We start from the raw sequence: 114,487 nt of genomic DNA, 5'->3' as shown, positions 1-114,487 counted from the left end.
TTTTACTGCCATTTGTGGTTATATATGTCATAATATCGCGACAGGTGATTGAGTATGACAGACAGACGCTAGTCCGACATGCTCTAGCAGAGAAATTCGACGAGGTGGAAGATTTCTTCAGCGTCCCACAGCTTTTGGCTTCATGCATTTTTGCGTAGGTCTCATAATTTTTTTTTTATTTTACACGAGTTAGTGATGGATATAGCTTATTTACATTTTAAAGATGTATTTGACCCCGTTAAAGCAACCTAATTAATAGGGGCGGAGCTAGGATTTTCCTGTAGTGGGGGCAAACTATGGTTAGTTGTATAGTTGAAGAACTTGAAGATGAATGGTTTTAAGGAGAAATTAAGAAGTTTTTAGTTAGAAATTGAAGAAAATGATATTTAGGTAATTTCCAATTAATATATGAAAGTGGGGACAAATTAATATTTAGGTCATTTTCCAGTTAAGAGGCAATGTCATCAACAAAAAATTGAAGAGGTGGGGGAGTGGGGACAAATGGAGCATGTTATTAATTGAAAATATAGGGATGTCTTAAAGTTCTATGGGAGCAAAAATTGGAGGGAGGTAAGGGTGCGGGGAAAGAGGTGAGGGAATGAGGATAAATGGGGCATGTAATTAGTTGAAAATATATGGGTGTCTCAAAGTTCTATGAGGGCAAAAATTGAAGGGAGGTGAGGGTGTGGGGGCAAATGGGGAGAGAGGTAAGGTTGTGGGGACAAATTGGACATGTTATTAGTTGAAAATATAGGGGTGTCTCAAAGTTCTGTGGGGACAATTGCCCCCACCAGCTCCTTACTAGCTCCACCCCTGCCAATTAGAAGGACTTCCATGAAAATTGTAAAAGATTGTGAGGAAGACCAAAAAGAACATGGATTGAAGTAACGAGAAAAAAAATAAACGCTCCTGAATTAACCAAATATGTGACTTTAGATAGAATTGAATGGAACCCTAAATCTTTAGGAATTAAATGACTTTAATGATGACAAGTTCTAATTCAAACTTTTTCTATTAATACCTAGGCTCATTCAATCCTCGAGTGAGATTGCAGCTGTCGCGAGTCCATTTGGAGCAATTCTCGATATATTTATTCATAGAAATAAGTATTCTGAAAATGGGGAAAATGTGGTAAGTTTGATTTTTTTCTATTAAGCTAATATAGCTATGGTTCTTCCAAAATATTTAATTAACATATTATTCATTGAGTTTCATAGTCATTGATGATAATTATTGATTTATTTCTAAGATATTTTTAGGGTTCTATACATGTCACATGGTGGATTAGAGGGATTGGTGGCTTTGGGGCCGCGATTGGATTCTTTCTATACGGGTGGCGTTTGACTCAATGCCTAGGCGGAAAGCTTACTTATGTGAGTAATTCAAGGGGATTGGCCTCACAGGTGTGCACTGTGGCAACTGTGATCACGATGATCAGGATGAAACTCCCCGTATCAAGTAGTCACGCTTTGATCGGATCCCTATTGGGAGTAGGAGTCGCCGATGATCATCGGGTAAGTTCAATCTTCTATATATTTCTGAATGAAGGTATTTGAACCCATTGTCCGAAAATTTTGAATATTATTTAATTATTCGAATATCGATTCAGATAATCGACTATCCAACTATCCATTGACGGGCCTAAAGACCCAGATTTTAAAATCTTGCCCATTACAGAAAATTTTGCATCCAAAGAATAAAGGTCATCAATCAATCTGATTTTTATGGTATGTTGGCCCACCAATGGGTTTGGGCCCAACCATAAGAATGTGCCACATGTCATTTTTAGGGTTATGGAGTCATTGAATTTCAATGATCTGAAGGCTATCATATCAATGTGCTTACAAAACTATAATTCTGATGTTCGAACTTAAATTTGTTTGCAGAATGTGAATTGGAGGCTCCTCATAAAATTCTTAATGGGGTGGGTCTTCACCATATTATTCTGTTGTGGTGTTGCTTATGGAATCTACTCTTTCACTATATACTCCCCAGCCTATGTGGTTCCCTGATCTTGCCACGTGGAATTACTACATCAGCACTGATCATCTTTAAATTTTTTTTTACTGATCATCTTTAATTTTTTTATTGGTGACTAACAATTATTATCACTACGTGAAAATTGGAAAATTCGACAGAAAAAATTGACGGGCCAAGACTTACAAATTTTAGAAACTGAATTTTAACAGTCTAGGACCATCAAAATTCTTGATGTTCCCAGATTTGACGGCTTAGAGCTGTTGAATTTCTCTCATCCTTCATTAATTTGACAGTTTCGACCTATTGAAAAAAAAAAATTTGACAGTGAAAAATTCGATGCCAATTCAACATGTTGGTCCGTCGAATTTTCTGAAATTTGACAGCCCAAGGCTGTCAAATTTGAGCTTTTTTCACATTGTGTATACTTTGTTGAAAAATCATGTTAGCAAACACCAAAGAAAAAAGTAAACAAGCAAGAACACAAGAATTTATGTGATTCAGCACGATTGCCTACATCTACAACGGCAAAGAGATTTCTTCTTTTACTATGAGAAAAATGGGTTCTCTCTTCCTCCTTCACAAAAATTAAATCATTCATTTTAACTCTATTTAGCGTTTTATAATAGTTATATATATTAGTGTCTTTTCTATAGACCTAAAAGCCCTTGAGCAAGGGCATGCTACCCTAGCCCAAGGGCAGAGCTATTAAGGAGACATTGGGGGCAATTGCCCCCACTCAACTTTTTTGGGCATTTTAGATACCCTTGAATTTATGCTTAAATTTAAGATACCCCTATATTTTGAATTCTTGATGTGCCCCGTTTGACCCTGGTACTCCCACTCCCTTATCTCCCTCCAATTTTTGTTTCCTCCCCATCCAATTAACTATAAGTTTGCCCCCACTAAAAGAAAATCCTGGCTCTGTCCTTGCCCTAACCCGTTGACCAAGCAACAAAACATCCAAAAAGGGGCATTGTTCCCTATAGATCAACATGCTCGCCATTCATGTCGTACCCCCCAACAAAATATGAGGCACATGCAACATACTTGATAATATTATTATATTTAAAGTCAGTGATCGAGTACGGGACACCGTTCCTATATTATAGGAACGATATCTACATTGTACGCTTTGGTAGGAAAATATATACTTTTGGCTGCATGCATGGCTTGGTTAGGAGTCCAAGGTGTTTTAAAGTCCAACTAAAGTGTGCCGTATAGACAAAATTAATAGGAATAGCAAGTCTTATATTTATTAATGAGATAGCGAATTCTCCACTCTAAAATCCAAAAAAGTTTTATATTCATCGTTTAAGTTTTTCAAGTAATGATTTAAGGCGGGAGTTTGATTCTTCTACTTGGTTTAAGGCACAACAACATAAACATAATTGATCTTGTAAAATCTCCTTTTTTTTTAACTAGACCGATGCAGATGAAAGTCAAGATGTTAATAACAAACAAAAGAAGAGAAAAAAGAAAAAAAAAAAAAAAAAGCACAAAAAGAAAAGAAATCATTTGACTCTTCTACATTAGTCTATAATAATCCAAAGGAGTAAGAAGTGAGGAAAGTGTCTCTTTCGAATGGGCAACAAACAGTATGAAACCCATGTCCCTAATAAATTGTATAAGCAAATATGAAAATTTCGGTTTCAATATGTTCAAGTTAATTACACAATGGTAAATTATCGATTTAGTTAGCAAAATATGTGACATTTGACAGTAATTTCAAGTCAAATTACTTTAATACCTCCCACATAAGAAAATATTCATGATTAATGTTGACTTAAATACCTTGAAGGTGTCTTGGTAGAAATTAACAATCCATGTTTCTTTAAAACCATTTCGTAGAATAATTCGCGTATGAAAATGATATCTTACCATTTTGCATAATTATTTTAAAAAGTGTGTTGAAACCGTAATTTTACCATTTTTGATGTACAAATTCATAAAATGCCCATCCAAAGATATGGGGGTTTGGCCTTGGAGAATTTAAAACTGAAGTATTCACCATTTACAAATGTTTCGTCCATCCCTTGTTATCAATACCCTAAAATCAACTTTGTAGACATCACATTTTTGCCTGAGTTGAGCCTGAGAGCATTAAAACTTTTCGAGAATGGACTCGACACGGAGAATTTCCTACACAATTTTAGTTTGAAGATCAAAACAGGGATTCATTAATTTGAAGATGCTCAATCTGGTTAAATTTAAGTTTGGCTAAACCTCAAGTTTAGCCAGGGTTAAATTTAGCTTGGCCGAACTTGGAGTTCAGCCTAGACAGTTATAACAGTTGTTAAGTCCATGTACACTTGAATTTTCTTAAGAAAAATGACTCCTAACCCTCCCACTTAGTGGTTTATTCTTTAAGAAATCCTTTTTTAATCCCCCTTCTACCCTTCCAACATTTTGCAAAGATCACATAGCTCTTGTGGCTTTCAATGAAATTTAACCAATTTTCAAAGCCTATGACACTTTTGTCCACCATAGAAAATTCTCTAAAACTTTTACCTAATGATCAATTTATCCTTAGTTTATTAGATATTCTCTCAAGGGAAGTGACCAAAGAGACCAAAAATCTATCATCTAATTACATGTCATTTAGTTTGATTCTTTCACATTTGACTCAAGATTAAGATCTTAAAAACATTCTAACCTCCATTAAGAATTCTCTAGAACTTTTGGATTTTTACTATCATACCTATTGATGATCAAGATTTGTAATACCCAACAAGATAATAAAAAGCATCAAAGCCAAGGTTAGATGAAGTAATCGTGATCTTTTATGAAGGTTTTTCCTAGAATATTTGGGTAATCAAGGTTTTAGGATTAGTTTACCCCCACCCTAAGGACCTCACAAAATCCTACAAAAAGGAAACCCTTCCAAAACAAAAGAGAGACTCATTTTGTGATAAAAAATTCTACACTAATCCATCCCTAATCTCTCAAGCCTCCTTATTCACTCAAAATACATAGAAGAACAAACCAACAAAAAGAAGAAGAAAAAAGAAAAGAAAAAGACCAAGGTGGGACTCCAAATAATGAAATCTATTTGGGTTTTCATCAAAGTCTCAAGCTCACAAAAAATTTCAATAAGCACCTACATTTAGTAGGGGCTTTGTTCATTTTTCAAAACAAAACTATAGTTAATTTTTCCTAATTTTTAATAATTTTCTTTATATTTAAAATCTAAAAAAATGAGTTTTTAATTTCACCTTTGATCAAAAATTGATAATCATCTTAGGACGAGAGGGACAAAGTACTTAACACCTTCCTTGTCCCTCAACCAAACCTCCTTACCCTAGATACTCTATAAAGACATTTTCCCTATTATTTTGGATATGAGAGTCACTATAAGCCAAAGAGAAAAAAACTGATTTTAAAACATTTTTTATGACGTTCATTCACACCTTAATTGAATGGTGACGACTTCTAAACCCGTATAAATGAGCTTAAAATCCCAAAGGTTTCGAAACTCATATATCTACAAACATAATGGAAAAATTTTAGCATTTTGATTCAAGAATTTTCTATACCTCGTTTCGAAAATTATGGGTAGGCCCATGGATAGATTTCAAGCCCATGATGAAAATATCGCTCATATCAAAAACCTAAAATCATTAATCAGACTGATTTGGGTGGGCCAATTAGTTTAAAAGAGTGTGTACCAAGGAGATCGATCCCTCTATCTATATCGTACCTATTCGTTGCTTATTGTTGTTTGAGTATCATTATTGATCAGCTTGCAATGTCAACCATGGTTGTCTGATGTAATCAACACAATCCTTCCTTTAAATTATGAGGGTTTTAAATTAGGTGATCCTTTATTTAATAAGGCTTCAGTACCATAAATCATTAAATTCCAACCCACATATGACATAGACAATTGTATTACAAATCCAACTACAAAAACCCAAAATTATTAATACCTCAAATAGTGTGGTCCAACCTTTGAAGCCTGGATGATCAAGTTCCCTTATTAATATCCCCCCCCCCCCCCCCCCCCAAAAAAAAAAAAAAGAATCATCTTCAAATATAAATATCAAAAGAAGATTGAGTTTATAGGGACGTTGAAGTTGATGAGTTTTCTAGTGGCAACAAAAACATCATTAGAAAAATCTCCAATTTTTTTCTTCCGAATCAAACCGAACTAATCCCCACCGAATAATTTCCAAATCCAAAATTTGTTACCATGCTTGTAAGATGGACATTTGACTCTGATTTGAGTTTTAAAACTGCACATTTACTCTTGCAATTAATGGTATCTATGAACCATTGATTAGGATCAATGTAATAATCGAAACTCAATTAGTAAATCACCATCTCTTTATTTTTCCTAATATATTTAATCAAAATAATTCTACAAAAAACGTAAGAAAAGAAATCGAGCTTAATACGGCCTTTGCCCGATGACATTACCATGAGGATCATACTCGCAAATTATAAGCATATCGCCACTGTTACATTTAATCTTAGCACACCCAACTCTCAATGAACTCTTCCATACCAGCTGTGTATAACGCAAGCATTCCTTGTTTGGCATACATGTATTAATATTGTAATTATAGTAGGACTCCTGAGAAGCCCAAGCGACGACACCATCCAAGGCCTTCCAATGCTTTCCCTTCCCCCAAAACATGTTTTCACCGTAATTTGCAGAAGAGTGAATCAATTTGCAATCTTGTCTCCTATTGTTCCCATCCTATTTGGCATAATTCGCGTGCTTTCAACTCCATCATAGAGGAGGGAGACTATGTCGCACTCTTACCTTGTTATGTGTCATAAGAAATTGAGCGATCGTATTAGATGGAGTCACATTTGAGACAACGAGAGGGAGGAGAAAGACGGTTGCCATGAAAACACATGAGAAGAAATTGGTGGTAGCCATGGATGGATGGTGAAATAAGAATTGTAAATAATGGGGTTATATATAGTTTAGATGAAGTTATGGGTGGCATTAGAATAATATGGTGTGGTAAGATTTGAAAGGGTTGGCTTCATGTAATAAACCTCCTAAATTGAAGGCAAAATAAACGTTGTTGAACGTGTAACCAACATGCAAAACTAATCATCAGTAAGTAATGAAATGGGATCGTGTGGAGAAATGTCCCAATGTTTTTCTTCTTTTTTTTTTATCATGTAAGGCAGAGAACATGCATCCTCATTTCACATTTTTGTTTTTGGTATATATATATGATCATGTCCCCCCCCCCCCCCCCCCCAAAATATATATATATATATATAAAAGTTTGGTGAAAAAATGATTGATGATTCATAGAATTAATAAGCAATTCTCCAAATTAAGCGATGTGTCATTGAATTTAAAAAAAAAAACTATTTATTCTGATCAACTAAATCAATCATAAGTTCTAGCTCTTTCTAACCCCAAGGGGTTGGCCCAGTGACAAGCCGAGCCTTAATAAGTTCTTCTGGAAGAGTAGGTCAAGTGTTCGAAACCCCATGAAATTATGAATTTCTTGGGGCCACCCTCCAGGTCGAATGGACACTTGACTCAACCTATTGTACATAGGACTTTCTGAGGGAGCAATGCGTGTGACCGTAGGATTAGTCCCACCCGATGGGTGGGGATACCCACGATAAATTTATAAAAAAAATTCTGTACTGCATTTGCTTTACTGATTAAAGAGTCACGATCTAGAACGATGTCTATGTGGCATGGTTTAATTGAAAAACAAATACGTTGGACTGCGTCCATAGCTTAGTTAGGAGCCCAAGGTGTTTTCGAATTGAATTAATCAAAATTTACTTATCATGCTTATCAAGATATTGAATATTAAAAAATGGCAAAATAGAATTCATTCTTCTCAAAGTAGGACATGTGTAGTAGATGATATTCACCTAATCATGAAATAATTAGAATAAAAAAGTGTGAATCTAGGGACTAAATTTTTTTTTCAATAAAATTGATTTCAACCATATTTTTGAGATAAGACTTTGATAATGATGAAGTCAACCAATGGGCGAGGTGGGCTATGTTTTTTCTATCAATCAAACTAATCTCTCAAGTAAATTGAACAGCAGAACATATACGATTGGTTCACGATGTTAAATTATAATAATTTTTTTATTTTATTTTATTATATAACTAAAGTTTGCAATTTGTATGGTTCAATATTTCATGTTAGTTTGAAATATTATGGTGGAACAATTCTTACTGAAACCTAAATGAAGCATCGACTCAAAATCTAAATGTTTTGGAATAAATTTTATCCTGACCAAAGTATTGCCTTGGAAACAAGATTTTAACCTTCCATTAATAAACTCCAAAGGAGATCACTCTGTCTATATCTCACCTCTTAGTTGTTTATTGTCACTTGAGTATCGTTATCTATCAGCTTTCAATGTCAACCATGGCCGTCTGATGTAATCAACACTGGTCCCCCTAAATTATGTGGGTTCTAAAATTAGGTGATCCTTTATTTAATAGGGCTCAAGTACCATAAATCATAAAATCCAACCCACATATAGTGTAGACAATTGTATTACAAATCCATGTAAAAAGCCCAAAATTATTGATACCTCACTGAATGTTCCTTGAACCTGCATGGAGGCCCATGACCAACCCAGTTGGTATTAAAAGAAATAGTGTGGTCCAAGTATGGTTTCAAAACTCATCCCAGACCGAGACATATCGCTCAAGTCGTCTAGGTATCAGACATGGACGAGATGGACGGACAAATCAATTTTTAGGATGAGATTTAAAATTCCACATTCATTTTTCAGATTTTGGAACAAGATGTCTCAAACGTACCGGAAAACTCGTCCGAGACGACTTGGCATCTGGCATGGACAAGACGAGACGTGAAACTGAGTTTTAAAACCACAGGTCCCCCCACCCCACCACACACACACACACACACACACAAAAACAACAACAAGAAGATTGGGTTTTTTGGGAGGTTGAAGTTGATGAGTTTCTGGTGGCAAAAAAAGCATCATTTGCAAAATCCCCAACTTTTTTTTTGTTGAAATTTTCCTTAATTTTTTTGAATAAAACTTCACATTTACTCTTGCAATTAATGGTATCTATGAACCATTGATTAGGATCAATGTAATAATCCAAAATCAATTAGTAAATCATCAGCTCTTTATTTTTGCTAACATATTTATTTCTAAATAATTCTACAAAAATGCCAGAAAAATCGAGCTTAATACGGCCTTTGCCCAATTACATTACCATGAGGATCATACTCACAAATTATAAGCGTATCGCCACTGTTACATTTAATCTTGGCACACCCAACTCTCAATGAACTCTTCCATACCAGCTGTGTATAATGCAAGCATTCCTTGTTTGGCATACATGTATTACTATTGTAATTATAGTAAGACTCCTGAGCAGACCAAGCAACGATACCTTCCAATGCCTTCCCTTCCCCCAAAATATGTTTTCAACGTAATTTGCAGAAGAGTGAATCAATTTGCAATCTTGTCTCCTATTGTTCCCATACTATTTGGCGTAATTCGCGATCTTTCCGCTCCATCGGAGAGGTGGGAGACTATGTCGCTCTCTTACCTTGTTAGATTCGCAATCCAGAACGGTGTCTGTGTGGCACGTTTGGACAGGAGAATCTAACATTGGACTGTGTACACAGCTAACTTAAGAGTCCGAGGTGTTTTAAACTCCAATACAAACATGCCACGTAGAAACAGTTCCTATTTTATAGGAATGGGACACCGTATTGGATCCTGAGTCTTAATTTTAACCTGATTAGTGAGCTCGACGAAAGCAAATTAAGGTGGGAACAAAGGGAAGGTTAAGGTACCATATATTTATACTAGAAATTCATTTCAGACTTGGACTAGAACAAACAAATCTATGTCTGATTGAACAAACATTGGAGGAAGTGCAACAGAGGTATAATCAAAATCACTATACTTTAATTCGCTCTTGTTTCACTTCCAATTTATTTGTGTTGACTTTAGTCCCACATCTGACAGTACTCATTGCCTTGTCCCTCTCCTTATATACTCTTGGGCCTCTCCACTCAGTCCGGTGTAAGCTCCTGAGATTGAGCTTTTAAGGTCAATAGTTGTCAACATGGTATCAAAGCGCTAAGTCCATATAGGTCATGGGTTTGAATCTCCTCAAGGGAATTTTCTACCTTTATGGGTGAGAGGGAATATTGAGTGTTGTGTTATCCGCTTCCGCTCCCAGGTGTCGCGTCCTCACATAGTATGCCCACTTCAACTTGTGACCCTCTTATATTCATAATTGCGTCTTCCCCGTCAGATCGATATTTTGGAGTAAATGATTGTTATCATGGCATCAAAGCAGGCCCTTTTATCCTCCTTGTCAGCCCCAAATTTATCAATTTGCCATTTACCAGACATGATTTTTTTCTATCCGGTGTTATCTTAATTACTTGGTGAATCGACACCAAGAATAGCAAACATTCACCTCCATTGCATTTTAATAAAAAGAAATGTAAATAAAACACACATGTGCCCTTTGTTTGGAAGAAATGGGCACACGCGAGAGTGTGAAGGGGACGTAACGAGTAGTTTCAATGGAAATATAAGCAGTACTAGTCTCCGCAAACAAGGGACAAAAGAAAGGAATAGTTAGCTAGCGAAATCAGTCTCTATCTGTCTCAAGCGATGACAAACCAAGCAATTGAATCAAGTGCTAGGTACAAATCAATCTAGTCTAAAGTAGTTTATTTACTTATTTTTCTTGTTAAGGCAAGTTGGGTAACGAGAAAAAAAATGAGAAGTCTATAGCTCAAGAGGATGGAGTCCTAAAGAATTCCTTGTCCCCTTAGGAACTAATTTTAGAGAATAGATCAACAAATAATGCTGGAGTGACCTCAAGCTTGACCTCAATTCACATTTTGTTGAAGTGGAGGTGTGTACTGAACCATAGATGAGCACAACTCTAGTGACGTGGTAAGTGCACAGAACCGTAGATATTTTTTCTTGTGTATCACCGAAGAAAAAGATATATAGGTCTGTGCACTTGCCACGTCAACCACGTACAAACTGGGTACATTCTTTGAGTCAGATTATCACTATTCTTCTAACAAACCTAGCATGGTTTTGAAATCTCAGATGAGTCATCCCAATCTAAGATGCAATTGAGCGAAATATTCAATGTGAATGAAACATCACATTAATGCATCCAAGATCTGGCATGACTTATTCAATGTATATAATAAAATCCAACTGCGTTGGAATAGTTTTGTGTGACACAAACATTCAATCAAGTACAATGTTGTTGGAGACAAACCTCCCATCAAGGTACAGTGTTGTTGGAGACAAACGTCCAATCAAATACCCAATAGAAGTCGGATCCACCATTGTATTTTATTATATGGATTTTTTCCAAACAATTATAATTTCTTTTATTATAGAAGAAATTAAGAGATTGTAAAAAAAAAACTTATTTTTATCAGAATTTTTTATTTACCTTGTGAAATCCTAGACATTAGGGGCATCCTATGAAATGCAATGTGAGACGTATCGACCTTAACCAAAAGAATAATAAGAGGAGAGTGAGAGAGATAGAGAAAGAAAGGGCAGAGGTGAAAGGTAAAGAAGTAAACAAAGGAGAGAAGGGGAGGGTGGAGGCAAAGCAGGGGTGGTGGGGCGGAGAGAGAGAGAGAGAGAGATTCCATCGATGATAACGACATCAACATTGAGATCAATGGATGGCGGTGGCAACGATGATCGCAGTGATAGTAGTGGGAAGGAAAATGGGAAGAAGAGCTACGATCTTTTTGTTGGGGGGATGCATTTCATTTTCTCATGGGATCTGATGGAATATGAAATATTGCATTAAGTGAATTTTTAAATTAGGAAGAAAATTCATTGTTCATGAAAAATGCCAATTAAATACATAGAAATGCAATGTTCATTTTTCATGGAAAATGAATTTTTCATATGCAATCAAACACACTCTTAATGTTTTCTTAGAAATGAAGATGTTGAGTTCGAAATATGATAAGAAACCCATCTGTGAGCTTTTACCACCAACTATTACACAAAATGAGAGTTTTCTTTTAACTCTATTTCACAACGATAACCGAAACATGAAAAATGAAGGTTATTGAGTATTTTCTTTTTCTTTTTTTTAATTATGCATCCTTTGAAATTTTTACTGATGAAGATTATCTCTTTTCGACTAGCTCCAATCAATCTTCTAATTGCCTCATCAACTTTCATGAAAAACCAGTGTAATCTCCTCCAAAAAAATCTCTGATGATTAAGTTAGTATGTATAGTTGAACCATTTTAATAAATATAATGATAATAGTTATGACTGAGTTTTTTGGAAAACCATTTTACATCCATACAAATATGTATTTATAGGAACACAAATAATAATTGTCATGTGTTAAATACTAAGGGTGCAACTTGATCCGGTTCGAACTGAGAATCAAATCAAACCGATAGCTTTGGGGTGGTTTGGTTCAGTTTGGAACAAGTTACGGTTCGTTTCCGAGTTATGAAAATAGAGAACCAATCAATTTGATTCGATTCTCAGATCAAGCTTGTCTAAAATCGAACCCTTATGCAATAAATAAATATATGTGTATATAATAATTATTATGAATTATTTGAGGAATTAAGACATAGGTTCATGATTTTTTTATAGATAAATTAATGACTTTTTATAGATAGATTAGTGATTTATTATTGTATGAAATTTTATGTTTGTTTTTTCATTAAAAAAATGTTTCGTCCAATTTATAAAATATTTGGCAACCCAAGAACCCAACCAAACTAAACTGACTTTAGTTCGATTTGAGTTTGTTTGGTTCTGGTTCTTATTTAGTGGAACTGACCTATGTCGGTTCAGTTCCAATCTGATCTCAAACTGAACAAAACCAAACCAAGTTGCACCCCTACTAAAGACACGTGATATTTGTGTGTAATATGTGTGAAATCATCAAATGTAGAACTTGTTCTCTATCATGAGAAGGTTCTTAATTTTTCTTGTGATTAATTTTTGCTCTTATTTAGAAAATATTATAATTACTGATAAGATTTTTTGAAATGTGTTATTAAACACATGAGGCGTCGATATTTTCCCAAGCTGATTGAATCATTGATTTGAAATGTCTTTTTGTGTGTGTGTGTGTGTGTGTACTTACCATTTTATTGTGGTATTTTATAGGAATCAAATGTTGTTTTTAGTATCAAGAAGTTGTTTGTAATAGAATATATTAATAGTATTGAAATAAGTTTCTTATCTATCATCAAAATATTGTTTAATTTGAGCTATTTTAAGTTGTTCCTTAAAAAATACAAATCTTATCAGCAAGATTTATGTCGAAAGCATAAAGTATTATTTATTTTGAGAATTTATGAATCCTTAAATATTCTTATCATTTTCTTGATGTATATGGTATTCGTAATAATCTTATGAATTCCAAAAAAATATTTTAATGGATTAATCTTATGATGATGTAATGTTAATCCCAAATTAATATGATATTAATTAAACCTTATAAAATATAATAAAATACTAATCACTAGAAGAGAGTGTCAATTTTTATAAAGGGTATGGTATCCATCGTCGTTAATGACAATGACAACAAAACAAAAAAGATGAGAAAAAATAAAAGATGAGAATAACAAATGAGGTGAGTCCGAACAAAAATAAGTTAGAACGAAGAATTAATTCAATCCTAAATGTTTGACATATACTAAAGAAGATGAATTCCACAATTTGATTTGATGAGAAGACGTAAATTCTCCTTTTTCTAATGGAAAGTTTCCAAATAATTATAGGACTTTTGGTTTATATCAAAAGTATTACAAATGTTAACAAAGTTATCGTATAATGTTGACAAGTTGATAATGACTTGTCCATTGTATGTAATAGTTCTGTCAACAAATGTAACACTTTTGATATTTTTGAAAACCTCGATAATTATTTGGGAATTTATCCTAAAGGGGGTGCGATGGCGTTTTTAGTAATTTCAATCTTTTGAGGTACTTTCTCCATTTTAGATAAAATCTCAAATTCATCGTTATTCCTTTGCCCGTCAATTATTTGATTAGATTGTATTTTTTATCAAGGGAATAAGTCTCATCTTGTATTTGTGGGTTCCCCCATATGATGATTTCACATGGGGCTAACAAAAAATTTCCTATTTCTTTATATATAATAAATGTTTAAATCATTAAACAATTAATTATTTTTATTTTAAAAAAAAAACATATAAAATAATTAACTCAACGAAGCTCGTATTACCTGGACTAAAAGTTTCAAAATATCAATTGAATCATCTCATATCTCGTACAGTTGTATAAATCAAAAGGACAATTTTCATGTATTAATCTTGTCCATTGTCTCTTGTTGTACGGATAGTTGAGGACTTGAGGTTAAAAGCGTTTATCTAAAGGATAATGTTTGATAGCCAACGTTAGGGAGACAAAATTTGTACAATATGACTTAAAAGTTTTGGATTTGGACTGATTTGTTGTGAGAATGATCTCTATGGCGGGGAGATCGTCTCCATAAAAAACTCAGCCCAATCTGAAACTTCTAACCCATCAAAAGTGATTTAGAATTGTGAACCATTGATATTTTTTTATTGTTAATTTGTAAACATTTTTTATGGGTTAGAAGTTTCAAAACATAAAAAATTAAACTAATCCAAAACTTTTAAGTCATATAAGACAAAATACCACAATAAAATGTAAATATCAAATATAAATATTAAAAGAAGACCTTTAAATCTTAAGAACAAGATTGGATTCTCATAGATGTTGAAGTTGATGAGTTTTCTGGTGGCAACAAAAACATCATTTGCAAAATCCCCAAAATTTTCCGTCTTTTTTTTATTATAAATTTTCCAGGATTTTTCCAAATTTAACTAAACTAAACCCCACCGAATAATTTCCGAATCCAAATTTTGTTGCCATGCTTGTAATGGACATTTGACTCTAAGTCGAGTTTTAAAACTGCGCGTTTACTCTTGCAATTAATGGTATCTATGAACCATCGATTAGGATCAATGTAATAATCCAAAATCTATTAGTCAATCATCATCTCTTTATTTTTTCTAACATATTTAATCAAAAATAATTCTACAAAAATGCAAGAAAAATCGAGCTTAATACGGCCTTTGCCTGATAACATTACCATGAGGATCATATTCGCAAATTATAAGCGTATCGCCACTGTTACATTTAATCTTAGCACACCCAACTCTCAATGAGCTCTTCTATATCAGCTGTGTATAATGCAAGCATTCCTTGTTTGGCATATACATGTATTACTATAGTAATTATAGTAGGACTCTTGAGTAGCCCAAGCGATGACACCGTCCGAGGCCCTCCAATGCTTTCCCTTCCCCCAAAACATGTTTTTGCCGTAATTTGCAGAAGAGTGAATCAATTTGCAATCTCCTCTCCTCTTGTTCCCATACCATTTGGTGTAATTCGCTAGCTTTGCACTCCACCGGAGAGGTGGGAGACTATGTCATGCTCTTACGTTGTTATGTGCCATAAGAAATTGAGCAATCGTATTAGATGGAGTCACATTTGAGACAACGAAAGGGAGGAGAAAAACGGTTGCCATGAAAACACATGAGAGAAATTGGTGGGAACCATGGATGGATGGTGAAATAAGAATTGTATATAATGGGCTTTTATATATTAGTTCAAGTTTTGTGAAAAAATGGAAGACCGATTAAATTCACTAAATTAATAAGCAATTCTCCAAATTAAGCGATGTGTCATTGAATAAAAAATACTATTTTTTTCTGATCAACTAAATCAATCGTAACCTAAACTTTGTAATGCATCTATTTTATTGATTAACGAGTTGCGATTGAGAACGGTGCGTACGTGGCATGGTTTAATTGAAAAATAAACACGTTGAGCTATGTCCACAACTTAGTTAAGTGCCTGAGGTGTTTTAAAATTGAATTAATCAAAACTTAGTTATCATGCTTATCATGATATTGAATATTAAAAAATGATATTGACAACTATGATAGTCACCAAATCATGAACCCGTAATTAGAATAAAAATGTGTAAGTTGTAGAGGGAAATAATTGTGTGTCAATCTAAGCCGTACATGTGTCCAAACCGGTTAAGTGGTACCAGGCCTTGATCAGCTTACGGGCGCTATCTTATAAGCAAGACAGGTCAAAACAGAAACCTCCTTAGTTAGGCTAGCAAGGCAGCATAGCATTAAACAAGACCAGGTCCGCCAAGCAGGGCAGGCCATGTCATAGAGTAACTGTAAGGCTGATGCATACACATCAATCCTAGAGATCTCTGCAATTTAGTACGATCAATCTCAGAGATCTCGATTAGGTAAATAATCTCGTAGAGTCAGTAGATGTCTCATGATTATAGCCTACGGAGGGGGAAATCCTAGGGGCGACTAGAGGGGGGGATAAATAGCACAGTAAGCACTATTGGGGGGGTCTTTTTGAAGGGAGATTAGAGTCTAACAAGTTTTGAGAGATTATTCATCTATTTTTTTAACTTGAGCGTCAAAGTGATTTTGACAGATACCACGCCGCCATAGGGAGGGAGGTGCTAAGAACGACTTCAGATCAATGCGGTTAAATCCATCGTAACCGTCCACCGAATCCTGACCGTACATGAGTCTAGAAACTAAAAAAAACTTTCAATAAAATTGATTTCGACCATATTTTTAGTATTTTTTTTTCTATTAATCAAAATAATCTCTTAATAAAATTGAAAAGTGGATCATGATTGGTTCATGATGTTAAATTATAATATTAATTATTATTATTATTATTATATAACTAGAGTTTGTATTTTCTGTAGTTCAAAATTTCGTGTTAGTTCAAAATATTATGGTGGAACAATTATGATTGAAACCTAAATGAAGCATCGACTCAAAGCATTAAATGTTTTGTGGATACTTTTGGAATATCAACCGAGACCATTTCAAAATTTATCCTGACCAAAGTATTGCCTTAGAAACAAGAATTTTACCGTCGATTAATAAACTCTAACTGAAATTAGTGCCAATAATTCAAATTAAATAATTCAATGAGTATTTGGCCCAAGTCAAGCATCCTAACATGTTTTGGACTTGCTACTGGCACACTACAACTTTTTAGTGCCATTACTCGAAATGCATCAAGTTGTTATTGCTATGGTCATATCTTGCTGGAAAGATGATTTTAATTTTAGATTCGTGATTCACAACAATGTCTATGCGGCATTTTTGGATTGGAGAATATGCACATTCAACTACATTAACGGCTTGGTTAGAAGTCCAATGTGTTTTAAACTCAAATACAAACATGCCATATAGACATTGTTCTCATTTTTTAGGAAGGTTAAGGTACTATATATTTATACTAGAAATTCATTTCAAACTTGGACTAGATCAAACAAATCTATGTCTAATTGAACAAACATTGGAGGAAGTGCAACAGAGGTATAATCAAAATCACTATACTTTAATTCGCTCGTTTCATTTTCAAATTATATCTATCTAGTTTAGTCTCACATCTGACACTCATTACCTTGTCTCTCTCCTTGTAAGTTCCTGGGCCTCTCCACTTAGTCCAACCTAAGCTCCTGAGATTGGTCTTTTGGGGTAAATAATAGTCAACATGGTATTAGAGCATTTGTTTCGCATAAGTCATTGGTTCTAATCTTCTCAAAGGAATGTTTCACTCTTATGAGTAAGGGGGAGTGTTGATTGTTGTATTATCCACTTTCGTTCTCAGGTATCATGTCATCATATATCATGCCCCACTTCAACTCATGACTCTCTTATATTCATAGTTGCGCATTTCCCATCAAATCGATCTTTTAGGCTAAATGATTGTTACCATGATATCAGAGCGGGCATTTCTATCCTCCTCATCACCCTTTAAATTTATAAATTTGCCATGTATCACACATGATTTTCTCTATCTAGTGTTGTCTTAATTACTTGGTGAATCAACACCAACAATAACAAACATTTGCCACCATTCCATTTTAATAATATTAAAAAAAAAAATGTAAATAAAAAAACACGTGCCCTTTGTTTTGAAGAAAGGGGCACACTTGAGAGTGTGAAAGCGACATAAGGAATAGTTTCAACGGAAATATAAGCAGTACTAGTCCCCACAAACAAAGGACAGAAGAAAAGAATAGTTAGCTAGCGTACTCATCTCTATCTGTCTCAAGTGATGACAAACCAAGCAATTGAATCAAGTGTTGGTTGCAAATCGATCTAGTCCTTTTTGTTTCTAAAGTAATTTATTTACTTATTTTTCTTGTTATGGTAAGGTAGGTAGAGAGAAACCAAATTACAAGTCTATAGTTCAAGAGGTTGGAGTCCTAAAGAATCCCATGTCCCCTTATGAACCAATTATAGAGAATAAATCAACAAATAATGTTGGAGTGACCTTGGGATTGGCTTCAATTCACACTTTATTGACGTGGAGGTGTGTATGGAATCATAAATGCTTTTCATCAAGATACAACCAACAACCATCTACGGTTGTGTGCACACCTCCACATCAACAAAGTATGGATTGAGGTCACTGTAACACGACTCTAGTGACGTGTGGTTGACGTGGTAAGTGCACAGAACCGTAAACATTTTTTCTTGTGTATCCCGAAGTAAAAGATCTATAATTTTGTCAACTCAGGGGCAGAGCCAGGATTTTGCCCATGTGAGGGCAACCAAGAGTAGAAAAAATTGTGTGAGGACAACTAAGAGTTAATAGTAACAGATTTTTTTATCTTTCACTAAAATTTGTCGCAATAACTCATTAATCCATAGAATTTAAAAATTCTTATGTGGGGGGAGTGGGGGAGTGCACCCTTAGCCCCCACTCTAAATCATCTGTTGTGTGCACTTGTCACGTCAATCAAGTACAAATCGGATACATTTTTTTCAGTCAGATTATCACGACTCTTCTAACAAACCTAGTATGATTTTAAAATCCTGGATGAGTCATCCCAATCTAAGATGCAATTGAGTGAAATATTCAATGTGAATGATACATCACAATAATGCATCCAAGGTCCGGCATGACTTGTTCAATATCTACTAAATTAATGAAACTTAGCCAAATCAATCTGGCTGAACGTATTGTAATTAGTAAATTAAAAAAATATATTATATTAATAAATAATTTGAAATTAATTTGACTCGTCCAGCACAAGATGACTTAGGCAAGTCAACTCGGTAACTCGCGAGTGAGATGACTCAGAGGAGCACTGTCATTTTGTGTATAAGTACTAGATATGAATCAGACACAGTGATTTGGTGCGTATCAAATATTATATGTGATAGTTACACAATCCCAATCCTCTCTGTAGGCCACATTTCCTATTTTGCCCTTCAAACATCTCATCAGCCTTTTAAAAGACGGTTTCATGTAGATCCTACTGTCCGACAAACCGATAAGACATTGAAATGTGACATTTGGGAAGGAATCGTGCTGGGTGACACAGGAATTACTGTGATTCTCACGATTCTGATGTGGAGATTCATACATAACCGTAGAAGGTTTTTTTCACGTATCGCGAGGAAATACATCTATGATTATGTGCACATCCCACGTCAGATTTGTGAGAATCGCAGTAAAACCCTGTGTCATCCAGCATTTTCCTTTGGAGAAGAGATACAGGTTACCTATGGAATCGGTTTTCATCTTAGAAAGACAAAGAGAAAATATGGTAGGGGAAACGGTTTCTGCAAAATCCGTACTTCTCTCCCAAACACACCATGCATTCGTTGGGATACTAATTTTACTTTTACAAAAATGTACTTATCTTAGACGTACTGTTTGTTGTTAAATATTTTCTTAAATTTTTTTATAAAATTTAGTTTTAAGAAGTTTGTACTCATTCCTAAGGAACCACTTCTTATCATGGCTTTAAAATTCTATTTCTTGTTTCATCTCATCCATGCCACATAAGAATTCGTCGGACAAGTTTTTTGATATTTTTGAAGTGCCTCTTCAAAAATTTGAAGAATGAAAATGAGTTTTAAATATCGTCTGAAAAATTGACTTGCCCATCTATCTCGTCCATGCCTGATTCCGAGATGACTTGGGCGATACGTCTCGATCTCAGACAATTTTTGAAACCATGCTTCTTATCAACCATAGTTATAAATAATTTAGAAATATTTATAAATTAACCCCATACCCACGGGCATCCTATTTGAATTAAAAGGGGGTTAAAAAGAATTATAATAAAGATAAATAAGTATAATTGAAAAATGATGTAAATGATGAACAATAGTAAAATTGGAGAGATATTATTGAAAGGGGAGGAAAATAATAACGTCACAAGAAGTGAAGAGGAAAAACAATAAAGTGGGATGGTGTGGATATTTATACCCAACAAAACTGTAGCAAGAGTCGGATCCACCATTGTATTTTATTTTATGGATTTTTACAAATAATTATAATTTCTTTTATTATAGACTAGATTAAGAGATAGTAAAAAAAATTATTTCTATCAAAAAATTTTATTTATCTTGTGAAATTCTAGACATTAAGGGCATCCCATTAAATGCAATATAAGACCTATTGACCTTAATCAAACGAAAAAAGAAGAATAAGAGAAGACGGGGAGACTGCGAGAGATAAAGAGAAAATGGGTGGAGGTGAAGGGTAAAGAAGTAAACGAAGGAGAGAAAGGGAGGGTTAAGGCAGAGCAGGGGTGGAGAAAAGAAAGAGAGAGAAAAAGAGATTACATCGACAATAACAACATTGATATTGATGGATGGCGGCGGCGACAGTGATCACGATGGTAGTGGTGGGAAGAGAAAGGGGAAGAAGAAGAAGAGTTGAAGCTTTTTTTTTTTTTTTTGAGGGGGAGGTAGGCAGATTTTATTTCCCATGGGATATGATGAAATATGAAATCTAACATTAGCTGGATTTTTGAAGGAGGAAGAAAATTAATTTTCCATGGAAAATGTCCATTAAATACATAGAAATGCAATTTTCCATGTGCAATCAACCAAACAATTAATGTTTTATATGATAAGAAATCCATCTGAGAGCTATTACCACCAATTATTACACAAAATGAGAGGTTTTTTTTTTAAAACTCTATTTCACTATAATTACTGAAATATGAAAAACGAAGGTTATTGTGATGATTTTTTTAATCATGAATCCTTTGAGATTTTTGTTGATGAGGATCATCTCGTTCCGACTAGCTCTAATCAACTTCTAAATACCTCATCTACTTTCATAAAAAACCAATACAACTCCAAATAGTTTCCGATGATTAAGTTAGTATATATAGTTGTAGAGTAGTAAATGCGAAATAATAAATACAATGATAATAGTTATGCCTGAGTTTTTTTTGTTTTTTTTTAAATCATACAAATATGTATTTATAGGAACACAAATAATAAATGACATGTTCTAAATACATATGATATTTGCATCTAGGATGTGTAAAATCATCAAATGTAGAACTCGGTTCTCTACCATGAGAAGGCTTTTAACCTGGCTTTTGATTAGTTTATGCTCTTATTTATAAAATATTATAAGTACCGATAAGATGTGTTGAAATGTGTTAATTAGTAAATAAAGCGTCGGTATTATCCCAAGTTGATTGAATCATTGATTTGAAATGTTCTTTTGTTTTTTTATTTAACATTTTATTGTGGTATTTTCTAGGAATCAAATATTGTTTTTAGTGTAAAGAAGTTATTTGCAATAGAATATATTAATAATATTGAAATAAGTTTCTTATCTATCATCGAAATATTATTTAATTTGAGCTATTTTAAGTTGGTCCTCAAAAAATACTAATCTTATCACCAATATTTATATTGATAGCATAAAGAATTATTTATTATGAGAATTTACGAATCCTCAAATATTCTTATCATATTCCAATGAATATGGTATTCATAATAAACCTATGAATTCCGGGAAAATATTTGTATGGATTAATCTTATTATGTTATAATGTTAATCTCAAATATATAGGATTAATATTTAATCCTTAGAAAATATAACAAAACGGAGAGTGTCAATTCTGATAAATGGTACGGTATCCATCGTTGTTAATGGAAGCAATACGAAAAAGAAGACGAAGAATAAAAGATGTGAATAGCAAATGAGGTGATTCCTAATGAAAATAAGTTAGAACGAATACTCAACTTGATTCGATACATTCTAATAATAAAAATCATAAATGTTCAACATATTTGTTGAAGAAGACGAATTCCACAATTTGATTTGATGAGACCATATAAATTCTCTTTATTCTAATGGAAGATTTCCCAAAAAATTATTGAAATTTTTATTTATGCCGAAATGGTTGACAAAGCTACCTCATAGTATTGACACTTCGATAACGATTTGTCCATAGAATGCGGTAGTTATGTCAACACATGTACACATTTTATATTTTTGAAAACTTTGATAATTATTTGGGAATTTATCCTAGGGAGGAGTGTGATGGCGTTTTAGTGATTTCAATCTTTTGAGGGTACTTTCTCCATTTTAGATAAAATCTCAAATTCACTGTTTTTCGTTGCTAGTCAATTATTTGATTAGATTATGATTTTTGGTCAAGGGAATAAGTCTCATCTTGCATTTGTGGGGTTCCCAGATATGATGATTTCACATGGGATTGACAAAAAATTTCTTATTTCTTAATATATTATAAATATTTAAATCATTAAAAATTAATTTGTTTTATATAAAAAAATATAGACCTTATTAATTCAACCAAACTCATATTACCCAAAGTAAAATTTTCAAAATATCAATTAAATCATCTTGGATCGCCGTCGTATAAGTCAAAGGACAATTCACATTTATTAATCTTGTCCCATGCAGATTGTTCCAGATGATTGAGGACTTGAGGTCAAAAATATCCAAGCCTTTCTAAGTTGTTGATGTGTTTATCTATAAGGCAAGCATTCAGCAACCGACGTTAAAGAGACAAAATTTAGGATTATCTTTATTATGTCTTTATAAAAAAACTCAGTCCAATCTGAAGCTTCTAACTCGTCAAAAGTGATTTAGAATTATGAACCAACAATTTTTTTATTGTTAATTTGTAAAGATTTTTTTATGGGATTAGAAGTTTCAAATTTAGTCGATTTTTTGTGAAGATGATCTCTACCTTAACATTCTCTGTTGAACAGGATTGCAGAGGAAATTAATTTAAATAAAATAAAATAATAGAAAATTATATTTACTGAAAGATTCTATTACCACACCAACTTTTTCTAACATCGCCCTAGATAATTCTTCTTTGTTATTTACATATGACTTGGAGTGCTCTAAGTAAAAGTTAGTGTGTCAATAGAAGCTCTATATTTATATATCAAAAGAGCAATTTTTATTTTATTTTTATTGTTTTTAGGTGAGGGTAAAGTAGAGAAAAATTGTCCTTTTTATACGTGAAAATGAGATTTTATTAGAAAACATATTTTCTTTACAAGGTTGGTATTGTCGTAATATTAAGCAAATGTCATGGCAAAAATAAAACACTCTAATAACGATGGCCCCACCATTCTCCAAAGTCCAAACCCCTCATTTCTTTGACTAATGGTTCTGCACTTTTGAGACCATAAGACCATCTCTGTCCATTTACAGTTGAATCAGTCGCGGTTTCCTTCGAATGACTTCCCCGGTTCGACCCGGTTTTCCAACCGGTTTTTTGTCCGAGGGAAGAGACAAGATCTGTTCTTGTAATATGGATCTGGTTTGTCGATCTGTATGTCTTCTGGTCTAGGTTTTGTTTTTTCGATCATCGTCATCTTAGCGGATTTCGATCAGATCTTCCGTTAAAATTTGTACTTGAAGTTGTTTTTCGAGCTTAGATTTCGTGGTTCATCTGGTTTCGAATCGGTTTCAGCTCAATCAGATCTTCTAATATGGTTTTTTAGCTGATTTTCTTTGTTCATAGCTGCTGAAAACCAGTTTTTTTTATTGTTTGATGCTAAGATTTGGTGGTTGATCTGGTTGTCAAGCGGTTTCAGTTCGATCAGATCCTTCTAATATGGTTTTTGAAGCTGTTTTCTCTGTTCAAAGCTGGTGAAAAGTGGTTTTCTTGTTAAGAGAGTTCGTTTTGAGAGGGAAATAGAGGGATTTGTATGTTAGGGATGACGTCGGGAGCGAGGCTTCCTTCATGGAAGGAGAGAGAGAACAACAAGAGGAGAGAGAGGAGGAGAAGAGCGATCGCAGCGAAGATATACTCTGGTCTTCGAATGTACGGAAACTACAAGCTTCCGAAGCACTGCGACAACAATGAGGTCTTGAAAGCTCTCTGCGACGAAGCAGGTTGGACTGTCGAAGAAGATGGCACGACTTACAGAAAGGTAAATCTTCGCTTGCTCTCTCTCTCTAGATTTTTTTTTTCTCCGGCGCATGTTAGCAGTATTTTATATCGTGCGCCGGATGTGAAGGTAATGAATACCGATTTTTCCTCAAATTTCAGCTCTTTTGGTATTTTTTAGTTTTTTTTTTTTTAAATATATTTAACTGCGATCTGCCCTCTTATCAAGGTTTCTGCTAAGATGCGCCGTACAGATCTGTGCATTTAGTAAAGATCATTGAATGAAATTGTGGGGGTCTGCTAACATACTCGGATAGTTTTTAGCTGTTTTGCGTACCGGCGCATATTAGATTTCAGTCCCCACTGTGTGTTCTTGAACGCATGAAACGTAAGATGGTAGTCTCTGAAATCTGAAACCGCCTTGGATGTCAGATATAATATATAAGACGACAACAACCCTCTTAATTGTCTAAAAGTTCTTCCCACAATTTCCATAAAACCTAAAATAAAAGGCGTATTTAATGGTCTATTTTCCATATTAAGGTCCCATTGCTGTCTTAGATTCAAGTTAATCTCTATTAAAAGTGATTCCTGAATTCGTTCTCAGTTTCTCAGGTTGCCCAAATTGCCCATTGAAATCTTGGCCTTTGAATGCAAATGATGATAGGAAGGCTATTTTGGCATGTTGATTACCTTCACGGATGAGAGGATTATCAACAATAGGTTCTATTTAGCTAAATTCTAATTAATTTTTTCCAGAAATAGTTATTGGGGTTTGAATTGTTCTTTACTACGGAATTTAACAATTAAATACCGAGAAATAGAGATCTTGATTTCTGGAGAGCATGTATCATTGCACCCACGTTTTAATCTTTGAATATTGGGTCTTGCCACCAAAATCCTTTCAAGCAAAGATCAAAAGAGTTGGCTAATCTTCTACAAAATTACAAGTTATGTTGGATTTTCTAACTCTAGAGGCTTTTTGTGGGTGTTGAGCTGAACTGAAGTCAGTTTAGTGAGAGTCAGGGAGTAGTTAACTTGGAAATATCACAATTTAAATGAGTGACTGTGTGATTGCAGGGAATTCGTTTTCAAGGGAATAGAAATTCCATGGGAATGTAAAAAAGAGAGTCAGCTTTTAGTTATTTGGTGGGGGTAATTATGAGAGAATAACATTAGGAGGCAGGAAAATCAATTTCCTGTGGGGTGAGGTGGGAATTTTTTCCCTCCCAGGGTGGAAAAGAAAATTTCATTGGATGGAAAAATGAATTCTGGGAAAACATACAATCATACACCTGAAGTTGCATTTTGAAATCATTTTTCCTCCCATTTTCCATGTACAATTGTACAGACCTCGAACAATTTAGAGCTGGAACTACTTGGGTACTTGTGTTGTTTTAAGCATTTAATTAGCTATGTCATGCGGAATCCTCTAAATGGGTGAAGTATTAGAGTATTTAATGGTGTATGGAGATGCACCAAATTTTTTTTTATTATTAATTAGGATTAGATCATGAGTGGTATACTGAGACTACAGATTTTTGTGCTGTTCAATTTTCTTTTCATTTATATATTATGAGTTTTGAGTATTATCCTTTCCAATTGAAATTTACTTCGTAATAAATATACTGCAATTTGTATTTTCTTGTCTGGAATATGTCACACTACATTATTTTATTTATTTCAAATATAATACCAGAGTCCATGAATCCTTTTTGGGGGTTTGCTGAACCAACACTCCAAACCCTTAGTTGTATTAGTCTTATTTTTACAGTATGTTCCACCCAGTGTGGTTTACTCCTGATGTGCATAAGATCCATTGATGCCCCCCTGAATTCTCAATTTACACCAAGAGCCAATAGGTAAAATGTCGCAAACCTTCAAATTCAATTAGGAAAAATCTGGTTCCAATACATGATCCTGGTGATCTCTCTTCAGATGTATACGAGTAAAAAACTTGCACACCTGATGAGGATAGCTAACAAAGCCCTTTCTATCTTTGGAACGGCTAAGGATTGTAGTGATTGATGGAGATCACTCTCAAAAACATGACCCTATAATTTCTCTTGAATGATTAACGATTCACAATAATGGGGATGCCTTCCCTTCTTAATAGATGAGAGTTGAGGGCCTAGTGTTCCTCTTTTAGTATGATTCTATCTGTCAAGGTTTTCTATTAAAACCCAATGAGGATCTTTCTAAAATTCGAACTTATTTGGGATTCCTTAATTATTGACTTTCTTTAATTTAATAGATTCCAATAATGAATAAAATACAAAACCACGTAGGCCAACACCTGGATTATAACTTACTTCGCTATATCACCAAATTCAACTGTTACATACTTAAAACTGTCTATTTTTAAATAACTTTCTTGATATTTTCTACAGGGATGCAAGCCTGCGGAGCGCATGGATGTGTTGGGTGGGTCCGCTTCAGTGAGCCCGTGCTCCTCGTACCAACCAAGCCCTTGTGCATCCTATAACCCAAGCCCAGCCTCGTCTTCCTTCCCAAGCCCTTCTTCATCCCATGCTTATGCTACCAATGCCAATGCTAACGCTAATGGCAGTTCCCTCATTCCATGGCTCAAAAACCTCTCATCGGGGTCATCTTCAGCTTCATCGAGGTTACCCCAACATCTCTATATCCACACCGGTTCCATTAGTGCTCCTGTCACCCCTCCACTGAGTTCTCCAACTGCCTCCTCCCCTCGATTCAGGACCGATTGGGATGGTCCTAATACCAGCACAGCCTGGGGTGGCCACCATTACTCTGTTCTACCATCTTCCACCCCACCAAGCCCGGGGCGTCAGATCCTCCCCAACCCTGGATGGCTTTCGGGGATCCAAATTCCCACCGTCGGGCCAACTTCTCCCACATTCAGCCTTGTCTCATCAAACCCATTTGGTTTTAAGGAAGCGGCATCGGCTGGAGGGGAATCCCGAATGTGGACGCCAGGGCAGAGTGGGACGTGCTCTCCAGCCATGGCTGGGGCATCTGACCATAATGCTGATGTTCCAATGTCAGATGGGTTCTCAGATGAGTTTGCTTTTGGTAGCAATCCAACAGGGTTAGTGAAACCATGGGAGGGGGAGAGAATACATGAGGAGTGCGTATCAGATGACTTAGAGCTCACCCTCGGAAGCTCTCGAACCAGGTAGTGTGTGGACCACTGTTACATGATATACAGTTGAAACAGTATCAACTTCTTTTTTTTGCATGTTATTTATTCTAATTCTGTGTGGTTTTTGCAGATAAGAGGGTGATTAGGGAAAGATCAGAGATCCATAGTGATGAGTCTTTTGCTTTAGATTCTGTTTCTTTATGGAAATGCAACAGGTGACTATTATTGAAAATTTTATTGAATTTGAATTTGGAGTGTCTTGGTGAAAAAGGGTGATAAGGTGATCTATATTTATGAAAAGATTGATGGTGGAGGAAAAGGAGAAAGGTAGAAAGGCACATAGTAGCTGTTTGGTTATTTTTCAAAATTTTAATTATTATATATTATTCATGGTGGTGGGGTTTTCACCCTTTTTTTATTTTTGTCTTTTTCTTTTTTCCTTTTTTTTTATTTTTTTTATTTTTAAATTTTGGTTCAGCCACTCATATTAGATATTGATTGCTGTCTGTGCTTTTGAGAAATATTGGTGGGTCAAAAAAGGATTTGTTATTCCTCAAGACCAACTTTTTTGGATAGTGGCATCCTTTTTACCTTTTTATTTTAGGGGGTGGTGGTATCATTGCAGTGTCTCTTGAATCATATTGGTTATCATATCTTTCTTTTCTCCTTTAATTATGTGCTCCAAATAAATACTTGCAAATCTTGAAGCACTTCTGGCCAATAAGTAGAGACCTAATCATTGATTTTCTTTGAGAACATGAATATTTGTGCCTTTGTCTCAAATATTGGGGGACTTCTCTCCAAGATTTGGGAAGAACTCAATGACTCCTAAATCTCAAATTTTAGTTGTGTCCAATGTTAAGGGTTTTGCTTCTTTGAAAACATCAATTATTTTATATTCTTAGGGTTTGGAACATCAGTATCTGAGCATTAGAAGTAGGACATATGGTGGTGGGTTTGTCATTGGAAGTGTTTAGTGAGAGAGAATCCTTTCCAAGGAAGTTATAAATAATAAGCAAAAAGGGTTATTTTGGATACTTGAAATCTTTTCTAAAGGTTAGGGTATTTGGTTGAAAAACTTAATTATTTGAACTATCAAGTTACCATCCAATAATTAGGGGTGCATTTAGCAGGAAATCCTTATATTGATGTGTATTAAATAGTTTTCCCTCGCATTAAACAAGTACACATTTGCCTTTAAATTTTTGGAATGTTTGAGGGATGTTGCAGTCAAGGCTCTTCTACACCCTAAAAAGCAAAAAAAAGAAAAAATTTTGCACTAGGAAACAAGTACTAGTAGATAATAGTTGCATCTAGGGGTGTCCTTGGGTACCCATTTAACCAAATCAGGACTCGAAAATCTTGGTTCTGATTCTCTTTTTATTGGAATTGAATATAGTCGGGTCTTAAATGGAATCGAACAGATAGGAACCAAAAACATTAGGTTCTATCTAACAGGTACTTACGGGTATTCGGAATCAATTTATTTTTATACAATAGATGATTTAAGATATTTTTTTTCACTTCAAAATTATTGTATGTGATATAAAGTTCTTCAATTTTTTATATAATATATTGATTGAAAATTAAAATGAGTTCTCTTATAAAAATATATTACTCTTAACTAAGATAAATTTTTATTTTTTTTAAAAAAATATATAAACTTGTATCTTTAGTGTAGCAAATTATGATTAAGTTAATAATTTAATATATAATATGTTAATTTTTAAAGGCATTTTTTTATAATAATGATTTGAAATATTTTTTTTCTCATTTGATTCTTGAGAATCAGACCCAGAACCAACCCATTGACACCCATAGTTGCATCCCGAATATTAAAATAAAATAAAATAAATCTAATTTTTATTTTTTCAAAATATCGAACTCTAGGAACTAAGAAGAAAGTAGTGTTTAACTAATTTAATCATTCTAAGTGCAACTTTTTTTTTACCTTGGGAGTACAATCATATAAATATGCTTTTAAGACAGATTTTCTTAAGTGATAGAATGCAGTCGATACTGAGTGTCTGTGATCTGCAAGTAGTCTGTCTCTTATGCAAAATAAGTTTTTTGAGTGACTATTTATTTTCCCACAAAAGGTTCTAGCTTCCTATATTTGAGGGAGATTGTTCCATCCACAAACAAATTTTATGAAAAAATTACTTAAAAGGACCCTGGTAGAGGGAATTCTTTCTAATTCCCCAAGTTTTAGGATTTCCCTTAACAATCAACTTAGTAAAATTTTCTTTTCTAATCAGTCCTTGAAATCCCATTTCTCACAATTGAATGCCCTAACCACTCAATCTCACTATTTTCATTCAAAATTTTGAATTTTTGACATCCCAATCAAATTTTGGAGACTCTATTTTATTGGAAAGGATTTAAGAATGAAGAAGAAGTCATTTTCAAGGGTTTTTTCAATTTTAGATGAAAATCAATCTAAGGATGGTTCTTTTGACTTAAAATCATCTGCGCAAGTCTTTTCTCAAGTTTTTTGTCATTTTTTCCATGTATTTTAATCGAAATTTTTTAGAAATGAAGATGGTAAGTTTTACCATCGTCGAGTTTCACCACTTTTTCTTGTCAAGATCAATATTTCTTAAAAATTTCAAAGTCAACAATAAATAAATGTCGAGTTTGACAATAAAAAGTAGTGAGCTCACCAATAATGGGGGACCATTAAGAAAAGAAAATTTACTAAATGGACTATCAAACTATCACCCAAAACGTAGTGACTATTTAGAAAGAAATCCCTCTGCCAAAGTCCTTAAAAGTAATTTTTTTTGAAATTTATCGCTTTCTTTTCAAAATTCCCAAGAAACCACTTACAAAGTCATTCATACAATAAATTTTATTTTATGATTTAACAATCATTTTTCATAACTCTGAAAAACACCCCTAAAAATCCATTGCTAAGAAATTTTTTACCTCTTCATCCCTTTTATTAGACAAAAGGGCATTTAATTATTTTGCCAGCCTCAAAAGCACAAATAAGCATTCCACACTCCATCTATTGGAAGTAAAAGTCTTTCCTCCTATTTTTACCACATCACCAAATATTTAAAGAAAATGACAAAATTATTCCTATTTCTCAATAAAAGATAATTATTATTACCCATATATTAAAATATCCTTTAGCAAACTTGTCATTTTCTATCTTTACAATGAAATTTCAATTAAACTTTCCTAAAAGAGACCATTGGAATTTGGAAGTGAGGACTAGGACTTTACCACTCATGATTTTTAAACTCGATATCACGTCTCGTCTCGTTCAGCTTCGATATCAAGTTGACTTGGACAATACATCTTGTTCGACATTGAGACAATGATTTTTTACCATTTAAAAAATCTAAATAATTCTACAAATATTCAGAAATGATTCCTATTAAAAAGTGAACCTAAAAAAATATAAAATTTAAAAAATTTGATTTGGGGGTGAAAGAATAAAAGGTTGAGGATTTAACTCTTTTGTCTCGATTAACTCGGACGAGATTTTTAAAATCTCGTTTGATACATCCCGTTTAACTCGTGAGTTTATCATTTTCTGTGCTGTCTTGTTTGTATCGCCCGAGATATTGAAAATATCATCCGAGAGGACTCACTTATCTCACGATATGCGATCGTCTCAAAATACTTTGTGAATTGGTCTCGTTCAGCTCTGATACCGAGTTAACTCATGCGATACATCTCAGTCTCAAACAAGTTTAAAAACCATGTTACCACTAGAGTCCAACTAGCCTTACTATGTTAGTAAGGATTTTACCCCTACTAAGGGTCCTCCGACTCACCTTGTGACATCAAAAAACATGATATGAAGTGGGCTATAGAGAAGAGAAAATTCTATGAACTTTGACAAAAAAAAAGAATTTATTTGTTACTGTTAAATTTTAATATTTTTGGAATTAGGTGAAAGTTCAATAGCCGTCCATTTTCAAAACCTTAGATCAAATCCAAAAAAAACAAATGTTTTTTGAAAAAATATATAAAATTAGATCTGAGTTTTTTGATGAATTTAGGGGGCTGCCATGTTGGACTACTAATGTGGTATTCCACTTTAGTAGCAAAACAACCCTTAGTAAGGTTTAAAATCTTTACAAAGTAAGGAAAATGTTTGTCTTACCACTATATTTTGCCACATCACCTAATATTTAAAGAAAATGATAGAACCATCCCTATTGCCAGTAAAAGGTAATAATATTACTTACAACTTTTTACCTAACTAGTTATTCTTCTTCTATACAATTCTCCTTGCAATGAAACTTCTATTAAGCTTTCCTATAAGAAACTTTCTTCTACTACAGTCATCAGTAAATTAGTTGTTTTCCTCTTCTTTTCTAATGATCTATCCAACTACACTCTTAATAGCTACACTATTGTAGTAACCACTATACAATTCATGCATAGCAATCTCTACGATAGTTTAGCAATCTACACCAAACCAATATCATCGCGAATGCTAAGAATAATGTAACTGGATGGATCTTCGCTCGCATACATAGAGGGCTGGCAATGATCCGAAATACACCCAATGTCTGAAACGGTAAGAACCATGGTTTCAAAACTTGTCCGAGACCAAGGTGAATCATCCGAGTCGTTTTGGTATCAAGCATGAACAAAACGGGCAGACATGTCAATTTTTCGAACGAGATTTAATACTGCACATTCATTTTATAAATTTTTGGACGAGACATCTCAAATGTATCAGAAAACTCATCCGAGACGACTAGGTTTTTAGCATGGAAGAGACAACGTGAAACTGAGTTTTAAAACCATGCTCAGAACTGATCCGCAATTCAAGAAAAACATGAAAAATCAAATTTTCGGATTGGATTGAAATCTTATATCCGATATAATTTCAGATCGAGTTTGGATGTACCCTAATCTACTTCGAAAAAATCCCATCCAAACATATTTTCATACTCTTTTTTTTCATTCCTAATTTCATATAAATAACATATTTTAGTCTTTTAGGTTCCCTTTATATTTGTAGTTGAAAAGTGATTTTTTTTTTTTTTTTAATAGCATTTTATATTTTTACATCTTTTTGAACATTAATAATTTAAAAATAAGGCATATGTTCAGATCGGATCGATTTCGGATTAAGGATGAAATGAAACGGATCGGATTCGGTTTGCATATTCATTAATCCAATCAGATCAGGGACACTATTAGAAATTTACAGATCAGTATTGGCATGGTACTGATCCAATACCAAACCGATTCATTGCCAGAATAGCAAAATAAAAGCTGAAGAGAAAATAGAACCAAAAAACAAAGGTTCCAGTGAGAAATAAAAAAGGGATGGTATCCCCACCCTTTGGGCAGGACTAATCCTGCGGTCACACGCACTGCCCCCTTGGAAAGAGGGTGGCCCCAAGAAATTCATAGCTTCATGGTTTCAAACACTTGACCACTCTTCCTAAGGAGCTTATCAAGGCTAGGATTGCCACTACGCCAACCCCTTGGGGTTAATGAACCCAAACTATGTATATATCCATTTCTTTTTCTTTTTCTTTTCCTGACAGAACAGGATGCTCGCCCTTCAATTCCTGTCTATCCTCCTCTACTTTCTAACAAACACTGACCACATCCTCTCTTCTTCTCTTCCTTAGCAAACCCTAACCAAGGTTGATTGGTAGTTATGCAAATCATGGTTATATAATATTGGGTTCAAGTCTCACTTCAGTCTAGTGGTGGAAGGGATCTAAGGGGTATTGGCTTAATAGGGGATAACAACATACGACGCGTTTGATGTTGGTGGATTGCTTTCTAATTTCTATTTAAGGTCCTTGATGGGTGTAAAACGAGGGTGAAGAATATGGTGAATCCCAACCATAACGTCAAGTTCACAAATGATACCAAGATGACTCGGCCAAGTCATCACAATTTGGGACGATTTTCAAACCCTTGACAAATTGGGATTTCCTACATTTGCACTGGACCCAACGAACGCAAAATATACAGACCATAACTAATGCCAAGTGGTAAAAGGACAAATGTCTACAACTCAAAGCTACTTAGCCTAACTGATATGAGCCTGAAAATTGGCAGAACCAATCCCAACCAATGTAAACTGACCAAAATGTCATTTCACTAGGCACTGTGGTACAACCATCCTCCAATGTAAAAAGCATGCAAAAACAGTCAAAAATATATAGAAAGGGCATAAATTTTAGCTAAGCGTTACTGATTCAGTAAATACAATTTCTATGTACAGGCACAGAGAGAGGTCCATGTTCTCACAACATCGTGTATGTTTAAATATGACTCTTTTACGAATTTTTATGCTGTACAGCTAATCGGTTACAAATTACTTGTGTAACCAAAGAATAGAGAGGGATCATCAACATCATCATTATATAGCAATAAAAAGTCATACCTGGAATTTACAAGTGATCAATGGGCCCAGGAGAGTACATTCACTAGAAATACTACTCTTCAAGTGGAACTGATGTCAAATAAACCTGGAACCCAAGTCCAACAAATCACCCCTAGAGCTGCCTCTGGTATAGATCAGAAAGTGCATTATAGAGAATAGCTGCGGCTGGGGGCCTTGGTAATGAACCAAGAAGAATATCGGTTGCACTGATTGACGGGCTACCATAGAATCGGGAGTTCTCTAGTGCGCGCGTGGTAACAATGCTCCCTTCAAGCGAACATCCCACAAATGCACCTAAAATAAAGCATGATTTGTTAGATTGCAGCATGAAAGGAACAACCTGCATGGTTGGCAATTTGGCATAATATAACTTTACCACGCATATGTTCATGGGGAGGAATGATTTGGCTAAGTGATGCATCAGCCCAAGGGCTGGAATTTCTCCATTAATGGGCCCGGGGATTGGAACCCATTATGAGATTTATCATTATGTGTTAAAAGTGAGAGTGAGTTGTTGGTTTCCAGAACCAATGCAAACAATCCTGAAGGGTATAAAAGGGATGGTAGTTGACCACGAACTTCTTCCGTTCTTGCTACTTTCCCCTCACCACTAGGGCATAAAAATATCTGAAATCTGAGTTTAGCAGGTTTGGTTCCTTAGAGTAGATTTATAAAAAAAAATTAGGTCAAATATGGTTTGATGTCCCATGATCCAAGTCATATCCAGGTCGGATACGGATCCATCCATATATCCACCTAGATCCAAATTATATAATGCTTAAAAAATTATATTTTTAGGTTTTTCAAATTATCATTTTCTACTACTTTAATATAAAATAAATTCTTATAAAATAAAATAGATAGTATAATAATTAACAAGAAAGTATAGAAGAAAATGTCAAACCATCAGGAATTATCGGACCCAAATCAAGAAATTCAGTCAAGCGTAATCAAAATGATTCAGATATGGTTTATCTAGTAGGATCCAAGTTGGATTCGGATCCAGATAAAGAAATTCGGATCTGAATATTGATATACTCAGATCCTTGCCAAATCCAACCATTTTAAGTCCTACTTCTCACAAGAACGAGCAGATGGCTAAGATTGGCTTTGAGATCAACATGTGGACTTACACACTGGCCCAATGCCATTTTGTTCTGGCTGCAGCCCATCTGGAGTGTGCCAACTTGTTGGACTTCAGCCCCTAACTGGAGGCCTATGCTTCCAGGGAAAAAGCACTAAAGGCGTCTTTTCATCAGCTTTTATTGATGTATTATTTGTCCGGTCCACCTTTGTATACAACAGCTAAGATGGTTAGCTCTTCACTACTAAGGTAAGCCAATAAATGGCTCGCTCTCTACACCACTCATGTTGAATAAAGATTATGCTCTTGCTCACCCATGTGCCAAGTGGTGAGGACTGGACAGCATCTTCCATCTCCCTTACAGATTTGACGGCATTAAATATACATATTTGATGTGCTGATATCAATAAAATCATAAAGTGACTTCATTAAATAAACAAACCATTTTTAATCTCACTCACTCTGTGCCTAACAGTATAAAGAACTAAAAGTGAATGGGCCATGACTTAAATAGCATTTATTTAACCATTTGGTCCGATTTTTTTCTTCTTTTTCCTATCGATCCTTTTTTATCCTGTCGAAGTTTGTTTAATTTCCAATTTTAATTGTTATTCTCCTATTTGCAGTAGAAATGATATTTGTGCGTGCACATGTTTTCCCTCAAGCAAAACTTTGCTGCACTAAAAATGCCTGCAAACTTTGGAAAGTTTTGCGTTGTAAACTTTTGCAAATTAATGGCTTTTTGCAGGCATACAAAGCAGGGCCTTAAGATTATTTGCAGAGGAATGTAAATTTTGCAGTGTTTACCATCATACCAAGCAGGACCATTAAATCAAGGCAGTCTGACATAAAAAAAAAAAATTTTAAAATCATTATATGATTGTCTCAATAATAAGATAAATTGGCAAAAAATGTACCTTTGCTGCAGCTGTACGTATAACAAGCTGCATAACCACCATCACCGGCACATACATCAGCTTCAACTGTGCGTCCAACAATGCCAACAGCTGCGCTTAAACCTGCTCCAATTGACAAATGCATGTTTCCGCTAAAAGTCTTGACAGCATCATTTGTTCGCAAAACAATTAGGAAGTCAGTTAACTCCCCACCAGCCTGTGAACAAATAAAATCCTCAATAAGAAAAGTTTCAACAAGATCTCATCAAATAAGAGGAATCAAGGAAGGGATGGCACGCACCCGCGCATGAACACACACACACACATATATATATATAGGTCAGGATCCCTTGACTCATGGAAAAAACACATGATCCCAACCGTTTAAACACAAAATCTAATGGTTGAGAGTTATACTCAGGATACGTATCTCCGAGATATGTGTTCTCAAGATACGCATAAATCTCAACTGTTGGATTTTGTATCTAAACAGTTGGGATCATGTGTTTTCTCATGAGTCACTGGAACCCAACCCTATATATATATATATATATATATATATATATATATATATATATATATATGCACAAAAATACAAACGTGCACACACATTTGGTGTTTCATTAGAAAATCAAAAGCATATAAAAAATAAAGAAAAACATTGATAGTTTCAGTCACGTTCTTAAAAAATATGTAGTTGAGGAAAAACACATAGTTCATTTTTTTTCCTGTTTTCAAGATGAGAAATATTGATTGTTACTTAAACATCCTATATCTATGCACCATGGGAAAATTTACCGACCAAAAATAAATTGCGCGTCTGAGACACTCGTTAAATTTCTCATTCATAAATGTTGTAGGCATTTCTGAAATAGTAACGATAATTTACTGACCTAAAAAAATGCATGTATGAGAAAAATCTGAGGCACTCATTCAATTTCACATTCAAAAATGTTATAGGCATTTTAGAAATAACGTAGTTAATCTAGTTATTTTCACCATTTAAGAAGAGTAGAGCATTTTCTGGCCATTTCTGCTGAAGAGAAGAAGTACTATTCTCTTATTTGCTCAAAGAGAAACTTTTAACAAGACCAGGAAAATCAAACAAGGAACTTTCTCTTAAATCCTAGGGTCAAAATAAAATCACAGTTACCTTTAAATATAATGCAAAACAAAGAACTGCATTACCTGCGCTCCCCATCCTACACCAAAAGCAGAAACGGCAGAGGGTGGGGACCATGACCCATCTTCTCTGCGTGCAATCACAAGTCCCGTTCCAACATTATAAGTAACAATCACGCCAACCTTTGCGACAGAAAGTATTGCAAGGCCTTTTGCTTGTCTAAGAATGGCATCAGGAATCGACTTTTCAACTCTCAGGGAACCAACCTGCGAAATGCTTGTACAGTCAGTTGTCGATCTTATAAAAATTTCAGGCAAATTAACACCACATTTGACAACATTATTGCTTTAAGTTTCGGAATAACCATTAACGTAGCCCAAGTCAATTCACGTAAACTCAGAAACAAGTAAAAGGAAAGAAAAGGGGAATTGAAATTTGCTACTAAGACAACATTATCCCCTGACTTCTAATCTTTTTCCCCCCCTAGGATGTGTAAAGCTGCTGAAAATAGCAATATTTTTGTAAGGGGTTCGTTTATTTTAGATGTTATAATTTTTTTTTTTTAGGAATGGTTAACTATTTTAGAAGTTATAATTATTTGAGGTCTAGAAAGTGCAGATTTTTTTCAGATGGATTCTAAGCTATTTCGGAGTTGCAATTAGAAAAATACTTTCCTTACTAAGTAAGATTTTAACTCATACTAAGGGTCCTTGAGCTCAAATGAATCACCACATTGGCAATCCGACACCATAGCCCTTAGATTTCATGGAAAAACTCAGATCCAAAAAAAAATTATATATCAAAAAACAAATTTTTTTGGGCTTGATCCAAGGTTTTGAAAATGGATGGCTACCAAACTTCCACGGAACTCCCCAATTTAAAATGAAAATTCAACCGTGAAAAATAACATTTTTTTGAAACTTTTTTTTTCCAAACTACATAGTATTTTGTCCTCATAACCCTGTGGCATCGGGTCATGTTTTTGGCTGCAAGAAGGTGAGATCAACGACCCTTAGTAAGAGTTGAAATCTTACTAAGTTAGTAAGGCTAGTCGGACTCTTGCAATTATTGGTAATCATTTGGTAGTGAATATAAAAAAATTAATCCAATTTACGTATTTTAGTTTGTTCAGAAAGATATAGTGCATCATTCAATAGCACAAGACTACACTTATCAATGCCACTAGCACAGAAAAAATATAACAAAAAAATGAAGGCAACATACAGTATATTCTGAACATGCGTCTCTTATCACTCTTCTTAAGCAGATCCAATGCATGCTTACATGTTGGTCATCAAGTGACAATCATTATGGTTTAAAATCCAAACTTTCAGAAAGTTCTTTCCTCAAAGTACCAAGCTCTTTTGTTTTCCTCAAAGTACCAAGCGCAGATAGGAAGTTAGCAAGAACAAAGAGTTCTCTCTCAAATCTTTTTTACAATGATTTGGAATCCACTCCTTTTCCACCTTCTCCTATCCCTCTCTTTTCTTGCTAGAGCCATCTGGGGTCCCAAGGTTCCTTCTAAAATTTCTTTTTTCATCTGGTCATCTTAGGAGAAATCTCACTACAGAAAACGTTATGGCTAGGGGAATTACTTTGAAGGAAGAAAGCTTAACCTGCATAAAGTCATTTTGGAGCTGATTTTCTCCTTGAGTAAAGCTTTTGAAGAGTTTAAGGGGTCCTTGTTTGAGGATTTCGTTTTTAGATGGAACTTATTATGTGCTTGCTTAGTGTGGTTTTTGTTATCTTTCTTTGCCCTTTGTTAGGATTGTTGTTTCTCTCATGTTGGGTGGCCACCATGACCTCCCTTTCTCTGTATCCTGTTTGTTTTCTTTAATAAATTATCTTTTACCTATCAAAATAAAAATAATAATAATAAATTTAGAGGAGAAAGCATACCTTATTATAACCCCGAATTATGTTTGCAGCCTTATAAATCTCATATTCCATGGACTGTCCCCAGGGAAAGTTTACCCAAGATCTCAAAGTACTGAGGTCTGTCAAGTCATGCGTTGGCAATTGTGCAGCACGACTCACTTGGTCCATTAAGTACGACTGAACAGACTGGAGCCGCACACAACAGACATCACAAACTCGTTGTGGGTCCCCTACACGGAACTTCACGGGCAACAAACTCCTACCTTTAGAACACTCGCTACAAAATATCCCACCACAAAATCGGCAATGATGCCGAGAGCACATAATAGGATGGAAACGCACACTACACAACATGCACGACGAAGCAGCACTATCAGCCAACCATTTCGGTGGCTCTGCTTCAAGAATTTCATTAACATTACCAACGTTCACCTCAGTGAGAGTTTCGGCCATCTCTTTCCAAGCTTGCTCAAGAAGATTGGTCGACAACCAGGAAAGCCTATATCCACAAACATCGCCCGAAGCAAGAGAATTAACCTTCCCTTGTGCTGCGAGTAACATTTCGAGTACTATATCCCACATTGTCAGCTCCTTATCTTCTGAGACAAAATGACTCCAACCCATGTCTCCTTCAGGAAAGTAGCCGCCGTTTAATCCAAAGCTTCTGTCCCATTCTGCGTGCTCACTTTCGGACATGGGTGGGACTGAAACGGGTATCCAAACCCCCGTTTCTTCGGAAAGTGGCGAGTCGTAATAGAAGTATTTGCCTTGTTTCAGTTGGCTAGAATCAGAACAAATCGGCCCGTAATTTTCCTTACCAATGTCTTGAGGTAAGTCAGTATCACATTCTTGGGGCTGAATCCTTTTTTCACACTCAGAAGTGCACTCCTCTATGTGCTTCTCAATTCCCACAGAAACCTAACCACAAAACAGTAAAAAAAAATTCCAAGCAACTCCATGGATCAATCGGCAACCCAATACCCAAGTTGAAATTAAAAAAATAAAATAAAAAGCAGGAGCACAAACAAACAAAATAAAAATTAAGTAAGAATCGGAAAAAATCAGTAACATAGCAAGAAGAATTCAATTTTCTCAAGAAGATATCACTAGAAACAATTCCTTCAAATCCAAAAAAGTAAGTATGATAATCTCACAGATATCAAGACAAGGAATTTCACTTCTTGAAAATCAAAATTTATCACGGAAAGAAACCCTAGAATCCCTTTCCCATAGAAGAAATTCCAAACAGGTTTCTCTCAAGTTTCAACTATAACTAAAGATAACTAAAAACAACAAATTAATCCTTTTTTTTTTTTTATTAATTAAAAGGATTCCAAATCCACAAAACTACATATAAACTTATAAACTAAACTAAAAAAAAACTAAAATCAGCATCTCTCAATCAATCAAAAAAAAAAAGAAAGGGAGAGATTAAAAAAGATAGAACCAAAGCAGAAAAAAATAAAAGGATTAGAATCATAACGAAGAGATGTATTACCGATTGAGAAACAGATTCATGGGTGGCGTGTTCATCTTGTCCAAGGGAGAGAAGAGGAAACTTTGATTCTAAAGGCTTGAAATCTTCAAGTTCGATTCTAGGGAAAATCCGCTCTTCCTCCATTGATACTAAGCTTCGATCAGCCACACAGAGAGAGAGAAAGGAGAATCGCTTTTTGATCGAATAAACCAAATCGATCCGTGGGGATGAAGGGAGAAAAAGATCACCTTTACCTCTCTGTCTCTGTGTTCGAGTTTGATTAAAAATTCATTCGTAATCGTAATTGATAAAATTACTAAATTGACCCCCATATAAGGATTTTTTATTTCGTGCGCCTCCTCGTTACTTATCTCTATAAATCAGCTTCATTACTCATTGAAAAAGTTATCTAATTGATCCCTAACTTTTGGCAATAACTTCGAACTGCTATTGACACGCCAACTTTTACTTTTCAGACCCTAATTATTAAAACTATCTATAACACATCAATTAAAGATTAAAACACGTCATTCGAAAATTATAAAAGTTTGGTTCAAGTTATTACCTCAATATAACGGTGTCAATGGGTAAACATTTAACGTAAAACTTAGAGCCAGGTCTTTAATGGAATCGATCCACTAGGAATCAGAACCATTTGGTTCTATTCACGGGTACTCGAAACTAATTTATTTTGTTAATTTTTTTCCATACTATAGATAATTTAAAGGTTTTTTTTTTTTATTTAAAAATAAATGCATGTTATATAAAATTCTTCAATTTTTCATATAAATTATCAATTATAACTTAAAATGAGTTAATTTTTTTTTTAATTTTAATTACTTTTAACCAAGATAAATTTTTATTTTTTTTAAAAAAAATCATTAATTTGTATAACTAAGTTAATAATTTTGTTGATAATATATTAATTTTTTTGAAAAAAAAAAAAAAAAAACTTGTAATGTTTGAAATACTTTTTTTTTATTCGATTCTTGAGAATCGAAACCAATGGTACCCGTGATTTTTGGTGGTTTCAATTCCATTTATTTTGGAATCGGATCCAAAATTAACAAAAATCATGACCTAAGTAAATATAATGATTATGATTCTAAGTTCCTTAGGAATCAAATTGAAACTGACCCATTGACATGCCAACCTCAACATTACAAATCATTATAACAAATTCAAACAATGTTTGCAAGGATCGAAAGGAGTTGGCCTAGTGGCAAGTCAAGCCTTGACCTAGTGGCAAGTCAAGCCTTGATAAGTTCTTCAAGAAAAGTAGGTCAAGTGTACACAACCACACAAAATTATGAATTTCTTAGGACCACCCTCCATGGTCCGATTGACCCCTGAGTGTGTGTGATCAAGGGATTAGTCCTACTCGAAGGGTGGGCACACCCACAAAATCGAAAAAAAAAAAAAAAGCAATTATTTGATTTTGATCATTTAAAATCTTAAATCTAACAATTTTCGTGGTCAAACAAATTGACTCACATCTCTACAAATCCACTGTGCCATCGGATTAAAAGCAGATCTACGGTCGAGATCTGTTTTACACTTATAATAATTTCTTAAGAAATGAAATTTTAAAAATTAGTGTTGCCTCCCCACAAAAGAAATCGGCTTCGTCTTTTTCACTTTTCTGCAAATTTGGGTGACTCCAGATTCTCTTCGCTCGTTCTTCGTTTACAGATCCTCTTTTCTCAACTTCGTCTTCTTCGTTCAGCTGCTGGTAAGAAGAAATTTTCAAAGCGTTCAAACCCTCATCTCTCAACTTCGTTTCTCTGTTAGAAAAACGACAAATTTTGAAGCCGTCGTTCATGGATTCTTTCTCAAGCTCATCTCTCAAGCGACAAACCCTCCCTCTTTCTCTAATCTACGGTGACTAAATCAACTCCCTCTCTCTCGGTGACCTATCTCGCATTCAGACGGAGACTCGCCCTCCTCTCTCCAGCAACCTCCACAGCTTGCAATTCCTCACATTTAGTCCCTTGGGCATAAAGAAACCCTTCTCCAATCACATTTGTGCCCGTTGCAATCACGCACCAAAAGTTCGGATGAAGTGATGTGAACCTTGCAGATTTGTCCGCAATTGTTGCTGCTCGACGGATATGTTGAGCCTCAAGAGTGTGATTATTGGCTTTGCAGATAATTGAACAAGTGAAAAGTCCTGATATGGAGAACGACATTTTACTTGAACTTAACTTCTTCTTCTTCTTTCTAAACTTATTAGTGTTCTGTACTAGAGAGAGAGAGAGAGAGAGAGAGAGAGATCTTACCTCTGATTTCAGAGATGACGCTGAAGAAAATGAACTAATTTGATTCCTCTTCACAGCGTCTTCCTCAGAGACATGGTCTCTGTTTTGTTTTGGGTTATAAGGATTGAGGGATGTGACACTAAATAGATTGTTTTTAAAGGAGGGCGGAATAAAAAACATAGATTTCAATATCATCTGTTGATTTTTGTTTAATCCAACGCTCTAAATCAGTTGTAGAAAAGTGTACACGAACCCGACCCAGAGAGAGAAAGATAACCTATTGGCACCCCCAACTTCTAATGTTTCTGGACCATTGACTTATTTTTTTGGCATAAGTTGCACGCATTTTGAGATAAATTCTTTTATTTATTTTTCATTTTAAGTGGGCGTAAATAAGTAAAAGTTAGGGTGCCAATAGCAGCTCTCTAACTTAGTAAAACCTTTCCTTCTGAATGGTAGACAAATTTTAAAGCATCCAAATTATCCTGAGACAAAGTTGGCCAAAGAAACAAACATTTAGATCAAATCAAATCCTAATAATGAAAAGAGTGTAACGCTTGATCCAAGATTCCATTTCACCAAAGATAATATTATGATTTCATTAAAGATAATATAAAGATTTTCAAAAGATAAGCTATTTATTATTATTTTCAAAAGAGAATCTCATATCATCTGTTAACCATCACCATCACCACCACCACCATCAGAAATTTTTCGCTACTTCTTTGTCGAATCACTACTTTTGAAAGATTTGAAAGTGAAAATTTTATTGCTTTATTCTTTGAAAGCAATGAATTCCCTACTCTTTAATTTGAAAGATGTGTTAGGCTGTTTTTTTTTTGTTTATTTCAATAGTAGCGATGTTTTTATTTTAATTTTTTCGAAGCAGAGATTTCATTACTTTCTATTTAAAACGGGTGATTTCATTGTTTTATTTGTTTCAAATAGGCGATTTCGCTGATTGTTTGTTTAAAAGTGGTGATTTTATTTGAACAAACTAATTGACAAATAATTTACAAGTTTGACCAATTCATACAAATAACAACATACAATTTACAGGTGACAACCTTAAGTATCACGATACAAGAAAAATTATATTTAATCTACAAGTTCTACCAGTTAATAATCTTCTCTTCAATTATTGTTGGGGGAGTCGATCTTTTTAGCTAATAAAAGGAATGACGAGTTCAATCCTAGTGGGTGAAATACAAACATATGACCAATTTGCTTCAAGTTGGATTTTTGACATTTCACATAGCGTTTTTGGCATAATTTTTCTTAAGGATGCTTCCTATGATATGAAAAGAATTGAAAAAAAATTTGGGTATTTCTGGCATTGATTAGTATTTTGATCAAATAAAGCTACAATACAAAAACGGGGAATTCACTACTTGAAGAAAACAAATCATCGAAATCATCATTTTGAGACGTAAAGTTGTGAATCTGCTTTATCTATTCTATTTGTTTTAAAAGCAAACGAAACGACAATTTTCAAAGTGACAAATTCATCATTTTATTTTATCAAATAGTACTCAATATATTATTATTTTTTATTGAAAAGATGTATAATATGAAACGACCAATTTGTTGCTTTATCTGTTCTCTTTGTATATAAAAACAAAGCAACTAATTTGTTGCTTTGAAGCACATAGTAGAGAAAATGCCTCTTACAAATAAAGAACACAATGAATTCATTATTTTGTTTTGCTTATTTGCTAACTTATCAGTGCAAATGTGTCCAATTGATCTTCGGTTGAAATTAATGAGATTGATTCTTTTGAATGTGTGCAAGCACTCTTTTATCGTGGGTATCCCCACCCTTTGGGTGAGACTAATCCCATGGTCACATGCAACCCCCACCCTCGGAAAGTCCTATGTGCAACTGTTTGAGTCAAGGGTGGCCTCAAGGAATTCATGGCCCCAATGAGATTGATCTTGAATTAAATACAGTAACCAATACTTCTAATGAAAAGAAAAAACCAAACTAGAAGGCTGTTATAGCCAATAGGTGGAACACAAAAGGCTTTGGGCAATGCAAGGTACCTAAGAGGAAGGTGTCTAAGATCTACTGTGTATTATTTAGGCTCCAAACCTGATACTATGTTGTCCACAATTTGATCCACACATGAAGGTAACCATGTTCAATTTTTGTTCTTGATCAATACTAGATCAACATAAGATGGTTTTGGAGATGTCACATATTAACTTTTTCATGTTATTTGATGTATTTCACATCCACCTCCATCATTTTATCCCTTGTAGATAATAATGCAACCAATATGCTGAAAAAGATCACTTTGAAATAATATCATGGCAATCAAACTCTAATGATGCAGCTTAATGTAATTAGTCTTACCTAAGTTACAAGCTATATACTGTCTGGTCCTATTTATTTTAAACATCTTAGATTCTAAAGTAGCTCTCCAAAATCAAAATTTTGAATTAACATTCACAGACCTTCGTATCAGTTAAATTGGATCTTGAACTCTTGGGGTCATGCTCACACCTTTAATACATGGTTTCGATCATTTTTCCACAGCCTAGCCATTATTGATTGTTACTTTAAAAAAAGGCTTATTAATTTATACTAGAGGACATGTGTTATGCCCGTGTTGCAAGGTCTGTGGTATCATTAGTGGCACCTTCAAACCAGAGTCACTAAGGGAATACATGCCAATAAAAATCAGAACACAACCACCACAGGTGTTGGAAACACCAAAGGCATCCAAAATAATAGATCAATAGGATCTAAATTTGATCGACTACAAGTTATTTTTCTTGCCATTTTGAACAGTTAAGGATGAATGCAAGAGCAAAGCCCAGACCCCATTTTGTAAGTATTGCAGACACAATTGGACACACAATTCATGTTAAGACCAGCTTCTACTTACAAAAACTGACAATTGAGTATCCAAATATTAAGTTGGTCAAAATAGAGACAAAATCACACATAAGACGCAAAATAACTTGTATTTTAAATGCCTATACCTGCATGTGAGCTCCATTGGAGTATAAAAGCGAAAATTCATCTTTGACGCCTTAATCGATGGCGATGATCAGAAAACCAACAGAAACATACATGAGGAAGACAGGGTAGAGTGCAAGAGCTTTTCTTCTGGGGTTGACAGCTGCACTCATGAATGGATAGGCAGCCCAGGAACTCCATGCCAACGTCACACACACCACCACCACTTTTATAATCACATTGTCTTTCAGCATGCAGGCTAGGGCTCCGGCATCCAGAGGGAATAGACAGTAACCGAGAAGGCTGAGACTCTGGAAGAAGTTTATGTGCCCACCCTAAAACAATAATCCATGGTACAACTAAGTCACCCATTAGGGATAAGTAACTGTCCAATCAGGTATTCCCCTGTGAAGACCTCATTGACCAAATATCCACCTAACCATTTGATGAACAGAAAGTTTGTTTTATGGACTGCTGCCCTTATATTCCGAGCCATTTAATTTTGGCTGGTAATTGGCATTGAAATTTTCTTAATGAGGAATACACAAATTGAACATTTTGGATAATTAAGATATATATAGAGATTTTGGGGATAATATCATGCTCACCAGGAGTAGGACGTTCAATGTTAGAATTATTGCACCAGCTGCAAGGAGAGCAAAGGCGACAGCAAAAACCTCGGACTGGAAGATTAAAAAAAGTAGTCATAAACACAAAACCGAAATAATTAGGTAGTAGATTATGTTGAGAGTTTTTTTTCTAAGAAGACCATTCATCAAAGTAGAACTAGTCATGGATCATAAGTCAAAAGATCCATTTATTTTTGTATACAGGAATGATATAAAATAAAATAAAAACACATCTGATTAATTCAGGGAAGAGTGTTGTCATTGCTGGAGAAGGGATGAGAGGGTCTCGACCTGGGTATGGGCAGAGATATAAAACCTTTTTGATGCCTCAAAACACATAAGAATGCTCATACAACTTTCAAGCATTATAATTAGTTTGATTTTGTCAAACATTTTCAGAAAAATAATCAGACTCCAAATCAAATCAACAATACACACAGTGCATGCCATGCTCATGATTCGATGATCCCCACTGAGAATATCACATATGCCAAAAAAAAATTGGATTGACAAGAAACAAGAACAAGAGGAGCACTTCAAGGTTGAGGAATTAGAGAAACTAGATTCCTGTTCTACAATCCCCAACTCTTAAATCTTAAAACCTAGGACACTCCTGCACATACCCAAGAACTAATGGAAAAGAGTGCCCTATCACACCAACAATCCAATTAAAAGAATACAAGTTTCATTAACCACTTTGAATCTGAAGAACAATCAGGACTTTTCAATTAGGCTTCAACTATTCCACGTTGCGAAGCGGAGTTTTTCAAGCAAGACCCAACCATAAATATGAATTTTTTTCTTTCCATTTCATAGTTTTAGGGGTCTAAACAGAGGACATTTGCATTGGAGATCTTCCACCACCACTTGCTCATGAAGGCATGGTTTAAAATCCTAAGCTCCTGATGACAAGACCCCAATCTGTTGAGAAATCTCCCATTTCACCAGATAGTGTTCCCAAAATGGGGTTCGTAGATATCGTGCAACACCCATATCCAAAAGGCGGTGGTCATAGAAGGACCATAAGCATCCACCTTAATCCTCCATGTATAATGACACGGAAATGTAGGGACACGATTTTCCAGCAACAATGCAAGACTAACTCAACAAGGTTGAGTTAGTATGTCTCTTAGTCTAAATGGAAGGCCCGCAAGCATTTAACATAATCCTCCATGTGTATTGATGCAGTAACGTTGGACGAGATCTCCAGCAACAATGACTAACAAAATGATTTTCAGCAAGTTCTAAGCTTCTATGGATGCTTATTTCCAGAATTTGAGTCCTTAGTATGTCTCTAAATTGCTGACCCCAAATCTTTGGCCAAGGCTTTGATAATGATGATGAGTGTCTCTCTTAATTGAGTCAAGTAGTTTAATTTCAAGTTTTAAGTCCAGTCTTAGTGAGTTATCTGTATTCAGTAGTAAGTGGCTTATCAGAAACACCCGGATCCACCCCAAGTTACATATCAAACTCCCATACCCACTTATTCGATTGTTTCAATACAAAGAAGATTAGCATGGCTCCCAAGCAAAGATGACATGCACAATCAAGAACTGTCCAAATAATTTATTAATGTATTTCTCATTTGGTTCAGGGGGCTTGAACCCATAGCTCAGTTGGTTTGCATATTGCAATGCAACTTTGAGGATGTAGGTTCATCCTCAAATAATAATAATAAATAAAATAAATAAATCCCCTTGCATCTTGGCTGAAAAACTCAGTTCAATAAACGTAGTATATGCACAGAATGAGGCATTCCAACATTAAAGCTTAGGTTGTTTTTAAAAAAGAAGGGTTGGGGCATACATTTCAAATGTGCCCAAATCACTTCATTTTTCAGTGTAAATGGTATTGTTGTGATACTGCCGTAATCTACCACTTTGAGAAATATAGATTAACCTCAACAACTACTGTCTTTATTATTTCCACACACAAGTTCACAAATGATCAGGTCTCATAAAGTCTATTATGGGACCATGATTGCATAGAAATTATCCACAATAGATTGGTATTTTGCCCCAAATAAACACAAATTGTACAAATGTGCCAAAATCAATGAACTAAGAGAATTTCTTACTATTTGCAGGTAAAGAGGGCGGAATTTAGAGACAGATAATTTTGTAACAATTTTTGTTACAATGTTCAAGCTAAATGAGAGCAGCCAAACAAAGGCCAGCCCCCAACTCTGCCACATCACCGTGCCGCAACAACCTTGTGGTGCGCCATGGTAATCTCAAGGAGTTGTGCCTTGAGATTTGTGATGAACATTCGAGACTCTTTGGCCATTGCAACAATGGACCTTTCTCGAATCAACTATCAACAAAAGATGACCCGAAAACTTGAAAAGAAAAGCTATAAATTGAGGGGTTGTCCCAAAGGAAGGGGTCCCTCTTCTTTTTCTTAATCTTACTCTGTTATTTTCTGTTCTTGAGAGAGAATCCTTGTAAGTGAGAGCTAGAAGAATTCTCTTACCACCTTTTTTCTTTAATCTCCTTGTAACACCATTGTAGTTGATCATACTTTCAATTTTGGGAATCAAATTGCAACACAGATTGTCCCATCCTCTTCTCCACCATACTTTCTCTGTTTTACTATTACTGCAATTTGTTCCTCACAATGATCGGCTAGATTCTCCATAGAGAGGTCAATGATGCCGGAGCAAGTCTTTCTTGATCTTGTTTAAGCAATTCTATATTACTTGTTTTAATTGTGCTTGTGTGAAGTTTATTAAGTCTGGCTTATCCGATTTGTATTGATTCTTAATCATGCTTAGATGAGATAAAGCTTAATCATGCTTAGTGACAACTTGAAATAAAAATCTGATAATACCACCTTGATTTAATATGCACCTCTACTTTAGATTTATCTACAAGACTTAACTGAATTATCCTCTGATCCACGAACAATGATTTGTTGCATGGATTTAGATCGAATTAGAATTGTTTAGATTTCCAAGTTAGCTTGCAAAGGTTGATTTGATCTCTCTACTCTTTACATTGCTTTAACTTCAATTCCTATTTTAATTTCATTCTACTTCTTAGCTGCAATTTCTCTACTCTGTTTTTAATTTGTTTTTAAATCTGTTTTGATTTTAATTTAAAAGAAAATCCGAGTCAACTATTGTCCCTGTGGAGCGAACTTTACTTGCCAAAGTTTTTATTATTTGTCCATTTTCCATTTGCAATCTACTATTACATTTGAACAAATTGGCGTCGCTGTCGAGGACAGTAGTTCGATTCATTTTCATTTCGAAAAGAACCCGAGAGAGATTCGAAACAGAACCGAATCTTGTTGACTTGAAATAGAAGCTAAACGAACAAAACCACATACCAAAATATTTTCATTACAATCCTTGATACATTAGAAAATTGTTCCAAAAAGAATTTTTCATTTTTGTAAAAATTTTACCGCTCAGCGGTGACGTGGCAACATTTGCCTCTGAATTTTTGGGAACAAGCATCTGACACCATAGACATTGTAATGGGAATATTTGTTTTTTTATTAGCATTCTGACTTGGATAATGTTGTTATTTTCAGGGGCAATGGGAATCTGATTGTATCCTTTCTTAACTGCTAAGATGGTTGGGTCTACCTAAATTCTAACTTGAAACTGAGCCTCCTGTCTGGGATTGTGAGAGGTGTGGATGTTCACTTTAATACCTCTAAGGAGCTTTATCTGTGATATTCCAGTGTACTCACGTTTTTACCATTGACGACTTTCACCCTTCTGCACTATTTTGTCTCATTGAACTTATTTTTTTTATTTTTGCAATTCTAGTCTACTTTGACATCTTTCTCACATTTTTCTACTTCCTTTCTTTGACTTTTCACGCTTCACCATTTTTTTTTTGGTGTTCTTTTTCAAAAAACAGATAGCCATTTTCAAGGTACCCAGTCTAATCCTATGGTTGTTGTCCAAGTCGTATTATCCACAGTTCTATACTCACCTCTACTTTAGATTTATCTACAAGACTTAACTAAATTATCCTTCGATCTACGAACAATGGTTTGTTGCATGGATTGAGATCGAATTATAATTGTTTAGATTTCCAAATTAACTTGCAAAGGTTGATTTGATCTCTCTACTCTTTACATTGCTTTAACTTCAATTCTTGTTTTAATTTCATTCTACTTCTTAGCTGCAATTTCTCTACTCTGTTTTAATTTGTTTTTAAATCTGTTTTAATTTTAATTCGAAAGAAAATCCGAATCGACTATTGTCCCTGTGAAACAAACTTTACTTGCCAAAGTTTTTATTATTTTTCCATTTTCCATTTGCAATCTACTACTCAAACAGCAAATATTGTAGCTCAAAGACTCCAACCAAAAAACGTCATCAAGCACCCGATCACAAGCTCGAAACACCTTGAGTAACATTCCAAACAGCATAGTCACCATAAAGATGACTCGCCTCTTACGAGACAAAAACATGTGAAAAGTACTAATTTACCATGTGATTGCCTACCAAACTATATCTATCAAGCTTAACAACTAAATTTAAGATTTGACTTGATGACTAAAACAAGAAAAAACATAGGTTGGAGATCAGTAACAGACTCCTTTACCAATGTGCAGAAAACCATATTAAACATGTGCCCAAACACCAATAGCATGAATAGCTAACTAACTAAACTAAGAGTATATCAAAAGGACATTAAATATTCTATCCCAGTATACCAGAGTTGATTTATGCCGACACGAAAAATACATAGCTAATTTCAATGAAACATGATCCCTCTTCATATCACAGTAATAACAAAGTCCCTTTATCTAACTCATCAATTGCGAATGATTGTTTTCCACCAAATAGTAACAAATGAACATCACGACTATAAACTAAGCATCTCAAGAAGATGTCTACGTGTCATTTTTTTTGTCTCCAAAAGAAGTGGTCTGATTGCAATAATATATTTCATAAACAGTCCATAAAATTAAAGAAAATGAACGCACGTCACCATAATTTGTCTCGAAATTCGACAGCGCTAACAAAAAAGAGATTATCAACTATATGGGATTGTGGATACTACACAAACTTTTAAATAACAAGTTATAGTGCAAACTACATAATCCTGTAAAAGAAAACTCTGATACTCACCTTCTTCACCGAAGCTGACCACGACAAAACGAGACCAAGGAACACGATGAAGAAAAACGGCCCCCAAAGATCCCAATCCCTCAAAGCTTTCCCCGGGTCTTCACGAAATGGATTTGGGAACACCACAAGTTTCAAATTGCTTACAATCCTAGACAAATCTCTCTTCACAGTATCCCAAACAGGCTCAGTCAAAGTATTGGCAGGCGAACCGAACCCAGTGGCCGCAACATTACCACGAGAATTCAAATTAGCATTCGATGGGGGCAAAGCCGGCAGAACGGGCACACTAGCAACAGCAGGTTTTTGATACGTTGGAGGGATATTAGAAGCTATAAATGGAGACGATGAAACAGGAATTGAGGCTCTGGGAGGGCTTGGAGGTCTAGCTGGCAACACTGTGGTGGGTCCAGATTGAACGCTAGCATTGATGAGGTTTTCGATCTCATCAATGTCTGATTGGGATGAAGGATGGAGGGGTACAGTATCGTTGTGCGACATTTTCACATGAGATGAACTTCGAAATAAGGCAAAATAGCAGATCTGGTGAAAATTTTATAGATTTAAACCTAGTAAGTTACAGATCAGATTGTAAAATTAAGAGATCTAGAATGAGTAATTGAGATGAAATTCATGCAAATCGAAAGGAAATTTAATTGAAAGTGCAAACATAAAATGATAAACAGAGAAAGATTCAATCACATTTGAGAGACAGAGAAAGAAACCCTAGATTTTACCAGAGGAGCGGAAGGTGGGAGGATTGAAGCTTAGCGATGGCCATGGAAGCTCGCGTTTCTTTGTCTTCTTTATATTATGGTTTTCTTCCACTTTAAGGTTCAAACCCAATAAAAATGTTACGTCCGTACGGGTCATGGTTTTCAAGAAGCGGTTTTGCTTACGTGCCCAGTCCCGTTGAACCGGCTGGTATCAGTCCCTCTTAAATCGGTTCAACAGGACGAGAACTTCTATTAACACATAAACTTTTACTTAAAACACACCAATTTATATGTAACAAAAAGATGGTGTGATGTAAGTAAAATTAGTGTGCCAATAGAATCTCCCATAAAAGTTCAAGGAGCAGTCTGTTTGCTTGGTCGCCCCACGCATTGACCCTTCACCCACTTAAAAAAGTGTGGGTGAAATAAGTTATTTTGATTTAATGAGTTTTACTCATATACACCCACCGTCGTAACTGGATCTCATTCGGTCTTCTCATGCTCTTCTCTCTCATTTGTCTCTCCCTTCTTCACATTTACTTAAATTTTCATTAGGGTTTCAACAAGGATTTGTATTACAAGAACCGATATATTTATTTCTTAGAGGTTGTAAAATAGTTTAAGAATGATTGTGAAAACCTCAACTCCTAATTTAGGAATTGTTAAAAAGTCTCGAATCAAAAAATAAATAAAAAATTGAAATTTCATTTAATATGTCAGCATCGAATTTTCCAACATAGATTCAATAAGATTATACCGAAATTACTTAAAAGGGATTTAGTAGGCTCCTACGATAAGTGTCTATTCAACCATTAAAGGTAGATTTTGTAGCATCTTACCAAGTCTCGATGAAATTTGTGATAATTTTCTAGTAAATCTTTTTTTTTAATATATGTGATTGTAGCCAGTGATTAGGGATGGCAATGGGTCGAGTTTAGTCACCTATGTTACTCAATTCGTTGCTACTAGTTTGAATCATGAATTGGTACGAAACGAACTAATTCGTGGTACGGTTTGTAAAATCAAACGAACCACGAACCACGAACCCATCGAATTTTGGTTTGGTTCGATGAACCAGAATATTTGATTCAACGAATCAAGGCATTAAGTTCAGTGAATCCAACAAGTTGGTTCGGCAAGCCAAATAATTTAATTGTTCAGTAAACCAAACCAATTTATTATATTTTTTATCGTTCTTATTTAAAATTTGAATTCTTTTATTAATTCATTGGTATTTAACTTATATTCTTTTTAACATTATAATTGTACTTATAACTTTATATGCTTGAATTGTTTATATGCACAAGCAAACCAAACTAGTGAATCAATCTAGGAAACAAAAGCGAACCAAGAAATGAATTATCACTACCTACACCCTACAAATGGTATTCATTCTACGATGGCAAACCACGAACCTAAATTCAAACCGAGCGAACCGATGAACCAGGGGACATAGGGTCTGGTGAAGTTATTTCCATATCCTTATCTAACTTTATATTTTTTTTACCCACTTATGCTAAGGATATTCATATATGACTATTTATCCAATTTTTTCGAAAGAATATCCTATCGGACTTGTACCCAAATTTACAGCAGATATCCTAGTCAGATATATATAGAAGATGATAGCAAAACCTTAATTTCGGATTCTACGTATATTTTATTATGAATTTACCGTATTAAACTCAAACAAACGGATATTCGGATTGGAGGATAGGACCATAACCAAATCCAACCCTAAAAATATTTGGATAAAAACTTTGTACCCATACTCAAATAATTCAGGTAAAATGAATGGGGTAAGGATATCATCCAACCCATTGTCAGTCCTACCAATGATTTCACTATTTATTAGAAAATAAAAAATATTTTTCCTACTAACTTAGTAAAATTTGAATGAAACCTTAAGGATCATTTTGCTCAAATGGATAACCACATCAGCAATCCAACTCCACAACCCTCTAAATTTCATCGAAAATTTCAAATCCCCCAATTTTTTTTTTTTCTTTTGGGCTTGATCCAATGTTTTGAAAATGGTTAGTTACCGAATTTCAACCTAACTCCGAATTTTAAAATGAAAATTCAACAGTGAAAATACATATCTTATTTCAATTTTCATAGAATTTTGTCCCCTACAATCCTAAATAATCATGTTTTATCTTTTATTTTTGATGTCATAGGTGGACCTAAGAACCTTTATTAAGAGTAAAGATCCTTACTTAGTAATGCCAGTTTGACTCTACTAGAAAAATGATGTTTAAGACCAACTCCAATCACAAAATTTGAGTCCAAACTCTTTACTAACATATGTTAAAATAATGAATACGAAAATCAAGACAAAGACTCATTACATGTAGCGAGGTGCTTTGGCATGTTATTATTAAAAATATAATATAAAAACATAAAAAAAATACTTCCCTTACTAAGGGTTGTTGGGCCCACATGGATTATCACATTGACAATCGATCACAACATCCTTATATATATAAATGTCTAGAAACTCTAAAGAGAGTCAAACATTTTTAAGTTTCAAAATGAGTTGGATTTTTTGTGAGTATGATCTCTATAATGAAAAGATCATCCTTGCCAAAAATTAGTTCATTTCGAAACTTCTAACCTTAGTTTACAAGTTGAAGAATTGTGGACCGTCCAATTTTTATAAATCACTTTGGACAAGGTTAGAAGTTTTAGAATAGGCTGTTTTTTTTTTATTATGATGATTACCTCATCATATAGATTATCCTCACAAAATCAACCCATTTTGAAACCTTTAACCCATACATTGAAAAAAATGTTTGGTTATTTTTAAGGCCTTGGAATGCCACTTATATATATATATATGGAATGTTAACGTCCAATACTTCAATGTGATACTTCAAGAGGACGTTAGCATTGTCCAACGTTTTTTTTTTTCTTCTAGTAAATACCTCTCCTCATTTTATCTTTTAGTGAAAAAGATAAGGGGTATGTTAGTATTTTACACAATAAATGCTACGAGCATTTAGGTATTTTGAATTAAAAATCTTTATTGTAATAAATGCTTTAACAATCAATGACAACATAATAAATGTATTTATTAATGACATAATAAATATACTTATTGTATAAAAGACTAACATACCCTTATTTTTTCATTAAAAGACAAAATACAATAGGGGGTATTATTGAAATAAAAGTGTTAGACAATGCTAACTTCCCCATGAAGTACTGGACGTTAGCAACCCCCCCCCCCCCGCACATATATATATATAGGGTCTCGTTCCCCACCCTAAGCTTTACCCTACACTTTAACAAACGTGTTTTGTCCTACATGGGTTAGAAGTTTTGGAATGGACTAATTTTTAGTGAAGATGATCTCTATGGCGAGGAGATCATCCTCACCAAAAATCAGCTCAGTCCAAAACTTCTAACCCTATAAAAAATGGACGGTCCACGATTTTTCAACTTGAAAACATGGGGCTACAAAATTCAGAATGGGTTGATTTTTTGTGAGGATGATCTTCTAATTATAGAGATCATCATCATCAAAAATCAGCTCATTCCAAAACTTCTAACCCATGTAGGACAAACACACGTTTGTTAAAATGTAGGATAAAGCTTAGGGTGTTGAACATTTCCCATATATATATATATATATATATATATATGAGTGGCGTTTGAAAATCCTAAAGAGAGTCAAACATGCCAAACATTTTTTCAATGTATGTGTTAGAGGTTTTAGAATGTATTGTTTTTTTGAGTATGATTTATATGATGAAGAGATCATTGTATAAAATAATTTTATTTTGTAAATGCTCATAGTATTTATTGTGTAAACAAGTTTTTATTACATAAAAGACTAACATGCCTCTATCTTTTTAACTAATAGACAAAATAAAGAGAGGTATTATTGAAAAATAAAAGTCTTGAGTAATGTTAATGTTCCCATGAGATTTTGGACGTTAGCATTTCCCTATATATATATATATATATATATATATATATATATGGGGGTGGTTCAAGGGACGTCTTCAAAACCAGATAAGAAGCCCATGTATGAGGGACATTAGATTTTGCCGAAACAACGGCTGAGATGCACTCAAACGTCTCTTCCAATTTAAAAACGAAGTTTTAAGATTTTATAAAAAAACTCCCTCTTTTCTTTTTCTTTTTATTTTCAACTCACTCTCCATTTCAAACGAATTTCTCTCACAGAAATTCATCTGGTGTCAGTGAAATGGTGATGCAGGTGTTGAAAAAACAAAAGTAAAAGGGGATGATAAGAACCAAATAACTGTTTCTAGTGAGGGGATTGATTCAACAGAGCTTACAATAGAATCAGGGGATTGATTCAACATGCGTAGGGTCAAAGACTCGACTAAAAAAAACTACCAAATAAATAGAATCACTAAAAACCTTGAATCGATCCCTTGATACCCATATTAGTTTCGATTTGACCAATTATTAAAGACTTCACGTGATAGTGTAACTGTCGTTATGCAGAACTTCTTGATAGTAGTACCCAGAAGGGGCAATAGGCTGAACTTCGTAATGGTACACAGGTGTGGACCAAACCATGGGTGCTGCTGCTTCACTCTTCTTCTCTTCCTCTTTTTTTCCCCCAATAGGTGTCACACTAACCAGTTTTGTGCGCCCAACTTTCTTCCTAATCAACATTGTAAGCTTTGTTGAATTAATCCCCTCACCAATAACAGCTATTTGGTTCTTATCATCCCCTTTTACTTCTGTTTTTTCAACACCTGCGTCACCATTTCACCGACACCAGATGAATTTCTGTGAGAGAAATTCGTTTGAAATGGAGAGTGAGTTGAAAATAAAAAAAAGAAGAAAATAGGGAGTTTTTTATAAAATCTTAAAACTTCATTTCTGAATTGGAAGAGACGTTTGAGTGCATTTCAGTCGTTGTATCGGCAAAATCTAACGTCCCTCATACATGGGCATTTTATCTGATTTTGAAGACGTCCCTTGAACCGCCCCTTATATATATATATATATATTAAATTTCGAGCTTAATCAAAGATGTTGAAATTTTCTATCATTGAATTTCCAAAACTAAAAATTATAAATCAACGGTGAAATATATATATTTTTTTCGAAAGTACTTAAAATTTCATTTTCTAGAATTTAGTGGCATCGAATCATGTTTTTGAATTCTCAAAATGTGAAGTCACGGCTCTTGTCGAGATTTGAGTCAATTGTTAACAAATAAAACATGCTCTTTGCAGCAAAGATCATTGTTTTTGGAGATGCTCCAGGCAAGGAGGAAAAATCCAAAACGATCATACAATAACGACGAATAAGATAACGTGGCGGCACCGAAACTCTACACTTGGATGTTTAAATTAGAAAGCTGCGCCTCTTCGATCGTACTCACTTCAGTCTCTGACAGAGAGGTTCGGTTCTACTAAAAAGTCTTAAAACACGGCACCTTATCTACTTCTCGCGCGGATCAAAGCTCACAAAAAATACCTAATTTTTTCACTATTTTCTTTTGACCTTCTTCTACAAACCCTAATTTATTTATTTTTTAATTTTGTTGCGAAAGATCGAAAATTCATTAAAACCTGACGTCACTGTCCTCTTCTCACGATTATCGCTGCCTCTGAATTTAAGCTCAAAGGACCAAGTCACTGATTTTCATCTATGAATCTTCTTTTAGCTCAGGTAACAAAGCCCTAATTTTGATTTGAGTTTCTAAATCTTGAAAACTCAGGAAGATGAAATGGAGGACTGAGGACAACTAACAATTTGTAAGAAATGTCGGTAGAAAGACCCCTCGATGCATGGGAGGAGGTGCAGCGACACGGTCATGATTTGGCCGAACGACTCTGGCAGGGATTCACTGGTTTGATTCAATCTCACATGAATCCTTCTTCCTTCTCGTGGCCAAACCCTCAGAAATCGAAGTTTTTCGATGTTGAGTTTCCAAGTCATAGCTTTGGAAAAAAGGATTTTGGACTATCGATTGATGATTATGGAATCAACGGGGTTTCGGCGATCCTTGATATTGGGAACAGGTTGGGGCAAGCTGGGGCGGAGTTTGGGGCTTGTTTGAATGGAGTCGTTCAGCAGTTTTTTGGGAGATTGCCCATGCCACCATTTCGACAAGATGAGAATGAGGTGGTGGCGTTAAGGGCGAATTTGGATGATCCAAGAAAAGATTTGATTTTGGATAGGCAGATGGAAGATTTTGGAAAATTGGCAGAGAAGTTCAAGAATTATGGATTTTCCGAAACCCAAGCCTCGGATGCTCAGGGTGAATTAACAGATGAAGGAAGTTCTGGCTTTGATCTAAAATCTTCCGGACAATTTAGTGGATCACTGGTAATCTTGTAAAGCTCACTTATTTATTGTTAGACTTATTCCTTATTGTGGTGTGGGATGCATGGCCCTTGTTAGCAAATTCGGATTATGGGAAAAATTCGATATGTGAAAAATTCAAGTTTTATTCATTTTGGGTTGCAAAAATCCAGTCAAAAATTCGCTAAACGGGAAATATGAGGTGTATACTTCATAAGCGTTTTATATGTCTCACATCTAATATTCAGAAACAAATAATTCGATGTACTTCAAAAGGGAGTCGATCCATATAGTAATATTATAATTATTATCATAACCCAATGATTTTCAAGTTAGGAAGTTTTCAATTATGTGAGCCATGACTCTAGAGTCTAGAATATATTGCATACCTATAATAAAATTTAGAATCCAAAAAATAATTATGATGATTTAATTATAAATCTAAAAAATCAATTAATTTTTTTTCAATATTCTAGTTAAATTCTTAATCTTATAATTCCTTGAAAAGATTTGAACAATCAGAATCATCTGAACTTAATTAAAAAAACTACAACTTGGATCTCAAGCAACCATCGAAAAATCCCGGACATAATAAACTTAAAAAAAAAAAAAAGAAATCCAACAAAATATATGAACATCCCTTGAGCTCAAGCTTGTGTGTGTGTATGAGAGAGAGAGAGGGTCTATTCTTGCTGTTAAGAGAAAGAAAAATGTAAAAACCAATAAAAAAATTCTAGGAGTTGCATAGATCTATTCAATTGCTGTTCTTCACTACGAATTTCCAGAGATTGATTTGATTTCAGATCTACTCCTTCATTGCTTTCAAGTCTTATTTTTTAATTCCTTTTGATTGATTTGCTGGAGAGAGAGAGAGTCCTACCTAAATGGGTTGCTGGAGAGTGGTGACTACAAAGAGATTGAGAAATCCAACTGATGGAGAAGACTGGAGCTTTGTTAGTAACTTAGGTTAATATCCTTTTTTATGCGTAATATTACAATATTCTTAAGAAGTTTGTTTTATCAATTTTTTTATATTCGTTTTCTCATTAAAATACCCGAATTTTGCGAATCATTGAAGTATTTGGACAAATAATAGTTTTACTAGAAAACAAAAAATTTGCGAATAAAACGGCAGATTGCTAACAAGGTGCATGGCAATCATTCTGTCTAGATCTGTATATTTCTTTTAGTGACTTTTAGGTTCTCTCAATGTACTGATTATTTATTCAAGGTAGTAATTATTGCTATGTATTTTATTGTAATTTATCATGCAAGTTCAAAACCCTCCTTAACCTACTAATTACTAACCATTAATCTCGCTTGCTTAGCAAAAATAGAATCATGATCCAGAATGGTGTCCCATTCCTATAACAAAATATGTGGCATGTGTTTATTGGAAAACAAATATGTTGGGTTGCGTGGCATATGAAAAAATGGCTTGGTTTAGGGCCCAATGTGTCTTAAACTCCCACCAAAACACGCCACGTAGACACTATTCATATGCCATAGGAACGGGATACCGTCTCGATCTTGATTCAAAAAAAAAAAAAAACATATAATTTTTTGAACCGTACTATATAATACATTTGGGGGGGGGGGGGGAGTGGTATTGTGTTACAAGATCTATCAATGCATCTAGAAATTTATTTTGGAGTATCCCACGCACTGCAAATATAATGAAAATATTTAATACCATGGAAGTTGTTTTTCTTCCTTTTTTTGTTATTGTTTATTTGTCGTGATAGTTCATGATACATGTTTAAAATGAGATTGCAAAATTCATTTGGATAGGTACAATCTTTACATTATATTTCTCAAAACTACAAAGAAAGGTGTTGAAAAATGAAAATCATTTAAAAGTTGATTTGGTAACCTGAAATTAGAGAGAGAGGTCGTGGGGTTGGGGGGGGGGGGGGGATTACATCAACCACTGAGTGTGATGTAGGATGACTTAGGGTTGATTTGCACAAATCTTGGCGAATCTTTGTTGGTTGGTTTGACATACTCGCACAATATGATTGCTGTTGCATGTGTGATGCTGCAGAAAGCAGCTAACTAGGCATCAGATAGCGATTCTTAACAATAGCTAGGTAGGTCTATTTGACCCCTTTTTCTTGTATTTTTCTCTCTTTCTTGGAATTGTACTTACAGAAGGAAAAAAATATATAAAAAAAAAATAATAATAGGCCATGGGAAGCAGCTATTCGAAGCATTAGGTGTTTACTGCAACCTGTTACCACTTTCTCGAAGTTCCACATTCTCGTACTTCGGAACTTAAGATATATGAACTAAATCGATTATCTTACAGACTGCATGTGCTTGAAGGTTACAAAAATATTCTGAGGTAGTGAATTTATTGATTACAATGCTCTCCTAAATCTTTCAGCTATGTCTTTGGTTGAGATTTCATAGAGCTTCTCCTCCAAATGTCTGATGATAATCCACGAAGGCCATAGAATTTTTTTACGTCAGGATGCTATTGTGTGCTTACCATCAAAGGGCAAGGTGGGGTTGCTCATTGACAAAACAAAAACATCTGTGAAGCTTAGCCATTGGTAGGTCTCCTTGACCTCCTTGGTTCTTTGTATTTCGTCTGAGTTTCCTCATTAAAGCTATACTTAGAAAAAAAAAAAAAAAAGAAAGAAAAAGGATTCTTCATACCCCAAAATCTTAGGTAAGTACTATTTTGTAAGTATACATTATACATTCAGTAATGTGGTGTTCATCCAACAGGACCATCACATCCGTTGTTCTTTTTGCTACTGTTTCAGCAATATTGTGGTGTGACTTTGTCTCTTGTTTCATCCTATTAGCTTGGACTCAATATCTTTAGTTCTTGGATGGAACTTGTTTCCAGTCTGTGAGAAAGCTTGCATTGGTATGATTGTATGTTGTTATTTGACTGTAAAAGTTATCACTTTTAATTCTTTCAATTTCTCTAAAACCAGAAACATATTTTCTTAATTCGACTTGGGCATTTTGAAAATAGACTTTAAAAAGATTAATAATATGCATTCTGTTATTTTTTATACTTATTCATAGAAATTACAAAAGAAAGGTGTTGGTACAGCAAGAAGTTTCGGAAATCAGGGTGAGCCCTGTATAAATCTCCATTTATACCTCTTTTAGCCAGTTAATATATTTCTGCTGAATGCAGGCTAGTGTTAATATTACATCAACATATGACAGTAGAAGACATGACATCGAGAGTTCCTTGGTTGCAAGGGGAGACTTGTGGAGAGTAGAGGCATCACATGGGAGTTCCACTTCAGGAAATGAGAATTCATCTGTCTTTCTTCTCCAACTTGGACCTCTCTTGTTTTTTCGTGGCACAACACTTCTTTTGCCAGTTCATTTGTCAAAGCAGCACTTACTTTGGTATGGGTATGATCGAAAGGTAAGACAGTTCCTCTGTCAAGTACGTTCATTCTTCCTGTTGTTCACTCCCCCACACGAAAAAAAATGTTGTAGTTATCCTCAACTCGGTAGTTGCTCATGACCATTATAGATCAATGGATTTGGATAGTGTCTTAGTTGCACATTAGGATTCCTAAAATATCTTAATTTCTGCACTCTCCGACTTTGATTTGCTTGCACTCTTGAACACATTACTTGATAGTGCTCACTACTCACACATCTAAAAGTTCATGTAACTAGTATTGATATGGTGGGAACACATGAAGCACTATTAGTTAATGTTTAAAGCATACAATAACTTTTAGGTTCTGTTCTTCTCTGGGGTTATTAAATTAAACACTGTATTGTGATTGCACCAAGAATGCAAGGACTCCTTGGGATTATTTTTATTAGCTGGTAAATGCTACTTATTAGAGATGGGTTTAAATGCAGTTATAAACATTTTTATCCTCTGCTTGTGACCATGCATTTTTGCAAAAAGATGTATACAGGGAAACATTTAGAGAGCTTATTTTGTAAAGGAAACTAGTTTCTCTCTTTCAAGATAGTCCCTTGATTCTGAAATTGGCAAATGCTTCTTGAGGCATCCTCAAATGTTAGTTGATAAGTGGAGGTCTTGTAGCTCCCTTGAGGGTTAATCCTTTCTGCGTTCTGGATCTCCTAGGTCTTTTTGACACTAAATTCACGTTCTATTGTCAAGGTTTTAGATAACAAAATTTACTACTATATTGTGTGACCATTGTTTGCTGCTTTGTTATTATTCAATGCCCTTTGTTATGTAATAAGTACAAGAAAATAGGGAATTTAAAACTGTTGTGTAGAGAGAAAAGAAAAGAGATTGGGAGAGAGAGAGAGAGAGAGGGGATCAAACTCTACATGCTCTCCCTCCTGTACTTCTTTTATATTATATTAAAAAATGTGGAAGGACAATAATGCCCTTATACACAAATAATTTATATGAATGGACTTTAACACTCATTCTCAAGTTGAAGACTTCATCAAACAATTCCAGCTTGTAACAAATAAAATTAACATGATTTCAACTTAGAGATTTTGTAAACACATCTGACAATTGGACTTCTGACTTCGCATATGGAGTTGATATTTCACCACTCAGAACTATATCTCTCACAAAATGGCAATCTCTTTCTATATGCTTTGTCCTCATGCAGCACAGGGTTAGAAGTAATATGAGCTGTAGTCTGATTGCCACAATAAAGTTTGATGGGAAGATTCACAACCAACTCACAAAGGAACTGCCTCAGCCACACCAATTCACGTGTTGTGGGATTCATTGCTCTATATTTAGTGTCTGCACTAGACCTTGCCACTACATTTAGTTGGATCCAGCAAACTAAGTTTTTTTTTCCTCGACAAGGGTTTCTACTTTGTATTCGAAATTTCCAATGCCAATCATGCTCAGCTTCATAGACAGCCCATCCATACTGGTCAACTGATGTCACGTGCACATGGTGCTTCCATCTTTTTCATCTATTGCTCCCATCTCATCAAACCTTGTACTTTACCCCACCCTTTTAAAGTTGCACATGGGGTTGAATTCTTAGTCTCAGTATTAACGACCTCACTATCCACATAATTCCTCATGTCGTATCTCATTCTTCTGTACACTTCATGCATGTGAACGTATATGGCTATGTCCATTCTTTTTCATCACATGGCGTCTTCACTTGGTACATTGATTACCTCATCTACAACTATTCTTCAATGCGTTCATATAAACTATTGTGCTAAATACTAATTATGGTTTTTACCTCTACCTGGAAGGCTTTTTTCTACCTGAAACAATGAGATATGCTACAAGTATTTCATTTTAGGCCTACTTAATGTCCTGAATTTTAGCATCTTTATTTTTTTTTTTATCATGATCAGGTTTTCAGGCTTCTATAGCTTTTCTTGTATTAAAATCTAACTTGCTTCCAACATCAGAAAAAATATTTAAATGTATTTCACTCTCATCGTGGGATCTTTTCGTGATTATTGTCATTCTTAACATTTTGATCATCGTGCATTGCCTTTATATTGTTATGTTGCTGGGCTTGCCAATTCTGAATCATGCACGTATGTAATTCTATTTTTTGATTGGTCACGCATATAATTCCTTTAATCATTTGTTTTTTTGCTTGATCTTATTTTTTTTGCTTGATTCTTATGGACACATTACTGTTTGTTAGAATGGAATACATTCTCTATGTCCAGCTGTATGGTCAAAGCATAGAAGGTGGCTGTTGATGTCAATGATCTGTCTCAATCCATTGGCATGTGTAAGTGTAATTGTTTTTTGCACGAAAGTTATATCTATGTTTTTCATGAGTTAAACTTTGCTAGCCATTCATGTTCTTTGGGTTTTTTGTTCTACAATTAATATACTTTAGCTTCAGTAGCTAGCCACTCATATCTCTACTCAATATTGAAGGCATGTAAAGGAAATTGTTTGGAATTATGCATGCACCAGTTTCTGGAATATAAACCAAGTTTCATTTTGGTTCGCAACAAAAAAAATTCTTAGAAGTATTTTTATTCTTTAAGAAGATGGATTTTCTTCTCTAAATAACTTAAAGAACAGATGAAAAGCATGAAAGCCCATTCAAGATAATCCTCAGACATGGCAAGACAATTATTTCAGTCGTCAATAAACTTGGCTGTTGACAATTGATATTGTACAAAGCTGATATCAAGTGAGGTACTTATAATGGAGTTAATGATGCTATGACGGGTTCAACATATTTATCTGTTACCTTGATCGCAAAATAAAATGTTACGGGTCACTTTGTTTCAAGGTTTGAAATCTTGTTTCTACGAAATTTTTTGGTTAGGAGAAAAAGTTGAAATGGTCTTGACAGAAACATCTAATGTGTTGTTCGGTCTCTGCTGAAATGTTCTACCAAAACATTCTGAAGCGGTGTGAGTCTTTGAACCATGCTTTGTTTTAATAATTAGCTCTGTTAAAAGAATATCTGTGATTCTTTATGGAAATGAAGTAGTGATCACATGAATTACCAATCACTTGATCCGTTTATGTTCATATTCTATTGTTTGGCACTTGCAGTTCTTATCTGATTTTAGATTTTATGGTCATTTCCAAGGTTTGAAATTTCATTTCGGAGGAATTTTTCAGTAAGAAAAGACCAAAACATTGGGAATTTTTTGAAACATTCATAAGAATCAGCATTGTAGTGATGAATATTGAAAATATATTATACTTTTTCACATTGATATGCATCTATAGATTCATCATTTTTCTCCCAAAATGCTATCTTGTTCTTAAGGTTTGAAGGAGATAGAATCTCAAGTTTAGATGAGGGCAAATATCTTTATCCTGAGGTTGCATTTGATGGGTTTGGGGGACGAAAATCAAGGGTTTTTGGCTAGAGGTTGAAGAATAGGATATTTAGGTCATTTTCATTGATCTCTTAGAGAAGATTGGGGTCAAGTAATATGTAATCAGTTTGGAAACACAAGGGGAGATCTCAAATGTTCATAAATTATTGGAGGGAGGCCATTTGTGGTCTCCCTAGAAATAGTCCGTTTTTCTAAACTGTTCTCTCTTTTTGACTTGGTTTTGTTATGTTCCAGTTAGCCTTGGAATGTTTTTGGCTGAAACGTTCCGAGAAAAGTTTGAACACGCCGAAACATTTGTAGATAAACTGGCACAAACAGAAAGATTCCTCTAAACTTTGAGTGAATTCTTGTTTCATATCAGAATGTTTGGAAAATTGCACATATCAGTCGATACGTTTTGAATCAATACAATATTTTTTTCCATGGCCATTGCTTCTACTTGGAATTGAAGTTGTAAGTCTTCACCATTAAATTGATTGTGTAGGCTGAGAACTTTAACTATATGCTAACTAGGGAACTTCAACTAAACACTAACATGGAAGAATGCTAATTCTTTACAGTCAAATAAGGTTTAAACGAGCCCATTCTTCATTCAGAACAGGTTTTAGTTACTATAATTTTTTCGTCTACTTTGGTCACGTAAAGGATGAGGAACACACTAGTAAAGATTGCCAGGGTTTTTAAATGATGAAGCTATATAATAAATCAATCAATCAATCCACAAAGCCTTATCACAATTATTTGAGGTTGATTGCTTGAATCCTGTTTTGCTACTCCACTCTAATCCTGTTTAGACTGAGCTTGATACTAACACCTGAATCCAGGACTCGTGGAACGGTTTGGTGATTTTTATTTTTTTATCAAGCATCTTGCTAACACAACCATTCTTTATCTGAGTTTGGGGATGGCACTGCAAGGCTGAAGCTAGACGTAGATGGAGTTCAATGCTTCAAGTAATTTGGAATCTTTAAGTTTCAGCTTTAGTGGCAATATTTGTGGTTTAAATGTTGAACATGTGGTAGAATTGAGTGTTTAGGTTTCTAAAGGATTGGAGGACCTGGGTCAAGGCTCTACATGACAATGTTCTAAAAACCGGACCAATAATCAAACCAAAATTTTGTTCAACTGGTTGGACCGGGGTCTGACTGAGGTTCAATTTGCTTGGACCAATTTCTATTAATTATATATATAATGATAAAATGTATATGAAAAGTGAACTCAAAAAATTAGTACATAATGAATAAATAAAAAAGTAAAAAATTGTTGGATATTTTTTATTTAGTTAAGATTTAAAATGTTTTATTTATTTATTTAAAGATCCCTAAAAATAAAAATAATTTAGTAAATTTACTGATTTTATTTATTAATAAAATCTGAAAATTTCGTTTTAGTAGGTCTCTATATTTATTTGATAATAAAAAATTCAATACAAATCTAAAATAATTAATTTTCAGATTTAATTGATTTTTAGCAATAGTCGTTAGAGTTTTAGTTTTAGTAGGTTTCTATATTTATGTGATAATAAAAAATTCAATACAAATCTAAAACAATTAATTTTCAGATTTTTCTAAGATTTAACTGATTTTTAGCAATAATCAGGTTTCTATATTTATTTGATAATAAAATATTCAATACAAATCTAAAATACCTAATTTCCAGATTTTGTAAGATTTAATCGATTAATGAATCTTCAAACTTCAAATTCAATATTGTCGAAAACTTAAAAAAAAAAATTCAAAATTTCTAAAACCAGTCCTTTACTAAGGATGGTTTTCACGGTTTATCCATCGTTTTTTTTTAATTTAAAAAACCCGACAGTTCTTGAGTTAACAATGGTTCTTAGAGAACCAAACCGATGATTATTAAAATCCTAGTCGGAATGTCAGTCCGGTCCAGTTTTAAAATATTGCTATGTGATCTTGGTAATAAAATGAATTCTCCTGAAATATGAATTTTAGCATATTACAAACCTTGTAGTTTGGGTTAATACTATGTGTTACTAGATTAATGACTTAAAAAAAAAAAAAAATCAAAATCAAAATTTCAAAAAATGAGTAGCATACTTCAATAGATAAAATCATCTATTTTGCCACTAATGAATGTGCTTTTTTCTATTAGAGTATCATAGGATGCATACAGATAAGGTGTATTGTGATGCACTAAATCATTTCCTAAGATTAGGATAGACTATGGTTTGATTATATTAGGTTACCTTATGAAAGAGTTTGTTTCTATTTAAGAGTGCTTTCTATTTGCTATATAAATCCTATTAGGATTCATTTTAATTCATTTAAGAGAGTCAATTTTATTTCTTTCTTCTTAATGGTATTATAGCCTAGGGTTTACTGAAAGCACGACCTTAGTACACCGTTTAACAATGGATGCACCACTGCCACCATCAAGACTTTTTTTTACTAGTATTTTACTTTCTTCAATAAAATCCTACTTCACTCTATACCTCCCTCATAATCAGTGCTTGCATGCCTCACGGTCTCCACTTTTTTATCCTAAGACCTCTCCAACAAGATTTTTTATTTATTTTTGTTCTAGCCGCATGATCCTACTTCATATTCTCTTAGGAGAGATCACGAATGACCTAGTTTACTAGATCACTAGCTCTGACAGACTAAAAAAACGAGCGAAATGCGACATTGATGGATTTCATAGGCAAACAATGACCATCCAAAGTATACTGCATATTTTCCGAAAAAATCTACGTCTCAATCAATAAGATCAAGGCTGATTTTAAATGCAAAATGCAATCATATCTTGTTTCTTATTCAAAGGAACGTGTGATATGCAGAACGGTGTTATAGTACTATAGGATGTATTAGAATAAGGTATATTCTGATACACCAACTAATCTTCTAAGATTAGGATAGAATATGATAAGATTAAACTAGGTTCCCTTATGATAGAGTTTGATTATGCTGGACATTTTCCGGAAAAGTCAACCAATCAATCAATGAGATCAAGGGCTGTTTTAAATGCTATCATATCTTGTTCCTTATTCAAAGGTACATGCAATATGCGGGAGGGTATTATAGTACTATAGGATGCATTAGAATAAGCTGTATTTTGATACACCAACTAATTTTCGAAGATTGGGATAGAATATGATTAGATTGGATTAGGTTTCCTTATGATAGAAGGATTGCTTTCTATTTTCTATATAAACCTTACTGGGGTTCATTCTAATTGAAGTAAAAGAATCAATCCAATTCCTTTCTTTATCAGTTTGGCACCCTTTAAATTTTATTTAAGTCCTGTTTTTATCTAAACATCTGGTGCTCCTGGTAAGATAAACTTTTGAGGATACTATTTATGTTAATTCCATTTATATGTAGTGGAAGCTTCTTTTTCTTTTTAACATTGTATGCCCTGCATTTTTGGTGAGGAATTACAAGGGTGTAATGTAGCTGTGAAATCAATACACTTGCATGCTTCTGCTGTCCTTTTTCATGTTCAGTTACAATCATATCTGGTGAAGTTAGAAACTTGGATTTAAATAAAAAGAAAATTAAAATTTCCCACCGAGTTGCTGAAGGCATGCTCATCTTTCTTTCCTTATCTGCCTTGTGTGTAAATTCCCACCAATTCAGTGATAAATCATTATATTATTTTTTTATGCTTCATGGTGGTTAATAATAGTACTCTGTGTTTTTTGTCATTTGCTTCTGCAATTATAAAGTTTCGTGGTGTGCAACTCAGTCCATCTGCTAATGGGTTTTTAGTCAATCTTCTTTTTGTGGAAGCTGAAAAATTCTTACCACCAACATCTGTATCTTGGGGCTGGTTCTGACTTGACCTTCTGTTTCAGTCCTTCATGGATCTACAGTTTCCAAATGGGCAGTTTACTTATGTATCTGGTGAGGGACTAACTTCCAGTGCTTTCCTACCCGTTCTGGGCGGACTGCTTCAAGCTCAAGGTCAATTTCCTGGAGAAATGAAGTTAAGCTTCTCATTCAAGGTTAGCTATCAAACTTGGAAAGACAATTACTGCAGTGGGACTTCTAATGTTTAATGAATATGAAAATCATTGTTTATAAATCTCTGATTATTATGCTTGGTGGTGGTGATTCATTTCGATAGGAAGCATATTTTAATATTTATTCTTCTTGCAGAATAAGTGGGGAACATGCATCACACCATTGGTGCAGTGGCCTGATAAATCCTTTTCTCTGGGACTTGTACAAGCCTTAGCTTGGCAGAGATCTGGGCTCATGGTTAGGCCGGCTGTCCAATTCAGGTAGTACCATATGCTTTGATTCCTTCCCATTATTTTTTACGTCTACTGCAGTACTGAATTAATTGTTTTTCTGCCATTATTTCTTTTGTTAGATCAGCCCATCCAGCATGGCTTCTGTTTGAAGTACCCATTTCTGCGTGTTCATAATTTTTATGTTTAAATCAATTTCTGCTTATTCCTGGATAATATAATGTTGTTAGGGCATGTAGCACAGATTGGATGTGATGGTGTTTGCTAATTGTAATGGGTTTCCATTCTGAATCCTAAATGTTCAGTTGGGACTGCCTAGTGAGCTGTATTTTCTAGATGGCATGAGTTGGACGGAGGAGCTATCTATTGTGTTGGGTAAATTGAGTCAAACTGGATCTTGAGTGCAATAGAAGACTAGCCTGTTTTGATGGGAAGCTAGAAAAATACTTTTAGAATTTCTCAATAAAATAGCCAAGTTATTTGTTGATCTTTCTCCCTATTTCCCTGCAATTTTTTTTTATTATTATTATAATGTTTGTGCTAGCTAAAATGCTGTTGTTTGGACTTGACCTCGGCTGTTTTACATCTTTATTTTGTATACACTATCAATAATATTTTTTTAGAGTCATGTTGAAGTGAACTCAAGATTGACCTCATTTCGCACTTTTTTTATGTGGAGGTGTGTACGAACTATAGATGCTTTTCATCGAGATGTGCGCACCGAACCATAGATGCTTTTCACTCATATCTCGATGAAAAGCATCTATGGTTCGTACACACACCTCCACGTCAGCAAAGTGCAAAATTAGGTCAATCTTTGAGGTCACTTCAGCATTATTCAATTTTTATTATTCTTATTTCTTGTCCAGAATCAGTTTTAGAACTTCCAACAGAATGAGTGAATGACCCAATTATATTTGCTGAAGGATCTGTTTCCTTTGTCTGAAGGAACTGTTGTTTGCATTTGACCTCAGTGTTTTACATCGTTACACTTGCACACCTAGATCGGTAAATTTGGTCTTTTTAGATTATTGGTTCACAATGTCTTTTCAGAATTTGCACACTACAGGGGGGTTCACTTGTTTTCTTATTTATGTATTTATTTCTGTTCTTTTTTATGCTATCCCTTGGTCAGCATATGCCCCACTTTTGGTGGAAGCGATCCTGGGTTGCGAGCAGAGCTCATTCATTCTGTGAAGGAGAAACTGAGTCTAATCTGTGGCTATTCTTGTACAGCGCATCCTTCCTTGTTTGCATCATTATCTGTAAGTAATACCAGTCCAGTAAAAATTTCCGTTTTTTAGTCGTGTTAATGCTGTTTGTATGCATCTTCCATGCACAACCTTTTCATGTTAACTCGATCATTTGCCTCGGGATACAAAGAAAAATATTTATAGTTATGTGTAGGCAGATGATCTACGGTTATGTGATGGGGGCGTGTGACGAAGGGGTGCGTTAGAAAATCATTAACACGACAGTTCTGTGATGGGGGGCGTGTGTCAGAGGGAGGCATCATTTTATCACAACTCAAAAATATAAGTTGCAGTCATTTGTAATTCCCTTTATCATCATAGGGTATGTTTCCTTTTGTAACAGGGTGATGTGTGTGAAGACAAGCTCATATTTATTGCCCAAGTTAATAATTATTGATAAAAAAAAATGGACATAGTGCGGATATTATGTAAATGCTTAAAAAAAGTTGTTGAATGACCCTTTATTCTCTATGATAGACAAGAAAAAAAGCTATCATTACAAAAGTGCAAAGTGCTATTTTCTGTTCCTTTATTTTCTTATTCTTTGGAAATAAATTAAACCAACTCATTTATGCACTATCTCCAGTGTTGTTGGATGAACTTCAAGGGTACAAGCATAGTATTAAATTTCAACATATTTCCACGAAATATTTCCATTTCCACAAGTTCCAACATGAAATTTAACCAGCAGTTTCTTTTTGTATATATTTCGGTGGAAATAATTATTCATTTCCTGAAATATTTTGATGAATAGTAAATTTCGACCAAAATATTCTTTTTTTGAAAAAAATTATAATTGCTTTTAGAAAGAACTTATACATTACACGTAGTATTTACTAATTACTAATAAAAAATTGCATATAACATTCATCCGTTAATATAAATGAATTATGATTAATTAGTTATCTATATCATCTTATTTTAATATATTCTATGCATATTAATACATTTATATAAGCACGCATACAATCAACCATGTTTCGATTAGTTGGATGCATTAGCAATTTATTCATATACTTATTAAAAAATAAAAGAAATATAATAATGCATGAATGCAATACTTAATATTTTCTTCATTTTAATGTCTTACATATTAAGGTGTATGTAGTTAATGCAACATTATTATTCTTATTTCCACTGTCAGCGTTTCAATACATGTGCGTATGTGTAACAAAATGTTGTTGTTATTCAATTTCACACTCCATATAGTAGTTTATTGTATTTAGATGATTTAATAAGTTTGTTTTAATACCTATTTTATCATTTCCTACGGGTTCAATGAAAATTTCTTCAATATTTCGATCATTTCCAAAAATTGTATTCATTTCCACACCGATCGAAATATTCCCATGAAATGTTTCCATTTTCAGACTAACCGAAATGGACACCGAAATCGAAATTTAATACCTTGGGTTCAAGTGTTCGAAGAACTTTTGTATGATTCATTCATGATATGGAGAAGTCTTTCATATTTAGATCCATCCTCGCGTATATTCATTTTTTGGATGTACTTTCAAGGCACATTCCGTCTAAGCAATTTGGTCCATAATTTAGTCTTTCACATTCTTTGATAGTAGTCTGTAAATTTTATCAATGTCATCTGGTTTGAGCAATAGAACATCTGTTCATTTGACTTCTCTTCTGCTATCTGATCTTCGTCCTATGCTTCTTTCTAATCAGGGAAAAGTCTGCTGGGAATTACCATATCTGAACTCTTCAATCTTAAAAAATGTAGAAACCCATGAAATATTTTGGGACAAATTGAAGTTCCCATAACAGAAATTGAGCACAAATCTTGGCAAGCAGAATGGTGATTACTGGAAAAACCTCACATTCTACAATTAAAACACATCAGGGTAGCCCTTGTTCAAAGGATTGAAACTTTAGGGGTTTTCTTGAGTCCGGATCCTATGCACCCAGGGTGGAGGATTGAAACCCTCCTCCCACACCTCAATACACGCCACATAAGTCACAATCCAAGGACATTATAGAACGGAGATATTTTAGGCACTAATTATGTGGATTATGACTTATGTGGCGTGCATTGGGGTGTGGGAGGAGGGTTTCAATCGTCCACCCTGGGTGCATAGGATCCACACTCTTTTTTTCAATAAATAAAATTTCTAATGTAATCTAAGAAAAAAGATTTCATTGGATACAGAAACTCTCTTCCAAAATCCTGAACCCAATTGAGATAGTAGAGAGGCTAAAGGCCACCTTTAGCTTATGGATTTGAACGTTGATCCCCTCTGCCACAACGCCCACAACACTCCACTGTAAGGAAAACCAAAGTATGAGTGATTTGGGACCTTTAAAGGAAATTCGATTTTTCTGAGGTTTAGGGTTCCCGAATAGTAGGACTTAAAGAAAGGAGATATAATTATGGAAGAAATAAGAAATGGACAAAAAAAATAGAGGTTTTAGGGTTTCAGGTATGTTTAAGAAGGAATGGGTGAAGTATCTAGGATTTGGGAAGAAGAAACAAACCTAATATCAATGGTTGGTTAGTGTAATTCATAAATGAACTACATAGATTAAGAAGAATAATGATGGAGAAGAAGAGGAGGAGATAGATCTATTGATGTCAGACCAATATGATCTTAGAAATCACATGGGTTTCTTGAAGCTTACATGTCCATTAGAGAAATTAGCAAGCTGTACCCTTTTTTTTAATTCATCAACTATACTGTAAAAAAAAAAGAACATATAAATAAGATATATATATATATATATATATATATATATATATATATATATATATATATATATATATATATATATATATATATATATATATATAGGTGTGATATATTCCAACACTAGTACTGTCCTGTAAATTAGAAGCAGAAATAACCAAACTACCCCTACTGCATAGAAAAAAGAGAACAAGTTAAACAAAAATACTAATTAGATATCCCAACGAATACAGCTTCACACTATTATTTGCGATGTCAAACTAACCATGTGGACCCTTCATCAACTAAAAAGTCTCCCATATGGGACCCAGTTCATTATCACCCCACCAAATTATAATGGCTTGAGGGTTCTATCTCTAACTACACCTCTTGCAAATTTTAAGGAGCTGTGATTGATCCTTAGCGATGAGCCAGTCTATCCTCTGTTGATTTCCACCGCTTATAAGCTTTCTTGTTGGCTGGTCCAACTCTGTTAACTACTCACTTCCAAGTTTTGAAGATATACAATCACAATGCACATCTAAGGAGCCTATATAGGTCCAGGAGAATTGGGCATTATTGTCCTAAAATTTAAGGCAGGTGTTTTTAGGTAAACTGTGTAAGGTGGCTAATATGATTTATACATTTGTTAGGTTTATTGCTAGTTTGTTGTCTTTATCTTTATTTATTTTCCATTTTTGAAATGCAGCTCGGCAGGTCCAAGTGGAATGGCAACGTTGGAAGCTCAGGAATAGTTGCTAGAGTTGAGACGCCTGTCAGCAGCATGGACAGGCCTTCCTTTTCTATTCAGTTGAATACTGGTGTTGAGTTTTGATCTTTGTCACTCCGCATTTTGTAAATAAATGAATGTAGCCTGAAGTTCCTTACACTTCTTTCTACATGTAAATACTAGTCTCACTGCCTGTTTGATGATTAATCCATAATGTCATTGTTTGGGATGTTTGTGCGTGTGGAGTTTCGGGGGGAGTCTAAATCTTGTAAAATTTGCAGATTTTTCTATAGTTCAGGAGTTCAGGCTTTCTTTTGACAAGCATATACTGATATAATCCTAGTGAGAAAATTGCTCTGGAACTGCATAGGAAAAGTTGAACTCTCTGTCAAGTTCTATTGCTGTTTTTTCATGAATTTGGTAGTTTGTCATGGTAGAAGGGAAAATAAAGTAGATTTCTTTTTCTTTTCATTGTCGTGACATGTGATTTACTATCAGTTCTTAGTGTCTAGAATGGCTTCAGAAGTAGTTTTTAGTGGAAGTAAACATGTTTTGGACAACTATTGGAGTTCATTTAATGTTGGAAAAGGTGTAGTGTTGCATGCCTCAGAGATTGATCCAAGGAGGAAAAAAAGATTGAAAAGAGATCTCAAATGTTTATATTTTTTTTATTATATAAATTTTATGTTTGATTTTTAAGGCACAGTTGTACAAATGATAGATAGATCAACCTAGATGCAATGTGCTCAGCTCATTGTTGTACAATTCCTCACTCTTGATATGTACATAATGCAAAAGTTATAGTTTATAAAGAGTTTGGTCTTATTCAGTTCTTTTTCATTATTGTAATCTCAATTTTATGTTTAAATTTACATTTAAAAAAAATTATTTTATTATATAAAAAAAGGGACTACAATGCTTTCTCATCTCGAAAAAGATTCCTTTAAGTTATACTTCCCCCAGTTATTGCTTGAGGGGGGTGGAACGAGAGAAATAACAGGATGTTCGATAATAAGATGAGAAGTCCTCACGATAGTTTTTTGGCGATCTTGGACTATTTGTATCTTTGGTCTAAACAGAACATAGACTTTGGGGGAACTTCTTTTAATGATTTTGTTTTTAGATGGAATTATTTATGTAATCTTTGAAGTTTAATCTTCTTTACTGTTGCTCTTTGAGAGACCTCCTTGGCCTTCTTGTACTTATTTTCCCTTTATCAATAGATTATACTTATAAAAAAAAAAAATTATTCAAGTTGAGAACTTAAGAAAAGTCTTAAAAAAAATTGTGTGTTTTTCACATTCATATCCATATATATTGAAATATCCCCCATCTTTTAAAGATCTATTACTTTATATATCATTTTTTAAAAATCACCATTTCTTCTAATATTTATGAGGGTCAATCTATTTCTTCTCTCAACTTGTGCAACTTTAAATATTGTCCACTTTCGCATTTACGTTGATGAACTAGATGAACATGATTGACTTGAGATATGATTAAAAATCTTTTGAGCACAGGTTCAAGATAACAATTGAAACTTTATAAAGTTCCTTACTAATTAAGAATACTTAAATATTTCTACACATATTTATCTGATATTTTTATTTTTAATCTAAAATTGCATAGAGTAAATTTAAAGCTAAGAACATAATGTAAGATTTTAAGACCATACACAATCAACTTTACATGAACATTCATTCTATTGATCTATTTTGTAAGATTCAATAGGTATTTGCCCAACATAACTTTCTCATGTGAATGACTTAGACTCTATTGAAAGTGTTTTAGGGTATGAAAAATAAGTAAGATCAAAGCTTAAAACCCTCAGAGAGAGTGAGAGAGAGAGAGAGAAGTACGTGTGTGTAGATAGTTATTGGGGTGAGGCAATGAAGATTCACCCTATCTAAATCACCAAGAATTAGCACGCATCTTGGGGTGGCGTTAGCAAAAAGTTGGTGAGGCAATAGAAGCTCTCGAAAAAGACAAAAAAATACCTATTGTCTTTCCACATCTTCCCATCCCCGTCATGGTTTTTATACTCGTCTAAGACCAAGACGTATCGCCCGAGTTAACTCGATATCAGAGTTGAACAAGACCAACTCACAAAGTCATTTTTTGACCGAGATTTATGAGTCACATTTAATTTTTTGATTTGTCTCACAAGATGTCTCAAACGTATCGAAAAACTCATCTAAGACGACTCAGTATCGTAGCTGAATGAGATGAGACAAGACACCGAGTTTAAAAACCATGATCCCCGTTCATATATCCAAATATACACTCACAAAGAGCAAATGAACAATTGAATTATTTCCAAAAGGGGGATACAAATGATCCTTAATGCTTGCTCTTTCAAATAACATAACCAACATATGGTTCATCACACACACAAAGAGAGAGAGAGAGAGAGATTAATGAACATTAATCCCCTTAATGAACACATGGTTCATTACAAATGATCTCAATAAAATCCACACACACACACACAAAAAAAAAAAAAAACCCTTATTTCTCCAATTTCTGATTTTCCTCCAAGAGATACTTCTTGACAGCATCCCTCATATCATCAAACCTATCAGCCATCTCAAAGAACTTCATCACCTTTTCAAGCTCCCGATCTCCTAAATCATCGATGAACGGGCGCACCGGAAGTGCGTTCTCCGGTTGTAAAACATAAGCATTAGGATTATCATCCACCAATACTACATTCTTCAAATCTCTCCCCAATTCATACAAATCCTTCACAAATTTCCCTTCCCTTTCCTTACACGAATCTCGATAAAGCCGATGAGATATCACCCCCTTAGAATCAACCCTATCTATTACAAGCGAAGCATATTCCTTCAATCCTGCTGTGAAAATAACAATTTCAAAGTTCTTCGATATCGATTCCAATAGCTCATCGACACCCGGACGCTTCAAGATGTAGAAATTTAGTATTTCTCCTTCGATCTCTGGTCGAACGATGAAATCATACTTTTCGGGTGGTGGGTCTGTTTTGGAATGAATCAATGTCTCATCAAGGTCTAGAAATATAGTCTTCTTCGTGGGAAATGTCGGTGGGGGAAGGGTATTTCGGAAAATTAGGGATCGAAAGACTTGATCATGATTTTGTTCTTGTTCTTCTTGAGGGAATTTCTTTAAGAGTCGAAACCCTTTGTTTCTGCGGCGATTTGGGGTTCCAATGTTGGCAAATTTAGTAAAGATTTTGATGAGACGGCGTTGGCAAGCAAAGATCGAATTGTTGATTGAAGCGATCACGATCGAAGAGGCGTTTGAAACATTCTTCAAAGGAGACTTCTTGCGGTGTCGATTCCTACGATCTTTGGAGGCTTTTATGGGGGTTTTCTTGATGATTTTGGACACCATTGTTGTAGGGTTTTCTTTCTTCGGAGAGAGAGAGAAAGAGAGAGAGAGAGGACAGTTAAGATGGTGTGTAAAAGCGGGTTGAGCGGTCAAGCATCAGTTTGAAAGTTTAAATTTTTGGTTCGTGCTCAACGGTCATGACAACTAGTGGTTCGGTACCGAAGCTAACAACCACTTGTCTTATCTAAGATATTTGTTATTTAATTGGGAGGTTTTTTCTTGAAATAGAATGAAGGACAAAATGCAAATTTCTCAAAGGACCTTGGCATTGGGACTTATTTTTTAAATAATCCCTAAGTTTTAGGAGGTTTTTTCTTGAAATAAAAATAAAAGACCCTGGTGGAGGGATTTTTTTCTAAATAATCTCTAAGTTTTGGATGGTCTCTTAATAGTCTATTTAGTAAATTTTTCTTTTCTGAACGATCCTGGAATTCATACTTGTATAAGGTCTTTGAAATATTCAAACTATCATTTTCTCATCTTCTTCACATAGTTAGGTTTTTCAACGATCATTGCAATCATTTTCAATAATCTTTGATTATTAATGACGAATGGAGAATGACATTCTCTTAATTTTAACATCTAAATGTTTTATTTATTTTGATGATTTATAAAATAAAATAAAATAATTGAAGAACAAGGTTGAGATTTGAAAAAAAATGAGTAACAAACTAAACAATTTAAAGTGGTGAAATCAACAATGTAATGTGCACTAGATTTTTTTTTTCGTTTTTTAACTTCGATACTTAGTAAATCTCCTTGAAATACTCAAAATGTATAAATCATAATTGTAAATCAAAAATTACGATATGATCATAAAAAAATTTAGAGTCTCAACTTTGTTCTTCATTTTTCTTAATGAAACATCAAAATAAAAATTCATCTAAATGTTCAAAAGTAAGAGAATATCATTCGTCATTCATGATCAAAGATTGTCTAAAATGATCAACGATCGTCAGAAATGATCGCAGTCACCGTTGGAAAACCTAACTATGTAAAGAAGATGGTAAAAGGATATACGTGAGATGAGGTTCACGGACTATCAAGAAAAGAAAAGTTTACTAAATGGACTACTAAGAGACCACTCAAAACTAAGAGACTATTTAAAAAAAAATGCCTCCACTGAGATCCTTAAGTAATTTTTCCAACAAAAAAAAAGTTGAAATACTCCTGGCAACCTTAACATCCCATGATGAGGATCTTCATCAATAAAGGGACGAACCCATTAATTACACATCACCTAATTAACAATTGCATTCCACTTAATAAAAAAATCCTCCTTGCACTTTGAATCTATATCAACGCACTCCCCCCAAAAAAATTGCACTCCTTTTCTTTATCTTCCATTCGTTTTTAATTGGCAAAACCCTGCTTTGGACGTGTTCATTTTCTTCTTCCACAATTGCATGCCGTCATGATCATCTTCCTATTGTTCCTTTTTATTTTTCTTCTTTGGCATTCGGAACAGATCCTTTGTAGATGTAGTTATAAATGTTGAGAGTGTGCCACATCATCAAGACAATTACATCTGTTAATTTAAATTTAGGAGTTCAGTAACCGATCCTTAAAACTCGATCTAGTAAAAAAAAGTTTTTTTTTTCTTTCAAATTTGATCTAAACTGTGAGTATAAGTGCATGGAGTTATTTTTTATTTTTTTTTCTTTTTTCAATGTGATGTTTTGTGGATTGTAGAACAAGAGTTACAAGAGGAATGGTTACAAAGGATTTGTGCACTTTAACATTATTATATACATATGGCTGTGACGTCGAAAGAAGATATTTGGGACCTTGATTAATGGCAATATATAATAGAAAAATAAGAGTAAAGAATGAAGTAAATCAAAAGAATTTGCAGAAAATTCTTCTGGTGAGGTGTGACTAGACAAGAATTTTTTTTTCTCACAGCACCCCCACCATTTGACATTTATTAAAAAAAAAAGAAAAAAAGAAAACAAAACCATATGAGAGAAATTTCTCTCTCTTACCCACGATGGAGAAAGGGAAATTCCCTTATAGCATCACCTTTTGGCATCCAAAAACATGATCCAATACCAAACAATTGTAGAGGATGAAATTCTAAGAGCTTTGATAATAAAAAGAAAATTTAAAAAAAAATTATTTTTCATCGTTAAAATTTTATTTTAAATTAGGAGTTCAGTAGTTGTCACCTTTCAATACCTTGGACCAAGCTCAAAAAATAATTTTTTTTATTTTGAATTTGAATTTTTTTTTTTTTTACTGAAATTTAGAAAGCTGAGGTGTTAGATTGCCAATGTGATAATCACTATGAGCCCAAAGATCTTTACTAAGATTTGTCATTTTAAGATTAAAATTTAGAATCGTGATGAATGCACACGATTTTGGTACACAGTTGATGTGCCAAGGGCACAGAACCATAAATCTTTTTCATCGAGATACATAGGAAAAAGATGTGTAGTTACATTTTCTTACCACATCAACCGTGTGCATTCATCATTATTCTAAAATTTATGCCATACGAAGTGCGGGTAGGAGGGAGAAATTTTATCCCTTTTGGCTTTTGGCTTTCATCTCTTAGCTGTCAAGCCACAGGTGTGCTGTGAGCAAAAAAATGTCTTGCAAGTAGTATTGTGGTTTTTAATAGTTACTATGGCAACACCAACTTTTACTAATGTCACACCAATTCCGATTAGAATTGCAGATGTGACGTTAGTAAAAGAAGTTGTAGCAATAACAACTCTCTTTTTTCAGATTGGAGCGCAACCCGTATCAATGGTCTGCAATTAAGAAAATTATAAGCTTCAAACCACATTCGAGACTCAGATTTTTGGTTTGCTAGTCCACATATGTGTTCGTGGCACAAGAGTGTGCCATATGGCAATAAAGTGGGGATAGAGTTGGGTTACTTACGTTACTCAACACCCGGTGTACAGTATCTGAACTCAGTAAAAGAAACCGACAGATTTGTTTTTTTTTCCTTTTCAAGATAAGATTCGAAAGAGTTTAAAACTTGTAAGTTTGGGATGTGGGGTCACCGACTATTCTAGGAACAAAGCATCGTCTCCATCCATCATTCATCGAATCACACATAATTATCCAACCTTTCCTCTTAAAATTATGCTTAAAAACAAGTTGATGAGTAGTGAGTCAACTCGGAGTAGTCAAATAAATAAGACTAACTTCCAAATAAAGAACACTAACTATAACACGTAATGTGGCAATAATTTTAATAAAAATTATTATTCTATGAATTCCAACATGTGTCATGTTAGCACACTTAATGCATTTTTTGAATTTTGACTTAATCAAATTTCTAAAAATAGATTCATTTAATTTATATGAATTTTGCTAACATGTGTGCTATAATAAATACACCTTTGGGAATAAAGCATATAAGGGTATTTTTGATATAAAAAAAAATTATAAATTTCCAAGGTGTATTTACAAAACCCAATTTTTATTATTGAGTTTTGTTAACTTGGGCCTAAATGGCACACATTAAGACACATTAAATACACCTTGAAAATAGGTTTTCCTTCCTAAAGTGCCCAAAAAAAAATCTTACATAAAAATGCCTCAAATGTTTATTTCCAAGGTGTATTTAATACATATTAATGTGTGCCCTGTGGGCACAAGTTAAGAAAGCCCAATTTTTTTTATTCATCAAACCTGATGTAGTGAAATGATTGGATTTGCAAGTTGATTTAGTACAAGTTCATCGAATTCCATAAACCTAATAATACAAATTGTACCACCTATTGTTTTGCTATGTAAGAATTTGTAAATTATTTAAGAAAAATAAGGAAAAATTATTCAAAAGACCCTGCCAGAGGGATTTCTTTTTAAATATCCCTAAGTTTTGGGTGGTAAGCTTGATAGTCAATCTAGTAAATTACTCTTAATAGTTTCTCGATATCATCTTTTGTAATAATGTTTTAAAATGTACAAACTACCCTTTTTCTCATCTTCTTCACATACTTAGTTTTTTCAACAGGGATTGAGATCAATTTCGACGATTTTATTGTAAAAGATGAATGAAAAAAATCATATACTTCTAAATTAGAACATTTAGTTGTATTTTTTTGATTTATGATAATAAATGAAGAACGGAATTGATATTTTAAATTTTTTGAAGATTTCATAGTAACTTTTGATATGTTTATCCATTTTACAATTATAATATATACATTTTACGTATTTCGATAATATCTATCGAGTATCATAGTTGAAAAAATGAAGAAAATGTGTTGAGTTCAACATTTTTATTGTCGAGCTCACCACTTTTGTCAAGTTCGACATTTTTAAAAGTTGACAAATTTAACAATAAAAATGTCAAACTCGATAATAAAAACTAGTGAAGTTGAAAATAAATAACAAGTGGTGATTCAATGTTATATAAAAAAATTGGAATCTCAATTTTGTTTTTTATTTTGTATTTTTATTATAAATCGTTGAAATAAATAAATAAAAATATATCTAAATATTCAAAATTAGAAGTATATCATTTTCATTCGTTATTCACGATAAAAAAAAATTGTCGAAAATGATTGCAATTATTGTGAAAAACCTAAGTATGTGATGAAGATGAAAAAAAAAGAAGATAATTTGAAAATTTCAAAAACATTATAAAGTGAGATGAGTTTGAGGGAACGTCAAGAAATAAAAAATTTACTAAATAGGCAGTCAAGCTATTGAAAAAAGTTTTGGGACATCTAGAAAGAAACCCATATATCAGGGTCATTTAAGTAATTTTCCCTTAAAATAATCTGATGACATGATCTAAAGAGTCCTTGACCGCAGAGACCCCATTTCACACTTTTTTACTTATTTATGTGGAGGTGAGCACAGCGTCAGAGAAGCTTTTCACTCATATTTTGATGAAAAAGCGTCTATGGTTCGTACACATCTCCACGTCATCAATGTCAAATTTTAATGTTGCTTGAGTGTTTTTCCTATATTAATCTTCTAAAATTCAAACGTAACGCGTTGACTCATTATATTGTGAGTCGACTCAACGATTATTAAAATAGTGTTTAATATGAAACAAATCCTTGTCGTGATTCGCCTAAATCTAGCTATAAAACTCACATTTATTTCCATTCTCTCTCCATTTATTTCCTCTCCACACAAAAGCCATTCTCTCAATCCTTGAGAGAGAGAGAGAGAGAGATGGGTATTTGGTTTGGTTACTGTTTGTGTTCTCTGATTGTTGTCTTTCTTCAACAGGCAGAATCAAACCTGTTGCAATATAATAAAGTAGGCAAATTACAAACGAATGGCTGTGATTTGTTCTATGGTACTTGGATCTTTGATGAAACAATCTCTCTCTACGATTCATCCACGTGTCCTTTCATCGAGCACGAGTTCAACTGCCAGAACAATGGACGGCCAGATGATCTTTACACCAAATACAGATGGAAACCCTATGGTTGTGAATTGGCCAGGTACCACCACCACCTCTTGATCTTGGCTCTACTTCTTTAATCTTGTTTGCTTTTTTTTTTTTCTTATCAGTTACCGTTATAACGGCGTTGGGTACAGCAAAAGCTGCCTAGTGTTGACGCCGTTATCACCGTTAAATGTGATTTGTATCACCATAGATTCTTACAGTCCATAGCGGTTTAGTTCTAAATCTCAACGAGGTCTGTCGTAGCTTGGCTGAGCCAACTTGATTTTTATGTGACTCAGTTTGCAAATAAGTAAAGTCGCCCAGGAATGGTAACTCGGACGGGTTTTATGTGTTCAACACATTCTTTGACTTTCCCGAATCTACTCTTCAAGCCTACGAGTTGACTCAACTCATTGGACAAGATTCTTTGACTCTAAACTCGTGTAAGGAAAGATTAAGAGTCATGATAACCGGACTATCCCACGTGGCAAACTCAATCGACTATCTGACGTGACAAATCTGCGCTCTTCGGATCTTTTGAATCTAAACCCGAGGAGATACACTTTTTTATGGGGAAGTGTAGTCGAGTATCTTGAGGATTGCAGATCTACGGTTACAAATTTGTCACGTCAAAGTAGTCGAGTGAGTTTGCCACGTGGGGTAGTCAGTTTATCATGATTCGCTCTTACATAACCTATTGATGTGGTATGTGAGGAGAACCATGGATCTTTTTCCATGTGTATCCCGAAGAAAAAGATCGGTTCTGTACACTACCACGTCAAGAGTATCAATTTATCACAACTTGTAAGGGATTTATTTTTATATTTTTTTTGGCATCAATTTTGGTAGTAAAATTAATTTCGAATGTGTACCAAAACTGCCCTCAGTTTTCATTTACCAATGACTTATTTTCAATGAATAAAACATTAATAATAAGAGAAATCAATGCTTTAAAAGGGATAAATTCTCAAATAATTATAAAAGTTTTCGGTATATCTAAAATGTTGTTAACGTTGACAAAGTTATTATGTAAAGTTGACAATTTGATAATATTTTGTCAATATTACGTAGTAATTATGTCAATATTAATAATATTTCAAAAATACTGAATTTTTTTATAATTATTTGAGAATTTACCTTGCTAATGTTGACAAAATTATCTTATAATATTAATAATTGGATAACATTTTATCAACAAATGTAATACTTTTGATATTTTTGAAAACTTTGGGAATTTACCCTTTAAAAATATGCTCGGAGGAAGATGATAATTCCTTCAAATTTTTGAATAGAATTAAAATATTGGAAAGAACCATGTAATTTGCATAATCAATAGATAGAGAATATAATTTCTATTGTATGAAAATTCTTAGTAATTAAATTGAATACAAATTTGATATTATTTTAATAAAAACAAAAATTTGATAAATATGTTCCAATTTTAAAAATTTTGTAAATATAATATATTGAAAAAAATACTTAAAAGCCCTCTACGGAGGGATTTTTTTCTAATTAGTCCTTAAATTTTGGATAATCTCTTAATAGTCCATTTAGTAAATTTTTATGTTCTTAATACAGTCCCTCGATCTCATCTCTCACATTTCTTACGATTGAATGTTTTAATCATTCAAACTCATCATTTTTATCCAAAAAAATAGAATTCTTGACATCTTAATCAAGTTTCTTAGACTTCATATTCTGTCGAAAATGATTTAAGATGAAAATAAGGAATTTTTTTCCTACTTTTTACTTAGTTTTTGGATGAAAATCGATCAAGTGTGATTCTTTCTCGAGTTTTAAGTTGATCATTCCATGTATTTTAGTAGAGAAAACTCGAAAAGTATAAATGGGTGGATTTAACCATTTTTTCCTTAAAAAATAGTAACATAAGACACTAAATAGTAGCGAGTTCGACAACAAACTTTGAGAACTCGACACTAAATAAAAAAATGGTGAGTTCACCACTAACGAGAGATCATTAAAAAATAAAAAAATTAAATTTTATTAAATGTCCTGTCAAATTATCGTGCAAAACTTAGAGATTATTTAGAAATAAATTAAGTAATCTTCTGTAATATAAATAAACCAAACGAATTCAATCATCACCCACTAATTTGACAAATTTTATAGTCAATAAATTGGTTGAGTTCTTAAAACGATTGCAAAGAAAAACATTCCACTTGTTTGGTGATAGCACATCTAACGAGGCGCAATTGATGCTCGGATTTTTTTATGATTAAAGGTCATGTCAGAATTTTTTGTTGGGTCGTCAGTCAGACAGATAAAAAAAAAAGCTCTTACTTTCGCATGTGACATAGAGAATCTATGTTCAATGCAGAAGAAAATCCCTTCAGATTGTTTCATGGGTTTTCATAATTAAACCAGAGTAAATGATCCCATGCATCTAAGTCGTACAAATATTGTTAATTTGTTGTTTACTTTCCAATTTTTGGTTGCATTATTGTTGATTGTATGGTTACGATCATCTGATTTAATTGACTAAATGATCAAATTTCAGCATTCTTTTTTCAATGGAGTATAGGTAGAGTTGAGAAAAGAAAAAAAGTAATTTCTTCATCTCAGATGTGTTTTTTTTTTTTTTTTAGTCGTGATTTTTTACTTGAGTATTTTTCACTCGGTCTAAGATGGCAAGGGTACAAAATCGTTGGTCGGTTTTTTCAAGATGCTTCAGAAAACACAAGTAACCGATAAAGCTCCTCAGGAGAGGTAGGTCAAGTGTTTGAAACCCCACGAAGCAATGAATTTCTTAGGGCCTCCCTCCAAGGTCTGGTTGACTCTCGAATCAACTAGTGCACATAGGACTTTTCAAGAGGGCAGTGCATGTGATCGTGGGATTAATTTCACCGCAAGAGTGTGGGTACAACAAAAAAAAATCCTATATAATATGTTGGTTGTGTTAAGACATTATTAAGCCCTAGCCCAATCGCTTTTTAAGGAGCAAGAAGATTTTGATCTCGACCCTTTAGTAACCCTTTGCTTGCAAGCTAAAGATTAAGAGTATTGATTAAATGACTCCCCCACGTTGCATACTCTATCGACTCCTCTGACGTGACATGTGCTAGAACCATAGATCTGTGCTCCTTGTGATACACAACTACACATTTATGATCTATGGTTCTAGCCCATGACACGTTAGGGAGTTGATTGAGTATGTCACGTGGGGGAGTCATTTTATCACGTCTCAAAGATTAATGCCCTAAAACTTAGGGCTCCAACTTGGGTGGGCAAAACCCGACCCCGTTGGGTTGAACCCGACCTTGGGTTAGTTTGGGTATAGTTAGGCCTCGGGTCGGGCAACAACAAAAAATACCCAACTCAAATAGATTGGGTGCTGAAATAGGTATCGCCTAACCCGATTAACTAGAATCCGAACTTAATATGATTATAATATTATTTTAAAATATTTCTTATCTTAGTTTCTTTCACACTCATAATTCATATTTCGATGTGTATGCTTTTGTTTATCTATATATCAAAATTAATGTCTGATTATTTTAATTAGATAAATAATTGCTTTGTTTTTAAAATTTTGTTTTAAGTGTAATTCTCTATTGTCATACAATGATTATATTACAACTTTTAATGTTTTTTTTTCTTGAAAATGGTGATTATTAATAATAATAAATGATTATTTTTGTTAATTTTATTATTTTTCTTCTCTTTAAATTTGCTTATAATTTTATGCATATCAACTTTTGAAATACATTTTTAGGAAAAATAATTGTAAATTTTAAATTCTTTTACACGCCACTTATCTTTATGTAAACCCTTACCAATACTAAATTACCTAGTATTAATGAGGAATGAATTAACCTGACTTCACTAGGGTTCAGGTTGAGCATTCCATGCCCTAGGTCAGGTTGGACAAGGGCACGGGTTGGTGTTTATCAAGTTTTGGTTGGACTTGTTTTTTGAATCGGACCAGGTCTAATAATGAACCAACTGGCAAATTGACAGCCTTAGATCGGACCCTTGTTGGATCGGACTTTTATTAAATCTCAATATTTGGATCCAAATCGATCCAACAACAACGGATTGGATCCTAATTGAATCATATTCAATGTCATATACAAAATCTAAAAAATTATATACTTTCTCATATTTTATCAATCAGGTCTTATCAAATCAGGAAATGGTTGTTCTAGATGCAATCTCATTTGCCATCAAAAACATGGATCCTCAATCCATATGGGTATTTATTTGTCGAAACGGATTAGATTTCCACTCACAACCTTACTTGCATGATCCGTCTAGAGACCTTTAATGCACCATAGTCATTGTGATTTGTGAGGAGTAGTTTATACTTCAAATGCATCCTGATTTTCATCTATGATTTGGATGATAGGTTCAACGGTCAGGATTTCTTGGAGAGATTCAAGGGCAAAAGCATCATGTTTGTGGGGGATTCACTTAGCAAAAATCAGTGGGAGTCATTTATATGTATGATTCACTCTACAGTGCCAGAAGCCCAATTCACTCTAAACAGATCAGACCCACTTTCTACATTCAAAATCACGGTGAGTTTGATCATATAAAATAATTATATTTTAATTATTAGATAATTTGAACATACACCCTCATGTTTTGGTGAAAATCTCAAGTACCCATGTATTTTCAAACTGATGAGATACCCCTAACCAATAGCCATTATCTTTTATGAGACTAACATAAAATGATTGAAATACCCTTTTATTAAGAATAATGATGAATGCGCACGGTTGGATACGTGGCCTACGTGACAAGAGCACAGAGCCACACAACTTTTTCCTGTGTATCCCAATGAAAAAGATCTATGATTTTGTGCCCTTGCCACGTCAACCATGACTCTTTGTCCTCACCTTGGGTTTTAGTGACAAAGGTCACCACTTGTTGAGCTCACGATTTTTATTTTTTATACTAATTCATCTTGTAAATTGACGAGAAAAAATAAAAATAAAGGAGTCTTGATAATATGACTCGCCATGTGGCATACTCAAATGATTCCATGACGTGGACAAGTTCGGGAAGAGTAGATCTATACGCCTCAGGATACACAGTTCCCTTGGTATACACTTTTTTATGGGGAAGTACGATTGTGTATCTTGAAGTGTACAGATCTACAGTACTCGAACTTGTCATGTCATGAAGTCATTTGAGTATGCCACTTGGTGAGTCATATTATCACGACTCTAAATAAAATGTTTTATTTTCGATGGCTTTGCCTTTGAGAAAGAGTTGTGATAATCTGACACTCTTTTTTTCAGATGCCCCGTTACGCCCCCCATCATAGAACTGTAGATGCTTTGCCTCGGGATACACAAGAAAAAGAAAAATTCTTTATTTTAGCAATAACAACGATAGATGCTAAAATAAAGATTTTTTTTTTCTTTCAAAAATGATTAAAAAAGGAGAGATGAGCAGTGATTATTTAGTCCCTGTCCATGAAAATAGTTTTTTGTACCTTAAAGAGCTTATTGGGCAGTCATAAATAATTGACAACTCAAAAGTGAGTTTTCTATTTGAAGTTGGGACCAAAGAGAAACCAGTGTCACCATCTTCCAGCTGGATATGGTTCCACCTTTTTAGGTGTATGATATGTGCATTTTTCTTAGAATTCATTTTTTGATCGCGATTTCTTACGCTGGACAGAAAAATATTTTTTCGACCCATGAAAATGATTTTTCCCCATCCGAACATTTCTACACCCTCAAAACTAAATTTTTTCCGCGTGGATCATATTGAAGCTATATTTGTAAATCTTTGCATGACAAAAATTCTGATTAATCTAATAATAACATGTAGGATTATGGAGTTACGGTGATGCTCCTTCGCAATGTGTATCTAGTAGACGTTGTAAGCGAAAAAATCGGCCGAGTTCTGAAACTTGACTCCATCGAGGATGGCAAGGCATGGAAAGACGTTGACATGTTGATCTTCAACACATGGCATTGGTGGAATCGCAGAGGAATCACACAACCGTGCGATAATTCATTCTTTAAAACACTTGTGTTTGGAATTGTAATAGCACAAGAATTTGGATTCTAACGAAAGTTTTGTGTCGTGGTTGCAGATGGGATTACATTGAAGAAGGAAATAAGATATACAAAGATATGGATCGTTTGGTTGCTTTCGAGAAAGCTTTGAAGACTTGGGCGAGATGGGTAGACTCCGATATTGATCCTACAAAAACCAGTGTGTTCTTCCAAGGGATCTCTCCATCTCACTACAAGTAAGCTCTCTTCACATGATTCCAAAACCAAAGCAAAGTGATCCAATGTTTTAAAAATCGAACCGATGATTGAACACAATTTATCAAAATGGTCCGACTTTGGCTCGATTTTTGTTGTTATAAAATTACCTAACTGCCCTCGTCTTCCCCTTGTAGCCAAAAACCCTTATTTTTTCTCGTCAAGCCCTACCATCTATAAAACATGAAGGCTATATGATCACTTTAAAAACATGGGTATGTCAAATATTCAACGAAACATGGTGTGTCAATATCAATTGTCATTTTTCGAGCTTAATCACTTGTCACATTCAGTTCTAAGAGAGAGACAGAGAGAAATATTAATAATAATAAAAAAACATTGATGGAGATAGTGAAAGCAAATATGAACTTACACTCAATTACAGAAGATTTGGCTTAGGACAGAGTGGAATGGAGGAATAAGATTCGTTTAACTGACCTAAAATCTTTGGGATAAGCTTCTTTGTTGTGTTGTTGTTGTTGTAATCTCTTCTCGTCTTGTTTTGATAATTGAATCAGCGGCGTTGAATGGAACAACCCAAATGTGAAGAATTGTTTGATAGAGAAGCAACCAATGAGTGGGTCAACATACCCCGGAGGTTCGCCACCAGCAGTATCGGTGCTAAAGGCCGTGTTGAGAACAATCTCAAGTCCAGTTTATTTGCTCGATGTGACGACCCTTTCACAACTGAGGAAAGATGGGCATCCATCCATTTATGGTCTTGGGGGCCCAAGAGGAATGGATTGCAGCCATTGGTGCCTACCTGGTGTTCCTGATACTTGGAACCAACTCTTATACAATGCCCTTATGCTTTAAATACAAGGAGTGAAGGAGTACTCTCTAAATTATTTTACAAAACCATTGAATTTTTAGAATATAATTTGAAATAATTACCCTGAAAAGGGGAATTTATTGACATTATTAAATAATTTATGGTATGTTCGGTTGATGGTATGATATTTTTTTTTAGAAAATTGATTTTCCAAGAGAGTGCAAGTCAATGTTTGATTGCTCATGTACAAAATTTGGTGGGAAAATACATCACATCTCGATTAGAATAGGCAAATGGGACCTCAAGGGAATGATAGATAATGCATGGAAAATGGGAAAATGGGAAAATGGGTGGAATTTTTTTTCTTCGGAAAATTGTGCATTTTTCCTTGAATTTGCTTTCCCATCTAAAGTGATTTTCTACCATGGTAGGGAAAATGTTTCCCATCCACTCCCCCAAATAATGGTTTTTCAACTTTAAATGATATTTTCTCATAGTATATGGTAGAATTTAGTTTCCCGTGACCATTTTCTCAAGGATTCATATTCCCCTAGAATACGAATTCCTTCCAATGATTTACCCCTCACCAATTTTGCTATTTTTCTCTTAATGATACCTCACCAACTTTAATATTTTTCCTCTTTTGCCCCTTTGATCTATATTTTTATTAATAAGACTCCTCCAACTTTTCTTTTTTTCATTTTATCCCCTTAAACCCGAAAGATGATGCACGTGTCGTAGGACAACACGGACTCTAGTAATATTATAAGTTTACAAAGAAGTAAAATAAGGAAAAGGGGGGAGGGGGTAGATGGTCCAAATAGAATTATTCAGTTGGAACTGAATCAAGTAATTAAGATTGAGTTGAATTGGATTTGACTTCAATGAGTAAGATCTAAGTTGATCCATATCGAACATTGTACATTTCTTGTATCTTATACTTGAGGATCGTTGTATTTGCACACACCAAAGTAATGAATTGTACATATTTACTTGTGATACCCACCTTTGCACACACCTAAGTCATTGATTTCTTTAATAATTCTAATTGCATACACATGTTCGGTACTGAATGATTATTTTTTTCTTCCTCCTCCTCCTCCTCCTCCTCTCTCTCTCTCTCTCTCTCTCGTTCTCTCTCGTTTCTTCTTATTATTTGCATCAAGAAAGATTTCAATGAAAATTTTAAGTTTTGATCTTACTTGTTTTTCTTATCCTAACAATTTTCAATCGAGTCGAAGTTGTTTACATGAGAAAGTTCTGTTCAATCGGTAGTTACTGAATCGATTTTAAAATATTCGACTGATATCTTCCACATCTGTTTGGTATGATTCGATATATACCTACTAAATTTTTAATAAAAATTCGATCTGAACTTATCGAATAAAATATAAAATAAAAAGAAGAAGAATGAAGGAAGAAGAAGAAGTAGATTTTAGAGTTTTATTTGGTAGGCGGTGGTATGTGCAATAAATAATTATAAAAGGGTAAAATAATAATTTAATTTTTTTTAAATACAAAAGTCACCTTACGTGGGTGGTGCGTCCAAATAGAGTGGGTGCAGTTATCTGGTGTGTGCAAATAGAACGACCCTATACCTAAACTTAAACCTAAACCTAAAGCGCGCGTTAAAAAATTATTCATTGAAGATGACTTGAAGTAGGATGCAACAAATTTTTTGACGGATCACTTGAATAAGAATCTGAGTCATTCTACACTGTAATGACGTGGCAGTAAAACAGAACAATAATTCATTTCCTCAAGATACAGAAAAGAAATCTTTGGTTGTCTGCACATGCCACGTCATTGAAATGGTTAAAGTTGAATCCAATAAAGTCAGTTCAGCATTTTGCAAGAATCTATAGTAAGAATTACGAATCCACACTTGCTTGTGCTTTTTCCGCAATCAATCCTCCATTACCTCTCTCTCTCTCTCTCTTCACGATCTCGGATCTATCTGTCTAATTTCTAGGGTTTCTCCATCTCATTACAGGTTCGAAATCTCTTTTTCTCTCAATCTCTAACTGGATCTCGTTATTCTCTCAGTTCGTCATCTTCTGTAAATGTCAAAATATAACCATTCAATGTAATTTGCAGAATCATGGCAGCAATTTCGGTTCATCAGTTCGCTCAGTGCATCACCTGCCATGCTTGGAGTCCTGATCACACAAGTAAATCTTCTAATTTTTTTCTTTCATTTTCTCTTTTGAACCCTAATAATTCATTTTTATCAATAATTTACATTTACAACAAGTTAGAGTAGATAACCAATTCTTCAGGTCCGTTTCTTACTTCATGGCATAATTGGTGTTACATGCGTTTATGTAGCTTTCAACCTTATGTTTCCACGAGATTTAATCGTGTTCATCTGAGATTTTTGTTTTAATTACATCCTCATGGATATCTCTGTTCATAACATAGTCACAAAATTAAAATTCTATGAATAAGGTAATAACCTATTAAACTGGTGGATCGACAAATTAAGGTGCAATTTATTGATTAATTGTTGAAAATGGTCACATTTTTTATTTTTTTTTACATTTCACCCCCACATTTTCTTTAAACATTCAAATTTCAATAAAAAAAAAGATAGGGTTTTTAGGGTGGTTGAAGAGGTTGGGTATTGGTAAGAAACCCCAAAACATCATTTGTATATTGCCTGAAAATTTTCCCATTTTTTTTTTTTTTTTAATATACAAAACTTTCCCGAATTTACCTGAATTGAACACCCCCATCTTATAATTACCGAATATGAACTTGGTTACTATGATATATAGAAGTTTTAGTGTTTGATGTTGTGGATGGTACGAATTCAAACAAGGGCGTTGATGCCAGCATGGAGGTCATATCATTCATTATGATGACGTGGTGGGGGACATTGCTGATTCGGAAAGGTCATATAGGTGCCTAATGACAGTGGCTATGCTGGTTGGGTATTCGTTCCCACCCACCCCTGCGCGGGTGCTTACTCGCCTAGTGAGGGTACTATGCTCAAGGCGTGAAGATGTCCCCAATGGGACATGTGTCCTCTGAATCAGGGGACAAGGGCCTGAGCTAGAGGGTGGCGTCCAGTGGTCCCTTCACTGGTCATTGGACAAGGAAGAGACATGATTCGTGAAAAGAGGAGAGACCTTCCAGAGGATTGGTCAGTAGGAAATGACATGGCTTTCAGCTCAAGCACTCCCAACAAAAGTGATTGGTGTGCATGGACTAGTGGCCGTATGAAGAAAGGGACGTTTGGATATTCTACAAATACCTCTGACAGTGAAGAACAAGGGGAGGACAAGATCCACAAAAGTATAAATTGTATTTGTCCCAACACAGATGTAAAATCAGGTTACTTACAACAAAAGAACAGTTTTCTGCTTGTAGTAAAATATTTAGTAGTAGTTTTGTGGGTTGGTTGAAATGTCACACTTGAATTTAAATTTTATTTCATTATAAGGAATCTTTAGTGGGCTCTTAAAAAATATTGATGGAGTCGTTTGGTGATTAGCTTGTATCTGAAGTTAGTTATATGTCCTCCTTTTAGCTAAATTTATCGAGAAACTGGCTGAGGCATTGGAGTTCCATGAAGCAAGAACCATGGGGTTAATAATTCCATGGTACATTGCTTTACATATTTTATTTAGATTTGTTTCCGCCATAGGAACTCCGTTTTTGAAGCAATGAAAGAGGAGCATGAACAACAGTCCGTCCTCTCTTGACCCAGTAGTTCCGCAACTACTACCGTGGTTGTTGCCAACGGGGATCCCCCATTCCGAAAGGTGACGGGGCCGGCCGTTAGGTCCAAAGTTGTATGCCACTGCTGTGGTGCCGATAGATTCACTACTACAACGCTGTTAGTAAATATTGCTGATTGCACATCTATTTCTCGTATATATGTCTCCATACCAAGAAGAGGAAAGTGTACCTCCAGCTACAACAAAAATGGAACCATATTCTATGTTGTAGTCAAAGGGTTGATGATATTTTTCTCTAAAAGAAAATAAATGAAGGTACAGTACAGGTTGGCAGATTACTTCTTAGGATATTGATCCCACATAGTAAGAGAACTGCAAGCTGCTGCTGAGTGTAATCAATCACCATAAGTGCAGGGTGTTGATCCGAGCAAGTGGAAAGTTCATGAAAATACAAACCCCACAATGTTCTTATAATATCTATTCATAAGAAAGTTAAACCCTGAAATAAGTCATTCTAAAATAATCTAATCATACTTCAATTGTTCTTTTCAGTGCTATTGTACACAAATTTTCATTATAAGTTTGAACTGAAAAAAAATTATAATCTTCAAAAAAGTCGTTGCATATCTTAAAACAAGATTTCTATCTCATACGAAAGGCTTCTTAATTGAACATATGAGCACAAAGTTATTCCTATTAAAAGCTAGGGATATCTTTGCCAATAGATCGGAGAACCTTTACCTTGTTTTCCGGCATCAATACGTTGTGGCTTCAGAAAAATCCTGATCTTATTTCATTCACCATAAGATTTAGGTGTAACTACTTTGGTACATATCAATACTCCAAATCTCGTAAGTCCTACCCCGTTGATTGGAAATCCTATTCTTGCTCAATTTATTGCACAATCCAAAATTATCTTCAATAACATAAGGCATTTCAAGTATCTTAGTTGTTTCTTGCAAGTCTTTGTGAAGAATATCATATCATTTGTGTCATGTATATTAGAAATATCAGGCCCACTATTCTTGAAATGGATCCACTTAATCCCTTCACTTTCAACTGCCCTATTAGGCATTCTATTTAATGCTACACCAACCACGATTACCATACAGCTAATAAGCTTGAAGTCTTTAGGTTTATTTTTATTTTTTGCTTCTACTTTCAGAATAAAAGCAATAAAAGTACAATTATGACTCTTCTAGGAAACCTTCCTCGTAGACTTCTTTGATCACCTTCATCACGTATTCAGTCTTTCCCAACAAAGTCTCAGCATCTTTTTAAAAATTTGACTTGAAAGCTCCCTTACTACTTTCCAAACATCCTTCCCATCGGTTGGTCTCTACAACCACCCACATTGTGCCTGGACAACTGATCAAAGAAGAAGCTATCCAGATTTAGTCAACAGGCTTGTTACTCTTTGAACATGTTCTTATGATATGCTACCACAGTGTCCTTAATTTGATCAACCTCCTCCATCAAAATCCCATCCACAAGTTCATTGGTGTAGTTCAAGCGTTCACAAGATGATGAGAATAGTTTGTCTTCCCCCTCCTCGTCCTCCTACTCCTTGAGTCCCCTGACTCATGATTTTTGGTGTCCGAATACTTTATTTTTGTATTTTTCGGTGTGAACAAACTCTTTTTTTATAGCTTCAGCTCTCTTGTTCATGTCCTCTCTCATATTAGATTCGACTTTCTCCTTCCCTTCTATATTTGCAATTTGTTCTAGCAAAACCCTCATCTTTGTTTTCCTCTCATTGCATAAAATCTAATACTTGTTTTGGCAATTTAAGCAACCATTTAAAAATTCATGTTGCTGCTGTTTGCTTGTTGCCTATGGTGTATGATATAATTACAGAAAAATTATTAAGTAAGTTTATATAAATCGTAGCAGTTTCATCCTAGTTCCTGTTTATCATAATTTTATTTAGTTGGTAACACATATTAATTTCCTTTGCAGTGGTTGCATTTTGTCCAAACAATAATGAAGTTCATATTTATAGATCATCACTAGACAAGTGGGAGAGAGTGCATGTACTCCAAAAGGTGTGTTGCACAAAATGCCCATGCATATAGATATTACTATTATTTAATGGTTGGTGAAACTCACCTTCTAATTGATATTATCTCTTTTGGTTCATCTGTAGTGGTTCTTATTATTGAACTTCCATGACAATATTAACATTATTTAACTATTGTTGATGTTTTATTCTGGGATGTTTAGAAAGGATTTTTCCTAGATACCATGCTACTCGAGAAATCACAATGTGACACATCTATCAAAATATTAGAATGGATTGTTAGATGGTCCAATGTTATTTCCCCTTTTGATTCCCTTTTTCTTTAATGACATCAATATGTCACATACGTACTGAATTTAATAGAAAGTATGTGAGGTACATATACTCAGAGAAGACTGAAGAGAATTCTTGATGTAGGACGATGAAGGGAGATAAGAAAATAGAATTTGATTTAGGCAAAATAGGGGATTTAGGGAAATCTGGTTGGGGATTGGGTTAAGGATTTAGTTTATGATTAGGTAAGGATAGGTAACCCAAAAGTAAAATATATATATATTTTGTTCGCAATTATGACAATTTCAGTAGGATAAATGAAAAAGGGTTAAAGAATGGTTAAAGGTTAAGATAAAGGATAAAAAATTCAAGAATCAAGAAAGGGTTTCAAGAATCAAGAATCATGAATCAAGAAAATCAAGAATAAAGAACTAAAAGAAAACCAAGAAAAATAAAAGAATAAAAAAATAAAAATAAAGATTAGAAGAAAATAATATTATATTGGATTCACTACAAAATGGTCTCACATCACACTATTAATGGGAATATCAAAGCTTCAATCTCAATTTTTATTCATCATTGAAGAAAATTACAGTAAGAAGCAAGTATTTATAATGTTCTTTAAACACTAAATCTAATCTCAACCATCCAATTAAAATAAGGAGATCCAATGGTTGTAAATAAACTTAAAACAACTTAAACAAAATAAAAGCAGAAATACCATTTGTGTTCCAATCCCGTAACTTTATTTCTCGTGAATTTTCAGCCTATGAAAACTCATTAAAAAATCAATATAAAATTATCAAATTGCCCCTTAACACCTATACTAACATCATAGGCTAATAAAACATCAAAATAAGCTAAAAAAACATAAAATTAAAGTCCTAAAATAGAAAACTAAAAAAAATTAAAATCTACTCTTCAATATTTGATGTCCCCATCAATTCTCCTCGCTGGGAAGATTTTACTATTGGTGAAATAAAATTGTAGCAATTCTCATCATCAGGTGCATTCCGCATTAGTTCTCTACGCAAGAATCTCCATTTACAAGTAATAATTCATTTCGAGATACAATTGTAAGTTTAGTAATGCTTTCTACATAAAGAGTTAACTAAGAAAATACAAGTGATGTTGATGCAGATATTTTATTTTTAATCTTGAAGAAAATTCCATGAGACAACATTCATAAGTCATTATATCACAAAAAACAGCCGTTTGGAATAGTATATTATGCTAGAGTATTCCACATAAGTTGATGCAAGTATCTTAAAGACAGAAAATCTGAAAGGCAAAATTAACAATTAATTATGTATGGATAACATGGTCAAAATAACAGAATGTACCAGTTAATACGTATTGATATCGGCCGAGACCAATACAAAACATTGACCCTGAACATTGAATATTTTGTATTAGAATGTGTCGATTGATATAGTATCGATTTTTTTTCCTTGACCGAATTTTTCGTCCTATACGACATTCTATAATAAATAATGCCATTTAAGTGAATAGCGTTCAGTTTTGTTAATGATTTTCCATAGCCGAATTAATAGAAGACCCTAAATTTGTTAATCTAGGACTAAAAGAAAGAAAATTGAAATTTTTTACCCAGAAGTTTTGGTTATCTTACTAAGAAAATCCAAAAAGATAACCAATAAATCTTATGTAATTGCAACTTATATCCATAGATTTGATGCATCTACTATTATAGCTATAATGTTTGGAAGAAATATGACATTATAGAAGAAAGGTTTTTTTTTTTTTTTTGAAAAGTATAATATATTTCAAGGAGAAAGAAAAAACAGCATACAAAGAGGCCGAGAAAGCCTCATAGAAAGTAACAAAGAAGAAGAGCAAACAACATCAATGATTACATAAAGAGTTCCATCTAAAAACAAAATCATCAAACGAAGTTCCCACGAATTCTATATTTTGTTTGGACCAAAGGTATAAGAAGCCCAAAATCTCTAAAAAACTTGTGTGAGAGCTTCTAATCTTGCCATTAAACACCCTGTTATTCCTTTCATTCCAAATCCCCCAAGCAATAGCCGAAGGTAGCATAGCCCACAGGTAACGTTTTCTGGTGTGAAAGACATTACTGGTCCACTCTTTCAACAACGATGAAAACTTATGAGGGAAAACCCAAGTCATACGGAATAAACCAAGGAAACTTGACCATAAATTATAGGAAAAAGGGCAATGAATTAAAATGTGATCAACAGATTCCCCTTCCATCAAGCAAAGGGGACAACAATTAGGAGTGATCCAACCCCGAGCAATCAAGTTATCCATCGTAAGAATTCTACCAAGGGAAGCCAACCAGACAAAGAAAGAGATTTTAGAAGGCACTGACCTAAACCAAATGATGGAAGCCGAGATGGTACGCTCAGCACTAGGAGTGAGCCATTTATGGAAGGATCTGACAGAGAATCTCGAATCCTTCGCTCTAATCCATTCCCACCTATCCTGTTCACTTTCGTTGCGATGAAGCGTATGCAAGAGATCGAGGAAAGATGTAACCTCGGTTAGCTCCCAATCATTAAAATTTCTCCTGAACCCCAAATCCCAAGTAGGATCGGACTCGTTGTGAATCAAACATTGCTGGATTGAATGATTCTTCTTAACAGAACAGACGTATAAAGATGGAAATTGAGAAGCTAGCGACGAAGGTCCGCACCAACAATCTTCCCAAAATCTAATTCTGTCCCCCACACCTGCTTTGAATCTAATCCCTTGCTCAAAATCCTTGCTAACTTTCAAAATTCCTTTCCATAGGCTACACCCATACGAGGTTTTAGACTCACCGCTATACCAACCTAGACTCCTCTCCCCATATTTAGCCATAATAACTTTCCTCCACAAACTACCCCTCTCCTCGCCAAACCTCCAAAGCCATTTTCCTAAAAGCGCTCTATTAGCTAATCTAAGACCCCTAATGCCTAGTCCTCCATTCGTTTTGGGCATGCAAATCACCTTCCATCTAACCAAATGATACTTCTTCCTACCACTCTTGTCATTCCACAAAAAGTTCTTCATAAGTCTTTCCAATCTAATTTCAACGGACCTCGGAAGCGTGAAAAGAGAGAGAAAGTAGACCGGAATGCTCGTTAAGGTACTTTTGATCAAAGTCACTTTCCCTCCTTTCGAAAGATACTTAGCCTTCCACGTACTCAACCTTTTTTCCAATCTTTCAATCACACCATCCCAAATTTTGATACTATTGTAGGGTGCTCCCAGCGGTAAGCCCAAATAGGAAGTGGGCAAAGTATCATACCCACAACCCAAAGTTGAAGCCATTAAATGAACATCATTAACTTCTCCTACCCCAAAAAGTTTGCTTTTCTGCAGGTTAGTATGTAAACCTGACATAGCCTCGAAGCAACACAATAACACTCGAAGCACCCTCACTTGATCCCTCGAATCCTCCAAAAAAGTTAAGGTGTCATCCGCAAATTGAAGGTGAGAAATTAAAGGGCCGTCATTAATCCTAAAACCCGAAAGCTTACCTAAGTCAACCGCTCTTCTAAACAATCTCCCCAAGGCTTCAGCTACAATCAAAAACAAAAATGGAGATAAAGGGTCCCCTTGCCTCAAACCTCTCGACCCTCTAAAAAAACCGGCTGGACTCTAAGAACAATTTCGTAACATGCTACTTGAGGAACATAGGGGTTGGCAAGATGGCCAGGACCACGCCTTAGGAAGCGGATTTCTTGAGTTCGAATTTCCCCTTAGGGATTTATCCCAAAAATTACCTAGTGCATGTAGGGGGAGGGAATTGCACGTGCCTGAGGATTAGTTGGGTGCTCTATGAGGCCTGGATAATTCGGTAACCAAAACAAAATGGAGGAACATTTGATCTTGATTTCAACCCCTACAAGTAGTTTATTTATTTTTGATAAGTTTAATTTATTTAAAGAGGACAATAAGTCCTTGAGGAATATACAAGGGAAGAGGAAAAAGAAAGCAAAGCAAAGCAAAGCAACGAGGCGACTACTCCCTGATTACATTGTCCTACCTAAATATAAAATCTTCAAAAAAGAAACCCCTGAACTCCTTAAATTGTTTACTTCAAAGGAACAATAAACAGAAAATACTAAAAATAAACTCTTGCATGGTACTTTCCTTCCCCTTGAACGTGCATAAGTTCCTCTTTTACTTAACAACCTTGCAAAAACAAGAAATATGGAAAAAGTAAGGGTAAAAATGCTTTTATGGGAGCAAGTGGTGTTTTGTCTTACTTGTTTTTCACATCATGAACAATCAAAGCAATTTATGAAGAGAACAAAACTTTACTTTTTTTTTTTCACATCCAAACTTACCCTTGTTGGAAAATTTTGGAAACAGATGGAACTTCCTTGACTTTACCATAGCCGACTTAAATTTACACAAGTCTAAGTATAAAACCTTGTTACTAAGTACTATCTCATGGTTGATGGCTTGATGTTGTATTATGTGTATATTAGTTTTGACTTTATTAATGTTTTATTTTCTTTATTTTCAATCTCCAGCATGATCAAATTGTTTCTGGGATAGATTGGAGTGCAAGATCAAACAAAATTGTTACAGTATCACATGATCGGAACTCGTGAGCATCTACTTTGCCATTTTCCTAGATTGTAGCTCTTTAATGAAAATATTGGGTGTTGAACTTCATAATTCCAGACTAGTTTTTAAATATATGGGTTTCTTTTCAGATACGTTTGGAACCAAGAAGGATCGGAATGGGTCCCGACCCTTGTTATTCTTAGGCTAAATCGTGCCGCCCTTTGTGTTCAGTGGAGTCCAAAAGGTAACAAAGTACAACTCATCATCATCAAAGCCTTATCCCCAATGTTGGGGTTGGCTTTGTCTAAAGTACAATTGAATTTACAACTTTAGTTTTTTCTGAGTAATTGTCTTTGTACTTGAGTAGCCCTTCATTTGAGTTATCAGATGTGTAAGGTTATATTTTAATAGTGATATACATTTTCGTGTCTTGTTATACCATTTTATTTATCATTTAGTGTTTCACCATCCAATCAAAAGCAACCAATAATCTCGAAAACAAGAAGGGAACTTTGCAATCTTGGCCTTGTACGCAGAAGATTAGCTGGTGGGACCTAGTGTTTTCTTGAATTTTAGGTCAATATTTCTTTTGTCTGTTAAGTTAGTTTAGGAAATTCTTTTTGGTGAGAATCGTTGTGGTTAAACCAGTTGCTTCAAATTCTGTTACCTGAAGAGAAACACAAACTATGAAAAATTGATTCCAATGCCCCATGAAAAATGTCCAAGGGTTGGTGAGATGGCCAAGACCACGCCTCAAGAAAAAGAGGTCTTTAGTTTGAATCTCCCCTTAGGGGCCCTAAGGGATTTATCCCAAAAATTACCTGGTGTCTGTGGTGGGAGGGTACTGCACGTTCCCCGATTATTAGTTGGGTGTTCTAAGAGGCCTGGATACCTTGGTTCCAAAATAAAGAAATAAATAAATATATAAATGTGGAGAAAATAAAGCAAACCTAAACCGCAATAGAAGTAATTAAATGTGGAGAAAAATAAAGCAAACCTAATAAACCTCTTGCCATTGCCAAGTCTTTACCTCACCTTACCTTGAAACTTGCATTATTTATACTCCTTCCAAACATCCCTGCTTGGACTGGCTTTGTGAACCAACATAATATTCCTTTATGCTTACTTTCCATTGGTGAAATCGACATATACCTGGTAAAACTGCCCCAATCCTCTCTAGTGGAACCTCAAACAAACTCCAATTCCACCTACATGCTATCTCTACATAATTACTATTGTCGCAAACCCTGATAACGCCATGATGCTACCCCCAAACACCTTAGACTTGTAGGGGCTTGGAACAAGAGCTAGAAAGCTCGTAGAGGAATTCTCTAAACCAAAAGAAAAACTTTGTTGGAACTGATGGAAGCCCCTAACAACCTTGAAAATTCCATCTTCGTTGTTTCATGATGAACATATTAAAGTGAGCCAGCTCTCTCTTTCAGTTTGTAAGGGAGAACTGGAAAAATTTTATTTTCTCTCTTTTGGAGAGAACAAAGATGTACACCACCCTTTCTTTAAGGAGCTCAGCGCTGCATTCACAAGTCACAACCCTTAAGCATATGACTGAAAGGATAAGGAGTCAAGGATCCAACCTCTAACAAGTTATCTGGTGCTATAGGTCATCTTCTCCACTGTTATCTCATCTAATGGTGTTTGAAGAGTTGCCTTCACCCCACCGTATAACCAGGTAAGTTGTCTTTAAAATTTAGGCCATGAAGAAGATTTTTGGGCTTTTCTTCCATTTGAGTCCTAGATCCCAATTGATTCTGAATAGACCTTTGAATACAGTTTGAGGCCTTGAATATGAGCTTAATCATATTTCTGTGTTTTTTTTTTTTTAAGAATGTGGACTTTAGATGTTCTCTTTGTCTACTCAAGTTCCTTAAAACTTCTCTTGGTCAATTTTTATGGGATCTGTGTGGGCTTGAGATTAGGAAACTTCATCCTTTACTGTTGAATGTCATTGAGGAAGCAAATCCATTTCATTTCTAGCATAAACAATGAATTTGTTCCCATGTAAACCATACCTATTTTGCCAATCCTTTTCTTTTCTAGCATCTCTTTTCAATCCTTCCTGTGTCTGATTTTATTTCTCAATATATACTCATGTATACTGCCTTGCAGAGTCAGATGACTGTCTCTTAGATCCTTCTTCTATCCTTTGTCCAGTTTTCTAGAGTGCACTTTAGGTTTTTTTTTTCTTCGACTCACTGTATATCAAATTTTTATGGGATCTGTGTGGGCTTGAGATTAGGAAATTCAATTTGTACCGTTGACCATCGTTAAGAAAGCAAATCTATTTCATTCCAGCGAAAACAATGAATTTATTCAAATGTAAACAATTAATCCATCTTTCTCAAATCCTGTTTTTAGCACATCTTTTCAATCCTTCATGTGTCCCGTTTTCTGTGTCAACATATATATATATATATATATATTCATGTACACATTGTTCCCAAGGAAAAGAAATCGCATCCTTTTCCCCCTTTAAATATGCCTACATGGCCCTTCTTGTTTGAAAGAATATCCTCCTTTATGGGATTTGAAAGGCAGTGTTCAGCTACCATTTGCATATTCAATTGGTGCACCTGCTGGAATGTGGCCTAGTATTTGAGATTTTACTAACATGATCGAGTTAAACCCCAATAGTTGGGATAAGGCACCAAGAGTTATGGTGATGGTCACCAATTGAAATAGAAATGTTTGCCCCGCTTATTGCCTCTATTTTGAAGCTCTAAAAGATTTATTTATTGTTAAATGGAATGGCGAATAAGAGCTAGAAATTATTGGCTGAATATATATAGAGGCACAACTGAGATCTAAACAGGCTAGGTCGGTTATGAAATTGCTTAATTTTATATGACATGATTTATAAGATTGTTTTCTGATACTTGTTTGCTTCCAAATCTTGTGATTATGGGGCCTAGACCCATAACTCAGTTAGTTTGACACATTGCAAAGCAACTTTGAGGTCATGGGTTCAAGTCCAGGTTAACTATCAAAAAAGGAAAAAAAAAACTTGTAATTATGAAGCTTGGGAGTTGCTATCATCAAAATTTGGCATCATTAGATTTTTTTTTCCTGATAAAATTTTTGTTAGAAAATGTGCTTGTAAAAATATATTTTGCTTCACAACTCCAATTATTTGCTTAATTGTTTTTTAATTATATAATGCTTCAGAAAACAAATTTGCTGTTGGAAGTGGAGCTAAAACTGTTTGTATCTGCTACTATGAGCAAGAGAATAATTGGTAACATTGACCTTTTGCTTGTGACGTATCTCATTTCTTTCAGTTTTGTGCTTTACAAAATATGTACCATGTTGTAACTTCCATTGGATCATGCTTGTTTGGCAATTTATTTTGTTTATTTTGTTTTTTTGAGCTTCTCATAAGTTAAAAATTTAATAACAAATTATTATGTTGTTCTACACCCTATATCCTACCCCTTTTATTATCCTTTGTTCTTGGACTTCCCTCTAAAACTTAATTTCACCTCTCGTCCTTCAACATACAAAACTTGGATGAAAACCTTCTCTTCTCAAACTCACTTAAAGGCAAGGTAGTTTCAGTGATGATAGCTTATTCAACTTTTCAATTCTCACCAAGAAGAACATAATGTAAAAGGTATTTACTTTGAGTATTGTACTATAATGGATCTGGGGTTCATATCTGGTTTAAAATCTTTGCATCCTGCTCCTATGTAATGTTAATTGATGGAACAAGACGTGTTGTACAAGACGATACGATCTATTGGAAAAAAATGTGACATGTATTTCAAAATATGACAATAACATTTTTTGGCTAAACAAGCGAGCTTAGTGGTCGGTAATTTGTAGGTTTTCCTAGGTATTGAACCTGGTTCATGGTATCAACACTCACAAACTTTAACCAACTTGGCAAGCCGGCTCCTTCAAACATTTCTATGACAATCTTTACATTAAACTACATTTAGTGCTTAGAAAAGTGTAAAAGAACTGATGTGTAGCGTAACATTACAATACTCACTTTTATCCACGTACCTGGATTCAATTCACATCCTTCAAGCATTTCTATAACAATCTTACGTTAAGCTACATTTAGTACTTAGAAAAGCTAAAAAGAGCGGATGTTTAGCATAACAACATTACAATACTACCTTTTATCCACATACCTGTGTCACCTGCTTGCATGTCCGCAAACCATGTTGCCTTTTATGAAACAATTGTTATGGATACATTGTTTGCATTAGTGTTTCAAACAGTAAGGCATCAGCTGAGGCATTTCACTCACCAGATCCTTGAGGAGTTACTTCAAGGCATTCTGTGAGCCTCATGTGCATGCATACTTTGAATAGAAAAAAAAAAGAAGCAAAATACCAAAAAATGAGGAATTCAGGGGTAATCTCAATAAAAAAACTGAAAAAAAAAGAAGAAGAAAACATTCTTGACAGTTCACAATTTCACCATCCAACACAGAATATTCAAATCCAAAATTTCAAAATTATCTAGATCAAATTAAAATGATTACATCCATAGTTTTATTCTTCCAACTTTTTTTGATAGGTATAAGTGTGAAGGTGGGATTTTGATCCTAGTTCTTTGGTATTACCTCAAAAACTTTACCACCTCACGAAGGTGGCATCTTTGTACTTCCCAACTTTCCAATTTTTATTCTATCAAACAACAAACAACACTAAGAGGACACCAACCACTTCAACCAAAAAGCATACCACAGTTCTTTTTCATCTGGCAGTGAATGTCTTTTGTGTCTAAAAGATAATATTGTATTAAAAACTAAGAGGTAGGCAAGGCATAGATGCAGTATGCAGGAAAGCCTCAACTCTTTTTCTTCAAGAAATGCTGAAAAGTTTGATAACAATTGTAATAAATTTTATGAAAAAATCAACCATATTTAAATAAAGCAAATCAAGAAAATAAGCTTGTTATCTCTTTATGATTTCCTTAACATGTGATAGTTTCAATGCAAACACCTTACATATCTAGTCACCAATGCATTATCAAAAGAAAAATTAAGAAGTATTGTATACTCTAAAATAGGGCAATCTCATTTGTAACCAAGTCTGTAGTTCTAAACCAAAGATAGGTAGCACATTGATCATGAGTCAATTTAATCAACGAAGAATCAAGTAGGTATAAGTCAACAAAGCGACAACCTTAACCCAAAGATCATAGTTGCATATAACCTATCAACCATAATCCATAACCATCTGAGTAAGATCCCGCTCAATTCAGGGTCTTCTTATTCTCTAGCCTATTTTCAAACAAATGCAAAGATAAATAAAGGAATAAATACTGAATATTTATGTTAAGAGAAAGGGAAGGAAAGAATTTATTTGAGTTCAACATTGATTAAGTGTATATTTGAACATTCTTTGTCACTAGAGTTATTGGATTGGCATTTTGGGGAAAATTTAAGGGAGAAAAAATCTGATATGGTTGGTTTTGTGCCACTACTATGCCTCATCCCTTGTGCTGCAACTGAGTGAGACAATCCACCTAAAACCCAGTTGAGGTTGGACGCACCTTTCTAAACAATGGTTTTAGATTATTCAGTGCCCATTATTCTGTATAGATATCATGTGTGAACACATGCACACAGTGTATCCTCATACTTCTTAGTTTATGTTGGTCAAATGGTGTTAAATATGGTGTTTCCTTTTCAAATAGTTCTGATTTTAATGGTTAGCTTTTGGATAATGTGCTCTACTCTAGGTGGGTCAGTAAACTTATAAGGAAAAGGCACAATTCTTCTGTGACGAGTGTTGCTTGGCATCCCAACAACGTAAGTATGTTCCCCTCTTTTCTTAGTTTAAAAGTTTACATTTGCATCATGTGATTGTCGAAGATCACAATTGAAGGGATTGAAATATGGAAAATGGTGTATGTTGTATCAAATGACGCAAATCACCGACACCAAATGTTGAGACATTTTCCTTTTATAAGGGCTTTTTTAATGATTGGGAGTTGGAAAGATTGGGGAGTTTGATCTATTTGGTGGAGAATAGTCACACGGAGGTTACTTTGGATGATCGTAGATTGTGGGGTGGTGCAAGGGATGGGAGGTTCTTGGCCAAATCAATGTACTACACCATTGCACCAAGGAGCTCAACGACATTCCCTCACACATTTGTATGGGGCTGCAAGGTGCTTTCAAAGATCTCGGCTTTAGGGAGATTACTTACCTTTGACCAATTAATTAGAAGAGAATTTATTTATCCAAATCAATGTTGTATGTGTAAATCGTGTGCGGAAAATTCAAATCACTTATTCCTTCATTGCTGGGTTGTTCGTTAGATTTGGTCGCACTTCTTATCTCTCTTCGGTTTAGTGGGCTGTTTTCCTCATTTAGTTAAGCTGTTATTGGATTTGTGGTTTGTTTGGGGAGACTTGTTTTCTTTATCTAAACGGTTTCTTTGGTACTTGGTACTGTTTGCAATTTGTTGGTGTATTCGGAAAGAAAACGTAATAGTCATATTTTTTTTAGGGTAAGGTTCCAAGATTGAAGACTTGGTTTTATTGATTATGGCCTTCTTGTTCTCTTGAAGCAAATTTTACAAGGAATTCAAAGGAGTTTTCTTTGAAGATTTTATTATTAGATGAGATAGGGTTTGTAATTTGTCGTTGGAGTAGCTTGTTTGAGGTTTTTTTTTGCTTTGTTTTCCTTGTTGTTTGGGTTGGTCCCCTCAACCCCCATTTTTTTCTTTTTCCTTTCTAATAAAATCATCTTTACCCACCAAAAAACAAATTAGGGTTTTTATTCCTTTAATTTAAAGTTGTTAAGAGGATTCAATTTACAATTTTAACCCTAAATAAAGATGTAATTTACGACAGCTCTATTTCAGGGGTAGAGTAGGGAGGTGGCACAAAAATAGTATATCTATATAATCGGACCAGGTTGAGCTGCGTGATGGGCCTAGTTCCCTAGCTTGAACCCGGCAATACTTGTAAATGGGCCAAGGCCAGCTGGTCCGATAACTAAATTGGTCTGTTAACCATGTCCAATCCGTGCCCATGGTGGGTTGGGTTAGGATACACCCCATTGACAGCCTTACTTTTAGGTATGTGCTTGTTGAAGGTTAAAATTTTTTTTTTTTTTCTTTCGTCATATGGTTGTTCTCAGTCTTCGGTTAAGTTGATATTTCAAACCTTCAGTTGTGAAGGATAAAATTCTTATTTGATTTATGGTTAACTAATTTGGAAAAATGGTGCAAAACCATTTTTAGGTTGGTTGGGGGACCGAATGATCCATCAAAGTTTTATGTTCCTTGCATAAAAGGAAAATACCATTTTGAACTACACGAGGGCATTAGAACAGAAAACTTGTTGTAAATTCTTACTTCAGATGAAGTTGGTTATTCCTGGGGTGCCCCTATAATTCTAATCAGTTGTTTTGTTGGCCAACTAGGTAGTGCCTATGTGTATACAGCCGTTCTGGTAGGTTCTATACCTTTTCCCACCTAGACACTTCCAGTGAATATGAGTTCTGAAATTTTCATGAAGTCTGGTATTTTTTTCTGCATATGTTTCAATATTCAATTAGAATTGTCAAACTGATGTTTAATGTAGTAGCAGTGCTTCATGATCCATAGCTGAACGAGTGCTATTGCATATTCCTTTGTTTAACTATTGAACCATCCTTTCTGCTTGTAACTCTATCTGCACCAAATATGAAAGCAACCATTTACCATGTTCTTTATGTTCATTCTTTACTTTTAATTACAGATTTTCCTTGCAACAACATCTACTGATGGAAAATGTCGGGTCTTCTCCACTTTCATCAAAGGTGTCGATTCAAGGTATTTTGAACATTTTTTTGGCTAATTAAATATGGTACCCTGTAGATAATAATTCACTTTTGACAAATTTTTATAGGTACCTCTTTGAATATTTCGCACTAAATCATCTGTTCTTTGTATTTGGATGATGACCCAGGGAATCTGGACCAAGCATTTCTTCTGATTCAAAATTTGGAGAGGTCCATATCTATGATCTTTTCTCTTGATAGCATAAAATGCTGTGGTGTAGTTCTTATTGAGCAGATATGAAATTCATGTGCATTTTCTTATATTATATCTGTTCTATACTATTTTACGACTGTTTCATGAAAAAACGTCTACGTTATATAGTTGGCTGCTATCTGTCCAACCATTTGCTTTATGCCTTTTAATTCGGTGCTCACCTCTCAATGATCCTAACCATCTGATAATTTTTTGATTTAAACAGAAGTTTACATTGGATGCTTGGGATTAAGTAACTGGTGTGATTTTATTGCCATGTTTCATCTCAAAGTTATCCCATCGATTGCATGGCTTGATTTGGCAACACATACTATTTAGAGGGACATAAACAACTCTATGATTGAATTTGTTTGAAAATCATGCATTACCACTTTTTTGTCTGACAAAAAGGAACTATAAATTTGGTAAGCAGTACAGATTGCATATAATAGAATTGTATTTAATAGAAGTTAATGGATTAAGAGCCCAGTTCAAAATTTTTGTGCATTTTCCCTATGACCAAGTGGTTTATTAACATAAAATGTGATGCAGTGTGGGACCAATTCATGATCCTTTAAGACTGAGTCAGCACTTTTTGGACTCCATGAACACTAATCACTTAATGCTAGAGTGAGCTTAGTTCACCGTAATTGTGATGCTTATGAAATTTCCCTTGGATTTGATGGGATTAAGAAAACCTAAATTAGATATCTATTTATTGCCCATGCTGTTTATGTATATTTATACTTTGCTTGAAGCATATGGATATCCATCAAAATCATTGCATGTACTCAAAATTGGAACCAAGAACATCATTTTTCTTGATTGAGGAATATGTCTTTTTCAGTAAACCTGTAGCCTTTCATTTTTCTCTGATTGAAGGTATCAGCTTTTTAAGTTGGTAAATTATGTTAGTGGTGGTAATACGACAGACCTAATCCAAAATAACCCTCACCTGCTTACCAATAAAAAGAAGTCAAATTTCTCTTATTAATGTTAAGTAGGCATTTTCTTTTTCCTGTAGTAGTTTCCTTTGATGAATTTGTTTCGTGGATTGATTCATTTTAAGAAAATAACATCGTACTGTTCATCATTCATGCTTTCACTTGAAAGTCTGGGGGTCAATTTCCTACACATTACTTTTGATTACTACGGGCTTATGAAAATGTTCTTTTTTTTTTTAAGCAGCAAATTGTGCAACTTGATCTCTGTTTTAGCTGGGCGTTCGGTGTAAAGTGGTCTCCAAGTGGCAATACCTTAGCTTTTGTAGGTCTGGAATTTTTAACTGTATCCTTTCTGTAAGGAAAAATTATTCAATTTGGGCAGTATGTTTCCTATGCTGATTTGCAGCAGTTGCTAAACTAACTCTCACAAATACTAAATATAGATATAACAAGAAATAAAGATTTATTCTTCAATTTAATTATTTTGGCCTTGCCAAATGTCACATAAGCTCTAATTGGAACCGAAACACACTTTATAATTGCTTGTTGAGCTCTATAAAACCTTTTGGCGAAATGTAGTAGTTTCACACTATCATATTGTCTAGATGCATGAAAAATAAACATATTTAGGAAGGTTATCAGTGCTTGGATACTCTGAATACTCAAATCAACAACAAACTTTTACTTGTCATTTTCTAATTTAAAGAAAAGCTGTGTGAAATTTCAGCCCCTCGGAATGACTACCATTTGTTTAATGTTCAGGTCACAATTCAATGATCTACTTTGTCGATGATGTTGGTCCTTTGCCTTCTGCCCAAAATGTAGCATTCCATGATTTGCCTCTCCGTGATGTGGGTCAGCATCCTCTCTTGTTAGCCTTCACATATCTTAGAGTTTTATGCGTTTCTATTAATTCTTCCCATCCTTCAAAAACTGAACACTAAAAATTGCATATGCATTGTTCCAGGTTTTATTTCTTTCTGAGAGGATGGTCATAGGCGTGGGATTTGACTGTAATCCAATGGTTTTCACTGCAGATGAAAGAGGCATATGGTATGTCATGGTCTTCTATATGAATTACCTTTGCTAACTGAATTGTACTGTCTATACGAATTTGTTGCTTCATTGCCTATTTCGGTCAATCATTTAAGAACGTAATTCTTGGGTACCTAATGGTCCACTGGCACCTATTCTACTCAGTTCTATTTTATATAGTTCAGTAAAAAAACTTGGGGCATGTGAGTGTTATCCCTATTCATATATTTAGTGCAAGTTGTGAAGATTACACCTCGGCGAGGTGGTAAAATCTGAGTTTGGTAATACTTCAGATATGGGTTCAAACCCCAATTTGACACTTGAATCTTTCAATATATGGTGCAAGTTGTTGGTATGGGTAATGGATTTCTGACATACTAGTTTTATTTAGCCATGTATTTGTGTTCTATTGGAAGTTTCTCTTTTAAAATTATAAGTGCTCTGATTTGACAGTGAAATACTTTTCTTAAATGAAGTTATTTAGTTCCTCACAAGGAAATTATTGAAAAAATATTTCTGTATTTTTCTTATCCTAGGAGCTTTGTCAAATTTCTTGATGAAAGGAAAATAGCACCTTCAAGCTCAAAATATGGTTCACAGGTACGTCCATTTTCTATATGATGACAGTCTATTAGTGAAAAATATTCCTAAAAACTAAAAGAAAAAGGCTTTAATGTATAGATCTTGACAGAATATTGGGTAGCTTAAGTAGTTTCCCTAACACAAGTTGCATTGCACACCACAAAAAAAATCCATTTGCGTCTTTCTTTGGGTGTACATGTACATCTGTCAATTTTGTTGATTTTCCAGGAAGTCTTCAGTTGCTCCGTAAGCTTGCTATAAAGTGTCTCTCCTAAACTATTTGTGTGTTTGCTGTTATTCGTGAGTATTGGATCAAGTCCACTGATCAGATGAACCCAAATCATGGATCAACAGAAGTAGGCTTTTGGTTTCCAAGAAAAAGTAGATTGTTTTATTAAAGTTTTATATTATTGTTGTGGCAAGTGCCAGTTCCAATGTCAATTGGTGGGGTAAGGAAAGAAAAAGAAGGAAAAGCGTGGATGGCATAATTTGCGATCACAGTACATAAATTTTATTACGTCAACCATTTTAAGTAAAAGAAATCTAAAGTTTAGATGGTGTAGTTATGTTCTCTTAGCTGATAAAAATATATTATGATGGAGATAATTGTCAGGCTCATGTATTGTGTTTGAAGTTATGTTGCATGGAGCCATGGACTCTTCCAAAAGGGTGAAGTACCCATATTGGTCATGTGTCTGATGCTCTCCATGGACTCGAATGCTATATTTCTGATTTATCTTTCGTTTTTTGCCCTTTTTGCAAGATGTTAATCAGCATTATTCTTAACGGCAAAAAAATATATATATATTCAGCATTTGCGATATGTTACTGTCGGATGTACACTCCCATAGGATGTTTTTTGCGTGTATGTAAGATGTAGCAGCTATAGAGGAGAGATCATCGATTCATTGTCAGGAGAAAATCCATGCATTTCTTGCCTTGTCTGGAGAAAATCTGAGGGCTTGAAAATTATCCATGCAGTTCTCAGTGGATTATGTCTAGTAAATGACACAAACCAAACAACAACAACAACAAAAATTATCTGGAGATATGGGCTAAATGAATCCTATTATCCTTTCCACTCTGTCCAAAGCCAATGTCTGATACATGATTCATGTTAGTGGGTGACAGATTTATACACTGGCTGCAACCTGATGCAACCCTCCTCCCATGCTGCCATAATGTTTCTCGCAAGCACGGAGAGTATTGTTAGAGGAGTCAATCTAGGAGCAAAGGCTCATCTAATCTTTAATATTCTTTCAAATGGTCATTTAGACTAGAAAATCAAGATAGTATTTATTCTTCTTGTAGGAGCCACCTCGGCTCTGCTTCTTTGGCATCTAAATAAATTTATTTACAGTTATAAAAAAATCCAGATAGTAAACAGCAAACACAATACATGCTTCAAAGGGTAGGATCTAATATTGTCCTTTTTAAATAGCTTATTAGGGTACTGCAAATCCAAATTATACTAAAACACTTAATTGACGTTTGTCATTATGCTCAACGTTGGTACAAGGTGTGCACAATAATCGCAAAACACCGGTAATACTGTTCATTCACGATAAATGGATCTGGTGTTTCTTTTTCGTTACTTTTCAGACCTTCTGTTGGATCCATAGATTTGATATTAGTGTTATTTATTTTTTTATTTTTCCAGTTTTCTGAAGCATTTGGGAAATTATATGGTCAATCAAAACATGGTGTTAGCAACGATGCGATTGAACCTTCAAAATCCCGCAAAGGTGTTCATGAGAATTGTATAAAGTACGTACTACAATATCATGTTTTGCTGCTAGTCATGTCTGTGCTTCCTATTTCCTATACATTTTTGCCTGGTTGAAATTCAAATGTTGAGGCCTTAATGTTTTTTTCCACTTAAAACTCTAGTTCAATAGTGCCACTGAAGAAAGCAGGAGAGAGCATGGTAAAGCGTTTTAGCACGACAGGTTAGTTGTCGAAGTTCATTGCTTGGACTCCAAAATTTAGTAATGTTGCTTTCCTACTAAGAACACATCTAATCCATGGTCATCTTGTCATTTCAAACAGGATTGGATGGCAAAGTGGTGGTTTGGGATTTGGAAAACCAGACAGATTTCTAAAAATCTTTCTCCTCGTCACTGGTGATGCATATTCACAGTTAGAGATCAAATATTGAAGTTTTTAATCTTTTAAGGCCCTGTTCATGTTCTATATATTTTTGTTGAACTAAGTGTACTTGAAGAATCTTTCGTTAACTCTCTTTGACTAACCATATTCTGTCCCCCACTATGATTATTTTCCATGTTTGAGCTTTGTAGTATATTTGGTTTGGGAGGTTATGTTGTGGCGGATTGTGTTGTAGAAATAAATATTGCTTAATTTTTCAATTTTATCTTGAGAGTTGAACTTGAAGTTCTTCGCAAAGTTGACAGTAAGAGTTAATTACAGCTACAATAATTCATTGCCTGACAGAATCCCCTGATAGAGTTGCATAGAATTGGATGATGATGATGATGCCCCATCATCATAGATGATAGATCGTCGTTGTACTCATCTACATTTGTTTTCTCATATCGGACTCTAGGATGAGCCATCAAACTCTCAATAGTTCTAAAATTGGTGGATATAGAAATATCTATGAGATGCCCTCGTTTACTCTCAAGTCAAGTCTTTGCGACCGACCGGTCTCAAATTGTTAATTTAAAACAACCTTTTAATGTAGCAATATTAGAAATGATTGAAATTTGAAGACACTGATCATCTTTCCTTTGAGAATGACTCAATGAGGTAAGGTTTGATGGTCTAATATGTTATTCATATGGACCTCAGATGATGGTTTCACACAAACTAGTAGTATAGAGGACTCTTCAGCTTACATCTGTTGGAATGTCAAACTAATCTAATTATTGAAGGAGATGAGTCCAAGATATGCCCTAGCAAACCCAAAAAAAAAGTTCAATACATCGTATGTAAGTAGATCAACAATGATATACTTCTTTTGGTGTGATCTTCACCTATAACTGGCAGAGACTAGAGAGGGAAATGGGTTCAATAAAAAAAAATAGAAAGGTGAAAACCCTTTCCCTACTAACATAGTAAGATTTTGAACCTTATTAAGAGTCGTTTTACTCAATTGGATTACCACATCAGAAATCCAACACCACCGTCCTTCATCGAAAAACACATAAAAAAAAATAATAATAAAATAATTTCTTTTGAATTAAATCCAAGGTTTTAAAAATGGACAGCTACCAAATTTCCACAAAATTCTCAAACTTAAAAATGAAATTCAACGGTGAAATATAATTTTTTATTATTATTTATTTTTTCTTTTCAAAATTCATTGATCGTGTTTTTGGATGGCAAGAGGTGAGCCCAAGGACCCTAAGTAAGGCCACGAGACTAGATAGGAAATGATCCTAAAAATATGTTATTTAGATAATCGAAATCAAATGGAAAATTGTAAATAGATTAATTTATGCTTCATCACAAAATATTGTTAAACTTCATTCTCGATTTTTTTAATTATTTAAATATGTTACAAGTTAATCAGGAGTAAATCTAGTAAATTATTATGAAAACTCAATGATTTTTGTCACTGCGATCCTCATATACACTGCTTGACTACTAATGCCCCTTTAAATGTCCAAACTGCCAACAAGTGTAACAATTAATCCACATTTATCAAATTTAAAAAGATGAAGAAATGGTTCAATCCTCTATTTCTCTCTCTGTCTCTCTATCTCTCAAGAAAGGAAGAAAGAATAAAACATGCATTAAAATAGAGACTGAATAACAAAACTCTTGCAAGTTAAGCATTTTATCAAACACCAGTTGTTCTTTGTCGATGTGCAATCTAAAAGAACAGAACGGCGTAAATT

At 34.4% G+C, this 114,487-nt stretch overlaps 8 protein-coding genes and 1 non-coding gene across 13 annotated transcripts; 5 read left to right on the top strand and 4 right to left on the bottom strand.

Annotated features, from left to right (window-relative positions):
* Window positions 1-6,367: 6,367 nt before the first annotated feature.
* Window positions 6,368-6,865, bottom strand: LOC147411107 (pathogenesis-related protein PRB1-2-like). Its single transcript, XM_086431033.1, has 2 exons — window positions 6,746-6,865; window positions 6,368-6,679 (listed from the first exon to the last, which is right to left on the bottom strand). The coding sequence occupies exons 1-2, from the start codon at window positions 6,863-6,865 to the stop codon at window positions 6,368-6,370; spliced, it is 432 nt and encodes a 143-aa protein (XP_086287159.1).
* A 16,626-nt stretch (window positions 6,866-23,491) lies between these two features.
* On the top strand, window positions 23,492-27,937 carry BEH4 (BES1/BZR1 homolog 4). Of its 2 annotated transcripts, XM_086444582.1 has the most exons (3): window positions 23,492-24,253; window positions 26,601-27,367; window positions 27,465-27,937. In XM_086444582.1, the coding sequence occupies exons 1-3, from the start codon at window positions 24,029-24,031 to the stop codon at window positions 27,466-27,468; spliced, it is 996 nt and encodes a 331-aa protein (XP_086300708.1). In that variant the 5' UTR covers window positions 23,492-24,028; the 3' UTR covers window positions 27,469-27,937. The 2 variants fall into 2 exon arrangements, with proteins under 2 accessions (XP_086300708.1, XP_086300712.1); XM_086444586.1 differs by lacking the exon at window positions 27,465-27,937 and having other exon boundaries at window positions 26,601-27,371.
* A 5,530-nt stretch (window positions 27,938-33,467) lies between these two features.
* LOC147411105 (RING/FYVE/PHD-type zinc finger family protein) lies at window positions 33,468-40,502 on the bottom strand. The gene is made up of 5 exons (XM_086444567.1): window positions 40,193-40,502; window positions 38,716-39,612; window positions 36,882-37,082; window positions 35,715-35,910; window positions 33,468-34,007 (listed from the first exon to the last, which is right to left on the bottom strand). The coding sequence occupies exons 1-5, from the start codon at window positions 40,313-40,315 to the stop codon at window positions 33,826-33,828; spliced, it is 1,599 nt and encodes a 532-aa protein (XP_086300693.1). The 5' UTR covers window positions 40,316-40,502; the 3' UTR covers window positions 33,468-33,825.
* A 4,791-nt stretch (window positions 40,503-45,293) lies between these two features.
* On the bottom strand, window positions 45,294-52,011 carry LOC147411103 (protein YIP4a-like). Of its 2 annotated transcripts, XM_086444571.1 has the most exons (4): window positions 51,853-52,011; window positions 51,119-51,658; window positions 46,003-46,077; window positions 45,294-45,729 (listed from the first exon to the last, which is right to left on the bottom strand). In XM_086444571.1, exons 2-4 carry the CDS (start codon window positions 51,614-51,616, stop codon window positions 45,469-45,471), a joined length of 834 nt encoding a protein of 277 aa, XP_086300697.1. In that variant the 5' UTR covers window positions 51,617-51,658; window positions 51,853-52,011; the 3' UTR covers window positions 45,294-45,468. The 2 variants fall into 2 exon arrangements, with proteins under 2 accessions (XP_086300697.1, XP_086300703.1); XM_086444577.1 differs by lacking the exon at window positions 51,853-52,011 and having other exon boundaries at window positions 51,119-51,846.
* LOC147411104 (U6 spliceosomal RNA) lies at window positions 47,485-47,591 on the top strand. The gene has a single exon (XR_015182868.1). It is a non-coding gene; the product is annotated as a U6 spliceosomal RNA (small nuclear RNA).
* Window positions 52,012-57,139: 5,128 nt separating the features above from the next.
* Window positions 57,140-74,160, top strand: LOC147411102 (uncharacterized). Of its 2 annotated transcripts, XM_086444557.1 has the most exons (7): window positions 57,145-58,155; window positions 61,289-61,528; window positions 63,741-63,830; window positions 68,729-68,878; window positions 69,033-69,157; window positions 70,263-70,392; window positions 73,765-74,160. In XM_086444557.1, exons 1-7 carry the CDS (start codon window positions 57,589-57,591, stop codon window positions 73,888-73,890), a joined length of 1,428 nt encoding a protein of 475 aa, XP_086300683.1. In that variant the 5' UTR covers window positions 57,145-57,588; the 3' UTR covers window positions 73,891-74,160. The 2 variants fall into 2 exon arrangements, with proteins under 2 accessions (XP_086300689.1, XP_086300683.1); XM_086444563.1 differs by lacking the exon at window positions 63,741-63,830 and having other exon boundaries at window positions 57,140-58,155.
* Window positions 74,161-76,118: 1,958 nt separating this feature from the next.
* Window positions 76,119-77,232, bottom strand: LOC147411101 (Haloacid dehalogenase-like hydrolase (HAD) superfamily protein). Its single transcript, XM_086444552.1, has one exon. The coding sequence runs from the start codon at window positions 77,155-77,157 to the stop codon at window positions 76,294-76,296; it is 864 nt and encodes a 287-aa protein (XP_086300678.1). The 5' UTR covers window positions 77,158-77,232; the 3' UTR covers window positions 76,119-76,293.
* A 5,010-nt stretch (window positions 77,233-82,242) lies between these two features.
* TBL42 (TRICHOME BIREFRINGENCE-LIKE 42) lies at window positions 82,243-89,719 on the top strand. Its single transcript, XM_086444548.1, has 5 exons — window positions 82,243-82,577; window positions 86,889-87,060; window positions 88,325-88,500; window positions 88,593-88,751; window positions 89,289-89,719. The coding sequence occupies exons 1-5, from the start codon at window positions 82,303-82,305 to the stop codon at window positions 89,584-89,586; spliced, it is 1,080 nt and encodes a 359-aa protein (XP_086300674.1). The 5' UTR covers window positions 82,243-82,302; the 3' UTR covers window positions 89,587-89,719.
* Window positions 89,720-91,380: 1,661 nt separating this feature from the next.
* Window positions 91,381-112,996, top strand: LOC147411099 (actin-related protein 2/3 complex subunit 1A-like). 2 transcript variants are annotated; one of them, XM_086444544.1, is made up of 16 exons: window positions 91,381-91,535; window positions 91,640-91,713; window positions 95,185-95,270; window positions 100,027-100,103; window positions 100,213-100,307; window positions 103,247-103,316; window positions 105,779-105,848; window positions 107,789-107,862; window positions 107,999-108,041; window positions 109,252-109,333; window positions 109,770-109,858; window positions 109,975-110,060; window positions 110,579-110,642; window positions 112,285-112,391; window positions 112,515-112,573; window positions 112,674-112,996. In XM_086444544.1, the coding sequence occupies exons 2-16, from the start codon at window positions 91,644-91,646 to the stop codon at window positions 112,724-112,726; spliced, it is 1,125 nt and encodes a 374-aa protein (XP_086300670.1). In that variant the 5' UTR covers window positions 91,381-91,535; window positions 91,640-91,643; the 3' UTR covers window positions 112,727-112,996. The 2 variants fall into 2 exon arrangements, with proteins under 2 accessions (XP_086300670.1, XP_086300666.1); XM_086444540.1 differs by having other exon boundaries at window positions 109,249-109,333.
* The last annotated feature ends 1,491 nt before the right edge of the window (window positions 112,997-114,487 follow it).

This window comes from Akebia trifoliata, chromosome 1 (assembly GCF_017979445.1).
Source record: "Akebia trifoliata isolate Shusen 1 chromosome 1, ASM1797944v1, whole genome shotgun sequence".
In the NCBI taxonomy this organism is placed as follows: domain Eukaryota; kingdom Viridiplantae; phylum Streptophyta; class Magnoliopsida; order Ranunculales; family Lardizabalaceae; genus Akebia; species Akebia trifoliata.
Note: the sequence above shows the minus strand (reverse complement) of the source record. Positions and strands in the feature narration are given on the sequence as shown.

Excerpts from the sequence above, each read along its gene's own strand:
- LOC147411107 (XM_086431033.1), bottom strand. The coding sequence starts at position 6,865 with ATGGCTACCACCAATTTCTTCTCATGTGTTTTCATGGCAACCGTCTTT. Across the intron at positions 6,680-6,745 it reads TTCTTATGACACATAACAAG|GATGGGAACAATAGGAGACA; the intron begins GTAAGAGTGCGA and ends TATGCCAAATAG.
- BEH4 (XM_086444582.1), top strand. The coding sequence starts at position 24,029 with ATGTTAGGGATGACGTCGGGAGCGAGGCTTCCTTCATGGAAGGAGAGA. Across the intron at positions 24,254-26,600 it reads ATGGCACGACTTACAGAAAG|GGATGCAAGCCTGCGGAGCG; the intron begins GTAAATCTTCGC and ends TATTTTCTACAG.
- LOC147411105 (XM_086444567.1), bottom strand. The coding sequence starts at position 40,315 with ATGGAGGAAGAGCGGATTTTCCCTAGAATCGAACTTGAAGATTTCAAG. Across the intron at positions 39,613-40,192 it reads ATGAATCTGTTTCTCAATCG|GTTTCTGTGGGAATTGAGAA; the intron begins GTAATACATCTC and ends TTTTGTGGTTAG. Across the intron at positions 34,008-35,714 it reads TACGTACAGCTGCAGCAAAG|GTGCATTTGTGGGATGTTCG; the intron begins GTACATTTTTTG and ends GCTTTATTTTAG.
- LOC147411103 (XM_086444571.1), bottom strand. The coding sequence starts at position 51,616 with ATGTCGCACAACGATACTGTACCCCTCCATCCTTCATCCCAATCAGAC. Across the intron at positions 46,078-51,118 it reads GGTCAGCTTCGGTGAAGAAG|TCCGAGGTTTTTGCTGTCGC; the intron begins GTGAGTATCAGA and ends TTAATCTTCCAG. Across the intron at positions 45,730-46,002 it reads CATTGAACGTCCTACTCCTG|GGTGGGCACATAAACTTCTT; the intron begins GTGAGCATGATA and ends TTATTGTTTTAG.
- LOC147411102 (XM_086444557.1), top strand. The coding sequence starts at position 57,589 with ATGTCGGTAGAAAGACCCCTCGATGCATGGGAGGAGGTGCAGCGACAC. Across the intron at positions 63,831-68,728 it reads GTCTCAATCCATTGGCATGT|TCCTTCATGGATCTACAGTT; the intron begins GTAAGTGTAATT and ends CTTCTGTTTCAG. Across the intron at positions 70,393-73,764 it reads CCTTGTTTGCATCATTATCT|CTCGGCAGGTCCAAGTGGAA; the intron begins GTAAGTAATACC and ends TTTGAAATGCAG.
- LOC147411101 (XM_086444552.1), bottom strand. The coding sequence starts at position 77,157 with ATGGTGTCCAAAATCATCAAGAAAACCCCCATAAAAGCCTCCAAAGAT.
- TBL42 (XM_086444548.1), top strand. The coding sequence starts at position 82,303 with ATGGGTATTTGGTTTGGTTACTGTTTGTGTTCTCTGATTGTTGTCTTT. Across the intron at positions 82,578-86,888 it reads TATGGTTGTGAATTGGCCAG|GTTCAACGGTCAGGATTTCT; the intron begins GTACCACCACCA and ends TTTGGATGATAG. Across the intron at positions 88,752-89,288 it reads ATCTCTCCATCTCACTACAA|CGGCGTTGAATGGAACAACC; the intron begins GTAAGCTCTCTT and ends TAATTGAATCAG.
- LOC147411099 (XM_086444540.1), top strand. The coding sequence starts at position 91,644 with ATGGCAGCAATTTCGGTTCATCAGTTCGCTCAGTGCATCACCTGCCAT. Across the intron at positions 95,271-100,026 it reads GAGTGCATGTACTCCAAAAG|CATGATCAAATTGTTTCTGG; the intron begins GTGTGTTGCACA and ends TTCAATCTCCAG. Across the intron at positions 105,849-107,788 it reads TTGCTTGGCATCCCAACAAC|ATTTTCCTTGCAACAACATC; the intron begins GTAAGTATGTTC and ends TTTTAATTACAG.